Source organism: Lissotriton helveticus, chromosome 8 (genome assembly GCF_964261635.1).
Source record: "Lissotriton helveticus chromosome 8, aLisHel1.1, whole genome shotgun sequence".
Taxonomy (NCBI): domain Eukaryota; kingdom Metazoa; phylum Chordata; class Amphibia; order Caudata; family Salamandridae; genus Lissotriton; species Lissotriton helveticus.
In genome coordinates, this window is record NC_136069.1 from 496,302,121 (window position 1) to 496,446,299 (window position 144,179).

The following is a 144,179-nucleotide window of genomic DNA, read 5'->3' on the forward strand; positions in this document are numbered from 1 at the left end:
TTTCTTATATTTGCACTCATAAAATAATCACAGACTCGGGAAGTTTTAAATCCTTTATCTAGTTTTCTTCAATCTCAGAAAGCATGAGGTTTACAACAATTAAACTATCAATAACTAAAATTATAAAGAGCACGTATCCATATAGAAAGTAAATCAAGCCAACCATTTACGAATCTAAAGGAAGGTAAGAACAGTAAACATACTAAAATAGGTTTCAGAGTTTAGACTCAGTATGTTGTCTAAAGGACGGGAAAAATAAGGAACATACTAGAATTTCACAATGAAATATTTCCCCATGAAGAGGAACCATAGGTAAAGTAAGAATAGACCATACTAATAAAACAGTGCAATTACTTGAATTTACTAAAGGATGGGTAAAGAAAAGGAACATCTATATATCACGAACTAAAAGGGAATGTACTTACAAATGGGCAAGACAATGGAATATGATGAAATAACAACGATAAGATATGACCTGCTCATATAGTGGTGCAAAAAGCATGGAAAATCAAATATGCAAGAGTATGACTTTATTAAAGCAAAGAAAGGAAAATAGGAGATGCAGAATAGATTTTTCAACTCTATATTTACCTGGTATGGTGTGAAGACCAACCCTGGCCACGGGTCAGTTAAGGACGGGAAGGACCCCAAGGAAGGACAGTCATCAGTGGGACAGCAAGTGCAGAATGGACACTTCAGGACAGGACAGGAACCCCAGAATAGGATCAGGACAGGACCACCAAGGTAAGACCAGCACCCGCAGTTTGGTAGAAACGCCTGCGCTCCACCCTCTCTGCAGCTATCAGCCAGAACCCCGATTGGGTTATCGATTTCCCCAGCAAAGTGCTCCACCAGCACTTAAGGTTTAAAACCTCTATAGTCTATGGAAAGTACGGACAGAGTGCTCCGCAGCCCTCTGTATTAATCACCTATTGAGTGCGTTGGGTCAGTGACAGGTCAGCTATTCAGACAAGTCGGACAATTTCTCTAGCTAAACCTAGGCTAGTTATACTGTTTTCGGGTCAGTGTACCACCCCCCAAATGTTGCAAGTGTCAGAATCCCCAATTTCGATTGGTCCCCAAGTAGGATAGGTCAACACACCAATCACATTTCATTTCTACAAGCCTGCATTTACATACTCTGGGACCGCCTATCGATTTTGGGGTTCCCATGACATGTTTTACAGAATACAATGAATAAAACACAATTGTTGCATTTGCAGGACAGTTCAGTTTCTTCTGCTAGGCGAAGGTGCATCTTCCCAGGCACATATTGGCTGGGACCTCGGGTTGGCAGGGATTCAATGCCACCGGCCAAAGACTGTCATGCGCAGAAAGGCTTTTCAATATGGAATCATGAGTGTTTCTCAGACCCTCAAGAATGCGGTACATGAAAAGTAAGCGAAAACAAATTAAAACACAGAAATAAATGATTACACTGTATACCATGAATAGCTACTCTATACCCCTTTACTTTATATAAACTATGGCATTATGTTTTAATGCAAATTAACAATTACACAAAAGCAGCAGCGCAAGCATCACCATGTGAGGACACAAAGCGGCCATCTTAATGCTAATGCGCAAGCGCAAAGATTCCCACCAGAACGGTAAGTACGTCACGTCACGTGAGTGTGACTAACGCATGCGCAGAAGAAACCTTGCCAAGCAGCGGCCATTTTTAATGACAAGCGTTATTAAGTTTTAGTAAACACATAGGCAAGCCTCGCTAGGACACCCCAAATGTCAAAATAAAGGGAAGTTAGTAAGACAAAACAGGTTGGGTTACTCTGTTACATGTTATTCGAGGTTCATGAATTCAAGCAAGTCGCGTAACGTGCGAATCCTTGCTCCATCAGTGTTTTTTAAGTTTGTATTCCATGGGTAGCATGGCTTTACATCCACAGCGCTACTGCACACAGCATGTTGGCCACACGCCTTTAATTTTTTCTGGCACAGCACCCGCAGCCACAGCTTCGTACACCTATGAAACTGAAGGTCCCTCCCGCTGCCGGGCTTTAGAGTCGCTGCTGCGAAACACCCAGCAAACAGTGTCTGCTTCCTAAAATAGCAATGAGCTCAAGCAAGCAGAGGGGCTGAAGTTCGAGCAGTCCGTAGAAACGGAAACTAGCGCAGTTCACTAGCTACTGCAGACAGAATGATTTAGTGACTATGCTAAAATGAAATTTCCCCTTCTAAAAGCTACCAAATGTATTGCAAAATTAATCATGTTTTAAATAATAATTTACTAAGTGCTACATTTATGAATATCTAACAAAAAATTCAAATAAGTGAACATTACAAAAGTAGTTAAATGTTTTTGGAAAATGGATTTAAAAAACCCTGTGTTAGTAAATAACTATATATTAAATTAACGGTTAACCTCGTTAAGTTCTCTGTGAACAAGCTCCTGCGCAACATTGCTGCATAAGGTCCACTGCTTGTCTCTCTTCTATGTCTATGGCTGTTCCTCTCCTTAGGCTGGAAACGGGGTGTTTCCTCCATTTACTCTCAGGTGTAGCTTCACTGGGGCTTTGACGGTAAGAGGTGGTTGACGGCTGGGGGGGTGAAAGGGTACTGGAGAGGCACCCTTCATAGTGAACTAACTTCCTCGAGCGCAGTGCTGGGATCCTGAAGAGCACCTTGGGCAATGATCATTAGCACCTCAATCTGGCCACTATGCACCCGGATACTGGTTCCAAAAGTTTCGACGGCTTCACACTAGGTCAATGGAAGTTTCAGGAGCCTCTATACAATGTACAGAAGAAAAGCTCATAGACGCGCGACTTCTGTAGCCATTATCTATCGCTCATGTCCAGGGGATTGTCGTTCAACTGCTCCAGCATGTTAAAAGTAAGAGAGTTGTTTACCTGGCCTCGCTTATGACAGGCAGATAGATCACCGTACCCACCAAATATGCAGGATAAGTCTTGATGCTGTGTGGGGTAATCCCACATTTCATTGTATTCTCCACTGTTGCAATATGAGGTAATATTGAACGGCGTCACGTGATATCAGGTAGGGCAGTTCTATAGTTTAACATTTAATCTTTAATGGAAGGTCACAACATCCTATAATCCTTTTTTATTTTATTTTTTTATCCAAAGGTGTGTAAAATAATCAATTGTTTTTTAATATAATCTCTGCTTTGCATGGAGCAGGAAGTCAGACTTATCCTGCTGCTGAAACACAATGGAAGGATTAATTTTATAAGACATTTGTTGGTTTTCTCGCACCAGTGTGCCTTTAATCCAAATATCCGAGCCTGTCTTTAATCGGCCCTGCAAGGCAGTGAAAGGACGGAGTACTACCTCCCTTGATGGTAGTGTTTTCAATAGAATTGTGAGGTCGGTGCAGTGAGCCTCTCCTGGGGAGCTCTATGGGTACCGCACAGGACATGGGCTGGGCCATGACAGGGCACACGCAACCTGTTATCCTTCAAGTTAGATAATAAGAAAACTATCCAAATGGATAATAACACACCCTAACTTGTTCTCCAGGGGCAGATGCACTCCAGTAACTGCAGATGCTTTAAACCCATAGTGACTACTTTTCAGTAACAAGGAAACCACAATCCATACAGTCACGATGCACACAGTGGTCAGATCGCGGTGGCCGCTACTTGAGAAATCTATGTCCCCAGCCCACAGCTTACTTATTCACTTATTTATTAACTCTTTCAGTCACAGTGAATCATTCACCCATTCTCTTAAATGGTAACTGTCAGCCACTCAATTCACGGAATCCCATTCAGCAGCGCCACCCTTACTCAGCCATTCAACCTTTTCGCTAACGTGCACACACATGTACCCATAGACTACTAACACTTACCTTCACTCAACCACATTCACTCACTGGGTGTCAGTCACATGTTTTCTCAGCCAGTTATTTCCCTGCCACTCTTCTTTACTTATTGATATTATATCATATTAAAATATATGTTCTTGGTATGACTTGTTAGGTTTCGCCTATTATCATTCGCTTGCGAATGTAATAGGCGAAAATTCAAGGGCTCGATCGACTAGTCAAACCACTGCGGTTTCCACTGCGGTTTCTTCACAGTGCATGTGAGCGGGTCACGTGACCACACATAGCACGCGCACCTCAGGCCGGCATTTCTCCTCCCCTAATTACCGGCCGGCACATCAAAGGCTGCTGCTCTCCATGCGTCTTGTCACCCGCCTCCGCAATGCCGAGAAAACACAAAGAAGTGAACGTACTAACGTGATGATAGCAGTGCCAAAACACAGAGACTTAATGTTTTCGGCGTCTGAACCTGCAACATTCCTCCTGCTCTTGAAAATCGGCGTCACCGCAAACGGCCAATACCAACAGGCTCCCGTCAGCCAGCCCGAATCGACTGCTTCTGATGAAAGATGGTTATGATAGGGAAAGACTACACTACTTGGCACGTCTTTTTGTGGGATCCTTCGTAAGCCATCTATTTGTTTGAACAGAGTTTACAAATATTTAAAATCGGGACTATCTACACTTCCTATCATGCTTGAGTGGAAACACGGGCTCTCGCTGCGGCAACAGTGGCCGCTCACCCGCCGTGTCAAGAGGGAATCCAGCCAACCATGTTTTTCAAGCACCCATCTCTTGGTTTCGATTTCTGAAAGGGGGCATGCATCAGCCGCAGTTTTAATCTAAAAATGTGTTTGTTCAAAGAGACAGAAACACTACTGCCAAACAAGCACACATATGGTTCCTAAAGTTAAGCGCGCTTCTTCATAACGCTCATTTTAGGTCAGCCTGGGTACTACATGGAGTGGTTATACTGGAAGGCGAGGCACCTACAGGGAATGGAGGCCCAGGAAACCGCACTCGAAGCCGCGAGTCATAGATGCCTGCTTACGAGTCTGCCGCGGCAGGAAAAGACAACACGCTCGGAAGAAAATGCTGAATGTGTAAGAAACCAACGCAAATGTCTAAGTAAAGCCAACATCGTGAGTGAAATGTAAAACATGAATAGGGCGCCGCACAGTCAGAAGGCACCCCAGGACAGGTAAACACGATCAAAATATGTGAACGTTAAAAAAAAACAAAAAAACATATACATTTAAAAAGAGATACAAGTCCGCCTGTAATGCGCCTAACAAACCAGAGATATGTTTTCACAAGCGCCTTGGCTGCTATGCATACTGCTATGCTACACTTGCCGACAATATGTAGTCGTTAAAGCAACTACTTAACACGATTGCTGTATTGTCTGTGGTGGTTCAGCCACGATTACAACTGCAACATGTTCCATGTACATGCAGAACGGATCGGCTTCACTGTCAGACTAGCACACTGAATACTGGATCACACTCGAGAGGGTGTGCAAGTCTCAACAGCAGTCAAAAGAGCTGGCATTCCAGACAGATTAGTAGAGATGAAGCACACAATGAGCAAGAACAAGCACTGGCGTTGCCAATAGGTTTCGCATTTGGAAAGTTGAAGCTATTGGTTTTGTAAATGACATTTTATATTTATATATTGTTATTGACAATGCCAATAACGATATATAAATATAAAATGTAATTTACAAAACCAATAGCTCCAACTTTCCAAATGCGAAATCTATTGGCAACGCCAGTGCTTGTTTTTCAGTTTATATCTTGTTCATGTGTTTTGATTGCATCTTTTTGTAAGGCACCTAAAAGCTATGCTCCTGGCTTTAACTCTGTGTTGTGTGTGCAAAAGTCACTGGGTCTGAAGCTGCCCTTAGGAACACTGAAACAAACTATATACATGCGTGCACACAGAAGCAGCATACATAATATATATGCACGCATACATACATAAAAACTGAAATATATACAAATATATTTATTTAGCCTCTAACACACATCATACATAGGTACATCCAGAAACATATCATACAGACATATACACGCTCACACACACCTATAAACACATCTCATATATGCACACTCACACATTGGCATACAAGATAAACACATACACTGGCTAGTATAGGTTCACAGAGACACACACACAGAGGTTCGCACCGTTAGATGCCAACATTCTTCTGCTAGGCACAAATGGACAGAGATGATATGTTAAAATATTGGATTTACTTTTTGATCTGGAGACAGGGATTTCTGCTATCCAAAAGCCTGGGTCTCTCTTTGGAGACACAGACTGGCACTGGGGACTAAAGGCTTGTAGGTGTTACTTGTGGCAGGTCTGGTGGTGTGAGGGCAATGTGCAGCATGAAGCAGGCTGAGGTGCATCATCTCCTGACTTGGTTACTGTAGGAAAGTAGGATCTGCTTCTTATGGTTACCCCACTTTTTGCTTGATGTTACACTGTTTTTGACTAATCTGACTGGGATCATGCTAATCAAGACCCCAGTCTATGTGCGCTCTCCATAAAATGTTATGCATGTACGTAGGTACACTCCAGATTGGATACTGGGGTACCCTTGTCAGTCCCTAGTATATGGTACACATGTATCCAGGGCATAGGCACTCCAGAGGCCTCCAATGGGCTGAAGCTTGTATTATGCCACCCATGCTCACGGAATTTGCAGAATTTGGGTAATTACACGTTTCGCGGAGAACGCAAAATTGCCCAAAATTCTGCTTTCTGCGACTTCGTGACATTTTTTGCTTGTTCACGTTCTCAAAATGCATGTTCGGTAGATATATTCCCCCGAGCACGCAAACAGAAATTGCCAACAGGAAAAAAGCATTGTGAACAAGCAATTTCGCGTGTTCGCGGAATTTCTGCGTGTTCGCTGAGATTATTACCGTTTCACGGAGATTTGCGTAACACAATTACGCAAAATTCTGCCCACCCCTAGAATTCATGCAAAATGGAACTACAGGCCTACCATTGCAGCCTGTGTGAGATGGTGAATGCACCACTTACTTTAGATATAGGTTTACTATATTTATAGGTCACTACACTTAAAACCTAAATGTCACCCCTATAGCAGGCCTTCACAATCCTATGGGCATGGTGCTGGGTTTCATGTGAGAGGGTGCCCTTGCATGAGCAGAGCCCCTCTGCAGCCTTCAGAGGCCATTTTCGCGGGTTGTCGGTGACGCAGCCAGACATGTAGGTAGAGGTGCATTATATGCTTGTGTAAAATGCTATCTCGAAAACGGCTGCAACAAACCATGTCATGTTTGGTATTAAACACCTTGGAATCATACCTCCACACCTGCAACCGGTGTGGTAGGTATGATTCCACCCTTCTGAAGTAAGCTTCGTGGGGTCACTGATCTTCCTGGTGCCAGCCTTCTCGACCTGGCACAGAATGGTTGCTGCCGACCAGAGACACATTTCTGCCCTCCTGCTGCTGAGCCAAGCTTGATCAGGTGAAGACAGGACAATAGGCATCCTGTCACTGGATTTAGTGTATTGGGGCTAGGTGGGTGCACTTTCAAAGTGCCTGCAAGTCTGCATCTGGAGCACACTTGATGTCCCTGTTCATAGTCCAGTTCAAACAAGTCCCAGAAGCGATTGGCTCCTGCTCTGGCGCAAAACTAGACAATAGACATGGGAGTATCCTCCCCACTGTCCTGGCCCTCCCCTGGGAGGGCCTTTTGTACCCTCTCTGTGGGTACAAAAGGTCTTACCTGACTGAAGGACCATAGATTCGACGTGGACAAGATTCTGATCAAGAAACCGCTGAACTACAACCGACTGGACACTATGGACTTCGCTGGACTTCACCTGGGCTCGACTTCGGCTCCCTCTCTGTCTATAGCATCGTCTGTGCCCATGCACCATACAGCCTCTATGCAGGACCAGTGGAGCATCAAAGACATCTGAAGTATCTCCCTTGTGGTGAAGGAGTCACACCCCTGTATTCTTAGGCACAGTAACAAAACTGACCAGTCTGCTGATCCTGGGCTCCTGAGTACTCCAAGGCTCCAGTAGCACAGGAGGTGGGTTCCGACATTCCTTGAGGTTGAGCTGCCTTCTCACCAAGTTTGAAGCCAGTATCCCTCGTCTAGACCGCATAACACGAACCCCTGTGCACCGCATATTTTTGCAAGTGCAAATGCTTCTTGGCTTTTCCCATCTAAGTGCATTGGGATATCGATAACCCCTACCTCTGCGCACATTTCGTACAAAGGACTTTGGCCTCCTCTCAAACTATGTCCTGCAAGTTGTTGTTTTGCGAAACTGCTAGAGGTCCCCTTGCGACTCCTGTGCCATCAGCCTGTGGGTCCATTTGAGGGGCAATACTGATTTTCTTGGGCTACCCTGGTTGCTCCAGGCCTGCCCTGACTCCCCTTGCAGTGGTCCTTGCTGGGCCAAACCGTTACCTTCTTTGACCATTCTCATAGGTTGCTGCTGCCAAGGCTTGTTGGTGCTCCAGCCAGACACCTACACCTCAGCACTCGACATCCTTTGTAGGACAGCTCGTATCCAGCTCCTGGTCATCATAACATCTCCTGGTCCCTGCAGCTGTAGAGTCAATGTCTTCTTCTTCGCACCTGAAGCACCCGACATTGGTGGGCATTCCCCTACCGAGCCCCTGAACACTCCTGAGCGACCCAGACCCTGTCCACTCTGCTTTCAGGTTCTTTCCATCATGAATCCACCTGTGGGTTCCCCGGACACTTTTCTTCTTTCCAGCAGTGTCATTTCTTTGAAGACTCCCATTGAGAACGACAGCAGGTTTCTGACACTACTTCAGCTCTATGCACCCGGCTTCTCTGAGATAAGTAACTCTGGTACTTTGGTATCCACGGGTGGGTGGCTCACCAACCTTCTATGTTCCAAAGGGTTTCCTTGTAATACACAGGGAAGGGTCCTTAAACTTTAAAACGACAACCGCGACTCTCTAATTGAATTGTACATAGCATGCGGTCGTGTTCTCACACTGCACCCGTCCTCCATGGGGTCCCTACTTACTTACCTTGGGTGGTTCTTTGGGATCTCTGCGATTCTACAACCACTAGAAACTGTCTTGACTCGAGTTGTGGTTCTTAAACCACTATTTTAGTATATGGTTTTGTCTCCACTGGAGGCCACTGTGTATTAGTGCTCCTTACGATTGTTTCTGTGCTACAGTATTGTGTGCTTTGTGGTAATCTGCGTGTAGCAGATACTGTGAGCTATTTAAGGTGTTTTATAATAATAAATATATAGTCTTGTTACTGCTGGGTGGGTCTCCTTTTATTTAACCAATACAATAAGATTGCATTCTGGTAAAACAAGCTGCTTAACATTCCTTCAAGACTAAGCCTGAAGGATGCCCCTTGGATAGCTTTCTAAGGTTATCTTTGACCTCTTAAATCGCCATAAGGTTTATTTGGACTGGTGCAAGGTGTCCACTTTAATTAGTGGACAGCATATACCAGGCCAACCTTTCACAGTTACGAAGACTGAAGTCACCCAGAGTATGAGATCCCTGCACCATGAGTCCACATGCGTAACTCATGCTCCCAAGCCACCCAGTCCACAGTGCCTGTCCTTCCATGCACCTCATACCACCTCATCCTATCAGTGTACGCCTAGATACCCATGCTCTGTACACACCGGTGCCCCAGCTCCTCACACTCAAAACCCCAGTGTATTTTAGATAGACCTCGTCAAGCTCAGAGCAGTCTCTCAGGCACGGAGGAATAATTTATAGATAACTTTTTTATTGTAGCCGGAGCACCTGAAGCACAAGGGGCTGTTCCTAGAACAGCATGATGCAAATGTAAATGTGTTTGTATTTATATAGCGCACTTTTACCCAGAGGTCTCGTAGCGCTGTATTCATACCGCTGTGGAACCCATCCTGGCTTTCCTCTGAAATGTCTACTTCTGGGCACCCCCAAGGTGAAACCAGGCATCCAAGCGCTGCTGGGGCCGTTGTGGAGATTAAGCAAGCTATTGCCCAGAGTCACAGAGTGGGACCCATGATTAGACTAGGCACCGAGGCGAGAATTATCAGGTCCTGGGAAACTGAGTCCAAGAGCCCCGAGGCGGGAATTGAACCCTGGTCCCGGGCCAGACCTCTGCATTAGGGTCTGCCGCTCTAACCATTGAGCAACGCTTCTCCACTGATGCAAGGGTTTGGCTGTCATCCAGTTTATGTATTAACATTACATATCATGACCCTTTTCAAAGAACTAGGTGGAAGACAAAGGACATTAGGTATTATGCGATTTGACTGTCTATTCCATACTTCAGCCATTGCTATAGCTCCATAGTAACCTAAATATCTGGCATCTGTTATTTCTCCCCTAATAAGCTGGGATGCTCAGCGCTGGGATGCTCAAGAGTAGCCATGCGCTATAGAAGAAGGTATTCATTCATTCATTCATAATTGTCTGCGACTCAAATATATTTCACCTACTATTTCCCAACCTCTACCCTCCCGTTGTTTATATCCCCCACCCAAAACAAACAAAAAACCTATAACAACCATTTAGAACAGGCAGGCAAATGTTGCCAACAATTCCCCCCAAAAACACTAAACATTTTTTATATTAATAATGTTTTTAATATGGTCATTCAGTTATACCTAATCCCATCTTAATTAAAGATAAAGTAACAAAAATGCTTATAAGACTTTTTTAATATAACTTTGCAACATGCTGCACACAAGCCACGCTATTCAGGGTGGGATTGGGTGGGATTGGCAGGGGGGCAATTGGCCTGTGACGGAAGCCAGCTTGTGGGCCTAGTTTTTTTAGTCTGTGGCTCAAGCAACTCTATACTGGGTTGATTTTTCCAAGCTTTTTCGAGCTTCACGTGAGAGATAATCTGAGCAGGCCAACAATGGTTACTTGTAGAATGACAATAGGGCGTCAGGAGGACAAGCATTATGTGGTTCACCTCCTTCTACCCCGGGCCCCAGAAGGTGTCAGTGAGCATTTGAGAGAAGTGTGTATTTTGAGCGGTGCAATTAAGAAGTCATCGTGTGGGAGGGGGTTTTTGTCTCTCCCACAGCAGGTCACAAAGACCAGATAGACAAGCCTCAGGTCGATCAGAGAGACAAGCCTCAGATGCCTGCGGCCAGTTGTAGGAAGGTGGCTACCTGACTATGGTTACCCCAGATTTTTTGCCTGTGTTTAGCTGGTTTTTTGACTTAGTTGACCTGGTTCCCTGCCAATCAGGGCCCCAGGCCATCTGCTCTCTCTGTAAAATGGATTCCATGTACCCTAGGTACATACCAATTGGAAATGGACTCCTTGTCAGCCCCTGTAGAATGCACTATAGGTGCACAGGGCCTAGGGGCCACTAAGGCCTACCAGGGGCTGCAGCATATCTTTTGCCACCCCTGGCTGGTTCTTAAATTGACACAACTGGCTGATCACTCAGCTGGGGTAAGGTGGTGTACACACCCCTTGCTTAGATATAGTATACCTATGTCTAAACCTATATCTGGACACATGTAAACCTGTGAGCCACTCCTATAAGACAGGCCTCACCAATCCTGGAGGCTGGGTGCATGGTTTTTATGTGAGATGGAGCTCTAGCATGAGCTGAGCCTGTCTGCAGCCGTCGGGAACAAATCCCTAAGCTGTTTCAGGATAATGCCATACCATATACTATTAAGTGCCTTATAATCCTCGCGGTTATTTAGCAACTCTGGTTTGGCTTTATCAAAACATGTCGTGTAAGGTGTCATACGCTTTGGAATACCATCCCCTCGCCAGTTCTGGCGACGGGGATGGCATTCCACCCCTCTAGAGGGGTAAGACATGTTACTTCACTTTAATGCGGTTGATTTCTCCAAAGGCCTTAAGATCCACAAAATGGATGCCTCTGCCACAGACAAATGTCTGGACCCCTGGAGCTGACCGAAACCCAGTCAAGGGGGTCCTGGACAAAGGGTTTCCTGTCACAGGAGGGTGTCACCGCCCTCCAGACAGGAGATAGTGTATTGTAGCAGGGAGGTTTGAAAGAAACCAGACACTGCCTGGGGCGCACAAGGCTGCCCCTTGCATAATCCGGCCAAACCGGTTCTGGGGCACTCCAGCCCTCGTGCCAGGGCGGCCTGGATCAAAGGAAGGGGGTGTATCCACCCACTTCCTGGGTCCCACCCATAGGAGGGGACCTAGCAGGTAATCACGCCCACCAGATTCGAATAAGAGTGGGAGCAGTGCCAATGCACATCAGATTTCCTGGAAGAAACATTTGAAACGATATTCTGGACCCTTCGCCCTCCATCTCAACGTGGAAGCCCGAAGAATCTCCCTTGTGGTCAAGGAGTGACCACCCTGCAGCAGCAGGCACCATCCAGCCCTCGACGTCTACTTGGTTGCAGTTCCCGCCGGAACTCGAGCGACTGAGATCGACGAGATCAAGCCTGCCCAGCTTCTACCAGCCCGATCCACAGTCCCTGCAAAGCTGAGACCCGTGGAGGCGACCGGAAGCGTGGGGCACGCCATCTTGAAGTGACCACGAGACGCTGACCGTGCAGCCCACGAGTGACCCTCGAAGCTGTACACCGGGGTTTGAGAAGCCCCCACCCTGAGCTACTCCTGAGCCGAAGTTCAGCCCTCCACACTCGACGAGTGCTGCGTGGGGCCCTTTGGCACGATTTGGCTCAACGCGTTGGCCCGGTCACTTGCCAGCTGGCTTGTGGTCCCTGTGCCGACGAACTACAAAAGAAGACTCGTGATTCTGGTTGCTCCAGATCCACACCAGCTCCCCTGAAAGGGAGCTCCGACTCTGACCTTCCTGGTCCGAGTGAGACGCCATCTTCCAATCCCGCGTGGATTGCTCTTACCAAGGCTTGTTTGCTCCAAACCGGAAGCCGACTGCACCGACGGTGAGAGCCTGCGTGGGACAGATCGTGACCTGCTCCTGGACGTCGCAGATGCCCCAGAGCCCACGTGACAGCGAAGAGAAGCGCCTCGACGACCACCTGATTGCGCCCGACATTGCCTGGTTCCGTCCTGGTTCCACCCTGGTCACTGCTGAATGACCCAGACTCTGTCCCCTCTGCTTTCAGGTACTCTACAACTTGAGTCCACCCTTGGACTCCACCGGACACTTCGTCTTCACCCTGCCTGCAGCCCTTTCAGCTCCAAGCACCAAGAGCCTGCGTGTCAAAACCCGACGCCACTTCGACCCTGTGCACCCACTTCCTGTGGGTGAGGTAACTTTGCTCCGCCGGTGTTCCCACACTGGTGCACACCTCTAGGGTCTGTGTGTTAAGTTTTGTTCCTCTAGGTTCAGCGGAAGTGTCCTTAAACTTTAACTATTTGACTTTTACGCACCATTGGTTAACATTGGTGCATGCGTGCGCTTTCCGCACATCTCCCGAATCCCGAGGGCCATTCCCGACTTCAGCATTGCTTGTCCTGACTGCTCCCAGCGATTCCCTAGGCCCTAGGCCTAACCACTGTTCGAGTGGCCTCTCTTATACCACTTGTTTAGTATATGGTTTGAGTGGCCCCCTGCCCTCATCCATAATTGTGCAACTTTGTATGTTTAAACAGTGCTTTTGATTTAACGCTTGTGCCCCTTTATTCATAAAGAATACTGGGGATTGTTTTTAGTAATAAACACATATATTTTTATAATATATACTTGTGTGGTGTCCTTTCATTTGGTATTACAGGATTGTATGTGGTAAAACAGCTCGCTTAACACGACCTCTTAAGTTAAGCCTTTAGGCTGCTTAGTCCATGCTACCACTAGGATAGCTTGTCTAATAAGGTTGACTTACAACCAGACACCATAAGGGGATTGTTTGGTCAGGTAGTAGGTGGTTCCAGAATTGGAAACATCCCCTACCAGGCCAACTTCTCACATTGGTGAGCAGCGGTGCGGATTTGAGCTTGCTGTTGTTTTACCATTGCAATCTTTATATCAAATTGAAAGATCACATCAAGTACCTCTAGGTACATATAAAATCAAAAGCTTAGCATATTAAGTTCTACTGAACTTAGTAGTTGTAGGTTGAAGGGAGTAGCACACCCCTGACTACAACTCACTAGCAAGGTCCAGTAGGAAAACACTTAGAGTAGGTAAGTGCACCACTTACACCTCACTAGTAACCATGTCCGACACAGGAAAGGCCTCAGGGTCTAGTCCTGTGACAGTTGACCCTACCCAGGCAACTTCTGGATATGACAAACTAACCCGCAGAGACTTGATTGTCTTGTGCAAAGCAAGGGGGTTAAAAAGGGGCAGAAGCCCCACCTGCCTAATCCTGATAGGACTCCTAGAACAGGATGACTTAGAGAGGGCAAAAGCAGCTTCCCTAGATACAGGAACTGAAGGGAACCCCCCTGCAGTTGATCCCCCTGAAGAGGAGGATGATGATGACTTGGATGAGGACTCAGAGGTTGAGGACTTAGAAGTACAGGATCAGGGTAGCCAGGTTCCAGTTGGTAGGCTTAGCCAGGCCAACTTGGACCTACTGGGGAATGGAGAGGGCCAGCACCTCCCCAGAACCCAACATATGATTCCCCCAGGCAACAGAAGAGTGAGATCTCCCTCAGGAGACTCTCATCTTTCTAGTGCCTCCAGGGAATCACAGAGAGGCATGAATGCTTCTCAAAAGTTAGAGCATAGGGCCAGAATGAGGGCTGTCAAACTCCAGATAGAGAGGGAGGAGGTAGCCTTGGCTCAAGCTAAACTTGCCTTGGCAAGAGAGCAAAAATTGTGTGGCTTAGATGCCACTGGTGGCAGCAATATTCCTAAAGAGAAACCCAGGTCCTATGACAGTAGAAACCTGACAAAGATTGTGCCCCCCTTCAAAGAAGGGGATGACATCCACAAATGGATGACTGCTCTTGAGAGAGCCTGCATGGTACAGCAGGTTCCTGAGGAACAGTGGGCAGCAATCTTATGGTACTCCTTTTCAGAGAAAGGGAGGGACAAGCTCCTCACTGTCAGACATGAGGATGCAAACAATTACAAAGTCCTGAAGAGTGTTCTGATAGATGGGTTTGGCTTAACCACTGAACAGTACAGGTTCAAGTTCAGAGACACCCAGAAGACACAGACTCAGGACTGGACTGATTTTGTAGATTGTGCTACTAAGGCTCTGGAGGGTTGGCTACATGGCAGCAAAGTACATGACTTTACAGGATTGTATAATTTGATTATGAGGGAGCAGATCCTAAGTAATTGTCAGAACCAGCTCTTACACCAGCACCTGGTAGACTCTGATCTGACCTCTCCCCAAGAATTGGGAAAGAAGGCAGACAAATGGGTCAGAACCAGGATTAGGCCTAAGAATCAGGACAGTAACCAGAAGAAGGAGTCTACCAAGCCTCAAGATAAGGGTGGGGATAAAAGTAAAGAAAAGACTTCCCCAGGGCCCCAAAACTCCAAGGATGGGGGTGGGTCCCAAGACACTTCTTCAACTGAGAAAAAACCCTATTGTTATCCCTGTAAACAGGTGGGGCATTACAAAACAGACAGCTGTTGTCCCAAGAATAACAATAAAGAAAATATACCTCCAAAGCCAGCTTCAACACCTCCTGTTACTGTCAGCAGTCACCCCCCAGGAAGTGGAAGCACACCCAGGAATCTGGGTGGGTTTACTTTTGGAAATCAGGTGGACCCTGGCCTATCCAGGTCCCCATCACCCAATGATCTTGTTTATGAGGTTGGCATGGGGTTTGCCAACTTCTCTGCTTGCCCAAATACTTTGAGCAAGTATAGACAAGAACCCATCATCAATGGTTTGAAAGTTGAGGCTTTTAGAGACACAGGGGCTAGCATCACCATGGTGGCTGATGGCCTAGTCCCCTCTAAGCAACTTTTACCTGGTGCCACATACCAGGTTACAAACATTGATGGAATCCAAACAAATCATCCCATGGCAGTAGTAAGTCTCAGCTGGGGAGGTGTCATTGGCCCAAAGAGAGTGGCAGTGTCACCAAACTTGCCTGTAGACTGCCTACTTGGTAATGATTTGGAGATCTCAGCCTGGGCTGAGGTTGAACAGGAAACCCATTCTAGAATGGTGAATTCCAATGGAAAGGTTAGTGGGGCTGTAATGGCTACAGCCCCAATTCAAGATGTCCTTCCTGAAAAGGTTGGTAGGGCTGAGAAACTCTCTGCCCCATCTTTAGCAAAAGCTCTTCCTGAACAGAATAGCAAAGCTGTTATGATAACAGCAGAAACCCAAACTGAGTCTCCTCCTGAAAAGGTTGGTGGGGCTGTGATGGCCACAGCCCAAACTCAAACTGACACGTGTGTTGTGAAACCTGAAATGATGGATAACTCCACACAAACTGAGAGCATGGAGGAGGAAGAGAAATCTCCCCCTCACCAGACTTTAGGACAGGATCAGCCTCCTCAGGGAACTGATCTTACCCCTGATGAAGGAACTGCCCCAGAGGTGGTTGGGCCTAGCCTGACAGAACCTCTGATGTCAGTGGACCCTTCTCAGGTGGGACCCAGTCTGGAGCAGGTAACCTGCCCCTCTCTACCTTGCCTTAGCCAGCCCAGGGCTGCAGAGGACAAGAAGGACAGTGAGACCCAGAGGGCCCCCTGTCAAATAAAGCACCCCCATCAAAAGATTAGGTGCACCAAAACTAGTAGCCCTAGTAAGGTGAAAACTTTAAAAACTCCTGAGGGAGCCCCCTTAAAAACAGTTAGGGACCTCCCACAGATGGATTCTGTTGGGCACAGCCAAACCTGGGACCCAAGGGGCCCAAACCTGAACTGTCCCTCCAGCAAGCCAAACAGAGGGACCCAGCCTCCAGCTTTAGGTAGCCAGAGGTTGACCCTGAGAGCACAGTGCAACTCAGTTAAAGAGAGAAAGGCACACATGGTGGAAGATAATTGGAGGAAGCTAAGCCCTAAATTAGTAGAGCCTCGCTTCAATACTCCATATCCAAACCAGCCTTTAACTTTGCATAAACACACCCAAGGTAGTGATTCCCTATGGTGGAGACCCTCTAATACCCAAAGGGTGAGGGACTGCTTAGTGGACCATGAGACAGGGGGTACCCATGCTAGTGCAGGTACTTCCTTATATGGCCACTCAGGCAATATAGGCTTACCTGGCCAAGGATAGCCTTATCTCCTTTCGTTTGGGGGGGGGTTATGTAGGAAGGTGGCTACCTGACTATGGTTACCCCAGATTTTTTGCCTGTGTTTAGCTGGTTTTTTGACTTAGTTGACCTGGTTCCCTGCCAATCAGGGCCCCAGGCCATCTGCTCTCTCTGTAAAATGGATTCCATGTACCCTAGGTACATACCAATTGGAAATGGACTCCTTGTCAGCCCCTGTAGAATGCACTATAGGTGCACAGGGCCTAGGGGCCACTAAGGCCTACCAGGGGCTGCAGCATATCTTTTGCCACCCCTGGCTGGTTCTTAAATTGACACAACTGGCTGATCACTCAGCTGGGGTAAGGTGGTGTACACACCCCTTGCTTAGATATAGTATACCTATGTCTAAACCTATATCTGGACACATGTAAACCTGTGAGCCACTCCTATAAGACAGGCCTCACCAATCCTGGAGGCTGGGTGCATGGTTTTTATGTGAGATGGAGCTCTAGCATGAGCTGAGCCTGTCTGCAGCCGTCGGGAACAAATCCCTAAGCTGTTTCAGGATAATGCCATACCATATACTATTAAGTGCCTTATAATCCTCGCGGTTATTTAGCAACTCTGGTTTGGCTTTATCAAAACATGTCGTGTAAGGTGTCATACGCTTTGGAATACCATCCCCTCGCCAGTTCTGGCGACGGGGATGGCATTCCACCCCTCTAGAGGGGTAAGACATGTTACTTCACTTTAATGCGGTTGATTTCTCCAAAGGCCTTAAGATCCACAAAATGGATGCCTCTGCCACAGACAAATGTCTGGACCCCTGGAGCTGACCGAAACCCAGTCAAGGGGGTCCTGGACAAAGGGTTTCCTGTCACAGGAGGGTGTCACCGCCCTCCAGACAGGAGATAGTGTATTGTAGCAGGGAGGTTTGAAAGAAACCAGACACTGCCTGGGGCGCACAAGGCTGCCCCTTGCATAATCCGGCCAAACCGGTTCTGGGGCACTCCAGCCCTCGTGCCAGGGCGGCCTGGATCAAAGGAAGGGGGTGTATCCACCCACTTCCTGGGTCCCACCCATAGGAGGGGACCTAGCAGGTAATCACGCCCACCAGATTCGAATAAGAGTGGGAGCAGTGCCAATGCACATCAGATTTCCTGGAAGAAACATTTGAAACGATATTCTGGACCCTTCGCCCTCCATCTCAACGTGGAAGCCCGAAGAATCTCCCTTGTGGTCAAGGAGTGACCACCCTGCAGCAGCAGGCACCATCCAGCCCTCGACGTCTACTTGGTTGCAGTTCCCGCCGGAACTCGAGCGACTGAGATCGACGAGATCAAGCCTGCCCAGCTTCTACCAGCCCGATCCACAGTCCCTGCAAAGCTGAGACCCGTGGAGGCGACCGGAAGCGTGGGGCACGCCATCTTGAAGTGACCACGAGACGCTGACCGTGCAGCCCACGAGTGACCCTCGAAGCTGTACACCGGGGTTTGAGAAGCCCCTACCCTGAGCTACTCCTGAGCCGAAGTTCAGCCCTCCACACTCGACGAGTGCTGCGTGGGGCCCTTTGGCACGATTTGGCTCAACGCGTTGGCCCGGTCACTTGCCAGCTGGCTTGTGGTCCCTGTGCCGACGAACTACAAAAGAAGACTCGTGATTCTGGTTGCTCCAGATCCACACCAGCTCCCCTGAAAGGGAGCTCCGACTCTGACCTTCCTGGTCCGAGTGAGACGCCATCTTCCAATCCCGCGTGGATTGCTCTTACCAAGGCTTGTTTGCTCCAAACCGGAAGCCGACTGCACCGACGGTGAGAGCCTGCGTGGGACAGATCGTGACCTGCTCCTGGACGTCGCAGATGCCCCAGAGCCCACGTGACAGCGAAGAGAAGCGCCTCAACGACCACCTGATTGCGCCCGACATTGCCTGGTTCCGTCCTGGTTCCACCCTGGTCACTGCTGAGTGACCCAGACTCTGTCCCCTCTGCTTTCAGGTACTCTACAACTTGAGTCCACCCTTGGACTCCACCGGACACTTCGTCTTCACCCTGCCTGCAGCCCTTTCAGCTCCAAGCACCAAGAGCCTGCGTGTCAAAACCCGACGCCACTTCGACCCTGTGCACCCACTTCCTGTGGGTGAGGTAACTTTGCTCCGCCGGTGTTCCCACACTGGTGCACACCTCTAGGGTCTGTGTGTTAAGTTTTGTTCCTCTAGGTTCAGCGGAAGTGTCCTTAAACTTTAACTATTTGACTTTTACGCACCATTGGTTAACATTGGTGCATGCGTGCGCTTTCCGCACATCTCCCGAATCCCGAGGGCCATTCCCGACTTCAGCATTGCTTGTCCTGACTGCTCCCAGCGATTCCCTAGGCCCTAGGCCTAACCACTGTTCGAGTGGCCTCTCTTATACCACTTGTTTAGTATATGGTTTGAGTGGCCCCCTGCCCTCATCCATAATTGTGCAACTTTGTATGTTTAAACAGTGCTTTTGATTTAACGCTTGTGCCCCTTTATTCATAAAGAATACTGGGGATTGTTTTTAGTAATAAACACATATATTTTTATAATATATACTTGTGTGGTGTCCTTTCATTTGGTATTACAGGATTGTATGTGGTAAAACAGCTCGCTTAACACGACCTCTTAAGTTAAGCCTTTAGGCTGCTTAGTCCATGCTACCACTAGGATAGCTTGTCTAATAAGGTTGACTTACAACCAGACACCATAAGGGGATTGTTTGGTCAGGTAGTAGGTGGTTCCAGAATTGGAAACATCCCCTACCAGGCCAACTTCTCACACCAGTTTTCTCGGATTGAGGTTAGGAGTTTCATTTAAATACTGTGCAATGGAATGAGATAGAAAAACAAGAAACACAAAAGTTTTAAATAACTTTGCAATTTAAAAAACAAATCCGACTTGAAATGGATGCCTTTTTCAGCATGAAGATTTGCAAACTGCAATTGTGGGCTACTTTTTTTGTGAGTGGCTGGGCCAATTTTTCACCCCAATCCGACCCTGACACTACAACATAGCTTAAGCACATTAGCAAAGCCAATAGCTCTTTCTAAAAACTTATAAGGTCCCAAAAGAGAGACCCATTGGCTTTGCTGATGCTTGTTTCCACCATGTAGAAGCCATCATGCATGTAACAATGGAACTAGACAGTAGTTTCACAAGGATGCAGGCAGCAACAAGAGCAATGCTTCTCAAACAGAGGCATGTTCATCTATCAGTATCAAGCTACTTCTAATCTTTAGCATTGTTTCACATTAACGAAGGGTAGATGGGCTCAAATATGGGAGACCCTGGGCTGACAACAGAACCTGGGCCAGATCTACTACCATTTTTTGCGGTTGCACATGGGAAATCGGACCGTTTGCGACTGCTAAATAGGTCTGTGCAATGTACAAACCCTATTTTGCAAGTCGGTAACCTATTACTAACTCGCAAAAAAGAGTTTGCGACACGCTATTAGGAAGGGGCGTGGCAAGGGTACCCCTTCCTAACAGCGAGTCACACTCCTATGTACAATTGTTTTGCAATCACACAGTTGCAGTCCCAAAACACTCGCAGTTTATCACCTACTTCAAGTTGGTGTTAAGCCACTCACAAACAGGAAGGGGTCCCCAGGGGACCCCTTCCCGTTTGTGACTGGCAGTGGAAATACTTTTTAAGAGAAAGCAGTGGTGCCACAGACCACTGCCTGCTCTTCAAAAATGAAACAGAAACATTTTCTTTTTCTTTTTTGAATGCATCCCGTTTTCCTTCCAAAAAGTAGTCCCAGACACAGTGGTCTGCTGACCCCAGCAGACCACCCTCCCTGAGAGTGCTGGCCATTTCCAAATGGGGTTGCAAATTGCGGCCTGCCTCATGAAAATTGATGAGGCAGGTTGTTTGCGACCCGGTAAACATCGTTGACCATGCATACGATGCAACACAAGCCTTTACAACGCGGTCATTACGACTGTGTTGTTGCATCGCATACCATTACAACGCAAATTGTTACAATGACATGCTGTAGGGAGCAGAAGGTGTTGGATTTAAAATCCAACACCTTCCCTACTGGTACACAGACAGGAGTCGGAATAAAAAATTATACTATTCCAAAATCCAGCGCCCCTTTGCGTTGCAATGGTATGCGATGTAGCAATGCTGTCTTTGTAATGACTGCAATTTTATGACATGCGTTGTAAACGAATGCGATGTAACGTGGCCTATTCTTCTGACTCCATTGGGAATCGCAAACGGTGTCCGAAACACTGTTGTACATTCCATTTTGCGAGTCGCTAATTGCATGTCCCTAAACGCCCAATTTGCGACTCACAAAATGGAAGGGTCGTACATCTGGCCCCCTGTTTCCAGGCAGACCACCCTGAAGGTGACAGGGAATGGAGAAGATTTGATCAGGCTCCCCCGTCTTTACTGTCTCGAGATTTGCTTTCATGGCCATGGTGAGAAGGTCATAGTGAAGAACGAGTCACGCCTAATGCCAAGGCTACAAAATCACATGCAAATCCAATGCAAATCCCTCGCAGCCCGTGGACAATAGCTGCTTTTCATGAAATGCAAAAAAACTGGCAGTGAGTGTGCATATTTTGCTATCCTTGAATCTGAGGCTTCTGTTGTTTACTATTATTACTGAAAGAGGAAACATGGCTCAGTCATCACTTTTAACACATTAACAGTTGGGCGGAATTCCATTAGTGGATTCTGTCAAACATTTTCACTTATGTTATTTTTTTTATGTTAGTTCGCACTTGAATGGCTCATAAGCTGCCGTATGACTTTATATTTTCTTTGCAAACGTAGTTGAATCCAGTTTTGTTGATGTGTGTGTACCACAGGCAATGCATCCGGACGTTTTTACGTGTTCATCTTTACTGATTGTGCAACTGAATGCACGTATGGTCACTTACTGTGGGAAGGCTGTCCCGTGTGGTAGGTACGTACATTTATCTTATTTCTAGTTTTATTCTCCACAGCAAAAGCATGTTTTCTTGTGAAGAACCCTCATACCCACTTCAACAAATAGTTTAGGATTGCTCTGTTTCCCTTCTAGTCCAAAAAAGAATTTACTCCAGAACTTCGCAAGAGTAAAGCTCCACCTATTTGCTGGGTAGGAGAGAAGTTTGTGAATGTCCACAAGGTAATGAGTTTGTGGGCATTCTCAAAACTCTCGAGGTCGACCATGCCCTTAATCGTCCCACTCACCACCCTGGACCAGGGTGCAGTACAGGGTAATTGTACGCAGTTGTGGTGCACAATTACGCAGCAGTAAATTAATGTACCTCTTTCATGTATCCTTTCGGGTACCTGAAAGGCGTTGTTTCGGATGGAAATGGCCGAATATGGCTTTGAGACTGAGCCCCCCACACACCCCCCTCCAGGTTAAGCAGGTAATGCAGCTGGGTGCCTTGTAGTCAGTCAGTCCTATTTGCAGAATACCCAATTCGTGTCCGTATAGAAATGCAAGTTACATTTCGTAATACATTGGGGTGAAGCAGAGCATTAAGGGGCAGATTTACAAGCCCCTTGCACCGCTTTTACAGCGCCGTTGCGTCACTTTTGTGACGCAGAGGTGGCGCAAAAGATGCGCCAAGGTGCGGGGTATTTACAACGTGACGCATTTCCCAGATGCGTCACATTGTAAAGCCCTGCGCCAGGAGAGGCGTACCATCGCAGGGGGAGGCTTTCCGGCGCAGGAACGCCTCCCAAAAGTGGCTGAGTGAAATCTACAAGATTTCACTCAGTCACTTTTGGGCCCGTGCTGCGTCAAAGCCCTGCGCCTGCTTGAAGCAGGCGTAAGGATTGATGCAGCATTGTGCACATAGGGCCCCCCTGATCATTGCTGGAGGTGCGTCGCGCTTGCGACTCAACTCCAGCAATGCGCCGCTTTTACGGCACAGATGCGTGACGCATCTGTACTGTTTTTGCCCCATGGTGCGCCGCATTGTAAATGCGGCGCATCTAGGGTGGCGGAGCTGCGGCGCACAATTACTGGCGCATCCCTGCCGATATGCAGGGATGCGCCAGTAATTGTAAATTTGCCCTAAAGTCTCTCAGTTTTCATTCAGTTGGTCCATCATCAGAGGGTTTTAGTCTCTTTTTACAAAATTCTGAAAATGTTGAGGTAATGTTTTGCGCAGGTGAAGTTAGTAAACTCCTAATAGACTCTAATCGTGCCAAGCTCAGTATTTCCTTAAGATGCACTTGATGTATAATAATTGTATAATGTGCCCGGTTAAGTGCACCGAAGGCAGGCTTTGAGCTGCTGAGTCTGCTCAAAACATTTGCCTTCCGCAGAAAAACGCTCTTTAAAGCCTAGTTTAGTTTATTAGCAGATCTAATCCCAATTAAAAATAAATGACATGCTGTATGGAACTTGAAATGGAGCCGATAATCCTATTACAAATAGGAGAATTGTCTGCATCCACTTCCCTTTAAAGAGGGATCAGGTCTCCCTTCTTATTGGAAATTCTTTAAAAACGCTGCTGAAGACCTAATCCATCACGTGATGCTGATGTCAGTCTTCCAGTGTGCACGCGAGCTTCACAATACTGGAATTAAGAGGAGTCAAAAATAGCCATCTTTTCTTCTCCTATCTCATTTGCATTCGTCCAAATGCCAGTCTTTGTGCCCATGCTGGTTCTCATGAGTGTGAGGCAGTTGCCTGCTTAGGGCGATGAAATAAAGAATAGAGGTTCCTCTGAGACCGTGGAAAGGCCTTTTGCGATCTTAGCAAGGACATTTGGCTCTATTGTTACATGTCGTTGGGGCTTTCAGTGGGAATGTTTACATGTCGAGGGATTAAGGGGGCACATGCCCTCCTTTCCATGATATTTACTTAATCTGGTTTGTCATCCCTCCTAGCTGTGACCTGTGCGTTGGGGGGGGGGGGGGAGAGTTTCATCTCTTCAGTGATGCTCTGGATAAGATGTGGGTGGCTGGCAGTGCATGAACAGAGTGTGATTTTAGCAGCACAGTTGGCTGGTGGTAATCCTGGAGACAGATATTGTAAATGTATCTGATGCTGATATTGGGACTAGGGGTGCAACTAGACACAACATTCGGGTGGCAGGGCGCTAGATCTTCAGTCAATAGGGTGGGACAGTCATTTCATGCAATGTAAGCAAATAGATCCTTAAAGCCAATATGTGGGAAACAACAGCCAAACTGCAGTTTAAACAAATTAGACAAACACGATCTTATTAGGAGTGCCAAACTGGGGTCCTTATTTATTCCTAGATTCCTCACTTAGGCTCGGTTGTTTGGTGGCGGGCCTACTTGCTGAGGCCATATTGTTGATGGGCGGTGTTTGATCCATTTACTACATGTGGATATTTTGATTTGTAACGTGCTTATGTTGCTGTGGTTAGCTATCATCCATTGTTTGTCTTTGAGATATTGTCAGATTGAGTATGAGGCAAAGTCAGACTAGTTTTCATAAAGTATGATTTGTTTATTATCTGCTGAACAGTAACACTTAAAATTAAAGGGGCAGGTCGGTTGCAATACAGTACTAAGATAAATGTTAAAGAGGGGTAAAGATTTTAGGTACATTAGTTGTGAATTAATGGATCTGACATGAAGGGAGCAGTGAGATGATCTGTCTGATAGAAAAGATGCAATCTGCTTCAGTTATGCACCCTGCGATCTGATGTTGCCAAGTCTCTGTAGAGGCTTGGGATGGTGAGCAGCATTAAAGGCAAAGAAGAGTTCAATCAGTGTGAGCATACTTAAATTTTAACCCACTGTTGTTTTAAAATCACCCCATGTGGAAATCACTGCTCCTTGTGTACCTCAGTCATACTAGAATCTGTTTTGGTAATCCTAAAGCAGGTTATGTTCTTTGAATGTAGGTATATGAATAAGCTGTTAGGCAGTGGGGGTTTTGTTGTGAGTAGTACTTGGATTGGCTGCATAGCTACTCATTGACATGGGTCTGCAGGGAGTTCTGCTGGTCCACAGGCATTTGCAAAATTGATGAAGGATTCATGAAGCCTTGATAAAATTAAAGGTGGGTGACTTAGATGGTTTACTGTTTTGTTATCTGGTAAACTGTATTGAGCTTATGGAATTGTGGTTGAGCAGGGTGACGGGATGCTAGAAGAGTGAAAATGATGGATGAGATGTAATGCAGGCTTGCCCCATGAAAAGCAAGGGCCAGAGGTGAGAGGCCTGCAGCTGCACTAATAAGGAATCCGAATGTTCTACGGTACTACCACTTCAGGTGTTATGGCCCGGTGGACCCTTTTCCCTCTGAAATCTTCTGGCAGAGTGATTGTTTCTGACCTTGAGGCCTCTCATCAGGTCTGAAGGCCACTCACCGGCTGTCTCTATTCAAATCTTCTGCCCCATGTTCAGGGGATGTGGCTAGTCTCAGCTCTACAGCCTGTCGGTAAGCTCTCCAGGACATAGGGCAGGTCTTCCTTGATCTAGGCAGATACCAGGTCACAAGGAATGTTAACTTTACAGGGTCAAGTACATTTTCCTAGCTACCAAATCATCGTTCATGAGAAGAAAACAAAACAAAACATCTAAGCTACTCACCATTTAGATGGCGAGGAGCAGCTATTTCAGTAGGTGTGCACTGTGTAGAGATGGACAATGTAATAATGTATATTTACCTCAATGATCATACATTGAGACACAAATATACACTTGTTTAGTATCCTCAAAATAGCATATTTATAAGAGTTAAGTAAACATATATGCAGTGAAAAGATAGTAAGATAAGACAGAGTGGGTTGATTTTCTCTACTCTCACTTTAACGATCGGGAAGCGTACATCACCCACTTAAGTCTCCCCTCCATGGACAAAGTGACACAAAAAGAGAGTGTCCGGGCACCTGTTTTGAACACTTCAAACTCCCTAACGAAGGAATGGCCCTTTGCTGATCATAAAATGGCACCAACAAATGAGTGTTTTTCGTCTCAAAGCAACGTCAATACTATAACAGCCCAGAAGGCTGAAATAGAAAAAATGATAAAAAAGGGACGGAAGGATGGTGCTCCTGGTCCAGGTGGAATTCCTCAAGCTCTATTCAAGGAAGACGCAACCTTTTGGGCTGCAAATTTAAGCACCCTTTTTAATTCAAGCCTGCAAAACAACATCATACCGCCCTCATGGCGTGGATCCATTCTCGCACCGATCTTCAAAGGAAGGGAAAAAAAATCCCCAGGGAACTATCGCCTTATCGCACTCATTGACAATGAAGCAAAGTACTTTGCAGGAGTGTTGCTCAACTCACTTAGGGCATGGGCGGATGATAACTCTATAATTCCTCTGAATCAAACAGGCTTCAGAACAAACACCGGCACCTCAGTCAATCTTATGGCCCTTTCCTGCCTGATTGACCAAGCGAAGTTCTGTTCTTGTCCACTCTATTTGGGATTCATTGACTTCCAAGCAGCCTTCGACAATGTCAACAGAAGCAAACTCTGGCAGAAGTTGTCCAGACTCAACATTCCAGCGGACCTCCTAAGAGCCATACAACTTCTACACCAGGACACATGGGTCAGGATTAAGATCGGGGATGGCTCAAGATTGTCCCGCCCAATTCCGACGTAAAAAGGCCTCAAACAGGGTTGTGTCTTGGCTCCGACACTCTTTAATTTATTTCTAGCCAACCTTCCTGAAGCCCTCAATAAGGTCAACTCCCACGCCCCCAAACTTTCTGGTCTGTTGTTGACAAACCTACTATATGCTGATGATGTGGTTTTGTTAAGCAAAACAAATATCGGAATGCAAAGGCTCCTGGATGCTACCTCTGAATACTCAAATAACGACGAGCTTTGCATTAACAACAGGAAGACGAAAATGCTAGCAGTTCATCTAAGTAAAGATAAGAAACTTTCTTGGCCTTTGAATAATGAAAGCATCGTCGAATCAAACTGCCAGAGGTATCTTGGAGTTATTTTTAACAACAATGAAAAATACAAATCCCACCTAGAAGAACAGAAAAGGAAGGGTGTGGCACTTGCTTTTGCAATTGGATTAATTCAAAAGAAGCTACAAGGACCAACTCTCGCACCTACACTACAGGTCGCTCAGGCTAAAATCATTCCTACCCTAACCTACGGGAGTGAAGCTCTAAAAGGATTGGACAGTGGCCAATTGGACACAATCATTACTAAGATCTAAACATCAGTGTTCAAATTACCATCCCATACATCACTGGCACAAATTAGGTTGGAACTAGGCATCTGCAAACAACCACTGGCCAGAGCCATGCATTTTCTTGTGTGCTGTCACAAACTGAGGCTATCTAAGGAGGGAAGTCTAGGGCACCATCTGTGGGCCAGTATTGACAACAACTCATGGCGAGCTGGTCACGACTACTGGTCAAAAGGTCTAACAACCCTGTGCCTAAACGACCTCTGGAATTTGCACGCTAGTCAGAAGGAATTCAAAAGGCTAGCGAAAATTAGCACCAAACAACTATCAATAGTGGAAGATAAAGCCACCCTTGCAAAAAGAAGTCATGGGTGGATGACCCTTCATTCCTATGCCTCGTTAATTCCACAGCCGTACCTTACCATTTCTTTCAGTGCACAAACAAAACTAACGGGCACATGCATCAACCTATTTAGGAAGTGCAAACGGTGCAAATTGGTAAATTCGGCTGTTTGCGCTTCCTAAATACGTTTTTGGGATGCATGAAACAGAGTTTCAAAATTCGCTATTTTTTGCATTTCCTAAAAATGCGAATGCATTTAAGGAATCGCATTTGTGCGATTCCTTAAATGCTATGCATCAATTTTTAAAAAATTGCGAATTTTGAAATAGGAAGTGCAAATTAACACGAGGTTGACCCTCGTGTTAATTTGCGAAAATCTTTAAAAAAGCAAAAAAATGCATTTTTTAAACTTTCATGTTACAGACACACATGTCCTTAGGACATGTGTGTGTGAAACATGCACTTTAAAATACCTTTCAGGGGTGCAGGGGGGGGGTCCTTTGGTTGCAATGCATCAACAAATTGCGAGTGCAAAAAAAAAAAAAAGCAAAACGGCATTGATTCCTATGGGCCTCTAGGCCCATAGGAATCAATGTAATGCCATTCCTTAATTGCAATTCGTAATTAAGGAATCGCAATTTCCGAAAATTAAGAAATCCTAAAAACTTTTAGGATTTCTTGATGCATAGGATTTTGCAATTCCTAAATTGCGATTCCTTAATTTTCGCAATTTAGAAAGTGCAAAATCCTACAATGATGCATGTGGCCGTAAGTTTCTTAAAATTGAGACTGGGAGTTCTCAACCTGTTGATGCATTGGCCAAAATGGAAAAGAGAGCATGGACGAGATCTATGCCGACTTTGTGGGAATCACAAAGAAGACATTATACACATCATCTGTCTGTGCCCAAAACTACTCACTGAGAGACGGGGCCTACTCAAGCATCATTGGAATAGAAACATGATCGGAAGCTGTAGAGCAGCAATTCTGGCCTGTTTTGATCCTAGGAACACTAAATTAAACTGTGCCCTAGTAAGATTTATGGAGCGCACTGTAAAAAAACTAAGTGAGGTGCCAACAGTTTGTGACTCTCCATCGGCATAATGTTTGTTAAGCCTCACCTGTTACTGCTACCCTGACTGGTTTTTATGAACATGACATTTTAAATGAAATTTTGAAATCCTTTTTTAAAGGTTTTGTATTTGCAATGGTTTTTTTAAATCACGCAATAAATAAAAGATATATATATATATATATGCCTTTTTGCGAATGCAAAATAGGTTTATACCTGTAGTAAGATAAGACATAATATTGCCTGAATATGTTGTTGGACTGAGAATGTTCCCTGCGGGGTGTGGAGTCATGTTGCGATGTTCTGAGTGCTTACTTTGACTCACTTATATTTCAGTTTTTGAATTTGCCTCTAGGTTCAAGTTAATAAATCATGTGCAGAGGCCTACCCTTGTCCCTGAGACAAATGAAGTCCTGCAACTTTCCTGTGACCTGGAGGGGTGTACCAATTGTGCTCTCATTTTGCTGACCGTGGACTACCGTCCCTGTCATGTGTTTGACATGTACAGCGGCGGTGGCAGCATACCGGTTTTTGTGAATCCACAGCCGTGATCAGACCATCTATCTGTGTAGCCGGCCCCACTTGTGTAAAGTTCTTCATCAATGTGTAACCTGGATCCTAGTACTAAAATCCAAGGGGCTTGTGTATGTTTGTAGCTTGTATAGTAGATGTAGTATGTGCATGAGTGACCCAGAGTAACGGAGGCCTGCAGGTCCCATTTGCAACCCCCTATTCTGCCCCTGTACACAAGATGTAGGTTAGATTGATTTTCCCAGACAGTAGAAGAAGATTGCTGTTGTTCCTGAAAATGGAGGTAGGTGTAATTGTTCCTTTAAAATTCACTTAAGCACCCCCAGCTGAGTGGAGCTACTGATTTGTTTTTCTGTAGCACTGTCATTTGGTAGGTGTTCGGGTGGGACTCTCATCTTTGTTGTTCAGGGTGAGAGAGATCTTTTAGGTGAAGCTAGCTTTTTTTCTTCATCCTGATCACTGTTTAGTGTGGCTGGTGAAAATCCAGTTGCAGAAACTTCATGCCTCTTTGGGACTCTGTTCTGATTACTCCAGGCTGGAGACTACCATGCTGTGAAGCGCATCACTCTACACAAATGCTCTGTCTGGAGAAAAGCCTAGAGAGGACAATTGACAGAAGAACTACTGCAAACATGCTTTGAGACTGGTGACAGAGAATCCACATTTATTATCTGCTTTATCTACTTACATCTTTTTCCCCCCAGTGTCAAGTCCTTTTACCAAGGAAGGGAGTAATCTGAAGCAAACTTTGAGGACTGCTGTACAACAACCAGAAATGGTGTCTGTGTGACAGCCAACTTCCCAGAGGAGAATGTACAACAACTGGAGACTTTGCTTCCTGGAAAAGCTGTACCCCTGACCTGAAGCATCTGGAAGCCAGCCTGCCAGCTGAGAGAGTGAAAGAGCCTGTCAAGCCACAGGAGGTGTAACTGTACAGGTAGTGCCAGAAACTGCCAGACTCCGGTGTCTACCTGGAGAAAGAAGACTGCAGAAAGTGATCTGTGAACAGGGTTGGTACAGTCTCTCAAGAAGTGCTATTCCAAGAGGGAATAATGGGCAGGCAGCCACACTTGCAATATGGACAATCACGGTTGACCTGGCTGCTTAAATCAAGAGCTGTGTCCCTGATGAACATAGCCACTGACACCCAGAGTTGTCCCTGTGGCTGAAGTTGAAATAGAAGTAAAATACTACGTTCATGGTGGACGTCCCTGCTGTAGCCAAGAAGAGTGGACAAGAAAGGTTGCCACAGCATTATTTACAAAGTGCATCCTGTGGCTGCTAGCATACTTTTGTGACACCTGTGTAAGTGGTGGCTCATTTGCTACCCAGTGACCCAGAAGCAGGTCTGATGCTTACCATGAGCCCTCACTAACTCTCATTAACTGCATTCCTGAAGGACTCATAGCACCGGCTCAGGCTGCCCCATCCTTCTGTGGATACCCAGAGAGTCACTCCTGAAACTATGCTGTTTCATCATAGAAGTGGGTGAGATCGGAGACATGTGATGCTGAAATACATAGATACTTGCATTGTGGTAAGACTGTGTCTAGGAGCCTGCTATTAAGTGAGCACAACCGTAATTGAACTAGGGTTCCTGCACCTGATCCTAGATAAATGTCTCACAAAACGAACCTAATGGGGACCTGGCTAGACTCGCAATAGGAAAGACTCATGTGACAGAGAGAAGAGGAAGACAGCAAAGGTGCAATAGCCTAAGTGGCAGTGCATATTATTGTACCTGCAACAGAATATCATTTCTTATTCAAATAAAGCACTGGGTTGTGCAAACAGATATAGCTCTGCTCGGTGATCTAAGTTCTGAGTTTCCACAACCCTACACAACCTCACTGAGAAGCGTGTGAATGCTCTAAAGTGCTTCTGAGAGTCAAATGCTGAAAGGGTTGTACGTGGCCCAGTTTGTGAAGCCAACGTAGTACAGACTCTGGGACATCCTAGGTAAACCTCCCCTGCCCCCAGTTCTGGATCTGGCACATGCCCTCTGCCAGAAAGTATATGTATTCAGAGTGACAAACTACACACTGTATGCCACCTAAGTCTATATAGTCAGTGTCATTCACTTAACACTAAGTTTACATTTGGAGTCAAGGTCACATTGGATACAAGTTGGAATGGTGCAATAGGCACTGAAGGCATTGAAGGTAAACAATGAAAACATTTTTTTAAAATAAAATATAATACTGTTTTAAAACCCACTTAACAACTTTGGATTCATCACCAGTACTCCCCAACACATGACACCAGTCCTTGTTTTATTTTGAAGCACTACTATGCTTAAGTTAATGTGTAGTGCTATTATGTGAGTTTTTAAGCACCTTATTGAATGTGTTTCAAAACTTCTGAGATGTACTTTTTAGGTCTGGTTATCTCCATACCATGTGTGATCAACATAAAATAACTTTAATAAACACAACCATCAGAGAGACTTTGAGTCCTCCCAAGGTTACCTTGATTACAGCATTTGAATGGGCAGAACTTGTGTGGTGCTGCTGAGAAAAAATACAGTGCTTGTTGCACTTCTATTGACTCCTGAGTGGTGTTTCCTCACCTAACATGGCTATCCCATTAAAACTCAATAATGTGGAAGTTTCCAAGAAGAAGACCCCTACACAATGATGTGATAGATTTGAAGATTACTGTGTGATCCAACAGCAGTATAACTGTTTGAAGAATTGGTGAATTGAGCTTTCCAAAAAGGGATTTTCCCCGTCCAAAATGGCTGCTATGTCCAAAGAGATTATTATTATTTATTATTATTGGATTTTTATATAGGGCATAGCTACCCAAGGGCGTCCCAGCGCTTGTGACTAGCCAGAAAGCAGTATGATTGTTAAGTGGATTGATTGAATAACCACGTTTTGTGCAGTTTCCGGAATGGAAGATGAAGGGATCCGCCACAGATAAGGGGGGGGGGACAGCGTGTTCCAGAGTTTGGCTACATTGTAGGTAAATGATCTGCCTCCACTTCTTGACCTTATTATTTTCAATGTGACTGCCAGATTGTGATTGGAGGAGAGAAGGAATTTCCTTGGTTGATGCGGAGTGATAAGAGGGCTGTTAATGGCTGGTCCCAAACCCCAATAGGTCCTATGAGCTTTACAAAGGGCCTTAAATATAACTCTCTCCGTAACCGGCAGCCAATGAAGAGTTCTAAGGGCTTGTTTGTCAGATTTATTTTTAGGTACAACCCATCAGTAGTCTAGCCCCACAATTCTGTGCAGTCTGGAGTTACCTCAGGGTAGCTATGGGTGCTCCCAGATATAAGGAGTTTCCATAATCCAGTTGAGACAAAACCAAGGCCTGGGTCAAGGTCCTCCTGGCGCTCAAAGGAGAAGGGGTAGAATCTTGCGGAGAAGTCGCATGGTCCCAAAAGATGCACCTGTGACTTTTACAGCTTGATCATCAAATTTAAGGGAACTGTCTAGCCTGATACCCAAGCTTTTTATCTTGGTCTTTGGGAAGGGAGCAGGCCCAAGACAGCTGGGCCAGACCTGTTACAGATCGAGGCCCAAGGAGTTACCTAGAATCCTTAGCTCTGTTTTTCCGCCGTTCATCTTTAGTCAGAAGTGTTCGACCCATGAAGCCACCTTCCTTAAACAGATTCCCAAGTCTGAGAGAGAGTTGTGTGGGTCATTAAGCGAGATGACTAGCTGGGTGTCATCTGCGTAAGTGACTATCTTTATCCCATGCGGTAGCACGATGTCGCCCAATGGCTGCATATAGACATTGAATAATGTGGGGCTCAAGGAGGATCCCTTAGGGACACCACAGCGGATCTCTGAGACTGTGGATGAGAAATCCCCTGAGAAAACCTGAAAGGTGCTCTTATCTAAATAGCATTCAATCCATTTAAGTGCCTCACCTGAGATGCCTTTCTTCCCATGTCTCTCCACTAGGGTTTTAAAGTTCACCATATCAAAGGCAGAGCTCAGTTCGAGGAGAATGATGGCCACTGCTCCCCCTTGATCAATGGTCAATTTAGATTCCTCCATCACAGAGAGTAGGGCGGTTTCCGTGCCATGACGAGGTTTGAAGCCTGTTTGAGTGGGGTGTAAAAGGTTGCGGGATTCCAGGTATTTAGAGATGGTTAGGTTCACAGGTAGTAAAGAAATTGGACGATAGTTGCCTAAATTAGGTTTCTTTAGGAGAGCCTTCACCATAGCCTTCACCATAGCATGCTTCCAGGGTGCCGGAACTGAACCGATAGCCATAGACAAATTCATAAGTTTAAGCAGGGTCCAATGGGGAGGTGGACTTAATTTGAGTATGAATTTCCGATAATCTAACTAAAGTGAGAGGGGGAAATGATTTGAGTGCAGGGTCAGGGTTATGCAAATGCGTGTCTGTGGTGATGAGATCACTAGGGCAAGGTGAGCTAGGAAAGGCCAAGTAGATATTTTAAATTGTTTCTTGGAAGAATTCCGCAAGTTCATTACATCGTATAGAGGAAGCCATATGAGAAGTATCAGATCTAGGCAGTTCTAGGAGACCCTTCGCAACATGGAAGATCTCTCTGGGGGAATTGGCAGTCAGATTAATTTGTTCTTCATAATGTGCTGATTGGGCTGCTTTAGTTTCACCTTGATAGCGTTTTATAGCTTCTTTATATTTCTGCTTATTGGTAATGCTGTAGTCTTTCCTTCATTTTCTCTCCAATCTCTTATATTCCTGTTTTAAGGATTGAAGTTTAGGTGAATAACAGGGGAAGGATTTCTGTCTTATTTTTTGTAGGGATTTAAACGGGACCCCCATATCCAGTGAGGAAGTAATCCATGTAGAAAAATTATCAGCAGCTATAGTGAGATTAGGGTTGTGTTCTGGTTCTGAGTTGTCTAAGACAGAAGACCAGACTTCTCCTTCTAGTTTAGCCCATGGCCTGCCTCGTTTGGTAATTGTTTTGACAGCTGGGACTGAGGGCGAGGCGAAGACATGGATGGGAATTAAGAAATGATCAGACCAAGGAAGAAGAATAGGGTCACCCACTGACAGATTATTAAGATTAGTGAAAACTGGGTCAAGTAAGTGTCCTAGTCTCTGGGGAGGGCTTGTAACTTTTTGTAGAAGTTGAACTGCTGAAAGGTCCTTAATCTAATTTGATACATCAGTGATTTCAGGGTTATTAAAATGAAAATTGAAGTCCCCCAGGAGTGTATCATTAGAGGTGGTGCTTACTAGTGTGGCTGCTACATCCAGTAGTGATTAGGGAAAGAGCCCACATCCACCTGGGGGCGGTATATGAGCACCCCGAAGATACGGAGATAGATTGGACCCCAGAAAGAGCGATAGTGAAGAAAAGATTCTCACAGTCAGCAACAATATCAGGTTCAACCCTGCATTTGAAGAGATATTTAAATATTATTGCCACACCGCCTCCTTCCTGTCCCTCCCGGTCTTTCCGCTGGATATTATATCCGGCTGGAAGGGTCTGTACCAGGTTAGGGTCTGACTCTTTATGAAGCCTGGTTTCCGTAAGAAATAATATATCTGGAGTTTCATCATCAAGGAGCAATCTCAGCTCAGTCGAATGTTTGGAAAGGGAGCGACAATTTAGGAGGAAGATTTTGAGACTACTTGAGTGCTTAGTTTCTGGAGTACTCTCGATACTAGTGTGGAACTTGAAAGTGCAATGGGCGCACTGGGACAACCCATCGTTAAGGGCCATAGAGTGCTGGCAGTTATAAAGGCAAGGCTTCCTAAGTTTATGTAGGTCACTGCTGGAATATTTGATGATACCTAAATGCTGTGGGGCAGGGGTACTGGCTCCTGGTCCCGTCCGGGCGTGGACGGGCACACCCGGGCTCGCCTTAGGCCCGCCAGCGGCGTTCCCACTGCGCGCGTCCGCTGCGCGTTTGTGCTAACATATGGAGATAAGGCTTCAAGCCGGAAGTCCACCTAAGTCTCCGCCTCCCAATCCGCCCCTTTACCTCCCGCTTCCTCCACTCAAACGGCGAACCGGGGTGGACCGGGAAGCGGGATGTGAAATCAGGGTGAGTGTTAAAATATCCAGTGACTCGCAGGAAAGTAAAGCTCAATGCATGCCAAGGCTCTAATTAAAACAGATTAAAACACGATAAATAGTTAAAACAAAGGCTTACTGGCAGTGAGCAGAGCGGACACCACTGTCTGCCTAGCCGCTGCGCGTCCGTGCTAACATATAGAGATAAGGCTTACAGCCGGAAGTCCACCTAAGTCTCCGCCTCCCAATCCGCCCCTTGTACCTCCTGCTTCCTCCACTCAAACGGCAAACCGCGGTAGACCGGGAAGCGGGATGTGAAATCAGGGTGAGTGTTAAAATATCCAATGACTCGCTGGAAAGTAAAGCACAATGCGTGCCAAGGTTCTAATTAAAATAGATTAAAACACTATAAACAGTTAAAACAAAGGCTTACTGGCACTGTGCAGAGCGAACACCACCGTCTGCCTAGCCGCGGCATCTGAGCCTGTTTGCTTTTTTCCCCCCATTAGCACTAGTGATATTCAAAACAAAGAAGTTTGTTTTTCCCATCCGTCCTTACACTCCAGAAGGGCTGCTCACTGCAGCCTTAGTCTGCAGTCCTGCGTCATTTCATCCCCTCCTCCTGCACCAACCTATAACCTCACTTCACTCTCCTCAACATCACTGGCTCCTCCATGGACTGCTCCCATCTCACAACCCAGCTGTAGCCTCAGCATGCTCTCCTCTTCAATACCTGCCTCTACAGTGCACTATTGCTATGCAGGTCAACAGGGCTCAGATATTGGTCTACATCAAGGCTTCAGAAGCAGCAAAAATAGTATGTCTGGCCACAGGTGACCCCTCCCCTCACCTTTCTTTACAGTGGCTATTATGAAGGTGAATGGGCCTTAGTGCAGGGCCAACAAGTACCTCTTGAGTTGTAAATTCTTCCCCCTCCTGCACCAGACCCTTAGCCTACAGTCCCAGTCAACACCCACACCAGGTCAAGACTTCAGTTGCAGTGCTTCATCCTTCACTCCCCCTCCTGCTGCCTTCACCTGCTTTCACCACCCCTTTTTGGCTGATCCCCACAGCCTAAGGCTGATCTCTACTCCCACACCAGCACCCCCACAGCCTCAGCTCAATCTCCTTTCCCATACCATCCCACAGTCTTAATACACTCTCCCCTCTTGCATTGGACCAGTAGTTAGTGATGGAACTGAACAGGGCTGAATGACAGTAAGTGGCATAAGTGCAGGAAGAGCAAAGTAAGTACAGGTTGAAATGAAGTGCAGGGTGAGAGGTGTGAGTGCAGGATGAGTGGTGTGGCTGTGTGAGAACTCGGTGACCGGGGTGCTCTTGTGAGTATTTGGGGTTATTAAAAGATGAGCCCATGTGAGCGGAAGATTACGATTGAACTTGGGTGAGTGTAGTGCGAGCTGTGTGAATGCAGAATGATGTATCCCAGACACTCCAAGTAATTCACCCAATCCTTGGCAGTTGGCAACGGGGATTCAGGTGTAATTTGAACTATGGTTATCAAAGCTGATCCTGCAACAAAATGTTAGCCTTTTGGACATGTCGAATTGTTACTTCTCTAGAGGTGAAGAGTTATTGAAGGCCAGACCCAGATACTGAGCCTTGTATCTGGAAAAAGACCTCTTGGAACTTTGGGCCAGAACTTTTTGTGGATTATGCCACCCATGCCCTTATATTAGTCACAAAACCACTTTCCCTTGATCTAGTAGTTAAATTGTGCCCTCTAATACCAGGAAACTTGGTTTCAAACATAATTTAGCTGCTAGATGAAGTCTGTATTCCCAAGCAATTACTTTATTTCACTGTGCCTCCATGTCTTCTATCGTCCCTTTTAAGATGACCTTAAAATAAATCTCATTTTAGTATGAGCCCTCTACAAAACCTTCACGTTTATATGCTTTACTAGACTTTAATGTTGCGTCATTGGGTTCGTATGACAAATGACCTACCTCTTCGTTCACTTCTAGTCAGGGCCACTAGAATCATGTGGCAGAGGAGAACCACATTATGCAGCAGTGTTCACTAAATTAGGCATCAAGAAAAGGCAAATTATGCCGCGTAATGCGGCACATTTTGTAATAGTATTGCCTCATAAATTTGTCATTTGTGCACATGGTAACACTGTCTCTGAAATATCACACCTTTATTAATACTAATTTATCATCTAAATACAGCATTATGCAACTGAAATATGACAATTCGATCTTTGTGAAGGGCCTTACAGAGTGTCGAAACAAATATCACCATGTTTTTAGTAAATTTGGATCAGTTTGAGCTAGAAGCTATTATTTTTGTCAAAATCTACAGATTACACATCTGACAAAAGATTATGTGGCAAATCCTGCAAACCCACTATTACTCGAAAAACGCTTGAATTGCTTAAATTCATCGGCCCTGCTAATTGCATCATCATAGCAGGCATGAATGTTTAAAAGTTTACTTTGGAAACTGTGAATTTTGATAAATGTCAGTCAATGCAGAAATCCAATTTAGTGTGATTAAATGAAACACTTCTAAGTTAAAGAAATATGCTTTTTGAAATGTGAGTCTTTGGCAGATGTTTTTTTTTAACAATTCTGTTTATTCTTATATGCAAAAAAACAACAAAGCAAATGAAAATAAAAAGAAACAACACTCTGCTGTATAATGACACCAGTGAGAACAGTGATTCCACCACCTGCATCTAAGGACCCCCTCCCTCCCCCCGCCTGCCCAGCACCTATACTTGAAATGGGCTGTTAATCAGGCAGAACATCGTTGTGCTTCTCCATTACAGGCGTAAATATGTTTCCCCTGTGATCATTCCACTTTCTCCACATTTTTGGCAATTTTTTAGGGTTTCCCTTCCTTCATACACAAATTTTTCTGCTATCATGCATCAATCCATTTTCCAGTCTCTTACATTTGGTGGCTGGTGTGCCTCACATAAACTGACAATGTTGAGTTTGGCCACCATCGTTTTAAGTATTAACTTGATTAGTTCCATTTGGGTTGAGTCCGACATGTCCTAAATATTAAGGAGGTACCACTTGGCAGTAGGCTCCAAGGCACAATCGCAAGCACGGTTCATACAGTCAATCACAGCTATCCATCAGGCTTGCAGCAAAGGGCAGTTCCATATGATATGAAGAAATGTGCCTACCTGTCCACGTTGCCTACAAAAGTACGAATCCATGGCACCGCCCATTTTGACTAGGATAGCGCAAGAATAATAAGAACTGCGCAAAATGTTATATTGTATTAAGCAAAATCTGGATCTGATGGCAACCTCTCTTGTGGAGGCTAAGGCCTTCGGCCATTTGTCATCTTCGAGAGTTTCTACATCCTTTTTCCTAAGCCCTCAGATACAGCAGAGGATCAGGTGAATATTGATTATTTTCTTGTAAGGGAGTCAGATTGCCTTACGGGGCATATAGGTATCAAATAGCCTGTCTTTTAGTGGGGAGGCCTCAGGGAGTATTGTGCCCAGTGACAGAGCCCTGTGCAGAGAGCATTGAATCTGTATATAGTGATAAGATTTAGTGGGAGTCTGTTCATATTCTTATTGTAGAAAAAGAAATGATGACACCCCCATTGCGCCCAAGGTCATCCACCTTCAATAAACCAATGAGATCCCATGAATCAAAGCCATTCTATAATCCCAAAGTACCCAAAGTGGCAGTACTCCACAGTGGGGTGGCCTGTGCTATTTTGTCTCTCCATCGGAGACTTCACAAATTCATGTGCCAAATATTCAGTGTCACTGCCATTAGGCCCTTATGGGTCGTATGACACCGTCCCCCATGTATGGCCATAAAATAGCCCCCCCGGTTGCATTACTGATCTGTCCATATGGAATTCTGGTTCGGTGATTGGAAGCTGCATCCAGGAGTTAACGGTTGTCAAGTGAGAAGCCAAAAAATATTTGTGGATGTCCGGAATGGCACTGCCCCTGTCATGCAAACTTCTAGTCAGTTTTTGGAGGGCGATCCGTTATGGGGCGCCATTCTAAAGCAATGTGCGGAATTCGCATTTATTTTCTCTGAATTAGGAGGTTGGTACTGTATAGGGGGTGTTGACCAATACATAAAGGAAATGGGGTAATGCCATTATTTTGGAAAGAGTTGCCCTACCATTCAGTGATATGGGCAGCGCCCTCCATTGTTGGACATCATGCTTAATGCATGTAAGTATATGTAAAAGGTTATTTGCGTGAAACAGATTGGGATCAGCCATCACATAAATGCTGAGGTAGCGAAATACTTCACGGACTACCCTGGCTTCACAATCATGGGGTAGGTGAGGTGTCTCACTTTGAAGCATGTATATTAATGACTATCTCCAGTTGATGGTATTTCCTGAATAATTACCAAATAGGGTGAGGATATGTATAATTCTATCAAGTGTTTTGGTTCGATTGGTAACATAAAGAAGGACATCATCCGCATAAAGGTAGATTTTATCCTCCCAGTTGTCCGCCCGTGCTGGGCGTCTAGACTCTGCTGCTGTAGTCCAGGTTCGTCCTGTCTCTCGGTAGTGTTAGTATCTCACCGCCTCTGTCCTGGTTGATGTCTCAATGTAGTGTCCCTCACCATTCGATTGTGAATACGAAATCTCTCGGCAACAGAAGGGTCAAAGAAGTTATGTTAGACCATAGATAAGCAATAATGATATTGGACCAAATGCATCAATATAACTTATAAAATGTGTAATTTTAATCATACAAAATGTTAAAAAGAAGGCTCAAATAATGTCAATCCTGAAATTGAAAAAAATATATACATTGACAAGACAAAATGACACAATATTAACAAAAGATGATATTAAAAAACAATATCATTATGAAATTGATATAACTGTAAATACTTTTGATATGATTTTCACACAATAAGCACAAAAATAGATTTTGACATTACAATATATAGAAGCAATGCAAATAACTATATTTATAACAAGCCACATATAACAATGAAAGACAAGAACAAACAGGAAATCGGTAAAATGATACAATGTTGGTTCTTTAGAAAATCGACGCTTGTTTTGGCAAACATGGCACCTTCATTAGGGAAAACACCATTGAAGGGAGAAACCAGAACCAATCTAAAGCAGATGTCTGCACCAATGTGTGTACTTCGATGGAAGGCCACCAAAGGGACATCCAAAAGTTCGAGATTCATGGATGCCTATAAAACATCTCTGAGTCAATGGATGTATTAGAGATGGATCCAATCGAATGTCAAGGAGGTCGACCCGAGTTTGGACAATATCTTTGAATAGTAGCATGGGCTATTCATAAATGTGATACTTGGAAGGAACAGCTCCTATGATGCAATTCTAAACTCAATACTTGATTGTGTGAGACACGATGTCTTCTAAATGGCGTCACTATTTGGGAAGCTATCCGACCTCTAGGCCTCAGCTCATATCTGTGTCCGCGAAGGATGATTCGCCCCCACCATTCTCCAGTCATCCAGCCGGTCCCATGCATCAGCAGGATTAGTAAAGTACCAGGTCTTCCTATTTGCTGCTATTCTAATTTTGGCTGAAATGATCATTGAGTATTTCACTGCAACAAGTACTGGGACCCCCTCCACATAAATTACTTTGCCAAGGCCAGGGAGAAGAGGGGAAAAGACAAGCAATACAAAAAGGAAATCTCCCTCCAACCTAAATAGTACTATTTTTTATTTTACAACACATTTGATTCTAGGCTATTAAACAGAAAGAACAATGACATATTGCAACAGAATCATTTCAACTTGTATTATTATTTATTTTTACTATGTCTTGATTCATTTACTAAGTTCATTTGTAGTCATTATAAAAAATACATATTCATACAGTATACAAAAGAAGTTTTCTACAGTCATAATCTATTCATACCCAGGTCGAGAACAACCCAAACATACCACACACACACATATATACATTCCATTCATAACACATCCAAAACACCACACAGTTATCCCAAATTGCACGTTTAGCTGTTTATAGTCTCAATGGCTGTATATTGGGCTACTGCTAATTAGTGGGTTTGAAAAAGGACACGGTCAACGCATTTCGGTGGCATAAGAAGACACTAAGGCCACCTTCATCAGGACCCACAGATTATCACACCAAGAGTTCTCAACACCCTGGGATGACCTAAAAAACATATGTGGAAAAATCCATCGGTTAATAGCCCATAACAACACAATCTCTTTATATGTAGACACTGATTGGACCAAACCCTCATACAATATTGTAATATACACAAACAAAGTGTGATAAAATACACATGTGCCACCTTATACCCAAAAGACAAGTATCCATAAACATCCAAACCATCTTTCTATATTTATCCTATGAGGCCCACTAAGGCACAAGATAAGACAGAAAACGTTAATATGTGTCACCATAATGTATTTAAAAACTACTGTACAATGATTAGGGCCTACAAATTTAATAAAAAGGTATAATCCAAATGTATACCCTATTTTTCCTCAAATATTTACTGTAATGGATTATATTGCACAGAGCACACTGTTCATCACTCATAGTTGGATAGGCCCAACACTTTGTAAATTGTTCAAAAAGTCTGCCCGGTTCCTAACAAGGTAAAGGAGATACTCTTTTACTATCGACTCACTTTGAGGTAGAGGGCCTTACACCCATCTCACCCTCAAAAATACAGTTTTCTTACCAACAAATATTATTTTCTTCTTTCTCCCGTTCCTTTGATGCGAAGAATTTAACACCTGGGAGACCCACTGTCGCACCCTCGGATTTCTGCATAAAAAGTATTTCAAATGTACAGAATTTTAAAAACTGATGTCTCGGGACCAACGGTGTTTGCACTAGCTAAATTCCTAACAAATGTTTGGCATACTCGCACCCGTATTTTGAAGTCGCAGTTGTCCACCTAATTATAAGATTAAGAATTTTAAACGTATGGTCTTTTATCTGTTTTCACTCTAGTAGTATTTATTTCTTAGGGTGGAATGATTTTACACTGTATAACATGTGTTGCTGTATATTTTCGATGTTTTTATATTGTTCTAAACGTGTTTCTTGCCTATCTTTGATGGCCAAATTTGCCGAAATAAAGAATAAAATAATTTCAAAAGTTTTATTAGACCAGGACATCCTTATTCAAAAAGGTCCATATATTGTCGTTGTAAACATGGAAGCAGAACAGAATACCATAAATCAGTGGAAGTGTTTCCATCAAAAAAGATCCTCTTATATTTCAAACATAAATAGCGACACTGTTAACCCAGAACTCGTGCTCCTTTTACAACTTCGTTTTGACACTGCCAAAAAGAAATGAGAAGGAAATAACATCTTGCCAAGCTTAGGGCCCAATAACTTATCAAGACCAAAGGCATAACAAGGTAAATTGGAATAAGGGACTGCGGCTAGTAAGTGCCCTACAACTATTCCTGTACATCTGCCACACCCACAACGTAATCTAGACCAGCCCCAATGTCTTGCTCTCTTAGGCTGCATAGTGGCTAACAAATCCCAAAAGTTATCTAAAGGTAAACTATCGCTATTGGCCCACCAAGCAGGTAGTTATACTCAACAACACCTTCACAGGTACTTACATGTTTTTTTTGCTGGGAGCGATACCACTTTAGACAACGATGCCGTACTTGAGACCTAGGCTCATTTATCTACCCCCTCTCAAGTGTGATACCAGATTATACCCCTACCGTGCTGCTAACCATTTTATAGTTATACAACACATTATACACTACAACTATAGCTGACCCTCAAATAGCATGGAGCGCCATAGAGTAAAAAAACGAACACGACGCTAAAGATGGCTAAAATCCCCACTCCAGAAACTTACCTTCAACAAACGGCTTGTATGTCCCCCAGAGTAGCGGGGCATCATGCTCCGCAGACCAGTACAGAGACTTCTGAACCCGCGAGCTCAATATATACACAGGAAGCTCTGCACGTGAAATGAAACCCACTGCACCTGATGGTTTCATAGACACAAAGAACAGAGTAATGCCATCTTTCTACTATGTTGTCAACGAACAACAACTAGACTACCAACATGTCTGATGACAATACTCACTTCCGGATTATTTTTTATTTTTTTAAAACACAGATGATAGACTATCCGTTTATCAGGTCGTTGCCCATCTTCAAGATAATTCACGCGGCATCTCCCTCAATATCAGCTGCATATAAACCGAGCATAGTACAACGTTCCGCCAGCAATCTTGCCTATAAATCAGCGCTCCCGACATTTGAGAATTAAAAAATGAATTTCCTCTCTTATATTACAACTCACATTCTAAAAGCCAACTATCTCTCGAACATAATTACACTCCAAAACCTAACATCCTATGATTTCATATGGCCATAAGATGCAATATATCAAAAAAACACATACCTCCTTACAGCAGCCCCGACCATCACTCCCGCTGGCAGATGTTAACTGTGGTATCTCAACCAACCCCTAATTTATTTGAACCATAAAATGACTCCCTAAATATTTATAACTATCAAAATAATCCTTCCAATCCATTATACAATAGTGCTTGCCTATGCCTAATCCTCTAGAAAGTATTTCCAGTACTTTATAGAACACATATACTGTTCCTATCACAAGAACATAAAAAATATAAAAAAGTATTCCACCTCACGTTGTCTCAAGGCCTTCTTAACTTCCAGGAAACTACATCTCAATTTCTGGATCTTCAGAGGGAAGTCAGAAAAAAGGTGACTGTGGCAATTTTCTAGGTAAGTAGCTGAATAATGCGAGCAGTCTGCAAGATGACATCTCAATCCCGGCAATTACAAATGTGTGCTATAATGGGACAAGGAGGTGCACCTGGCTTGGGTGGGGTGCCTGAAACCCAATGTGCATGTTCAATTGAAAGTATGATATTCTCTACAAACAGATCCACAGCCAGCCCCTCCAAGTATTCCAGGATTCCAATAGTATGTACGTTATTATGCCAGGAGAAGCCCTCAAAATCTTCCACCATGTCCTCAAAGGTATGGGTCACAGCACCTAGGTTCTTGTCCTGGGTTTTCAAGGTTTTCTTGTCCGACTGAAAAACAGCAAGCGAGTCCTCCACTTCAGTCATTCTGGCCTCCATGTTGGGGAGGTCCACTGTGCCTAACGCGATCTCCGTGTTGACGAAGTCGATTTAGTATTCTGAAGAGGTACGAATCCCTTGCATTGCTGCCACATTGTCATGGAGCATTAGTGGTTCCCCTTCAAAGGACAATGAGTCTGCGGGCCCTTTGCCACCAGTTATAGTTGCCCAGAATGTGAAGTCTATGACCAGATATGCAGCACTGTGTTGGTAAAAGTCAGAGAGGGGTTTATTCCAATACTCACCGCCGCCTGCCAGGGGGTAGTTAGGGGCCGCCCTGCAGCCTGCCTGGTTTCCTGCTTTTGGTCCCCTCAAGCTTCACTAGGCAAGCAGTCAACCAGATACAATAGCGTTTCTTTACATATGGTAGCCACGGAGCAAATACCTACTAGGGGGAATCGGCTTGACCTTCAGTTCACCAGGATAGGCGAATGAGTCACAAGGGTCCAAGCCCAGAGTTGCCCAAAATCATCAATTATACAAGGAAAGCAGATAATTGGTACTCCTGTCCGCTGGCCAATCACCAAACAGAGGGCTGTTGATTGTGTCCTGTGCCTCTCCAACACCCCTTCAACCCAGGCAGGTCTTTGCAACAAGGATGATGAAGTGGTCCTATCTTCAACAAGGGAGGAGCCTCATGGGGCCCAATAGGAATGCTGAGAGAGGTGCCCCTCAATATTCATTGCCTGGGGTCAGCGAGGGCTGGAGAGCATCAAGTATGGCTAACACTTAACTGTGGGCACAGTACCAGTCTTTAACATGCTGCAGCAGGACAGGCAACCTGTCTTCGCAAGCCCCCTGCCGACTTGATAGAGAGGTTCCCAGTAGCACCTGGCATGCACAGCAGAGATTGCCGATCCAGCGGTAGTTACTGGGGTGGAAATGTTGAGGAACAGCTGAGTGAGCGATGACCATACCCCCTTCCTCCTTCCTCCTTTGCGGCCGATGCGAGCCGGAGCAGACGCTGGGCGCGGATAACGGGCAGATCCGAACGCTGATGGTTTACTGTTGGTTCACGGAGAACGGATGTCTCGGGTTTTCCGCTTTTGCATTCACTGTGAAAGGAAACAGTGCAATTAAACTCAATCCGTAACTGTGCAGCAGAGGAATTAACGCGAATCCGGTAGGATTCCATTCTGCAATGCTGCAAAGCTGAGAGCGCCTGAAAAACTTCCACAAAATTTGACGGGAGCAGGAGTGGGTAATCAGCTGAGACTTCAGACTGTGCTGTGCTGAGAAAACTGTGCCAAGAAGCCAGGGTCTCCTAGGTGTGTTCTTTCCACGGCCACTTGGACTTCTGGGAGCTGTAGTTCTTCAGGTTGCTGCTCCTTCGTTTGGACTTTCTTTATTCCTCACCGTCTGATCCACCAGGTTTGTCGCCAAGAGGGGAACGTGTATCATCCCTAACCACTAGCACACGGAAGTCCATTGTTTGACTAAGGGTCGCTGGGGGATCTATGGAAGCTACTTTAACTGTTCGGATAAGCAATTTATGCCAAAACCACACTATGCGAAATTTGGCTAAAGGAGCTAAAAGTACAACAACAACAGTACACACAGATTCCCCAAGCCTAGGCCAGAGGGTGAAGAAAAGGGTTAGTCAAGCTACTGCCCGTGCGAACCGCGCAGCGGCCCTCACGAAGGATCTTGGCGTAAATACTGATACTGATGCCACCGAAATGTCAAGCTTAGAGGCTACCTACCAAGTAGATAACGGAGGATCCTCTGCAGATTTGGACTTGAGTGCTAGACCTTGCTCTTTTGTTGGGACTTTCATGCTATCAGATTCAACCAAAGTTAAGACACCAACGCTACCTGGCTTAGCTGGAGCATCCAAGGATCTTAAAAAATATCCTTTGTTTTTCAAAGTTACCCACGGCTTGGCATCGGGGGAGCAGGCAGCGACAGGGAAGGTGCCCCCTCTAATCAACAAGTCTACAGACAACTATATAGACAACCCTATAGCTCTGGACACGGGCGGGAGTTTGAAAGAACCTTTATATTGTAGTCAATCTTTCCCACCCTCCTCTGCTCTTCAGGGGTTGCTCTTGGAGGGGGGGCTCACCCTCATCAGATCTACCTACTCCTGTGGTCCCTATTTTGTCCATCCCAGTTGATCATACATCTTCTTCTGGGAGTTCCTGTTAAGATTTCTCTGCTTCTTCTCCTGTGGGACTTGTCCAGTCCGTCTCAGCAGATCCCATGTTCTCTACGCAGCATGTACAGTCCAGTGAAACGGCTGAAGTACCTCAAGACTATCGTATACAGGAAAACTGATCCTTTTCCATGCAATGGGATGCTAAGAGTCTTCATAATTTGATCATGGATGAGATACGAGAATTGAAAATCTCTCTATCTGCTGTGATAGCCGCAATACATCCCCGTCTATCTAAAATCGAGGTATGTATGGCTCAAGTACCTGCATGGCTTCTTGAAGCCGAAACGAGAATTTTGCAGCTGGAGGACCAAGTCTTAAATATGAACAGCAAAGTCGTTACCTTTCAAAGCCAGAAAGCAACATTGGAACATAAAATTGAGGAATTAGAAAATCATTCCTGGCGCTCAAATCTCCGGATCCTAGGTATTCCGGAAGGCCTTGAGGGGTAGCAAACTCTACAGTGGGTAGACTCATTTATCAAAAAAACAGTCATCCCAGAGTTTAATGGAGATCTCACTCTCATGCGAGCACCCAGGGTACCTGCCGATCTTCCTCCTAACTTAAGTTCCCACAAACTTTGCTGGTTAATTTTGGCGATTATAGGGTTATGGAGCAAATTCTAACCAAGGTGATTAAACAGCGACAATTCACCTCAACAGGAGTTCCACTTTGCCGCATCTTCCCTGACATTTCGGCCTCGGCAGCGAAAAGCACAAGCCATGACTGCTCAACAGAGCAAGCTAAAAATACTAGTCAAAGGAAAATTCCACATATTCTGTGATGTTTCGGAAGCACAGGAACTACTGCAATAAATCTCTACGGGAATTTCCTAAGTGTCTACACTTTTTCCTTTTCTTTTTTTTTGCTGTTATCTTATTCCTTTATAGTCTTAAGATATGATAGGAGGTCAATATCAGACTTTTCAATTTGCCCTCAAATGTTTTTTACATGCTTCAAATCTGCTGGTCAGAATTCTTATTTTGGGGTTTGCTTGTCTCCGCATATTTCTCTGAGGTAGATTTGTCTTCTATAACTTTTTGGTTTTGTTTGTCTAGTGGCATAGGTAATGGTGGTGCCCTCTATCTCCTTATCTTCAAAACGTTATTGTCTTTAGGAATCGGGGAAGCGGGACAGACTCCTTTACTGGTAGTGTCCTGGAAGCTCTTCTCTGCAACCAATTCAGACTTTTCTGACCTGTGATATTGTTGGGTTGGTGCGGCTCAAATTTATTTATCATTGCAGGGCCGTATCTGTGATTAGAAGTTATTTTTTATCTATATCTAATCTCTTTACTCTGCTGCTATACTGTTCCTTTTCTCTGTGTGGCTGTAAGTTTCCTATCTGTAGACACTTGTGATAGGCTAAACAGGCTGGGTAACTTCTTTCTATGTGCCTGTTCTTCGACTTGCTCTATGTCAACAGGCACCAAGTCATAGTGTCAGTTAAGGGGGGGTGAAGCATGTCAGATGTGAGCAGGGTCTGTTCATTGTGGCTGCTACGGGTGGGTGGGGTCACAAGGGTGGAAATGGGAGCATAGGGGAAAAACGAAATCCATTTTTTCAAATACATATACATATACATCCATTCTATGTCAATAGACTCACATTCTGTCAGTTCGCAAACGGGGACATTCTCCATCATTTTTTCCATAGTGTTGCTGTATACTGTCTTCCAATGCTGTTAAAGCGGCTAAATATTTTCTCTATTTTTAATGGCTAGAAATGGCTAGAAAGGAGATTTTGAAAGTGGCCTCCTTCAACGTTAATGGCCTTAATAACAAAAAGAAAACGAGGGCAATTCAAGCGTGAATTAAGACAGAAAATCCAGCTGTTATTCTATTACAAGAAACCCATATACCAGCAGTGAAAGTACCAGACTTTGCTATGTTTAGGTCCTGGGCAGCCTTTAGGGTGCTTTCCTCATCTTCAGCATCCCATCGGGGCACAGCGATATTCTTGAGTAAAAGACTTCAGACGGTAACCGGTCAACTCTGCAAATGATCAGAGCGGACGATGGTGCTAGGTCACCTGCAAGGTAGAGGCATAGACTTTTAACTTTTGCCAGTATATATGCCCCAGTCGAGGATAATTCAACGCCATATGAAGAATGTTTTCAATCCCTAATTCAAGTGCCGGGAAAATTGATCCTAGGGGGGATTTTAACTTTTTAATGAATCCTATAATCAATTCCTCCGCTCTATCCAAAAAACCAGTCAAAACCAAAAACCATAAGAATAATACAAAACTATGGCGTGACTCTAGACATATTGGATCCTTGGAGGGCAGCATTTACAACTAAGATCGCCTATACTTGTATTTCAGGCAGATTTCACACCTCATCACGCATCGATTTCTTTCTTGGTTCCAGGAGACTAAGTTTCAGGCAGCAGAGATTCCTTCAGAATGGATTTTCAGACCATGCGATGCTGATTCTCGAGCTACAGCTAGGGGATTATATTAGGACTCCTAAAAGATGGATGCTAAACAGGCAATATCTATCAGAAGAGAATTGGGTGCTTTATATTGATACAGAGATTTGGGAATTCCTTATAAAAAAACATGAATCTGCACCTCTAAACGGGATTTGGGACTCTCTCAAGGCCTTTATTCTGTGGCTGGTCATTGGTAAAGATGCTGAAATTCTCAAGAAAGCCAAGGAAGAAAAGGGATCTCTAGAGCAGACGGTACAAAGGTCTCTTGACGCATTTCTTAGCAGCCCTACAGTTGTTAATCAGCGGCAGCTTGATCAGGCTAAACGGGATCTAAGTGAAAGATACTATCTTAAGAGCGAATCCTTCTACCAACACCGTAGACAAAAAATATATGAAGAAAGTAATTATACGGGTAGGTTCCTCGTCTGGCAGTCAAGGGAGCAGGCTGCCACCAACCAGATAAATGCCATAAAATGTCCTCAACTGCCTCCCGTACTGACGACCCGATGAAAATATGAGATATAATGCTACAACCTTACAGATCTATACATGGCCAACAACAGATTGTTGATATTACATCCCTGAGAGGCTTCCTTCAAAAAAATGAGTTACCGGTACTCTCGGATACCTAGAAAATGACAATGGCAAGGCCATTCAAAAAAGACGAGCTGGAGGGGGGTCATAAAAAACCTTCCGAGCGGAAAAGCCTGCGGCCCATATGACCTTCCAGCAGAATTTATAAAAGTTTTTTGCAGTGCTATTTTGGAATTTTTTGTATTATTAGCTAATTCAATTTTAGAGTGTGGGGTGATACCAGAGTCATTTAGACATGGGAACATAGTCAGTTTTTTTAAAAAGGGTAAGGATAGTGAAGATACGAATTCTTACCGCCCCATGACGTAATTAAATTCTGACTATAAAATAATCACCAAACTTTTAGCCAAGCATTTTAATCAAAATGCCTCGCATTTGATTCACACTGACCAAAAAGGTTTTATCGCTGGCAGGCAGCTTGGCACAAATACGCATTATTTAACAGAAGCATTGGACTATTTTGAGACTCAGAGGATTTCGGCGCTAGTCCTCCTTTTGGATGCTGAGAAGGCAGTTGACCTAGTCGTCTGGGAGACCCTTTTTTTATACTGCAAAATTTCAGGATACCTAAAATTACGGGGTTGGTTCGGAATCTATACCTTAACGCGGAAGCCAACATATTCATTAACACCTCTCAGGCTGGCAGGGTTAAGGTTAAATGGGGGACTAGACAAGGGTGCCCTCTGTAACCGGTTTTATTTGCTTTTTTTATCGAGCCATTAGCGATTGCAATCAGGAATAGTATTGATATCCGCCCTCCAATTCCAGCCATGGTGAAATTGAAATTATAACCTGATGATATCATGCTTATTATTAAGTCTGAGTAGGAGTTTTCAAGCAAAAACCTTTTAGATCATCAAGGAATTTGAGGCATTAGGTGGATATAAAATTCATTTTAAAAAAACTGAAATTATACAGTGTGGTGGAGCTTGTATGGATTTACACCCTGATATTCTTTCCTGCTTAAACATCAAACCTGAGAGTTATATTGGTGTTTATTTTTCTGAATGAATAGCTGAGCTATACGATCTGAATTTTGCCCCACTTCTACGAAAAGTTCAGGACTTATTTCTTCGATGGAGCTCTCTTCCATTAACCATCTTGGGTAGTGTTGCATTGATTAAAATATCTGGTCTTCCACTATTCAACTTCATCTTCGCGGCAAGCCCTTGTATTTTAATAAGCTCCTTTTTTACCGAAATTGAGTCTATGTTTACAACCTTCATTTGGGCAAAGAAGGCCCAGCGAATTGCATTCTGCACTTTATATGAAGAGCTGGAACATGGAGGATTAGCTCTCCCGAATCTCAGGGATTACTATTTTGCATATTTTGCACAATATATATCTAGATTTAAGCTGCAACAACAATCAAATCTTTTTATTAACTATTTTATGAATTTAATGTGCAAGGAAAATCACATCCACTCCCCATTATTGATTTTTAAATCTCCTAAATTAGTTTGATATAATTGTTTACAGTGGTTTTTTCAAAAATGGCAGGCACTCTCTAGAAGATATTTCACCCTGTAATCAATTCCTCAACTCCGTTATCCGACACTATCTTATTATCCGGCATCACTGAACCTTCAGTGGTAACACAAAAATGGGCCAAGGCTTGATTCCGGAAAACCTCAGATTTTTTGAGGAATGATAGATGGTTGAGCATAGCTGAAATGTCTCATTTAATCAACAGTGACTTCCTTCTTCTTGGGTCATACAACACCTTTACTAAATTCCTCAGCAAACTTGATCTGGCTCAGATATGTGAACAGAAACATGTGATCTATGAATTATTAAATGATACCGCATTTAAGAGACCTAGGGGCATATTACCAACGTTAAGCGATATTTATCGCTAACAATGCTTAGCAACGAATTTTTTTACGCTAAGCATCGTCAGAAATTATCGCAGATAAACCTTGCTATTATCAAGGTTTATCGCAAATGCGATAAAAAACGGCCGCAATGCATGAATATCGCTGAAAAGTCCGCGATATTCATGCATTACCGAGCTAATGCTCTTAGCCATGTTATCCACCTCCCATTGGATAACATGGATAAGAACTGCTCAGGGCAGGTGTTAGTTTTTGGAGATATTCGCGCTTAGCGCGAATATCTCCAAAAGTTGGTAATAGGAGATATCGATGTTAGCGACTGTTTTCAGTCGCTAACATCTTGGCACGCCCACTTTGCATGCCATTAGTGATAAATATCACTGACATGCAAAGTGGGGCCCAAGATGGTCGCTATCTCCTACTAGCTGTCGCTAACTGGTGTTAGCGACAGCTAGGTAATAGGGGGATAATTTTATCTCCGCTTTCTTGGCTTTTAAAGACAAAAAAGCGGAGATAAACCCCCTTGATAATATGCCCCCTGGGGAGTTGGAAAAAGTGTTTAGCCTCAACCAAGGGTATCGATTTGGAGCAGAAGGCTATTACGAAATAGGCTAAGCATGAGGGGTTGGAAATCTCAGCAAGTATGTGGTCAGCAGTTAATAATCTTAGTTTTAGCACGGTAAGGGGAGCCAATTGGCGAAGGATGTTGTTTTTCAGTAAATGGCAACATTATAGAACTCCTCTTTTTCTATCTAAAATTTACACCAACCAATCAGATTAGTCTTTCAGCTGCCTTAACTATCCTTCAGCCAATTGGGAACACATTATATTACAATGCCCCTTGATTCAGAGGTTCTAGAAGGATATTTTTTTTCATTTGGAACATGAATGCAATATTTCAATAGGATTGAGCACTTGTTAATAACACTTGGGTTACGACCCAGATCTTCTTCTTCAAGATAAGTTTATTAAATTATTATATATTGCAATGGCCGTAGCTAGATCACTTCTGCTTCAAAGATGGCGATCAGATCTTATACCATCTGTCCATGAATGGTCTGACAAATGAAACTGGTTAAAAAAAGCGAACAAGCCTATGCATTACGAATCGGGGGACTCAAAAAGTTTGAGAGAATCTGGGCAGCCTATTTTGATTAAGATCTCTAACATCAAAGTATTTTTTAGGAGATACCTATTCCTGTTATCTAGACCTGGCAATATTAGGATCTCAATTTATTATGTAAACATTGGATAGGGTATTTTGTGAGGTAGTTACATTACTGAACATAAGAAGTTGTATTATGCTTCACATACTTGCTGATTTTTAGGCATACGTGTAGGTACCCAAGGCTTAATCCATTGTTCAAATTATATTTATGACTGGTAGTGGATACTGTGTTCTTTGTCCCTTGCATATTGGTTCAAATGTTTATGCTGCTTGTTTTTCTGGATTTAAAGATCTATTCCTTCCTGGTAAATTGGTGATATTTATCAACTTTGTATTAATATCACATTTAAATGAATTTGCATGGATGTATTTATGAATATTATAATGTCTGTTATATGGATTTCAATAAAAAAAAAAGTTTGCTGATCCAAAGTGGGTGCGCGGATGGGAAGTGGGCCACTCACTCAGAGAGAACACCTCCACTCTCTAATCCGCACCCGGGGATGGCAGCGGGAGTCTGATGTATTGCAGTAGTTGTGCGACGCCCAGGACACTCAGCGGGGTGTCGGAGTCTCTCTGCACGGGCATGTTGTTTTATCTGGCAATGCTGTGATATGCTGGAAGGGGGGACCACCATATCACGCTGTTTGTGGCTATAGTGGTGGGTTGGTCCGATGAGTCGTTCAGCTGGGCCCGCTTCCGTGATCAGTAGCAGTCCCATGGTATGCACGAGAGGCCATGGCTTTACTCTGTCATGCAGGCCTCATCACAAACTCGAGCTCAGGAGCCCCGCATACAATATTGCGCCACACTCTATCTCTAAAGTTGGCTTTTCTTTGGGCGGATGGCATGTCAGATGTTGGGAGTGAAGGTCAGTGGACTGCGGGTGCCACTTTATAAAGCAAGCATTTTTCTCGGCAGTTGGGCACGTCCCCTTCTTTGGCAGATTTTTTAATGATGAATTATATACCACTTAGGATGGTCAGTTCCTGCTTTGGAGCTCACGTTTGTATTGTAAATGAATTCCTTTCTCTCACTCTGGCAGCAACAGTCCATAACAAGAGTGGGGACTGCAGGGGGCTAGTAGCAATTAAAACATACAGAGGCCCGTGAACTGATAAATAGTCTTTTGAAGATTTGCGAAGTACTTTGGATGAGGATGAACTGCATGTGCACTCCACTGCTCGGGCTAATGGAGACAACTGGGGGGCGTGGGTTGCTAAAGCCCTTTCATCCTAATGGGCGTTGAATGCCTGATTGGGACTGTAGATGCATATGCTGTTGTACGTGACTCAATAAGTCATTTCATTCCTTTCAGTTCAGAAGAGGTGATGTCACATCTCAGAAGATCTGAGATGGTAGCTATAGCTGTCAGAGGCCAAAGGCATTGAATTTAATTTCTTCTGAGTAGTATGAGAACATTTCTGGAATAAACTGGACCAGTGTATCTTCCAAACCTCATTTCAAGACAGCAGCAGATGAGAATCCAGTCATCAACTGCCTCACACACTTTGCAGTCTCTCAGGTTCATGATAAACAAGTTCACTGTGCAAAACTCATGAATTCTTTATCAGTCCAATCTCCAAGGTAGAAAACAGTTACTGGATGTTCCTCAGAACAGAACTGCTTCAGATACACTGCCTTTTGTATAACATCATGATCTGAGTGAGTCGCTATTGGACCTGGTTCTCCTGCAGGGTCACCACAGATTTTTGTCTTCCTTTGCTGAGCCCATTTTTAGTGACTTTTAGAACTCAGTGCACATTGCTCCTGCTAACCAGTGGTAAAGTGCTAGTGTTGTGATTTCTAAACATGGTAAAATTGTCCTACACAGAATTGGTACATTTAATTTACTTATATGTCCCTAGTATATGGTACTACATGTACCCAGGGCATCTAAATTAAATTCTAAAAGTGGGAGGCAGCACTCACTGTGCCATCCACTAAAGCAGAACTGTAAAACATCTCTCATGCCTGCCACTGCAGCCTTTTAGTGCAGTTTTGAACTGCCATTTCAACCTGGCAAAATACACCTATTGCCAGGTCTAAACGTTACTTTCTAAAACTTATAACCCCTAAGATAGCCCCTAAAGGCTCATTGTGCATGGTACATGGTATTCAAAAAGTAGGACATTTGTGCTTTTGTTTTACATGCCCCAGCAGTAAAACACTCCTAAAATAGTTTTTCAGCATCGCAAGGCTATTTCTACCATAGGCTAAAACTGGATTACCTTATTACATTTAATAAGTGAACACTTCCATTCGGGATAGAGAAATGCATCTTCCCCTTGTTTGAGTTGTAATTTAAAATCTTCTTTATCTTGAAGCCAGATTTTAAGTTACCGTTCTGAAGATGCAACTGTTAAAAAGTTAAAGACACATAAATTATGGATCGAACGCAGAACAAATCAAACATTCACCCCAGTCAAGAAAATCCATTGCTACAACGAACGGATGGCTGGGTGGCAGTTGCGCAAATCTAAATAGCTCAAAGGATAAGGTGACGGCCAATCGCCATCAACCAGATAGTATATAAAAACCCTATACCATTCAGAACAAAACACAAATATGTCCTGAGCTTGGTTCATCAACCGTTAAAGTCCTTAGTAAATCAAGGTTGAGACGATCTTCTTTTCTTCATTCATTTCACAGCACTTCTCCGCAAACAATCCTAGCCGCCAACACGTGTTTCGTCTTTAGTGGTATAAGCCACAGACTTCCTCAGGGCTAATTCTATAAGATGATTCTATAAGACCAAAAGAGTAAGTAAAAGCAACTATTGCAGTTCTCCAATTAGGAGTATTTATCAAAGTTCTGTGGTTCGTGGCAAGGTAGGTTAACCTCTCCGAAGAGTCTTCTAAAAACAGTGAGTCACCAACAAACCAGTAATGACAGCATCGTCTAGCACAAATCGTAAGCAGCGGCGTCTAGCATGCCCTGAGGAAGTCTGTGGCTTATACCACTAAAGACGAAACACGTGTTAGTGGCTAGGATTGTTTGTGGAGAAGTGCTGTGAAATAAATGAAGAAAAGAAGATCGTTTCAACCTTGATTTACTAAGGACTTTAACTGTTGATGAACCAAGCTCAGGATATATTTGTGTTTTGAAGAAAATCCATTGTTCGTTTGCTCACCATGCCACCCCAGATTAGACCCAGTCATATGTAAATCAGTCTTGACCCCGCTCTGTATGGGAACCAGTCTAGCCCGAACTGCCAAGCTAGGTTCTTCCTGGACCAGGAACAAGCATCATGGGATCTGCTTCAGGGTTTCAGTTGGCATTTTTCACCCTACTCTAAGTGCCTCTTTCTGCCAGTGCCCAGGGTCACATGACTATAATGACTCACCTGTGGTGTGATGTGTATTCCTTCCGGACATGGGGGCAAAATGGGCCTGGGTGTAGAGCAAATGGGTCTTCCTGGCAGCGTGGCTGGAAAGGAGTTATGCCTTGCCATGATTCCACTTCATAGAACCCTACCTGCTGCATACACAAATGTCCTTAAAACTAGGCCTACAGTTTCCATTATCCCTGTAGACCGATTGTAGCCAAACCCAGGAAACGGTGTGAACAGGCTAAAACAAGTTTGGGAGTAGGTCAGAGATTTCCCTCAGACAAAGGCATGCGTTGGATATAAAACTGGATCCCTCAGAACCTCTCATCCTAACACTCTTGGACTTGAGGATGATTCTGAAGAAAGACTGCACTGCTATCTGAAGAAGGAAGACTGGACCTGCTTGCCTTGAACTGAGGATCCCCAAAAATTAATGCTGTTTACTTCTGAAACTTAAAACATTTATAATTTTTAAATTGGTTTGGGAATATTCTTGTGTTGTGTTTTTACTTTATTACTGTTTCAGTGTTGCATAAATACTTTACACATTGCCCCCAGGTTTATCCTGACTGCTTGTGTGCCAACCTACTTGAGAGTTTATATAGTGAATTTTGCGGTTCACACTGACAGAAATTGTTTTTTATATTTGAGTGGGGCTCTCACTCCTCTGAACTCATAACCCAATTGCCTTTTGGCTGAATCTTCCCTTAAAGTGCTTTGACTGGATCAACCTTAGTTGGCCCATATAGTGGGGCAGACCTCAGTAGCAGAGGCTGCCTCTCTGAATGATTCAATTCACTATAACGTGGGCGTCCCACTTAAGAAGAATTCGTTTATTAGCTTGAGTTCCGTGGTGTTTATGCAGCTCAGTCATTGATCTCAGCCTTCAAATAACCGTTGAATAAAGATGGAGGCCCCGCCTATGCTGGCAGTACTTCTTTCCTAGGCACAGGGTTGGGGGAGGGACTTATACGATCTCCATGGGATTATTACTATTAAACAGCCACTATGACAAAAGCATATAAAATGCATCTTTCAGAACAGGAGCCCCTGAGAATATATGATATTTGTTGGCTCAGCTCTTTTGGTGGCAAGTGAAATGGTACAAATGTGGGGGGCTCTCCTGCTGTACAAAATGTGAATAGTTGTTGCACTGCGCCTATGTATACACATGTTGCAAGTGTCGTGACATCTTCATGATCCCAATATCCGACAGTTATTATTGTGTACAGGGCAATACAGTGAGTAGAAAAAACTTGGAAAAATGCTCATGTGCCAGTGAGTGAATGTGATAGTAAGCGGGGGAATGCCCATTCCTAAACCCTAGAGTGCAGAGGGATTTTGTACAAATGAGAGCCCCTCTTCCCAAATTGCCTCACAGCTAAAGAAACACAACAGTTGTTATAATGATGTGCTGAGGTAAGACTCTTTTGAGCAGATATCGCATCCAGCAATGGTTATTTATTTTGACATCAGGGGCATCTTTTTTAGCATGGTAATCAGTGCAAAATATTACCGTAATTGCAACAACAATATGTGCACTCCCATATGTTCTCTGATGAAGTAAGTGGCATATGTTTCACCTCGTGACATTGTTCAGTCTTTAAGGAAGCTCTGTCCCTTGCAATGGGGGATTAGATACAAGAACTTAGGACCACTTATTTGACTAGTGTGAATGTGACACTAAGACAATGTCTGAATTTTCCTTAGCATTATTGTGATAGCAGATGCCTTGATGCTCAATTGACGTCATTCTATTGCCAATGTGATATATGAGTGGACAAGCCCAACTGCGTCTGACATATTTTGCCTCTCTCTCAAGCTTGCCAGCACTATGAAATATTTATCAAGTAGCTAGATAAGTGTTTGTAAGTTTATATTATGTATCTCTCTTTTTTGGCCTTTTGCGCCAATCTCACAAGACTATTGTGCACCTGCAAGAGTTTCGGTTCCTGTCACAGGTATTCTATTGGTTCCTGTATATGGGTCTATAAAAACCGTGGGACTCATTTATGATGCCCTATCAGCACTCTTGTGCTGCCTGAGCAGTGGCGTAGCAAAGGGGGGCAGTCAGCCCCAGGCTACACAAGTTTTGGCTGCGGTGGCCTGCCCCCAAACCCCCGCACTTACCTGTGGCTGTCATGGGTCAGCTGCAGGAATCTTCAGCACCCCCTGCTCTTAGATTTTACCGCCGTGGGTGGCAAACGCAAAGGCCGCCAAGGGCACCATAAGGCCTAGCTATGCCACTGCACTGCATCAATTGTTTGACACTCCGGTGGCACAATGTGCTGCAACATATTTACAAGGCCACGCAAACCCACTTTTATTGTAAATATGTGCCCCTTCCATGCAGAGCACTTAAAGGGGAATTCCATGGGTGTTTCTGTGGGTGTTCCCCCTCAACACCCATGAAACCTGAAGCATTCCCAAATTTACGAGGAATTGTAAACCGGGAAATGCAACAGAATCCTAGTGGAGTAGTGCATTGCTGCTTTTTTCTTTTGACGCATGGCAGCGCAGGAGGAAGGCCTGCTGCACTGGAGGGTGTCAACAGTTTGTAAAGTAGGCCCTACATGTGCTGTGGAGGAACTTAGCAGTCTATGCTCACTGGTTTGAGGGACATCCCTTGTTACTTTGCATTACGGCATCACTATTTGCCCATATTTGCTTAATAATTGCCTTCAGACTTCAAGTAGGTGTTCAAGCTGATTTTTCTTTGAAAACACAAATATCTGGCAATGCAATTGTCCCTCAAGAGAGCACATGCTATTTGAAAATAGCAATACGTCTTAACTTGGAATCAATAATTGAGCAACCTTCAAGGACACAATAAAGTGCATCTTATGTATAGAACATTGGAGATCCTTAATTGAAATGCCATTTAGAAGACAGCATATTCTTTGCAGTTCTAGCATCTTTGTCAAAACAAACACAACCAGTAGCTGGCTGTGTTGCACATCTGAATATTTATCAAGTTGTCTCCCCTTACTAAACTGAAGATAAAAGATTTTGATGAACATGTAGCTTTGGCAACCTAGGTCTGGGTGAAAACTGTATTACCTATTTGTTAGGTCTGGCATCCTTGGAGCGGTTTTCCCCCTAACTTTCTGCTTTCATCACTCCAGTTTGCTGACTACATTTGTGTTGGCCTTAGTACTCTGCACACTGCTAACCAGTGGTAAAGTACTTGTGCTCGCTCCTTAAAACATTGTAGAATTGGCTTAAACCCAATTGGCATATTTAATTTGCCTCCCTAGGGCCTGTAAAGAAAATGCTGCTACTGGGCCTACAGCAATGGTTGTGACACCCACATACGTAGCATTTTAAACAGGTCTCAAGCCTGACATTGCAGCCTGTGTGTGCAATTTTACACTGCCATTTCAACCAGGCAAAATGCACCTTTTAACATTCCCAAGCTTTTCTGTTTAATACATATAAAACAGCCATAGGGTAGGCCATGGACAACCTGGTGGGCAGGGTGTGTTGCATTTAAAAAGTAGGAGATATACTATAAAGTTTGACATGTCCTGGCAGTAAAAAACTCTTACATTATTTTTTCAACACTGCTAGGCCTACCTCTCACATTCGATAAGCTGTATTTTCTATATGAGAGCAGGTGCCCAGCATGTGTTTGGAGTCTTTGAAATTGTAATGAAAACCCCTATCTTATGGGAAAGTCAGATGTTTTATTACAATTCTGAAAAGCGTGTAAAAAGTTGCCATTTTCCTGCCTTAGACATTTGGGGCCCGATGTAGGTCGGTCGGTAATGGCCTAAAATCTGTATTTTCGGCCGTTACCGACCGGTATTTCAGGAATGGTATGTAGGGCCCTTAATTTTACAGAATCGGTAAATTTACCGATCGGTAAATTTACCGATTCTGGAAAATACCGAATCAGTATTTTTACCGATTCGGTAAATTTGAGATGTAGGTGGGACTCTTCTGAGTCCCACAAGCCTTACAAAATCTGTATTTTACCATCAAATCCAATTTGATGGTAAAATACCGATTCCGGTGTGCATGTACACCTCTGCCATATGACAGGCAGACCTGCCCTTGGGGCATGTATGCCTGCCACATGGCACCCGAGCCTGTTTTGGGGGGGCCAGAGGGTGTCAAAGTGACACCCCCTGCACCCTTGTGAAATTCGGTATTTACCGATTCGGTAAATACCGAAACAGTAATGCCCATTCATTCCTATGGGCTTCAAAGCCCATGGAATGAATGGGCATTACCGATCGGTATTTACCAAATCGGTAAATACCGAATTTCTCCGATTCGGTATTCCAGCACATCTGGAATACCTACATACCCACCCCTCAGATCTACCGATTCTTAATCACCGAATCGGTAAAATTCGGTAATTAAGAATCAGTAAATCAATCCTACCGACATCTGGCCCTCAGTACCTGCAGCCTGTCTCTGAGTCACATGGCTGGGTGTAGTTGGCAGTTGGGCTTTTTGTATTCCTCCTTGACAGCCACACACAATAGAGAACTTAGGTGTGCCTGGATGGAGCATCACTGGCAGAATGGGAGGGCAGAGTAGGGCACAGCCCTCTTGAATAGGCTGTGTTCAGCCTCCACACAAACAGCTGCATACCACCTGTAGCTAGTCTGGAGCCAGGGTATGGAAAGAAGGATGCCTATGGATTTCAAAGGGAAACCTCTAGAAGCTTCCCTCATTTTAAAGGAAGGCCCAGGTATAAATAATGGTCCCCAGACACCAACTCTTCAGTACGATACTGAACCTGTGGATATTCTGGCAGAAAGAAAGAGTGCCCTGCTGCTGAAAAGACTACCACTCTGCAGGACTGCTGCCCTGCTATGCTGCCCTCTTGCCTGGGTGAGAAGGACTGGACTTGCATTTATTGAACCCAGGATCCCAAAGCGACTCCAAGGGCCAGTTGGCTGCCTTCTGACTTGAGCTTTAGAGACAGAAGGCTCAACAACCTGGACCCCAGCACATGGACTCTCACATCTGTGAGTCTCCCTTGGTGTGATGCCACCTAAGTCCTGGACCATTTGAAGTGGGCCTAAAGTGTTCTGCCAGCCTCTGTGGATCTAACGACACCTATGCATCTTCTCTGCTGTGTCCAGAGCACGACTCACATCGCCACCACTGCTTGAATCTTCTCCATCACAAAGAACTGTATTACATCGCAGCCTGCCGCCTCACTCAAACATCCCTTGTGTGACGCATCCTAGCATAGGTCCATGTATCCCTTGTGGATGGCCCCTAGACAACAATGCCGGACTCCACAAACACATATATATTTATATATTTGAATGAACGCCGAAGGCAGTGCATTGGAATGTGTTTGAAGCATTGAGAAAGGCGGATTGCTAACCAAAATGGGTCTGCATTAACAAACCCATGAAAGACCCTGTGATTTCCTAGCAGTCACTTTTTGAGCTGGGATTTATCGGTATGAGCTCCACCTTCACACCTATGACAGCACCCGCCGCGAGATCAGCAGCAGTTGGTGGGGCTTGAGCTTCATGTGGAATTCCAAGCTCCCTGAACCACCTCTGAAAGACTGTTCCATCAAACTGAATAGATCATGAATTATACAAATTCATGGACTGCGGAAATTTGACTGAGCCCTGTGGTTACATCTTTTAAACATCCTGGGGCAGGCGAGGGGTGTTACAATGCACAAGCTTAAAGGACCCCCAGAGGGGGTGCAATCAATGATGGCGACAACATGGCAAGTAGAGATATGTTTTTATACATACCTATTGGGGTGAGTTTACTGTCAGCATTTGAGCCTTGACATACAGTGTTATTTACATCTGATTAACATCCCTATGGTGGCTGTGATGCTGATAAAACTAATGAAGTTTTTTCATTGTTATCATGCAGCGAATCCACCAATGAGGACATGATCTTGTATATTTGAATGAACCCAGAATGCAGTACATTGGAATGTGTTTGAAGCATTGAGAAAGGCGACTTGCTCACAGAAACGTGTCTGCATTAATAAACACTTGAAACAATCTTTGAGTGACTAGCAGTGACTCTTTGAGCTCGGAATATATATATTCAAAAGCAAAAAATCATGCAGCACTCCCAACGGCTCCAAAATCACATAGATTTTATTGGCATCAGCGCTACACCAAAACGCTACCAACGCAGTTCAACCCTTCCAGTCTTGTTCACAGCAGCTGTGTCTTGATTTGCAAATTAGATCATATGCTCTTGTGCCTTTTATATACCTGGGCCTTCTGGTACTTATAGTTTTAATAACGTGTGTTGCTTCACCTTTTTCCTACATACTGGATTCAACACTCTTGTGCCTTAATTACAACCATGTTGATTCTCTCAGTATTGATTTAGAAAGGAATTCTGACTTTCATCGTTTAGCTGAGTGCTGCTATAATTCACTGTCCATACTCCTCATTAAAGTCTCTTACTTCCAAACATCATGTATATCATTTGAAGTCTGTTCCCCAGTCGTATTAAATGTTCATAAAGGTTTCTGCACAAATACCAGTCTCTGTTTATGTCACTCGTAATTGCTTATTATGCCAAGGTGATATATGGAGCCCTCAGACCCCTTTAGTGCGGGGTCGCATTGACAAGAAAGGTTATTTGCCCTAACACAAACACTCCCCTCTATCCATGAGGTTGTCCTTGGCTTCACAGTGGTTGTAGAATATTCCAAGGCACATTGGGAGTTTTGGCCTCTCCGGGCTGTGCTAGTCTTTCTGTGTCTAATACACGTGCAAAAATTGGTATCGCATGTTCAATTCTATTCCATGCGGTCTCAGACTGTTCCTTAAGTGCCAGGCGCAACAGCTATATAAATCCAAGAAACAAAGTGGTCACAGCGGTGCACTCTTGCTGCTAGTGCAAGCGTTGAGATGTGACTTGTCTCTCTAAAAATATACAAAAACAAAAAATCATGCTGCACTCCCAAGGGCTCCAAAATCACATAGATTTTATTGGCATCAGCACCACACCAAAATGCCACCCCCCTGGGGCTTTGTTGATAAAATATAGGGGGAGGGCTCCTGGCCCACCCATGCTGCCACGGGGACTGCCACATCTCCGGGGCTTTAATTATTTATGGGTTGGGGCCTCCCGGACCCCAAGCCTCAGGAAGCGCCATCTCCCATGGCTATATGGATTAAAAGCGGGGGCCATGATGCCCCCGCAGCCCCGAAGACTGCCACTTCCCCGGGACTACCTTTAAAAAATAAAAGTGTGGGGGGGCTTGAGCCCCCCCACACTGGCCTGGGGACCACCACCTGCCCAGGGGCATACATTAATTAAAATGTGGGGGTCTGTTGTGGACCCCCGGGGACCACCACCTCCCCAATGCTGTATTTCTGATGGAGTGGGACCGCATGGTCCCCCTCGTGGATCCCTCCATGACCCTGGGGACCGTCAACCCCCAGGGCCGGCTACAGCAATGTCACGGGGTGCCGCACGGCCCCCCTCCCCTTTAAAATAAAATTAAAAAAGCCTAGCCCCGTGGAATTGGGTCTTCAGGGCCATATTCGGCCTCAGGAGGGGGGCCTCACGCCGTCCCCTCTTTTCATTTTTTTTGTTTTTTTAAATGGCTCAGGGCCCGGGGGATGGGGTCTCTGGGCCCAAAAGGGTCAAAGGAAGGGGGGGCCACACAGCATCCCTTTCTAAAATAAAATAAAAGAAACTGGCAACTCGCCGGAGGCCCCGCACCCTCCCTGCACGATTCTGCAAACGCATCTCCTGGCACGCTATGGGTTGGGGGATTAAGTCCCCTTCACTGGTGAGGGTCCTTAGGGGCCAGCTAACCCACCAGGTACCTTCAGTAATCCCCACACAGTGGGATTGCTGAGAGGTGGCAGGAGGCCACCCCCCCCTTTTTACACTCCTCTGCAAAATCGCCTTTTGGTGCACTGCTAGTGGAGCGATGAGGTCCCATTGTGTCCTGCAGACCTCAGGACTAAAGTGGACTTCATCCCCCAAGCAGCACTTTGCCAGGAGGCCAAATGCAGAGTGGTGTAAAAAGGAAGTGTGGCCTCAGCACCTCTCAGCAATCCAGCTGTGTGGGGCTTACTGGAGGTAACAGGAGGGCTAGTTGACCCCCAGTGACCCTCAAGAGAGTGCCAAGAGGACCATTTGCAAAGTGGTGGAGTAATGGGGCATGGCATGCGACCACCTCTCAGCAATCCCACTGTGTGGGGCTTAGTGGAGGTAACAGGTAGGCTAGTTGGCCCTAAGGTCCCTCCAGCAGCAAAGGGGACTTCAGCCCCCAACCAAGAGCATGCCAGGAAGTGTGGTGGCAGAGTGGTGGGAAAAGGGGTTGTGGCCTGCTATCAGAACTCAGTAATCCTTCTGTGTGAGACTTACTGGAGGCAATAGGAGTAGTCGTTGCCCCCCAAGGCTGTCCTTGGGGGCCAACTACACTTCCCGCTACCTCGAGTAAGTCCCACACAGTGGGATTGCTAAGAGGTCTTCAGAGGCCACGGCCTCCCTTTCTCCACCACTCTGCAAACAGCCATCCTGGCACACTACTGGTTGGGGGAGGAATTCCACTTTACTCATGAGGGACTTTGGGGTATGGTAGTCTGTGTTGTGGAGTGGTAACCTCAGGTTTAGTCTTTCTTGTTTCCATAGAATCTAAACTATAAACTCAATGAGACACAAAACAAGAAAAAACCATGGAGGAGCACTTCTGGACATAGTTAAAGGTATGAGGAGGACAACTGTAATTATGTGCCAGATATCTGTATAAATATACATTTTCCGCATTTGCCACATAATCCATCATCTGCCACATAATCTGCAGAATTGAACAAACAAAATCCTTGTTTCTAGCTCAAAGGGCTCAAATGTTTCCAAAAATGCAACGACATGTATTACGATGTGGTAGAAGGCACCTTGCAAAGCTGGAATGGTCAAATGTTACTTATTGCTAAATGTGGATGTTAAATTGGTACTAATGGTGACAAACCTCTCTTGCTTCTTTCTGCGCCTTCCTTCCACTTTCTGTACCTTTCATCCTCTTTCTGCAGTTCTTTTGCCTCTGTCTGCACCTCTCTTGCCTCTTTCTGCAACTCTGTTCCTTCTTTCTGCATTTCTTTTGCTTATTTTTGCAACTCTCTTGTTTCTTTCTGTATCCCTCTTGCCTCTTTCTGTACCCTTCTTCCCTCTTTCTGCACCTCTCTTGCCTCTTCCTTCTGCACTTCTCTCACCTCTTTCTGCATGTCTCTTGACTCTTTCTGCATCTCTGTTTCTTCTTTCTGCACATCTCTTGTAACTTTCTGCACCCCTCTTGCCTCTTTCTGCACCTCTGTTGCTTCTTGCTACACTTCTCTTACTTCTTTTTGCACCTCTCCTGTTACTTTCTGCACTCCGTATCCCTCTTTCTGTACCTCTCTTCCCTCTTTCTGCATCTCTCTTGCCTCTTTCTGCCCCTCTGTTGCTTCCTTCTGCAATTCTCGTGCCTCTCTCTGCACCCCTCTTGCCTCTTTCTGCACCTCTGTTGCTTCTTTCTGCACTTCTCTTGTTTCTCTCTAAACCTCTCTTGCTTCTTTCTGCAACCCTCTTGCCTCTTTCTCTACCCTTCTTCCTTCTTTCTGCACATCTCTTGCCTCTTTCTTCACTTCTCTTGACTCTTTGTGCATCTCTGTTGCTTCTTTCTGCACATCTCTTGTATCTTTCTGCACCCCTCTTGCCTCTTTCTGCACCTCTGTTGCTTCTTTCCACACTTCTCTTGCTACTTTCTGCACCCCTTGTACTTCTTTCGGCACCTTTCTTCCCTCTTCCTGCATGCCTCTTGCCTCTTTCTGCAGTTCTATTGCCTCTTTCTTCACCTCTGTTGCTTCTTTCTGCAGTTTTCCTGCCTCTTTCTGCACCCCTCTAGCCGCTTTCTGCACCTCGTGTGTGTCTTTGTGCACCTCTGTTGCCACTTTCTGTACTTCTCTTGCTTCCTTTTACACCTGTCTCATCTGTATGCACTCTCCTGTATCTTTCTGCACCCCTCATGCCTCTTTTTTTACCTCTGTTGCTTCTTTCTACACTTCTCTACTTTCTTCACCTCTCTTGTTACTTTCTGCACCCCTTGTGCCTCTTTCTGCACATCTCTTCCCTCTTTCTGCACCCCTTTTGCCTCTTTCTGCATCTCTCTTGCTTCTTTTTGCAGTTCTCTTGCCTCTTTCTGTACCTTTGTTACTTCTTTCTGCACTTCTCTTGCCTTTTTCTGCACTTCTCTTGCCTTTTTCTGCACCCCTCTTTCCTCTTTCTGCACCTCGCTTGTGGCTTTGTGTACCTCTCTTGCCTCTTTCTGCACTTTTCTTGTCTCTTTTGCACATGTCTTCCCTCTTTCTGCACCTCTCTTGTGTCTTTGTGCACCTCTCTTGCCTCTTCCTGTACTTATGTTGCCTCTTTCTGCACTTACGTTGCCTCTTTCTGCATCTCGTTTGCTTCTTTCTGTACTTCTCTTGCCTGTTTCTGCACCTCCCTTGCCTGGTTCTGCACTTCTTTTGCCTGTTTCTGCACCTCTCTTGCCTCTTTCTGTACCTCTCTTGTCTCTTTCTGTACCTCTCTTGTCTCTTTCTGCACTTCTTTCTGCACCTCTCTTGCTACTTTCTGCACCCCTCGTGCTTCTTAATGCACCCCTTTTGCCTCTTTCTGCACCTCTCTTGCCTCTTTATGCAGTTCTCTTGCCTCTTTCTGCACCTTTGTTACTTCTTTCTGCACTTCTCTTGCCTTTCTCTGCACCCCTCTTGCCTCTTTCTGCACCTCACTTGTGTCTTTGTGTACCTCTCTTGCCTCTTACTGTACTTTTCTTGCCTCTTTTTGCACCTCGCTTGTGTCTTTGTGTACCTCTCTTGCCTCTTTCTGCACTTTTCGTGCCTCTTTTTGCACTTGTCTTCCCTCTTTCTGCACCTCTTTTGTGTCTTTGTTCACCTCTCTTGCCTCTTTCTACACTTATGTTGCCTCTTGCTGCATCTCGTTTGCTTCTTTCTGTACCTCTCTTGCCTCTTTCTGCACTTCTCTTGCCTGTGTCTGTACCTCACTTTCCTCATTCTGCACCTCTCTTGCCTGGTTCTGCACTTCAATTGCCTGTTTCTGCACCTCTCTTGCCTCTTTCTGTACCTCACTTGCCTCTTTCTACACTTCTTTATGCACCTCTCTTGCTATTTTCTGCACCCCTCGTGCTTCTTTTTGCAACTCTCTTCCCTCTTTCTGCACCTCTCTTGTCTCTTTCTGTATTTCCCTTGCCTGTTTCTGTACCTCACTTGCCTCTTTATTCCCCTCTCTTGCCTCTTTCTGAACCTCATTTGCCTCTGCACCTCTCTTGCTTCTTTCTGCACCTCTCTTGCTACGTTCTGCACCCCTCTTCCCTCTTACTGCCCCTCTCTTCCCTTTTTCTGCATCTCCTTTGCCTTTTCCTGTACCTCGCTTGCCTCTTTCTGCAGTTCTCTTTCCTCTTTCTGTACCTCTTTTGCTTCTTTCTGCAGTACTCTTGCCTCTTTCTGCTCCCCTCTTGCCTCTTTCTGTACCTTGCTTGTGTCTGTGCATTTCTCTTGTCTCTTTCTGCACTTTTCTTGCCTGTTTTTGCACCTCTCTTGCCTGTTTCTGCACCTCTCTTGCATCTTTTTGCACCCCACTTGCCTCTTTCTGCACCTCTCTTGCTTCTTTCTTCACCTCTCTTGTTTTTTCTGCAACTCTTGTCTCTTTCATCACTTTTCGTGCTTCTTTCTGCACTTCTCTTTGTTCTTTCTGCACCTTTATTACTCTTTCTGCATTTAATTGCCTCTTTCTGCTTTTCCTTGTTTCTGCATCTTTCTTCCTCTTTCTGCACTTCTATTGCCTCTTTCTGTGCTTCTTTCTCCTTCCTGTACCTTTCTTTATCTTTCGGCACCTCTCTTGCCTCTTTCTACACCTTTCTTACTCATTATGTACTTCTCTTGCCTCTTTGTGCTCTTCTCTTGCATCTTTCTGCACTTCTCTTGCCTCTTTCTGCACTTATCTTGCCTCTTTCTGTACTTTTCTTACTCTTTCAGCACCTCTCTTGTTTTTCTCTGCACTTCTCTTACCTCTTTCTGTACTTCTCTTGCCTCTTTCTCTACTCAAATGGGAAGTGCAAGCTGTTAAAGTGAAAGATCTGCGTGTTCTTGTGGTGAGGTGTATGTCTACTTGTACATGTATTCTCACATGTGCTATGCATCTAAAGATGGTAGCTTAAAGACCTATAGCTTCTCCTATAGGTGGTCAAATCTTCACAGTTCTACTCTGTCATTTGGTTGCACAGGCAGACATGTAATACGTAGGTAGGTGTTATAGAGACCCTCACATATACTATTAAATACCCATCTGCCCTGTATTGCAAGCAGAAAGAAATACATACACCTTCTTGTTCACAAATTTACAGAAATTGCTGTTTGAAACACAGGTATTCAAGTATCTGTATGTTTATTTTTATGTAACATATCACTAGGTAAGAGCACAGAACACGCATACATACCTTCACAAATTTGGTAAGACTTACAACAGTGTTATGGTTGGGATTGCTGATTTACATTTGGTAGGCCTAACATTCTGAGCAGTTAATGAATAGTGAGCCTTCAAGAGAAAAATTAGGTTTAAGACATTTTGGGAGAAGGATCAGCGATTAGGCTACTTTGTATGAGTCTGTGGAAAGGTGCAGCCAAAGGAGGCCTCTTTCTGCACCTGTTTTGCTTCTTTCTCCACTTCTCTTGCTTCTTTCTGCACCTTTCTTCCTCTTTCTGTACTTCTCTAGCCTCTCTTTGCATTTCTCTTGCTTCTTTCTACACCTCTCTTCCTCTTTCTACACCTCCCATGCCTCTTTCTGTCCTTTTCTTGCTTCTTACATTGCCTTTCTTCCTCTTTCTGTTCATGTCCTACATATGTATGCATAGTTAGAAATTAGCATTTAAAATCCTTAAAAATTCACTTAAAAAACACAGGTTTCAGGGATGTTATAGTTAGAAATTAGCATTTTAAACACCTTAGAAATTCACTGAAAAAAACACAGGTTTCAGAGACATTTTAGTTAGAAATTAGCATTTAAAAAACCTTAGAAATTCACTGGAAAAACCACAGGTTTCAGCGATGTTATAGCGAGGAATTAGCATTTAAAAAACCTTTAAAATGTATAGAAAAAACAGATGTTTACAGGGAGGTTATAGTAAAGGTGACATTTAACTAGCACAAAACCAGAGAAATTCAGCCGTTATAGTTTGCTGTACAGAAAAGGGGGTGGTGATGAACAGAGTGTCTGAATTAAGCAGACCACTCTTACCCAGTCCAAAGATCAGGGCTTGATCCATCACCGTTATTTATCTCACTGCCCCATCCCAGCTCAGAACCTGGCTATATGCAAATTAGTCTGTCCCTGGCCCAGTGCATCATGGGAACAGGGCAGACCAAACTACCAAGCCAATTCTTCACCAGAAAGGAGACAAGCTACCGGGGACCGGTTTCTGGCATTTCAGCCTCTTCGGCCCGGCTTGCTTGAATCCTGATGGAGCAGTGAGAAAGGGACTCATGTCTGAGTATACCCTGCCACACCTATAGTGGCCAAAAACGATACAGAAAAGGGGGTGGTGATGAACAGAGTGTCTGAATTAAGCAGACCACTCTTACCCAGTCCAAAGATCAGGGCTTGATCCATCACCGTTATTTATCTCACTGCCCCATCCCAGCTCAGAACCTGGCTATATGCAAATTAGTCTGTCCCTGGCCCAGTGCATCATGGGAACAGGGCAGACCAAACTACCAAGCCAATTCTTCACCAGAAAGGGGTTGTATGATGTTACAACGCGATCTTTTAGATCGCGGTACATCACAACGCATCTTTTACAACGCAAGTCGTTACCACGACTTGCGCTGTAAGGTGCTGGACTTAGGAATAGTAAGATTTACTATTCCAACTCCAGCCTACGTACAGTAGGGAAGGTGTTGGAATAGTAAATCTACTATTCCTTAGTCTAGAGCACCCTCCAGCGCAAGTCGTGGTAACGACTTGCGTTGTAAAAGATGCGTGGTAATGGCAGCGCGGTGTTTTGACCGCGTTGTCATGGATGTTCCCCCCAGAAAGGAGACAAGCTACCGGGGACCGGTTTCTGGCATTTCAGCCTCTTCGGCCCGGCTTGCTTGAATCCTGATGGAGCAGTGAGAAAGGGACTCATGTCTGAGTATACCCTGCCACACCTATAGTGGCCAAAAACGATACAGAAAAGGGGGTGGTGATGAACAGAGTGTCTGAATTAAGCAGACCACTCTTACCCAGTCCAAAGATCAGGGCTTGATCCATCACCGTTATTTATCTCACTGCCCCATCCCAGCTCAGAACCTGGCTATATGCAAATTAGTCTGTCCCTGGCCCAGTGCATCATGGGAACAGGGCAGACCAAACTACCAAGCCAATTCTTCACCAGAAAGGAGACAAGCTACCGGGGACGGGTTTCTGGCATTTCAGCCTCTTCGGCCCGGCTTGCTTGAATCCTGATGGAGCAGTGAGAAAGGGACTCATGTCTGAGTATACCCTGCCACACCTATAGTGGCCAAAAACGATACAGAAAAGGGGGTGGTGATGAACAGAGTGTCTGAATTAAGCAGACCACTCTTACCCAGTCCAAAGATCAGGGCTTGATCCATCACCGTTATTTATCTCACTGCCCCATCCCAGGTCAGAACCTGGCTATATGCAAATTAGTCTGTCCCTGGCCCAGTGCATCATGGGAACAGGGCAGACCAAACTACCAAGCCAATTCTTCACCAGAAAGGAGACAAGCTACCGGGGACCGGTTTCTGGCATTTCAGCCTCTTCGGCCCGGCTTGCTTGAATCCTGATGGAGCAGTGAGAAAGGGACTCATGTCTGAGTATACCCTGCCACACCTATAGTGGCCAAAAACGATACAGAAAAGGGGGTGGTGATGAACAGAGTGTCTGAATTAAGCAGACCACTCTTACCCAGTCCAAAGATCAGGGCTTGATCCATCACCGTTATTTATCTCACTGCCCCATCCCAGCTCAGAACCTGGCTATATGCAAATTAGTCTGTCCCTGGCCCAGTGCATCATGGGAACAGGGCAGACCAAACTACCAAGCCAATTCTTCACCAGAAAGGAGACAAGCTACCGGGGACCGGTTTCTGGCATTTCAGCCTCTTCGGCCCGGCTTGCTTGAATCCTGATGGAGCAGTGAGAAAGGGACTCATGTCTGAGTATACCCTGCCACACCTATAGTGGCCAAAAACGATACAGAAAAGGGGGTGGTGATGAACAGAGTGTCTGAATTAAGCAGACCACTCTTACCCAGTCCAAAGATCAGGGCTTGATCCATCACCGTTATTTATCTCACTGCCCCATCCCAGCTCAGAACCTGGCTATATGCAAATTAGTCTGTCCCTGGCCCAGTGCATCATGGGAACAGGGCAGACCAAACTACCAAGCCAATTCTTCACCAGAAAGGAGACAAGCTACCGGGGACCGGTTTCTGGCATTTCAGCCTCTTCGGCCCGGCTTGCTTGAATCCTGATGGAGCAGTGAGAAAGGGACTCATGTCTGAGTATACCCTGCCACACCTATAGTGGCCAAAAACGATACAGAAAAGGGGGTGGTGATGAACAGAGTGTCTGAATTAAGCAGACCACTCTTACCCAGTCCAAAGATCAGGGCTTGATCCATCACCGTTATTTATCTCACTGCCCCATCCCAGCTCAGAACCTGGCTATATGCAAATTAGTCTGTCCCTGGCCCAGTGCATCATGGGAACAGGGCAGACCAAACTACCAAGCCAATTCTTCACCAGAAAGGAGACAAGCTACCGGGGACCGGTTTCTGGCATTTCAGCCTCTTCGGCCCGGCTTGCTTGAATCCTGATGGAGCAGTGAGAAAGGGACTCATGTCTTAGTATACCCTGCCACACCTATAGTGGCCAAAAACGATACAGAAAAGGGGGTGGTGATGAACAGAGTGTCTGAATTAAGCAGACCACTCTTACCCAGTCCAAAGATCAGGGCTTGATCCATCACCGTTATTTATCTCACTGCCCCATCCCAGCTCAGAACCTGGCTATATGCAAATTAGTCTGTCCCTGGCCCAGTGCATCATGGGAACAGGGCAGACCAAACTACCAAGCCAATTCTTCACCAGAAAGGAGACAAGCTACCGGGGACCGGTTTCTGGCATTTCAGCCTCTTCGGCCCGGCTTGCTTGAATCCTGATGGAGCAGTGAGAAAGGGACTCATGTCTGAGTATACCCTGCCACACCTATAGTGGCCAAAAACGATACAGAAAAGGGGGTGGTGATGAACAGAGTGTCTGAATTAAGCAGACCACTCTTACCCAGTCCAAAGATCAGGGCTTGATCCATCACCGTTATTTATCTCACTGCCCCCATCCCAGCTCAGAACCTGGCTATATGCAAATTAGTCTGTCCCTGGCCCAGTGCATCATGGGAACAGGGCAGACCAAACTACCAAGCCAATTCTTCACCAGAAAGGAGACAAGCTACCGGGGACCGGTTTCTGGCATTTCAGCCTCTTCGGCCCGGCTTGCTTGAATCCTGATGGAGCAGTGAGAAAGGGACTCATGTCTGAGTATACCCTGCCACACCTATAGTGGCCAAAAACGATACAGAAAAGGGGGTGGTGATGAACAGAGTGTCTGAATTAAGCAGACCACTCTTACCCAGTCCAAAGATCAGGGCTTGATCCATCACCGTTATTTATCTCACTGCCCCATCCCAGCTCAGAACCTGGCTATATGCAAATTAGTCTGTCCCTGGCCCAGTGCATCATGGGAACAGGGCAGACCAAACTACCAAGCCAATTCTTCACCAGAAAGGAGACAAGCTATCGGGGACCGGTTTCTGGCATTACAGCCGTCTTCCCCGGTAGCTTGTCTCCTTTCTGGTGAAGAATTGGCTTGGTAGTTTGGTCTGCCCTGTTCCCATGATGCACTGGGCCAGGGACAGACTAATTTGCATATAGCCAGGTTCTGAACTGGGATGGTGCAGTGAGCTAAAAAACGGTGATGGATCAAGCCCTGATCTGTTGACTGGGTAGGAGTGGTCTGCTTAATTCAGACACTCTGTTCATCACCACCCCCTTTTCTGTATCGTTTTTGGCCACTATAGGTGTGGCAGGGTATACTCAGACATGAGTCCCTTGCTCATTGCACCATCAGGATTCAAGCAAGCCGGGCCGAAGACGGCTATAATGCCAGAAACCGGTCCCCGGAAGCTTGTTTCCTTTCCAGTAAAGAATTGGCTTGGTAGTTTGGTCTGCCCTGTTCCCATGATGCACTGGGCCAGGGACAGACTAATTTGCATATAGCCAGGTTCTGAACTGGGATGGTGCAGTGAGCTAAAAAACGGTGATGGATCAAGCCCTGATCTGTTGACTGGGTAGGAGTGTTCTGATTAACTCAGATACTCTGTCCATCACCACCCCCTTTTTGTAATTATTTTGGCCACCATGAGTGTGGAAGGGTATGCTCAGACATGAGTCCCTTGCTCATTGCACCATCAGGATTCAAGCAAGCCGGGCCGAAGACGGCTGTAATGCCAGAAACCGGTCCCCGGAAGCTTGTTTCCTTTCCAGTAAAGAATTGGCTTGGTAGTTTGGTCTGCCCTGTTCCCATGATGCACTGGGCCAGGGACAGACTAATTTGCATATAGCCAGGTTCTGAACTGGGATGGTGCAGTGAGCTAAAAAACGGTGATGGATCAAGCCCTGATCTGTTGACTGGGTAGGAGTGTTCTGATTAACTCAGATACTCTGTCCATCACCACCCCCTTTTTGTAATTATTTTGGCCACCATGAGTGTGGAAGGGTATGCTCAGACATGAGTCCCTTGCTCATTGCACCATCAGGATTCAAGCAAGCCGGGCCGAAGACGGCTGTAATGCCAGAAACCGGTCCCCGGAAGCTTGTTTCCTTTCCAGTAAAGAATTGGCTTGGTAGTTTGGTCTGCCCTGTTCCCATGATGCACTGGGCCAGGGACAGACTAATTTGCATATAGCCAGGTTCTGAACTGGGATGGTGCAGTGAGCTAAAAAACGGTGATGGATCAAGCCCTGATCTGTTGACTGGGTAGGAGTGTTCTGATTAACTCAGATACTCTGTCCATCACCACCCCCTTTTTGTAATTATTTTGGCCACCATGAGTGTGGAAGGGTATGCTCAGACATGAGTCCCTTGCTCATTGCACCATCAGGATTCAAGCAAGCCGGGCCGAAGACGGCTGTAATGCCAGAAACCGGTCCCCGGAAGCTTGTTTCCTTTCCAGTAAAGAATTGGCTTGGTAGTTTGGTCTGCCCTGTTCCCATGATGCACTGGGCCAGGGACAGACTAATTTGCATATAGCCAGGTTCTGAACTGGGATGGTGCAGTGAGCTAAAAAACGGTGATGGATCAAGCCCTGATCTGTTGACTGGGTAGGAGTGTTCTGATTAACTCAGATACTCTGTCCATCACCACCCCCTTTTTGTAATTATTTTGGCCACCATGAGTGTGGAAGGGTATGCTCAGACATGAGTCCCTTGATCATTGCACCATCAGGATTCAAGCAAGCCGGGCCGAAGACGGCTGTAATGCCAGAAACCGGTCCCCGGAAGCTTGTTTCCTTTCCAGTAAAGAATTGGCTTGGTAGTTTGGTCTGCCCTGTTCCCATGATGCACTGGGCCAGGGACAGACTAATTTGCATATAGCCAGGTTCTGAACTGGGATGGTGCAGTGAGCTAAAAAACGGTGATGGATCAAGCCCTGATCTGTTGACTGGGTAGGAGTGTTCTGATTAACTCAGATACTCTGTCCATCACCACCCCCTTTTTGTAATTATTTTGGCCACCATGAGTGTGGAAGGGTATGCTCAGACATGAGTCCCTTGCTCATTGCACCATCAGGATTCAAGCAAGCCGGGCCGAAGACGGCTGTAATGCCAGAAACCGGTCCCCGGAAGCTTGTTTCCTTTCCAGTAAAGAATTGGCTTGGTAGTTTGGTCTGCCCTGTTCCCATGATGCACTGGGCCAGGGACAGACTAATTTGCATATAGCCAGGTTCTGAACTGGGATGGTGCAGTGAGCTAAAAAACGGTGATGGATCAAGCCCTGATCTGTTGACTGGGTAGGAGTGTTCTGATTAACTCAGATACTCTGTCCATCACCACCCCCTTTTTGTAATTGTTATAGTTTGCTGAGGTAACTATAGCTCACACCCCCGCAATGCACTGCTGATGACGTCACATATTACATCACTTGTGATATGGTCAGTCACATCACTGATGACATTAACAATGACATATATATATAAAAGAGTTTTGTTGTGTTGATAATAACTTTGGTACCATTTGACAAATATTCACAAAACTTTCCAGAAAGTGCTACTTTAACTAGTTTGCTCATGGCAAGTTTTAGGGGTATCCGTTTACCAAGGGGTGAGAAAAAAGGGGATCCCAAAACACAAAATCCCCATACATTTTTTTTTAGACTCCTTTTAGATGGGCTAAGGCAAACACTGTTAAACAGAATTTACACCAAATTTGGCAGGAATAAAGATCTTGGTCTGCAGATTGTGCTTTATGTGATTTAACACAAGCCCATTCAGTAGTTTTTGAGAAATTAAGGGCAACAAATAATTGTATATCTGGATGGTTGGGTTTGCGAGAGGATCAAGCACCTATTGCGGGAGTGACAGTTTAAAAATAGAGCATCCTGCTAGCTCCAGGTCGCTTTTTTCCCTTGGGCCATCTCCCACCCATGGGAGTCAGCTTCCAGCGGGAGAAAGCCCTTGACTGGTTGCCAGCAATATGAGGAAAATGTTGCTGGCCACCATTACAGGGCTCAGGGACTTAGTCCCTTGTCCTGAAATGATAAATTGAAAATAGTATAAGGGGGCAGGGTAGGGATATCATAACCACCAAGACAAGAAAGCATAATGCCGGGCGAGGGTATTCACTATGTATATGACACAGGGTGTTTCCAGAGGCCCCTGGGAGCCCACCCCAGGGCAACATTTTTATTATATCTGGAGGGAGCCGTGATGCCCTCCTCCCCAATGCTCCAGAGGCCATGGAAAAGCTACTCCTGGGGTTAACAATAGATTATATATGGGAAGAGGTCATACCACCCCACTACCTAAGCCTCAGAAGGCACAAGGACGGCCTGCCCCAGCATGGTCAAGGAAACCTGTGCTTGCTCTTGCTTGGTGGAAGCATCTTCAAAATGCCCACCAAGTAGGAGCAAAGACAAAGTCCGCTCCCAGTGGGCAGGAGCTTTAACAATGTTCCTGCCCACTTGGAGAGGATCAGGACAGGGAACCGTAACAAAATATTGCTCCCGCCTGCTGGTAGCAGAATTGGTACCTGCTCACTGCAGGCAGGAGCAATGATGGATCAAGCTGCATGTGAGGAGCCGGCTGGGGCTGCGGGGGCCTTGGGTGTCCCCAGCAGCCCCCAAATAAAGTATGGTGGGTGCCCAGGGTGGGATCAGTGGAGCCTATAATGGCTCAGGCACGTGGCCCCCTCCCCTTTAGTGAAATGAGTGGTGCAGTTAATTGGGTTGCCCAGGGCCTAACAAGGCCCTGGGGGATGGGGTCTCCAGTGCCTAACAAGGCTCGAGGAAGGTGGGCACACTGCTTCCCTCCCCTTTAAAATATATATGGTCCTTGAGATGGGATCCCTAGGGCCATAATAGGTTTGGGGAGGGAGGCCAGATGGCCCATCTCCCCTTAAAAAAAGGGTCCTTAGGGCCAGCCCTTGTGACCAACTGCCCCACAGTGCACAGTCAAAGGCTGTGCGCAGCATGGGGTTGGATGCATGTGGGTGTTGGCCACAGGCCCTGTGACCAACCTCCCTCCATACATGATCGAAGGCCCTGTACCGTATGGATTTGGCAGCTTTTACTGGAGTTGGCCACAGGGTTAATATTGGCCCCAAAATGTTCCTGCCTGCTGGAAGCAGATCTCTGAACTGTTTCCCTGGCCGCAGCGATGAGGGCAGTGAAACAGACCAAAATATTGCTCCCGCCTGCAGGAATAGCATTGGTGACTGCAGACTGGAGAAATGTCAGCTCAAGCTGAAAGTGGGGAGCCAGCTGGGGCCGTGGGGGACTCAGGGTTCAGAGATGTAATCCATGATATCATTTGAGATGTCATCAATGATGTCATAAATGATGTCACGGAACATGTCATGAATGATGTACTATGTGAGGTCATAAGCAGTGCATGGCAGGGGCACAAGATATAGTTAGCTCTGCTAACTATAAATGGTGAATTTTAGTGTTTTATATTTGTTTAAAAAATGTTGTCACTGACAAATTCACCTAACTATAACGTTACTTTAACCTTTGGTTTTTCACTGAATACATATATGTATATAGTGCATTTTATGCTCTGTGCTGAGGTTGTGTCAAACATGACACAACATTAATTGGTGTCATGTTTGACCAGGCTATAATCATCTGGGTAAAATCTGTGTGTACATGCCTGTATATACGACAATCTGTTTGAACCAGGGAGCACCTTCTAAATGGCTACAGTGGGTGCATACGGGGACAGGGCACCCTATTACATTTATTGAGCTGTTTCTAGTGTAGCTGTATGGTCGCACCTGCTGTGGGGCAGCACATTAACGAAAAGCTGAAACCCAGCGTACTTTTGAAAGGGAGCAGAGATCCCCTTGCAGGCGGGTGCAATGAGCGTCTGTACCTGGCTGCACAGTGATGTATAGTGGTTCATGGAGCCCCTTTCCCTCTGTCTAGTATTCCCCTTGGGATGCCCACTGACTGTGCCACACTCAATGTGGCGTCCAATTATTGTCTCTTTCAACAGCTCTCTTGCCTTTGTGCATGTCCTATAATAATACACAAGCACAGTGGCAAAGTGTGTCCTCATCTTTATGGGGTCACTCCCCATGCAAATAAGGGAACACCCCCTAGAGAATGTGCCAGCACACATGAAGCAACAGCATGATCCCTATTACAGATAGGACATGCACGCATCTGTGACCCCTTCTGTAATACCAAAGTGTTCTGGGGCCAAGAAGGCAGGCACACATACCTTTTATGCCCTTGTGGTGCTTTGTGTAATATGGCCCCAGATTGTAATACATAGTCCAAGTGACATATTATTATCTCAGCCATCAGGGCCAATTAAGGCCACTTGTGTAGTGTAAAATGTATTCTGCTTACCTTGTATGAGTAAGACTATCTTATTTCCAATAAGCTGAACATGTTTTTTTCTTTAAATAGGAACGTCAACATTAGGTGTCCTTTTGCACTAACAAAGATAAAAACATTTCTAAAAGGTGACCTTGTAATGTGTTATGTCATATGAGCTCCAGTCCTAAACAAAGAATGTATTTAGTACAAATAATTATGCTGTTTAACACCATACAGTTCACATATTTACATGCATTTATTTTTACCATCTCTTCCTGAACCAAATTTAGTCCACTGTGTTCTGCCTCAGCGCTCTATTTTTATATCCCCGAAAATCTCCTCAGAAAAATAGACGCTTAATTTCCTAAACGACCTTCAATATATTACTCAGGACAGCCTTTCTACATTATTTCTTTTTTTTGCATAAATCCAAAGCATACAGTGAAAAGCAGACAGCTAATTCCTATTTTTAGGACTATAAATATGCATATTTAGTCCAAGGTTAAGAGATAAGATTAAACTAAATCATCACTTGTTAAGGCATCGAGCTCTAAAGAGCAAGCTGCAGTGTGTGTAATGTTTGTGCAAATAGCATGCGAAGGAAAGCTTGAAGTGAATAAAGGAAGAAAAATGATGATCTCATCCCGAAATCCATATTTGGCGAAGGTCGCGTGCAAGGGCGAACAGCACGAGCTCGCACATCAAAGGCAGAAAAAGAAATCAAGATGTATTGTATTGTATTGTAGCATTTGCCTAGAGCTTCTTGCCACTCAATGAGGCTCCAAAGTGCATTCTGTATGGCCCAGTAAGGAGCTACTCAGTGTGCGACATGTGGCTGAAACAGGGCGGGTTCACAGTGTAGCCCATGTGTGTCATGGTGGCTGTCATGTAATGTGTGAGGTTTGAGGAATGCTTCAATAATGCCACAACTGGCTCTTAGACACATTTTTGCATTTAAGTTAGTACCAAAGCAAATAATATGATACCTGAAGGATGTATATAACACTTGTCACTGAAGTGCAGACTTTGTTCCAAAATGTACCACAACACGTTCACCAATATTCAGGGTTGCCACCAACCAGTTCTCGTCACTCATCTCTGAATTTGCCATTCAGACTAGAACCAGATAATCAAATGATCATATCGGAATCTCACTGCTCCCTGTAGGGTGCTACTATGCTACAATCACTTGTGGAGGTTGAAGTGCAGCCAAGCTTTCCTTGTGCATGGTTCAAAATCACCTTTTCCGGTTTGCACTCCTGTCTTTAACAATATATACGTGCTTTCCTGGTTTATCAACTACCTTTACTTATTAGCTGCCTAACACATTCAACGTCGCTTCTGGAGATTAGAAGGATTCCTTCTCCACCAAGAATGACCTCATTCCCTGTCCTGTAACTCATTCATCTTGCCTTGACAAATCAACAAGTGAAAAGGCTACAGAAATGAAGTGAATGCATACTAATTTAAAGCACATCTCTGTTACTAGTGGTACTTGTATAGTGTGCACCTAGTTTGGAAGCACTGGAGGGGTGAAAAGCAGATAAAATCCCGAGAAATAATTCAGTATGATCTACAAAGAGAAACAAGCACCTTCCATTCTTTATTTCTTGATGAATTGTTCCTGCCATTCCTTTCTAAGTTCCAGGAGGAACTGAGCAGTATTAAATTCAATGGTGTATCAATAGGAATGTTGGCCCAGTTCGTGAGTTGGATGGAGAAGGCAATGGAGTAGTGAACCACCTCACCAACAGCTACAGCGGAGGTTGCCACTTGGCCGGACTAACCAGTAGGCTGCGTCACATTAAAACTCTAGTCTGTGGGACCCTACTGCCTGTAAGTCTGCAGACAAAACTTATAGATAAAACTTCACAGGAATGCCAAGATAGTGCCATAATGTAGATCTTGAAGGCTAACAAAGCAGTTGAGTGCAGCGATGGGGATAGCGAAAAAGAAATAATGAAAACTGGGAACATGAGAAACTGAGAGGTGCAAATAGAGAGAAGTAGAAAAGAAAAGAAAAAAGTTAAGTAGGGAAGAAGAGAAAAAAGAAAAGGCAAAAGAAGGAATAAATGACAAAGCCGGGAAAGACTAAAGGCATAGGGAAAGAAAAATACCCCCTTTTTCTTTTTTTTTTTTTACAGAAAGTTGTAAATATTTTAAACGGACTTGAAACACGCTTCGCTTTTAATCGTTTTATGTAATAAATTGTGATTTATATGCTTTATGGTTATGACAAACCAAATAAAGTACATTGTTTTTGAATAAATGACACAAGAAGCAAGAATAAAGGAAGGGGTGTGTAAAAGGGGAAGAAAAGAAGAAAACAAGAAGGAAAGCAAAAAAGCAAGAAGGGAAGAAAGAAATCTTAACAAGTAGAACAAATGAAGAAGAAAAGGGAAAAGAAAGAAAAAGAAACAATTCAAAGGCAGTGGGATCAATACAAATCACACAACTCTGGATTCAACTGAGAGCACAGTGTACAGAAAAGACAGGGCGGGGGAGGAGCCTGATGACTGGAAAGATGGAATGAAGATATTGGTGCGAGTTGAAGATCCATGATCGACTGCTCGCAGAGGCCAGTGTTAACTTCTTTAAATACCTCACAGCCAGTTCACCAACCAGAGGGCATCTGAGTGTGTGCAGATGTGACAGAGATCTTTGTGTTCAGCGAAATGCCCCATCCAGACTTGCACAACTGACCCAGATGAAGGAGCGGGTGCGTGCCCATAGACGAGGTGAAGTGATGTAGCAGCTTTAGCTGCAGAGACATGGGGCGCAGAGACTCATGAGGAGTGGTAAATGGTTGGCGACCCCTAGAGAAGGCAACAGGGCACTCAGGAAGACGGCACACCTGTATGAAGGACCTGTCCTGGACCATGATGGAGAAAGGTAGAACTCATGTTATTAGAAAGGGGGCTACCAATGCTTCACAAGAGCTAATACAAGATGGGCAGTTGCTCTTAACGTCTTGTCTAAGCAGGCTCCACACAGACACACTGACATATTATAGAGCAATGTAGGCAGTGGCATAAACTCAGCACCATGGTTCTAGGTGGCGACACAGATCGAAACGAACCAGAGGGGTTCCTGGCACTAGTATACCCCCAAAGCAAAACAGACTAGTGGCTGATCACAATACCCCCAATTCAGAAACTCATCTCAAGGGTGGTAGGAGTTACATCCCGCAGCAGGTCTGATCACTTGAATGAAATATAGGTCTACACATTGCGCCATAACACATGGGCCCCATTGGCCAAAATTGTATACCCCAGTGGAGGTGCACAGACCAGCTGAAATCTTTACAGAAAGACACAGAGAAGTACCCCTCAAATCACAACAGTGACAAGAGACGAAAGTTATTGCCCTCCCCTTAAGTATTAACTTTTACCTGACTGAAACCACTGCTGAAATTGAGAATGAGAATTTTGGTGAAAGTACTACATAATTGCAGTGGGATGTCAAAAACTGCCAGACAACTGATCTTCACAACAGAGGTCACCTCAAACTTCTAAAGCAATGACTCATGAAGGCCATCACCACAGGACACGACTCTACATACCATAATGAAGGAATTAGCACCACTTAGAACAACTGTGTCTACAGTCGTGAACAATGCATCAAAATCGTCAGGAGATATCCTCTCTTTTAGAACAGACATTGCTTCCATCAATGGTTACTTACATGTTACTGAAGACAGACTAGCTTGTGTTGAAGGAAGATCCCTTCTTTAATTGACCGGGAGCAAGATCATTGGTACATGAATAAAAAATCGTGGAACTCACAGCTTGACATCACAGAGACACCTTATGTTCTACAGAAGTGGTATAGAACACAGAAGGTAATGACATGATAGCTTTCCTCACCCATTTCGTACCAAGCATTATAAACTTGACATCCAAGCCCCCTGGGAGTTTCAAGAAGCCCAAATGCTTTGATTCAGACATCAGGCTAAGAAGGAAGGCCCCAGACTGATATTCACCTGTTTTCTATGACACCAACATGCGTGCCAAATCAATGCAGAAGGGAAGGAGAAATAGCCATTCCTCTATAATGAACACAGAATTTTCATCTCCCAAGACTTCTTTCAGGACACAGTGAATATGTGAAAAAGATTCCTGATGTTACGCCCTGTCTCAAGAAGATGGGCATCCGACATAGCCTGCTAGACCCCACAACAATGTTAATTACTTATGCGAACACGACCATGTAATATGAAGACCTAGGCCAATTGTGCAGTTTCCTATACTCCTTGGATGACACAGATATGGGCAAAGCTGCAGGACAAGGAAGCCCTGACTAGCCCTCTGCTCAATGTAATAGGCCACATCCAGATCAATCCGCAAATTAACTGAAACTGATGGAAGAATTAACATAGCAGTGGCTGACCAGCCAATTATCGACACAACAGCAAAATCCCTCCACTCCAAAGACAAGTCACGATCACCACTCAAACCCATATAATATGATGACGAGAGTGAATCTTCTTGATGATTGGGAGTCTTCAGCCATTGTCCTGAGCCTGTAAGGAGTCAGCATTTTAGAGGTATATCTGATCAAACCACACAATACCTCTGAGTAGGGAAGCCTACTTATACTCCAGATGCAGGCAGTCCTATATGGCCCAATGACAAAATATACATACAAGACCTTTGACCTCACTTCACAATAGTTCAGTACAAGTATTGAGGGGCCTGTAACAATCACGAATATTTAAACTGCAGATGAAGGATAGCCTCACAACTCTTAGAACAATATTAGTACTTTATATCACATAGACAACCCAACACTCACCCATTAATAAGTACATTAGGCACACAACCACTTCACACAAGCTCATGTCTATGGAGAGTAGGCAAATGACCGAAAGACCAACAAACCACACCACTAAAGTACTGGATCTTTCCCACAATACTGGCTGGATACCTTTAACTCTTTCACAGATCAACTCCCTCATTTTCCTTTATGTCTAGATATCCCCTGTTTGATTACCACTGATACAGAAAACAAATGTACACTTGATCATTCCAAACACCCCCCAAGCCTACATTTTAAGAGTTAATTACTGCTACTTACTAAACTACAGAACTAGTGTAACTGTCGACAGGTGACCCTCCCTCTTGATCTTTCATTTGTTTTACCTTAATGTGAACAGTTTAACTGATTAACTCACTACACAAAAAGGAAGACAATTCTAGCTTATGTACATTTTCTCTGCCTGGCAGCCCTGTCCAAGAGCTTCATCTTTCCTACCAGGAAAGACAAAAACTAAAACAGGACTGGGTTGGCAAATAGTTTTATTACAGTGAAATTGGCCATATATGGGCGAAACTGCCTTATCTAAACGTTACATCAAAAGTGGCGCAGCTGTCAAGATGGTGAAAAGACTGTCACTCAGAGACTACAAAATATGGTGAAATCTGCCTGGCCATTATTCCTTTATCAGAGCCACACTACAAACGCAAAAGTTACTCTTTAGATTGAAATATGCACCAACATATACCAAATTTGAGACACTAAGTGACATCAAGGCGTGGCTCCTCCGTAATGGGCGGACGAGCGTCGCCCCACAGCTTATGCCAGCAGACAATAAATTAAATGATAATAACACAACGTTATTATTTTATTTATGCTGTCTGAGCCCTGCAATACAACAGGAATAGGGAGGGGTCGGGCTGCGTATGGCGGGGAGGAGGATTAATGTGCAATCATAAGTGCGCATTTGTGTTCGGCAGGTCGGCCATCCTAGGACAGCCATACACATATGGACACTTATGTTTCTCCAACTGGCTGTTTTACACAGCCAGGTTGGAGAAAAGGCACATGCTCCAATTCACCATCTGAGCAGCAAACGAGGCAGCTCAGACCAATCCTGCTGCTGCTCTCATGTGAGAGTAGTATCTGGATTGGGTGTGGAGCCTGTGTCCTGAGGGCCCATCCCCTTCCGACCGGTCGACAAGAGGAGCCGTGAGACAGGTGTCAGTGGGAGTGGAGCAGCAAGTAAGCCTTTTTTATTTTTTTTACTTATATTTGATTTCTCCCCCCTCCACATCCAAAACCCGCAGCCCTCTTCACCTGTTGCCGCCCTACCAGTTTAGGTAGGCATCGGCCGCCACTGGTGACACCCCCATAACGTTACTGCAATAGGCCAAAACTAAGATGCCCATTGGTGGAGGCTGAAACTGGTTTATGGGCCCATTCATGGACAAATCAGACCAGTGACATGCAGATAGGAGCATACTGAGAGACTTGATGATCGACTACTCCCTGATAGAGCCATGGAAATTGATGTACCAGACAGAAAGAGACTACACATATACCTCTTGTGCCCATGGCGCACGCACATGCATAGACTACTTCTTCGCCTCAATACCACTTCTCTGCTGCATAAAAGACACTGCTATTTAACATATGCCATGAAAATATGGTTAGATCTTGATATAATAAAACCCCCAAATGGTTAATGAAAGCTAAACATGTCCCAATACAGACTCCTGGACGAGGAAAAACAGCTCAGGTTTTTTCTTAGAATATACTTTGACGACAATGAGGGAACAGTTTCCTCTTCCATGGCATTGTGGAAAGGAGGTAAAGCCTCCATAGGCCAGATGTAAGAAGCTTTTTTCAGCTTGCAAACTGCCCTATTTGCAGAATCGGTCCATTTGCAACCAGAACACAGCTTCTTCGGATGCACCAAACTCTATTTGAGATTCGGTAAGCTATTACTGAATCGCAAATTGGGTTTGCGAGTCGCTAATAGGGAGGGGTGTGCCAAGGGTGTCCAATCCTAATAACCAGTCGCACTGGTATGTAGGAATGTTTTGTGGCATGGAACGTGGCTGCAAAATATTTGCAGTTACCACCAACTTCAAGTTCATAGTAATCCATTCACAAACGGGAAGGGGTCCCCAGAGACCCTTTTCCCTTTGTCCATGTGGTTGCCAACATTTTTAAAGAGCAGGCTAGGTGGTCCCACGCACCACTTTCTACTCTTAAAAAATGAAAAGTAAACTTAAAATTTTTACTTTTGAAATGCAGCCCATTTTCCTTTAAGGAAAACATGCTACATTACAAACAAAAAATGCTATATTTTAAAAGCAATCACAGACATGGTGTTCTGCTGACCACAACAGGCCATCCTCCCTGTGAGTACAATCCATTGCGGATGGGTCGCAAAGCAAGACCTACCTCATGAATCTTAAGGAGGTTGTTCCATTTGTGACCCACTGGAAATAGCAAAATGTATCTGACACATTTATAAATGGGTGTTTGTGATTTCCCTCATTGCGAATTGCAAACATTTGCAATTAGGAAATCGCAGAATGACTTTGTTGTACATCTGGCCCCATATGAGGTGAAATATGCAAGATTCTGTGCATCAGAAATGTGACATGCTGCAATCATGAAGTAGGTTAGAATGTAAAGTAATAGAGCTAGTGCCCAATTTCTCTTCCTGCCACTCAAAGAGGCTCTGTACACTTCTCGAGGTGAAATACAAGACCAACAACTTTTATATACTTCAAGTGCTGGAACTGCTCTGCTCCAGCTGAAACAAATATATCACAAAAGGACTAAACATACTGTAAGACCGTTCGCCATGCACTTCAGGCAGCAAGACGCCTTCCTTTCCATTCTGGCAATTTGAAGCTCTGAAATCTCACCCTGACTCATTCTATTGAAATCTGAGATCCGTTTCGTGATCTACATACAGCCTTCTACTCCTCGAAGTGTGAAATATACAAGTAGAAACAGACAAATTCAGGTTGAGTATTAAAATCCCAAAGTTGTCACACAACCAGATGCGCGGTCTGAAGGATGACACCACAGCTATAGCATTAGGAGATCAGAGGTATTACAGAATATTGAAAACAATATCAAATGACATAAACCTTCTTTAAAAAAAAAGAAAAGTAATATATATATATATACATATATATATATATGTATATTACCTACTGGCGGTCGCCAGTAGGTATATATAGTTAGGATTTTTTCTCTATGGGTTTTTTGAAAATTCTATGTCTAATAACTTTGGCGTTTGTGGACGGAATTGGCTGAAATTTTCAGGAAAATGGCACATTTTGTTTCTGAGCAGCCCCTGAAAATTGGGGGGGGGGTTCGTCCAGGGGGGGTCGAGAAAAAAGGGGGGTCCCAAAACGTGTTTTTAACATTGAGTTTTCCATAGGGCGGTTGGCCTCACTTTTAGCCCGAACGGCTGAATGGATTTGCACGAAACTTGGCAAAATTGTAGGGACTGGTAGCCCGATGTGCCTTTTGTAGGTCTCAATATATGTGCTACAGTGGATTTTGAGAAATTAACGTTTAAAAAAAGATATATATCTGTAACAGCGGACCGGGCAGCGCTCCAGGACGCGTACTTTTCGCGCAACGGAGCTTTGTGAAGCGAAGCTGATTGGTTCTCCGGCGTCTGTCAACATTCCAAACAGTCCGTAGCGGCCGCCATCTTGTCTCTCGGTAGGATCAAGAGACAAGAGGAGGCCAAAGCGAAGGGGCAAATGACCATAAGGGGGAATAGTAGATCCTCGCTGACCCCCTAGGTTTGATGTGGAGGTTTTAAAAGGGCCCCGCGGGGCAAAAAAAAAAAATAATAATAATAATCGAACGGCTGAATGGATTTGCACGAAACTTGGCAAAATTGTAGGGACTGGTAGCCCGATGTGCCTTTGCTAGGTCTCAATATATGTGCTTCAGTGGATTTTGAGAAATTAACGTTCAAAAAAAGATATATATCTGTAACAGCGCACCGCTTCGCGTACTTTTCGCGTTACGGAGCTTTGCGAAGCGAAGCTGATTGGCTCTCCGGTGTCTGTAAACATTCCAAACAGTACGTAGCGGCCGCCATCTTGTCTCTCGGTAGGATCGAGAGACAAGAGGAGGCCAAAGCGAAGGGGCAAATGACCATAAGGGGGCATAGTAGATCCTCGCTGACCCCCTAGGTTTGATGTGGAGGTTTTAAAAGGGCCCCGCGGGGCAAAAAAAAATAATAATAATAATAATCGAACGGCTGAATGGATTTGCACGAAACTTGGTAAAATATTAGGGACTGGTAGCCCGATGTGCCTTTGCTAGGTCTCAATATATGTGCTTCAGTGCATTTTGAGAAATTAACGTTCAAAAACAAGATATATATCTGTAACAGCGCTCCGCTTCGCGGAGATAAAATTATATCTGTATTACCTAGCTGTTGCTAACACCAGTTAGCGACGGCTAGTAGGAGATAGCGACCATCTTGGGCCCCACTTTGCATGTGAGTGATATTTATCACTAATGACATGCAAAGTGGGCATGCCAAGATGTTAGCGACTGGAAACAGTCGCTAACATCGCTATCTCCTATTATCAACTTTTGGAAATATTCGAGATAAGCGCGAATATCTCCAAAAAGTAACAGCTGCCCTGAGCAGTTCTTAGCCATGTTATCCAATGGGAGGTGGATAACATGGCTAAGAGCATTAGCTCGGTAATGCATGAATATCGCTGAGTTTTCAGCGATATTAATGCATTGCGGTCGTTTTTTATCGTATTTGCGATAAACCTTGATAATAGCAAGGTTTATCTGCGATAATTTCTGACGGTAAAAAAATCTTTGCAATGCATCGTTAGGGATAAATATCGCTTAACTTTGGTAATATGCCCCAACGTCTGTTAACGTTCGATTCGAAGGAAATCAGGAAGTGTTGAAAAACATTGTCTGCGCCATCTTGTCTTTTTTCAAATGCCACACTTTTGTCGTGCACGGCAGCCATTTTAGATGCCTTGACCAGACCCACTCTGTGCACGCTGTCGATCCTTAGCATGGCTCCCCACCCTCGCAAGCATCTCACCCAGGCAGTGGTCACCCCCGCTCTCTGTCTTATGCATGGGTAATAAACCTCCCCCCATCTGCGCTGCTCTTCCCTGAGAATCACACCCTGTGCCCGCCCGACACCTCCCTTTCGCCCTATTCACTACCGCACCCTCTGACACTTCTTTTCCTCTGTGTCCGATTGTCCAGGCCGGTCCTAGGCTATCAGCTAGCCCTGCAGATGTAGTTTATGGCCACAGCTGTAAAGAATCACCCCTCTTCAAAGGAGTTATAGTAGATCAAGGCCCACACTCGATGAGATCCGTCACAGCAGAAGCGTTGCTATTATCTGAAAACCATCCTGTATTGTGATTGGGGAGGGGACCGAGCGTGAAGCGGAAGATTCCAGGGATGACTCTTTGTACATCAAAGTTTTTACAATTATGTGTCACATTAAAAATATATAGCACTCCGACAAAGTAGTAAGATTATAAAACTTTAATAATTTATAAATATATACAAGAAAACAAAAATAGTAATAACATATAAACATTTTTAGGGAAAAACAACGAAGTAGCGGTCGGCTGTGCGAATAGTCCCAACGCAGCACAACGTCCAGATTTCCGGCGTGGGGCGTCGCGGGGGGTGGGTCATCAGTAGCAAACTGTTGTGCGAATAGTTCCAAGGCAGCAGAACGCGCCAAAATCTAGATGACACGAAAGTGATGTCTAGTAAGTTGCCACCCAGCAAATAACGGCGTGGGGCGTCGCGGGGGGTGGGTCATCAGTAGCAAACTGTTGTCCGAATAGTTCCAAGGCAGCAGAACGATAGCACCAAGGTGATGTCCAGTAAGTTGCCGCACTGGTTTTGGTATCCTACAATGCTGCTCCGAATAACGGCGTGGGGCGCCCCGGGGGAGGCGGCGTGAACGGGCCTCTCCAGGTGGAGTGTCATCTGTTGTAGTGGGGCGCCCCTTTACCGTTTCAGTTGCCATTCCGTCCGTTTTTGGTCCACTGTGTCAAAAGCCGCAATTCAGCTGAGTTGCGCCCACTCTTGCGGTGCAGCGATAGGCGGCTGTCACAGGACTCTCAAAATGGCGGCAGGCTCTTTCCTTTTTGGGCCTGGTCCACTGAAATGGCCCTGGGACACCTTGGAAATCGGACGCTTGTCTGCTAGGTCTTGGACCCCATTCTCGAAAGCGTCCCCTCCGCCTTGAGAATTCGTCAAAAGTTTTGGGGGCCCCGACTCCTGCAGGCTTCTGGTGGGGAGCGGCTGCCATGATTGCTCGCGGAATGACCACGACGGAGCTACGATATGGTGGTGCTCTCATGCTGACGCCAGTTTAGTCTGAAACATCCAGAAACAAGGTCGGGCTTTCATCGTTTGGGAAAAAAAAAAAAGTTTTCATCCAATGAAAAGTGTTGTTTTTAGGTCATATGATCAAGCCTTCCATCATTAGGAAACCAAAAGTAAAATGAACCAATGAAAAGTTTTATAAACAAGTCACATGACCTGTTATGCGGCATAGGGTATAAAATGCGTAGAAAATACGTTGGCACGTGAGGCGGCGTCAGTAGCGGACCGATGTGCGAATAGGCCGAAGGCAATACAACGCGCCAAGATCCGGATGGCACCGAGGTGGTGTCCAGCAAGTTGCAGCACTGGTGTGGCCATCCTACAATGCTGAAAGTCGGCGTGGGGCGCCCCGTTGGCCTGTGAGTTTGCGTCAGTAGCGGACCGATGTGCGAATAGGCCGAAGGCAGCACAACGCGCCAAGATCCGGATGGCACCGAGGTGGTGTCTAGTAAGTTGCCGCACTGGTGTGGCCATCCAACAATGCTGAAAGTTGGCGTGGGGCGCCCCGTTGGCCTATGAGATGGCGTCAGTAGCGGACCGATGTGCGAATAGGCCGAAGGCAGCACAACGCGCCAAGATCCGGATGGCACCGAGGTGGTGTCTAGTAAGTTGTCGCACTTCTGTGGCCATCCTACAATGTTGAAAGTCGGCGTGGGGCGCCCCGTTGGCCTGTGAGATGGCGTCAGTAGCGGACCGATGTGCGAATGGGGCCAAAGGCAGCGCAACAATATTTTCTGACTGACACCACAAGGCGCTGAGATGCCAAGATCCGGATGGCACCGAGGTGATGTCTAAGTTGCGGACTGATGTGCGAATGGGGCCAAAGGCAGCGTAAAAATATTTTTTGTATGGAAGATACCACTAGGCGTTGAGATGCCAAGATTCGGATGGCACCGAGGTGATGTCTAGCAAGTTGCTGTACTGGTGTGGTCATCCTACAATGCTGAAACTCGGCGTGGGTCGCCCCATTAGCCTGTGAGATGGCGTCAGTAGCGGACCGATGTGCGAATAGGCCGAAGGCAGCACAACGCGCCAAGATCCGGATGTCACCGTGGTGGTTTCATAGTTGAGAGGCACTTCATCTGCAGTGGGGCGCCGAGATCCGGATGGCACCGAGGTGATGTCTAGCAAGTTGCTGTACTTGTGTGGTCATTCTACAATGCTGAAAGTCGGCGTGGGGCGCCCCATTAGCCTGTGAGATGGCGTCAGTAGCGGACTGATGTGCGAATGGGGCCAAAGGCAGCGCAACAATATTTTCTGAAGAGAAGACACCAAAAGGTGCTGACATTCCAAGATCCGGATGGCACCGAGGTGGTGTCTAGCAAGCTATGCAGTTGAGTTGTGTGCGCACTTGCGGCGAATAGGTCGAAGGCAGCATAACAATGTTTTTTGAATAGAAGACACCACAAGGCGTTGAGATTCGGTTACCACCGAGGTGATGTCTAGCAAGTTGCCGCACTGGTGTGGCCATCCTACAATACTGCTCCGAATAACGGCGTGGGGTGCCCGAAGGGGGGGGAGCCGGCGTGAATGGGCCTTCCTAGGTGGAGGCTCGTCTGCTGTAGTGGGGCGCCCCTTTACCGTTTCAGTTGCCATTCAGCTGAGTTTCGGCTGCTCTTGATGCTACAGCGACAGGCGGCTGCAAGAGGACTCTCAAAATGGCGGCCTGTTCTTTGGATTTGGGCCTGGTCCACTAAAATGGCCCTGGGACACCTTAGAACTCGGACGCTCGATTTTTTTTTCCTTTCCTGTACATGCAAAAAAAGGTAAATGCCCGGTACGTTACACGCTTCATCTGCCACGATGAACTCTCCAGAGGAACCGAAAAAAAATATAGTTGTGGTAACTATACCATGCATCGTCATATGGAGAGGTGGCACCAATTAATTATAGTGCTGCATAAAAGAGAGATTTGGAGGAGAACCCCTGACCTGCTAGTACATTCATCAAAGAAGTGGCACTGAGAGCTTCAGAGGCAAGGGAAACGGTCCCAAATATTTAGAAGAACTTTGGAAAGATTAAAATGACATGTTTAGATTGTGGCAAATTAATTTCATGTGGACAGATGAGTGTTACTCTAATAAATACAGCATATGAACATCATCATAGTCGATGGTTGGTAGAGACATTTTGACTATATCCTGGACCTGCCCGTCCTCGCCCAAAATGGCGCCGGAATAAATGGGACTCGTAACTCCTTGTTGTGTACTGGTTGCAGAACCTTGAAATCACGAGATACGTATGCAGTTTTGAAGCACATGGCGGGCGGGGACGAGAATTGATTGACTATTTCGACATCCCTATTGATATTAAGTTCTGATGTGTTATTGATTACTGTACTGTTGAAAGTTCGAATTAACGTCACCCATGGTACTTGCCCGCAAATGTATATCTAGATAATTTTATTGTAACTGGCCCTGTCGTATTTTAATTATAAAATGTACGTCCACCGATTCCGTAACTGTTAGACACCTTAGTTCTTGCAACCTAATGGCCCGCCCGTTACGTTCCTCTACAGTGTAAATGTCTATTCATCATATACGATTACAGTTTGCTCTGTGGCAGGCCCACGTGGTTATAGGCTCGTATTTGTATAATGACATTTTCACAATAAAGGTTTTTAAAAGAAAACATGGTAGTAGTATATACATTGGTAAAGTTTTTAATAATAGTGACTGTTTTAGAATCATTAAAAGGCAAGTGAAATAAAGCAGACCAATTACATGAAGGGTAAAAGGTATAATACGAAGGAACGCAGTAAAGATAAATGGTCAAGGGCTGTTGTGTTTTCTATTCCTGCAACATAAAGTGATCGATAAGAATCTCATATTCAGGCGTATCGGCGACTAAGACAGCAGGTCGACCCTCTTTTGCTCAACGGCTCCGTCATGGGACGAAGAAACGCTCTTTTTCTCGAAAAAATAATATATTTTACTTGCAGGACAGTTGTAAAATTTCCGGGAAAGTACATTAGCCTGGAACATTATAACATATATTTAAGAAAAAATAATGTTCGGAAGTAATGAAAAGCGTAATTTTTAGGTCATATGACCAAGCCTTTCATCATTACAATAAGAAAAGTAAAATGAACCAATGAAAAGTTTTATTAACAAGTCACATGACTTGTTATGCTTACGTTACGCGCTGCGCGCCCCGGATGACTTCCGGATGCGCTAACGCGGCGCGTCATATGACGCATTACGCGACAACGCAGGTACAGAATATAGTCAAAATGTCTCCACCAACCAGCGGTCGGAACACAACCCCTTTCAGCAGGCTAAATAGTTCTGTTAAATGGCAACAGAAGGGACAGGCAACAAGAACCATCAGTCAAAGAGGGGAGGGCTAGTTCTTCTCTACCGGGTTACATTGGGGCGCTACCGGAACTGATCGAATTGGTAGTCTACAGTGTTTCTGGATGTTTCAGACTGAAGCTGGGGTTAGCATGAGAGCAGCACCATTTCGTAGCTCCGTCGTGGTCATTCCGCAACCAATCATGGCAGCCGTTCTTTATCGTTATTTTGGGCGGGGTGGGTGGCGGAGCCGAGCTGTTTTGCAGCCATCATTGTGTGGAGTTCAGTTCATCTCACTAGTTTTGTATTTGTCATGAGGGGTTGTTCCTAATGTTTCTATTTTAGCGAGGTCAAAAAGAGATCCCATTAGTGGCCTACTGATTTTGCTCGATTCCTTTTCTTTTTTTTTACACAATTTTTCGTTATCTGCAAAGACTAAACAGAGTATTGCGACTCTGTGTTTGTTTGTAAATAGAGAATGAACCAAAGAGAACTAATTCTAAAACAGTAAATACTTGGATAACAATCAATCAAATGGAGAGAGAAGCAGGCACGACGGATTACAACGGGGGCAAACGCCTGCGTTAACTACCTTTCACTATCTGCAAAGAGAGAGTACTCCTAATAGAAATGAGGGGGGGGGGGCACCATTCAAAGCAGATCAGTGTGCATAAACACGAAAATGTTTTCACTTACCACGTACTTGACATTCGACAGCTTATGATATTTGCTATTAAAAAACCATTGAAATTCACTGAAAAAACCATAGGTTATAGACCATATATAGTTAGGAATTAGCATTTACAAAACCTTGAAAATTCACTGAAAAAAACATAGGTTATAGACCATATATAGTTAGGAATTAGCATTTAAAAAACCTTATTTTACTCACACAAAACCATTGAAATTCCATATATAGTTAGTTGCACTAACTATATATCGCGCACCCACAATCCACTGCTGATCATGTCACATATTACATCATTCATGACATGGTCAGTGACATCACTGATGACATCACTGATGACATCTCAAATGACATCACTGATGACATCACTGATGACATCTCATTTGACATCATTCTTGTGCTAATACGATAAACCTCTTCAGACTCTAATATAACCTTAGATACACTCAGTGTATACAGACACTCACACATTGCCACTCATCCATGGAGTTACTCGCACACCCAGTCAGTCATGCAAAGAAACAATCTCACCTCCATTTCTTCAACTATACAGTTAAACACACCTTACTTATTGAAACCTATACTAACACATATTTACTCTCTTATACAATCCCTGATACAAGTTCACAATGATCGATACAACCACTCACTCATTCAGTGGCTCTCATGCACAGTTATTTATATATGCCAACTCTCACATGTACTGTGTTTTACATATGTACTTACTATGACATGTAGCATTGAGATATCCATTCACTCATCAATACACTCATGCACACAGTCAACTGCCCATGTAGCTGTTTCCACATGCACTCTTGAACTCATACACCTAGTGAATAAACTGCTCACACATCTATGCATAGAGTCACACACCTTCCAGCCACCCCCACACAAACTCAATCTCCCATAGAAATACTTGGGCAACCAATTAATAACACATATAGCCTCTCGTATAGCTAATGATCAACACATGCAGCAGTTTACAGAACAACAGACATAATGATGCACAAATTAAGACAGTTTAGTCACTAACCCATGCATTCAGTGAGACACATTTAATCACTCACTCATACAGTCAGTCACGCACCTACTAAATCCTTCATCCAGACACTTCTACATCCCCTCATTCTTCAATATGTAAGACATATTTTAACTTTACAGAAACATACAGTCACTGGATGTTGTCATCAGTGATGTCATCAGTGATGTCATTTGAGATGTCATCAGTGATGTCATCAGTGATGTCACTGACCATGTCATGAATGATGTAATATGTGACATGATCAGCAGTGGATTGCGGGTGCGCGATATATAGTTAGTGCAACTAACTATATATGGAATTTCAATGGTTTTGTGTGAGTAAAATAAGGTTTTTTAAATGCTAATTCCTAACTATATATGGTCTATAACCTATGGTTTTTTCAGTGAATTTTCAAGGTTTTGTAAATGCTAATTCCTAACTATATATGGTCTATAACCTATGGTTTTTTCAGTGAATATATATATGTATATATACATATATATATATACATATATATTCACTGAAAAAAACATAGGTTTCAGGAGTTATATAGTTAGGAATTAGCTTTTACAAAACCTTTGAAATTTACTCAAAAAAATATAAGTTTTAGTGGTGTTATAGTTAGCTGGACATTTTACTCATACAAAACCATTGAAATTGCTCCTATATAGTTAGTTGTACTAACTATATTTCGCGCACCCGCAATCCACTGCTGATGATGTCACATATTACATCATTCATGACATGGTCAGTGACATCACTGATGACATGTCAAATGACATCACTGATGACATCACTGATGACATCATCCAGTGAATGTGGTTTGCTTCGTTATTTAAATATGCATTATATATATAGCAATTTGCATTGAAGAATGAGTGGATATATATAAATAAATATTTGGATGGAGGATTTAGTAGCAGTGTAATTGACTGTTTACTTGACCAATTTATAATGTCTCACTAAATATAGTTTGGGTGAGGGAATCTCTTTATGGGTGTGGTGATGAGCAAATATATTTCTCAAAGGTACAGGTCCAACAAACTAGAAAAAGAAAAGGCAGTGTATGTGTCAGTTGTTGTATATAAATAAGTATACATAAGACACAATGATTGTGTGAGTGACTGTATGGATAACTGTATACTTGTAATAATGATTTTATAATTCACTAAGTATGACTTACTATGTAAATGAATAGAAGAAGTGGTGTTTGTATAAGTGTTCTGCTAAGTAAATATGTAAGTATGATCCATTGTTTGCATAAGTGAGTGGGATGACTTCATATGTGAATAGGATGCGTGCTGTTGTTTAATGTCGATATAGATGTATAAGTATTTTTGATATTGTTCTATTGTTCATTGACAGCATGTATGAGTGAATCCATAGGTAAGTGATTAGATGTGTGTATACATCTATGAATCACTGAGTGGATTTTTAGATACTTGTATTGCTGTGACAATGGATTTAAATATGATATTCTGTATTTTACAAAGAGTGTATGTGATTGTCACATGGATGATGTCATCAGTGATGTCATCTGAGACGTCATCAGTGATGTCACTGACCATGTCATGAATGATGTAATATGTGACATCATCAGCAGTGGATTGCGGGTGCGCAAAATATAGTTAGTACAACTAACTATATAGGAGCAATTTCAATGGTTTTGTATGAGTAAAATGTCCAGCTAACTATAACACCAATAAAACTTATATTTTTTTGAGTGAATTTCAAAGGTTTTGTAAAAGCTAATTCCTAACTATATAACTCCTGAAACCTATGGTTTTTTCAGTGAATTTCAAAGGTTTTTTAAATGCTAATTCCTAACTATATAAGGCCTGAAACCTATGGTTTTTTCATTGAATTCGCAAGGTTTTTTAAATGCTAATTCTATTAGCGGATAACGTTTTTATATATTCAAACGTTTTTTAAATGCTAATTCTATTAGCGGATAACGTTTAAATATATTAATATCCTAGTGGGACCACCTGACCAGCCCTAAGAGGTCAGGGTGTTTCTACCCTGCCCCCTTTTTGTGTTCTACATGTTTATTTTTCTGCTTTCTTGTGCCTCAGTCTACTAAGACCCAAGATGGATGCCAACACTTCCTGGTTAGAAGTGTTGACAGCCAATAACCATGCAGCTTTCTTGGGAAGGAATGCTGATTGGCTGCCACTGTCTGTCAACACTAGCACAAGATGGATGCCAACACCTCCTGGTTAGAAGTGTTGACAGCCAATAACCATGCAGCTTTTTCGGAAGGCATGCTGATTGGCTGCCACTGTCTGTCAACACTCAAAACCAGGAAGTGTCGGCAGCCATCTTGTGCCTTGGTTCTAACAAGGCACAAGATGGCTGCCGACACTTCCTGGTCGGCAGCCATCTTGTGCCTTGTTAGAACCAAGGCACAAGAAAGCAGTGAAACAAAGGTGTGAAACTCGCAAAGGGGCCAGAGTAGAAGCACCCTGAACCCCTAGGCCTGCTCAGGGGGTCCCACAAGGACCCCAAAGGCAAAAAAAAAGTAAAAAAATTTAAAAGTCGCTGGGTACGCGTACCGTGCGCGTACGGTACGTGTACGGTAATCGTACCCCGCGACTTTTTAAATAATTTTATTTTTTTTGCCTTGGGGGTCCTTGTGGGACCCCCTGAGCAGGTCTAGGGCGTCAGGGTGCTTCTACCCTGCCCCCTTTTTGAGTTCTACACATTTGTTTTTCTGCTTTCCTGTACCTCACTCTACCGAGGCACAAGATGGCTGCCCACAATTTCTGTTTTAGAGTGTTGACAGACAGTGGCAGCCAATCAGCATGCAGCTCGTGCACGTAGGGGTATGCGTACCGTACGCGTACGTGTGCGTACGGTAAGCGCACGGGTAAGCTCACGGGTAAGCTGCTATAGATATATATATTTTTTTGAACCCAAATTACTCAAAATCCTCTGGAGCACATATCTTGAGACATAGCAAAGGCACATCGGGCTACCAGTCCCTACAATTTTGCCAAGTTTGGTGAAAATCCATTCAGCCGTTCGAGCTAAAAGTGAGTCAACCGCCCTATGGAAATTAACATGGGGAAAACACGTTTTGGGACCCCCCTTTTATCTCGGCCCCTGCTAGACGAATCCCCCCAAACTTTCAGGGAAGGACCGGAGCGCCGCGAGGCAAAGTTAAGGAAAATTCAGGAAGATTCCTCAACCGGCGCCTAAGTTATTCCCAATAGAATGTTGCGATTTCCCTATGGAAAACAATCCTAACTATATATACCAACTGGCTATCGCCAGTAGGTAATATATATATATATATATCCTGATACTCCGTTTGATTTCTCAGTAAAAAACGGAACGGACTCCACTTTATACGTGCTGCATTTATTTATTTCATACTTCTTGCCGCCATGACGCATTTCGGGCTACCCAGAGCCCTTGATCACATGACATGCTCACAGTTTTTTCCATTTTTAAAGTCACACAGTGCTTGGTGGTTACAATGGATATAAAAACAGACTAACGATGTGTTCTCTGTTTTTAACAGTGCACTCATCATGAATCTCAGTACATAGTTTTAAGTAATTCATCAAAACAACATGTGCTAAAATATTTATAAAAATTCATAAATATATTTGTGTATAAATACAACCATAAATATTAGACACATGTTAGGAAACACATAGAGGCAACATATTTAAAACATCTGATGTAACTTCTAGCTGCTTAATGCAAAATTATCCTTTAGTTGATGTGTGTCATCGGCAATCCATCTTGTGCAAATGTTCTAATTTAAAACAATGTTTGTATAAATACATATTGTTAAAACAAATAATACACAATATAATCAAAATCCTGTCACAGCATTGACTATTAAAGCTAATGGTTCTTATTTTTCCCATTACTGGATAATCCATAATTGCCTATGTGTGCACCGCATTTGAAATTATGACTTTATTAGAACCCACACATTTTTTATGTATTTGGGTTCCTATGTACAGTACATGATATCTGCAAAGTGTGCTATGAAAGTACTTAGAGTGCTAGTCTGATGAACTGTTTTCCTCTTTGTTCATCAATAAAGTGAAATTGTCTAGTGCATTAATTGTTTTAGCAGTGTACCATGAACCCACGGTACTACTGGTAAAAACAGGATTTCATAAAAGGGAGAAGGGACAGACTAAAATATCATAGTATATTTACATGATTCTGTTCTCAGTATGGAGTATTCCTATTATAGCCAAGTGTACAGATCTTCAGTTGTGTTTAATCTGTGTCGACTCTTGCTAACTAACTCTAAGATATATTTAGCTTCGAGTCAACTGAGTATCGCATCTCTATTTCCTCCCCGTCTTAATGGGGGGACGTTATCAATTACATAACACTTCAACTGATTCAAGTTGTTGTTATGTGTTTCGTTGAAGTGACGGGCTACCGGATAGGAACTATCATTACTGGTTATTGCCCGTAGATGCTGCAATATCCTCTTGTGGACTTGGAGACGAGTACTACCAACTTATCTCAGTCCACATGAGCATTCTAATATGTAAACCGCAAACTCAGAATTGCACGTTAGAAACTTACTGATTGAACTGGGTTTGTCATTGAAGGGTGTTTGGAATGTGGTCCTACTCTCTCCATATTTACATGCTTTGCATGCCGCACACCTCACAAAGCCTTTGCGTTTGCTGAGCCAATTGGTGTTTGCAGGAACTTCAGGGCTACTGCTGACTAAATGATCACTGGTACTGCATGCTTTTCTGAATGTAATAATGGGGGAGTTTGGCAGTTTGTCCCCTATGACTGGGTCACTCAAAATAAGGTGCCAATTCTTTTTCCTAAGGCTATTCCTTTGTTTGTTATAAGTTAGGATTAACCTGGGATTATTGATCGTATTATCCATGGTATTAGACTGTTTGACTTTACTATGTGAGGGTTTAAACAACAAAGCACATCTAGACATTGATTTAGTACGTGCGATAGCATGATCTATGACCTTGTGTCCATAGCCTCTTGCTAGAAATCTCATTTTACATTCTTGTTGTGCTATGTATAGGTCATTGTCATTACTACAAATCTTACGAATACGCAACATTTCACCATATGGAATACGTACCACTGTATGTTTTGGATGAACGCTGCTAGAATGTAGGATGGTGTTCCTTGATGTGGGTTTGCGGTGTAATCATGTATGTATACTCTTGTTTTTCACATATACCTCCACATCCAGAAAGCATACACTGCTTGTACTTATATCAAATGTGAATTGTATATTCATGTCATTATTAACAATGCAAGACACTAGAACAGGGGTATCGGGTCAAAGAGCTGCACTTTATCCAATGTATTGTGGTATAGTAGGTTTGTTGTGGGTGCTAAGAACCTGAACGATACAAAAAGGGATGATGGACGGAGCGTTTGAACAAATCAAACACTCACCCCCAGTCAACTGATCTGGGTTTAATCCATCACCATTCTTTAGTTCACTCAGGCACCCCAGTTCAGACATGGCTATATGCAAATCAGTCTGACCCTGTGCCTCATGGGAACAGTCCAGCCCGAACTGCCAAGCCATGTCTTCCCTGGACCGGAAACAAGCATCCTGGGACCGGTTTCGGATTCATAATCCTCATCAGCCAGGCTATCTTGAATCCAGTGGCCAAGTGAACAAGGGACTCACGTCTGAGCATACCCTGCCACACTTAGGGCGAACAAAGCGATACAAAAGGGGATGATGGACGGAGCGTTTGAACAAATCAAACACTCACCCCCAGTCAACTGATCTGGGTTTAATCCATCACCATTCTTTAGTTCACTCAGCCACCCCAGTTCAGACATGGCTATATGCAAATCAGTCTGACCCTGTGCCTCATGGGAACAGTCCAGCCCGAACTGCCAAGCCATGTCTTCCCTGGACCGGAAACAAGCATCCTGGGACCGGTTTCGGATTCATAATCCTCATCAGCCAGGCTATCTTGAATCCAGTGGCCAAGTGAACAAGGGACTCACGTCTGAGCATACCCTGCCACACTTAGGGCGAACAAAGCGATACAAAAGGGGATGATGGACGGAGCGTTTGAACAAATCAAACACTCACCCCCAGTCAACTGATCTGGGTTTAATCCATCACCATTCTTTAGTTCACTCAGCCACCCCAGTTCAGACATGGCTATATGCAAATCAGTCTGACCCTGTGCCTCATGGGAACAGTCCAGCCCGAACTGCCAAGCCATATCTTCCCTGGACCGGAAACAAGCATCCTGGGACCGGTTTCGGATTCATAATCCTCATCAGCCAGGCTATCTTGAATCCAGTGGCCAAGTGAACAAGGGACTCACGTCTGAGCATACCCTGCCACACTTAGGGCGAACAAAGCATACAAAAGGGGATGATGGACAAAGCGTTTGAACAAATCAAACACTCACCCCCAGTCAACTGATCTGGGTTTAATCCATCACCATTCTTTAGTTCACTCAGCCACCCCAGTTCAGACATGGTTATATGCAAATCAGTCTGACCCTGTGCCTCATGGGAACAGTCCGGCCCGAACTGCCAAGCCATGTCTTCCCTGGACCGGAAACAAGCATCCTGGGACCGGTTTCGGATTCATAATCCTCATCAGCCAGGCTATCTTGAATCCAGTGGCCAAGTGAACAAGGGACTCACGTCTGAGCATACCCTGCCACACTTAGGACGAACAAAGCGATACAAAAGGGGATGATGGACGGAGCGCTTGAACAAATCAAACACTCACCCCCAGTCAACTGATCTGGGTTTAATCCATCACCATTCTTTAGTTCATTCAGCCACCCCAGTTCAGACATGGCTATATGCAAATCAGTCTGACCCTGTGCCTCATGGGAACAGTCCAGCCCGAACTGCCAAGCCATGTCTTCCCTGGACCGGAAACTAGCATCCTGGGACCGGTTTCGGATTCATAATCCTCATCAGCCAGGCTATCTTGAATCCAGTGGCCAAGTGAACAAGGGACTCACGTCTGAGCATACCCTGCCACACTTAGGGCGAACAAAGCGATACAAAAGGGGATGATGGACGGAGCGTTTGAACAAATCAAACACTCACCCCCCAGTCAACTGATCTGGGTTTAATCCATCACCATTCTTTAGTTCACTCAGCCACCCCAGTTCAGACATGGCTATATGCAAATCAGTCTGACCCTGTGCCTCATGGGAACAGTCCAGCCCGAACTGCCAAGCCATGTCTTCCCTGGACCGGAAACAAGCATCCTGGGACCGGTTTTGGTTTCATAATCCTCATCAGCCAGGCTATCTTGAATCCAGTGGCCAAGTGAACAAGGGACTCACGTCTGAGCATACCCTGCCACACTTAGGGCGAACAAAGCGATACAAAAGGGGATGATGGACGGAGCGTTTGAACAAATCAAACACTCACCCCCAGTCAACTGATCTGGGTTTAATCCATCACCATTCTTTAGTTCACTCAGCCACCCCAGTTCAGACATGGCTATATGCAAATCAGTCTGACCCTGTGCCTCATAGGAACAGTCCAGCCCGAACTGCCAAGCCATATCTTCCCTGGACCGGAAACAAGCATCCTGGGACCGGTTTCGGATTCATAATCCTCATCAGCCAGGCTATCTTGAATCCAGTGGCCAAGTGAACAAGGGACTCACGTCTGAGCATACCCTGCCACACTTAGGGCGAACAAAGCGATACAAAAGGGGATGATGGACGGAGCGTTTGAACAAATCAAACACTCACCCCAGTCAACTGATCTGGGTTTAATCCATCACCATTCTTTAGTTCACTCAGCCACCCCAGTTCAGACATGGCTATATGCAAATCAGTCTGACCCTGTGCCTCATGGGAACAGTCCAGCCCGAACTGCCAAGCCATGTCTTCCCTGGACCGGAAACAAGCATCCTGGGACTGGTTTCGGATTCATAATCCTCATCAGCCAGGCTATCTTGAATCCAGTGGCCAAGTGAACAAGGGACTCACGTCTGAGCATACCCTGCCACACTTAGGGCGAACAAAGCGATACAAAAGGGGATGATGGACGGAGCTTTTGAACAAATCAAACACTCACCCCTAGTCAACTGATCTGGGTTTAGTCCATCACCATTCTTTAGTTCACTCAGCCACCCCAGTTCAGACATGGCTATATGCAAATCAGTCTGACCCTGTGCTTCATGGGAACAGTCCGGCCCGAACTGCCAAGCCATGTCTTCCCTGGACCGGAAACAAGCATCCTGGGACCGGTTTCGGATTCATAATCCTCATCAGCCAGGCTATCTTGAATCCAGTGGCCAAGTGAACAAGGGACTCACGTCTGAGCATACCCTGCCACACTTAGGGCGAACAAAGCGATACAAAAGGGGATGATGGACGGAGCGTTTGAACAAATCAAACACTCACCCCCAGTCAACTGATCTGGGTTTAATCCATCACCATTCTTTAGTTCACTCAGCCACCCCAGTTCAGACATGGCTATATGCAAATCAGTCTGACCCTGTGCCTCATGGGAACAGTCCAGCCCGAACTGCCAAGCCATGTCTTCCCTGGACCGGAAACAAGCATCCTGGGACCGGTTTCGCTAAGAACCTAAAGTCATATACCCCTAGACTCCCAACATGATTCAAAACAGCACAATGGTTCAGCACCCCACACAGTGTACAGTTGACAATGACAGTCAATACAATAATCCGGAAGAAAACAATTCAGTAGGACTAAAAGTTCTTTTCTTGCTTTTATTGATAGTCTTCAAGTAAAAAAACGTAGCCAACGCGTTTCGTCCGTAGGACTTCTTCAGGGCGAAAGCTATTCATACGTTTTTTTCAAAGGTTTTCTCTCAGAACTGTTTATATTATATGTTTTCTGTGAATGGCATTAAAGGCCTTATTATGTGTTGCTGTAGTCAAATCCTTATTTTTCAAAATCTTATTTTCAGGACATCAGATGTGTAAGGCATGAATGGTCTTATTATGAAGGATAACAGTCAAATCCTTCTGTGCATCATGATCAAAGGGCCATCAAAAGACGTTTTTATTCACTGTCCACAACCCATCTGTTTTCGATCACGAGCAGTCTCGAGTTTTGTGGTTCCACAAAACTCGAGACTGGTACCGAGGGAGAAGGCACCCGCTGCTCGTGATCGAAAACAGATGGGTTGTGGACAGGGAATAAAAACGTCTTTTGATGGCTCTTTGATCATGATAAGGCCAAATAAGATTTTGAAAAAGAAGGATTTGACTACAGCAACACATAATAAGGCCTTTAATGCCATTCACATAAAACGTATAACATAAACAGTTCTGAGAGAAAACCTTTGAAAAAAACGTATGAATAGCTTTCGCCCTGAAGAAGTCCTACGGACGAAACGCGTTGGCTACGTTTTTTTACTTGAAGACTATCAATAAAAGCAAGAAAAGAACTTTTAGTCCTACTGAATTGTTTTCTTCCGGATTATTGTATTGACTGTCATTGTCAACTGTACACTGTGTGGGGTGCTGAACCATTGTGCTGTTTTGATTCATGTCATTATTGTTTAGTTCATTGATGACATTTTCAGCACATGTTCTACTGCCATGCCATATTATGAACAGGTCATCGATAAAACGGACCCACTTTACCACATTATCTGTCCAACATTTTCTATGTTTGTTTTCAATACCTTCTCCTCCCACCACCCCATATGGAGACAGGCGTAGCTAGGCGAAAAGCTCACACCCATGGCTACGCCTCACTCCTGGTGGTATATCTACTGTTGGAACATGAAGAAGATATTGTTTAGGCAGAAATTGGTACGGTCAATCAATAATTTGTTATGTGCATGATATTCTATGGGCCTTGTTCCCAGGAAGTATTCAATTGCTCTCAGTCCATCCCTATGGTGGATTGAAGTGTACAGGTTAGATACATCCATGGACACAAGAACATACTCATCCTCCCATTTGAAATCATGCAGTTGTCTTAAAAAGTCTGTAGTGTCCTGTACATATGACGTTAAAGCCCTAACGTGTTCTTGTAAAAACGAGTCTATTTTTAAGAAATGTAAGTTCTTCCTGGTTAATTAAACCCTTGTTTTTCCATGCCAGTAATTTACCAACTATTTCATCTCGCTTTGCATTCATAATAGATATATAGAAAGAAAGATAGATATCGATAGATAGAAAGATAGATAGATAGATAGATAGATAGATAGATTTACATATATATATATTACCTACTGGCGGTCGCCAGTAGGTATATATAGTTAGGATTTTTTCTCTATGGGTTTTTTGAAAATTCTATGTCTAATAACTTTGGCGTTTGTGGACGGAATTGGCTGAAATTTTCAGGAAAATGGCACATTTTGTTTCTGAGCAGCCCTTGAAAATTTGGGGGGGGTTCGTCCAGTGGGGGCCGAGAAAAAAGGGGGGTACCAAAACGTGTTTTTAACATTGAGTTTTCCATAGGGCGGTTGGCCTCACTTTTAGCCCGAACGGCTGAATGGATTTGCACGAAACTTGGCAAAATTGTAGGGACTGGTAGCCCGATGTGCCTTTTGTAGGTCTCAATATATGTGCTCCAGTGGATTTTGAGAAATTAACGTTTAAAAAAAGATATATATCTGTAACAGCGGACCGGTTAGCGCTCTGGTTCGCGGACTTTTCACGCAACGGAGCTTTGTGAAGCGAAGCTGATTGGTTCTCCGGCGTCTGTCAACATTCCAAACAGTCCGTAGAGGCCGCCATCTTGTCTCTCGGTAGGATCGAGAGACAAGAGGAGGTCAAAACAAAGGGGGAAATAACTATAAGGGGGCATAGTAGATCCTCGCTGACCCCCTAGGTTTGATGTGGAGGTTTTAAAAGGGCCCCGCGGGGCAAAAAAAAATAATAAAAATAATAATTGAACGGCTGAATGGATTTGCACGAAACTTGGCAAAATATTAGGGACTGGTAGCCCGATGTGCCTTTGCTAGGTCTCAATATATGTGCTCCAGTGGATTTTGAGAAATTAACGTTCAAAAAAAGATATATATCTGTAACAGCGCTCCGCTTCGCGTAACGGAGGTTTGCGAAGCTGATTGGTCATTCTGTCACTGGGCTATAGTTGGGCTACATCTGGCTGATATTTGGGCTACATTTGTTTTTTTGTGTGTCTGGCGGCCATCTTTGGGCTACATTGGGCTACATTGGGCTTCATTGGGCTACATTCGGCTAATTAGCAAATAGCTCATCGCAAACTAGGAATGGTAAAGAATCGCTATTTATTCCTTAAAGTTCGCTATTTAGGAAATGCAAATAACTTTGATGATACATATGGCGGTTCATCTCTAACAAGATAAGAAGCATAGGGATAGATTTATGATGACTGGCGCATCACCAGGGATGTGTTAGTCATTCTGTGCCGCTGTTCCGTCACCTATGGTGTGCTGCATTTACAATGCGGCGCATCATGGGGCAAAAACAGCACAGATGCGTGATGTATCTGTGCCGTAAAGGTGGCGCATTGCTGGAGTTGTATCGCAAGTGTGATGAAGCTCCAGCAAGGGTCGGGGGTGCCCCTGTCGCAGGGTTTCTGTTCTCACACAGAACTGTGGACAGAGGATTGGAACCTCGGCGAATTAGGGTGTCCCAAAACTCACGTTAGTAATGAAAAACTATTTAGCAAGCTAGGTACAGTGTCACATTGGATATAACAAACTCTCAATGTTTAGACAATCCAGAATATGAACTTATAGTACCTCAGGATACGTGGAACTCATGAACAGTCGGTCGTTATAGATTTCTTAGAAACCAGAACATGGAGTTAAGAAGAACAGATGTGTATTTGAAATGTTTATTTACTAATGCCGTCTTCTCAGGCGTAGTACCTTAGATAATAAAAGTACACATATTATCAGTAGCAAAATTACCAGCATAGTTACTAGTACATAAAAAGTGAATGGTGATAGTATGTTAACATGCTGTAAATGAATAAGAGTTAGCAACACTTATAAGCAGCCGCGGGCCGTGGAGGGAGTTACGGTGGGGCAGGGAGGCGGGGAGGGGGAGGGGCAAGGTAGAGAGGGCTCCACCCTGCTTCTCCCCCTCCCCGCCTCCCTGCCCCATCGTAACTCCCTCCACGGCCCGCGGCTGCTTATATCTCACCCTCCCTAATACACATATTATATTATTTGCTAAGAAGGTCTCTTTGTGTTGGTTTAGGGCGTGTCCATACTTTAGTGTCTTAGATTTGAAGGAATCACATCAGCATACACCAGCTCTCTCTTCATGTGAACCGCATCAACTGTTGTGTATGTGTGTTCGGCAAAGCAATATAAAACCCGCCTCATGCCCAGAATTGGCAGAAGTTGCACTTATGTTATGAGTATGAAGTCGTGGAGATCAGACCTCATAACAATTCTGTATCGTGTTGTTCTTGAAACTTTAGCACTCGCTGTACAGATATAGTTTAACAAGTAAAGCAGATAGTAGACCAATAACATATTATTCTCATGTAAACCACGATGAACTACTAGGTGGAAAGCTAAAGCAACAACTAAGTGTCGTGTGCAGAAGTTGCAAAAAAGGAAAAATGGCGTTTAAACCGGTAATGAGCCCATGCTAACTTAACACGGTGTAAAGATATCCAGGACCTAGATGACACCTCCTCATGATCCGGAAACGAACTGAATAAGATAATAGAAGTGCCATCTCATGAGAGCAGATTGCAAGTTTATATGTGGACGGTCCGCAAGGTAAAGCATTAAAAACTAGGAAAATTCAATGCTAAAGAAAAATAAAACAGCCAAGTACTTTATCGAGTCTTAAGCCAATAGGCAAGGTAAATAATAAAAACTTGACAAATAAGTCAATGAATTGTCAATGAAATGCTAGTACTCAGCATATCAAACATGAAAAAGGTCTATGACATAACTGTGTATGCAAAATAAGCTGCAACAGCCTCCAATAGGAAGTCACCGTCTTCATCCGAAAACAGTTCAGCCATCCAATTTAAAAGCGGAAAAGAACATACGTGCTCTCCCAGCACCGGATCCTCTATCACCATCAGAGGACAGCTCGGTGGGTTTTCAAGAAAGCTGTGTTCCAAGAAAGACTGTGCTGCCGCCAGTAAATTCCAGGGACCAAGTAGTCCATGCATCAATGCCACAGCCATAATCCTTTCGCCAGGACAAATCAACTCGTGAGTAATGATAGGAGTCATCAGCTGATTAAAGTCGACGTCAGGAGAAACCGGTCCGCAGAGACACAAATCAATGGCCCAATCGAAATCACAGGTCAGGCAGTGAAATACAGGCTGGACACAGGTGAAGTAGGAGAACCGAAAAGATAATCCATATGCCGTGCTTAATATCGCCAACGGCATTGTGCCATAATATTCTAGCATGCGATTGCGGAACAGTGTCAGCAGCTGCAGGGTCGGAGGTTGCATAGGAGGGACATCCATATTTAAAAATGTAAAAAAGCACAAGAGCGTCCGCTGGTAATGCAAGTAAAAATGCCAATCCACGAACCAGAGTGCAGAAAATACAATGAAAGGGAGCAGGGATGACTCCAAAGATTTTCTCAAATGAAGTCACGAGACCACTGGTAACAACTTTAAAAAAGTGTGCCAGGGATTTTGTGGAGGATGCGTTAAAGATAGTCGGAAACATGTTGCTGAAATTGAAAGGCAAACCTGTGTACGGGTGTTCGCTATGTGAAGTACGAAAGTTTCACGGGCCGAACTCAAGGCCACCTCTCTCTGAGACAAAAGAGCTCTTATTCTTGTCATGCCGTTGAAACGTGTCCCAAGGTTGGTATTTGTGGCCAGATTGAAAACTCCCTATGTTCATGTGTGGGAGGAAATAGAACATTTCTGCAGCAAATAACCCGTTCACTTACTGTTACGATAAAAGGAATACTTTTAATTAACTCAGAACAATCTTCATTATTGAGCATCAAATAACTACCATTTTCCAACAACTTGAACGTGGGGATGATAGCAGGAACTGGCGTGCCTTGCAACACGCAAGCCATATTTGGTCGGTGTTTGTTGCATGAATCGTGTAACTGTATGTGCCTACACATTAGTGAATGATCTGGCGTCTCAGTGCATTCCTCTCCATTCAGATAAACTTCTTGATCATCTTTGAAACATCTGTATGTGTATGGAAGCGACCAGACCTCATGAACAAAAGCACTACCTAAAGGTTCATAAAGACCTATTGGTATATATTTCATACAATTTGAAAACTTATATAAAGCAAAAGGCAGCGTTATTAAACCGTGGATAAGGCATGTTGCCAAAAAACCCGCAATCCTCTGCTGATGATGTCACTGAGCATGTCATGAATGATGTAATATGTGACATCATCAGTAGTGGATTATGGGTAATAGTATCTCTAGTTTACTCCCCTATAGCTGTCTTTCTTTTAACATAAGTGTGTGTTTCCTTCCCTTATACTTACTGTTTTTGGTTCGCTTCCAGTTCGCGTACCAGCGAGCGAACTAGGAAGCGAACTAAGAGAAATAGAGGTTGGCACAGTTCCAAATATTGTACCAATTTTTTAATAACGGGGAGGTAGTTCTGAAAAGAACTTTTTTTTTTATTTTTCTGAACATTTTTTTAATGTTTTTGAATTTTTCGGAACAGTTTTATATTTTTTGGGGGTTTTCTTGGAGGGGGCAATGAAAACGATTCATTGTAAAGGGCTCAACAGGAGCAACAAAACAAAAAAAAGAAGTATTTATTATTTTGGGCGTTTCGGACAAACTTGCATATGATAGTCAATAGCTCTGTTGATCAGAGTGATGCTTCTTTCTCCGTAGGAAATGAATCCATCGCAAAATACGCAGGTGTGTTTTACTTCACCAAATCTCATTTGTATATTTGGCACCATCTCCCTGCCCTCTGGTCCCGTTACTTCCGGTACAACAGATCTTCTGGCCATAATAGGGAGATTATCTAGGTCGTTCCGAAACTGTGCAGCACTGTAGTTGTTAGGATGCCACCTAGTCATATGGCGATGCATTGTGTAGTTTCCGAAACTGTATTTTTTGTCGGTCCCTCTGGACAGTCTATCTTGACATATAAGGCAAGTTACGTATCTTGCATTTACTTTTTTCTGACCTTTGGGAATTTTAAAAAATTGCCAAATGAAGTTTTCTTTCCGGTGAGACGTCTTGGGCTGCTCAGGCAAAAACTGCCTCTCTTCGTGCTCGTCCTCCTGTTCCTCTTCTTCTTCTTCTTGTTGAATTACAACTTGAGCAGGTGGTCCACTCTTCCTTGGATGTGGTGGAGGTGGTGGGGAAGCACCAGCTGAAGCTACTAAAGAAGCCATTGCTCAGTGATCACAAAGGGTCTTTCTCTCACAATGATGAAAGTCAGAGTGAGGAAAGAAGGAGGGATTTTCATCATTTGGGAAAAACAAGAGTTCTCAACCAATCAAAAGTGTTCATTTTAGATTATATGACCTAGTCTTACATCATTAGGAAACCAAAAGTGAAATGAACCAATGAAAAGTGTTATTACCAAGTCACATGACTTGCTGTGTTTACGTTAAGCGCTTTGCAGGGCCTCCCGGTTTGCTTCCAGAAACCTGCGCTTTGGCACTCGCTTCGCGTACCAGTTCGCTAACGTAGCACGTCATATGACGTATCACGCGACAACGTGGAACGTCATGCGGACGGGAGGCGTCACGATGTTGTTTTCTAACGCGGCACTTGCGGTAAAGAAACGTTTACCGGCTCGCGGTCTATTTCGCGGCATCAAGGTCAGCTAACGGGAAGCTTCCCGATTCGCGAAGCGGGAACGAAGAAAAAAAAATATTTTAAAAAAAAATTATTCATAAACATATAAAATATATTTTTGGATTTAAAGAAGAATACATTTTACAGCTACAGATATTAGCTGTTAAAAAACCAATGAAATTCACAGAAAAAACCATAGGTTATAGACCATATATAGTTAGGAATTAGCATTTACAAAACCTTGAAAATTCACTGAAAAAACCATAGGTTATAGACCATATATAGTTAGGAATTAGCATTTAGAAAACCTTATTTTACTCACACAAAACCATTGAAATTCCATATATAGTTAGTTGCACTAACTATATATCGCGCACCCGCAATCCACTGCTGATGATGTCACATATTACATCATTCATGACATGGTCAGTGACATCACTGATGACATCACTGATGACATCTCAAATGACATCACTGATGACATCACTGATGACAACATCCAGTGACTGTATGCTTCTGTAAAGTTAAAATATGTCTTACATATTGAAGAATGAGTGGATGTATAAGTGTCTGGATGAAGGATTTAGTAGGTGCATGACTGACTGTATAAGTGAGTGATTAAATGTGTCTCACTGAGTGCATGGGTTAGTGACTAAACTGTTTTAAATTGTGCATCATTGTGTCTGTTGTTTTGTAATCTGATGCATGTGTTGATCATTAGCTATATGACTAACTATATGGGTTATTGATTAGTTGCCCAAGTATTTGTATGGGAGACTGAGTGTGTGTGTGGGTGTCTGGGAGGTGTATGACTCTGTGCATAGATGTGTGAGCAGTTGATTCACTAGATGTATGGGTTCAAAAGTGCATGTGGAAACATCTGTATGGGCGGTTGACTGTGTGCATGAGTGTATTGGTGAGTGAATGGATATCTCAGTGCTACATGTCAAAGTAAGTACATATGTAAAACACAGTACATGTGATAGTTGACATATATAAATAACTGTGCATAAGAGCCAGTGAATGTGTGAGTGGCTGTATGGATTATTGTGAACTTGTATCAGGGATTGTATAACAGAGTAAATATGTGTTATTATATGTTCCAATAAGTAAGGTGTGTATAACTATATAGTTGAGGAAATCGAGGTGTGATTGATTCTTTGCAAGACTGACTAGGTGTGTGAGTAACTCCATGGATGAGTGACAGTCTGTGAGTGTCTGTTTACACTGAGTGTATCTAAGGTTATATTAGAGTCTGAAGAGGTTCATTGTATCATCACATGAATGATGTCATCAGTGATGTGATCAGTAATGTCAAATGAGATGTCATCAGTGATGTCATCAGTGATGTCATTTGAGATGTCATCAGTGATGTCATCAGTGATGTCACTGACCATGTCATGAATGATGTAATATGTGACATCATCAGCAGTGGATTGCGGGTGCGCGATATATAGTTAGTGCAACTAACTATATATGGAATTTCAATGGTTTTGTGTGAGTAAAATAAGGTTTTCTAAATGCTAATTCCTAACTATATATGGTCTATAACCTATGGTTTTTTCAGTGAATATATATATATATATATATATATATATATATATATATATATATATATATATATATATAGATAGCTATGCACAAACTAATCTCACTGGGGCAGGGAAATAATACTGAAACACAGTTCAGCCCGAACTGCCAAGCCATGTCTTCCCTGGACCGGAAACAAGCATCCTGGGACCGGTTTCGGATTCATAATCCTCATCAGCCAGGCTATCTTGAATCCAGTGGCCAAGTGAACAAGGGACTCACGTCTGAGCATACCCTGCCACACTTAGGGCGAACAAAGCGATACAAAAGGGGATGATGGACGGAGCGTTTGAACAAATCAAACACTCACCCCCAGTCAACTGATCTGGGTTTAATCCATCACCATTCTTTAGTTCACTCAGCCACCCCAGTTCAGACATGGCTATATGCAAATCAGTCTGACCCTGTGCCTCATGGGAACAGTCCAGCCCGAACTGCCAAGCCATGTCTTCCCTGGACCGGAAACAAGCATCCTGGGACCGGTTTCGGATTCATAATCCTCATCAGCCAGGCTATCTTGAATCTAGTGGCCAAGTGAACAAGGGACTCACGTCTGAGCACACCTGCCACACTTAGGGCGAACAAAGTGATACAAAAGGGGATGATGGACGGAGCGTTTGAACAAATCAAACACTCGCCCCCAGTCAACTGATCTGGGTTTAATCCATCACCATTCTTTAGTTCACTCAGCCACCCCAGTTCAGACATGGCTATATGCAAATCAGGCTGACCCTGTGCCTCATGGGAACAGTCCAGCCCGAACTGCCAAGCCATGTCTTCCCTGGACCGGAAACAAGCATCCTGGGACCGGTTTCGGATTCATAATCCTCATCAGCCAGGCTATCTTGAATCCAGTGGCCAAGTGAACAAGGGACTCACGTCTGAGCATACCCTGCCACACTTAGGGCGAACAAAGCGATACAAAAGGGGATGATGGACGGAGCGTTTGAACAAATTAAACACTCACCCCCAGTCAACTGATCTGGGTTTAGGCCATCACCATCCTTTAGTTCACTCAGCCACCCCAGTTCAGACATGGCTATATGCAAATCAGTCTGACCCTGTGCCTCATGGGAACAGTCCAGCCCGAACTGCCAAGCCATGTCTTCCCTGGACCGGAAACAAGCATTCTGGGACCGATTTCGGATTCATAATCCTCATCAGCCAGGCTATCTTGAATCCAGTGGCCAAGTGAACAAGGGACTCACGTCTGAGCATACCCTGCCACACTTAGGGCGAACAAAGCGATACAAAAGGGGATGATGGACGGAGCGTTTGAACAAATCAAACACTCACCCCCAGTCAACTGATCTGGGTTTAATCCATCACCATTCTTTAGTTCACTCAGCCACCCCAGTTCAGACATGGCTATATGCAAATCAGTCTGACCCTGTGCCTCATGGGAACAGTCCAGCCCGAACTGCCAAGCCATGTCTCCCCTGGACCGGAAACAAGCATCCTGGGACCGGTTTCGCTAAGAACCTGAAGTCATATACCCCTAGACTCCCAACATGATTCAAAACAGCACAATGGTTCAGCACCCCACACAGTGTACAGTTGACAATGACAGTCAATACAATAATCCGGAAGAAAACAATTCAGTAGGACTAAAAGTTCTTTTCTTGCTTTTATTGATAGTCAGTAAAAAAACATAGCCAACGCGTTTCGTCCGTAGGACTTCTTCAGGGCGAAAGCTATTCATACGTTTTTTTCAAAGGTTTTCTCTCAGAACTGTTTATATTATACTTTTCTGTGAATGGCATTAAAGGCCTTATTATGTGTTGCTGTAGTCAAATCCTTATTTTTCAAAATCTTATTTTCAGGACATCAGATGTGTAAGGCATGAATGGCCTTAATATGAAGGATAACAGTCAAATCCTTCTGTGCATCATGATCAAAGGGCCATCAAAAGACGTTTTTATTCACTGTCCACAACCCATCTGTTTTCGATCACGAGCAGTCTCGAGTTTTGTGGTTCCACAAAACTCGAGACTGGTACCGAGGGAGAAGGCACCCGCTGCTCGTGATCGAAAACAGATGGGTTGTGGACAGGGAATAAAAACGTCTTTTGATGGCTCTTTGATCATGATAAGGCCAAATAAGATTTTGAAAAATAAGGATTTGACTACAGCAACACATAAAAAAGCCTTTAATGCCATTCACATAAAACGTATAACATAAACAGTTCTGAGAGAAAACCTTTGAGAAAAACGTATGAATAGCTTTCGCCCTGAAGAAGTCCTACGGACGAAACGCGTTGGCTACGTTTTTTTACTTGAAGACTATCAATAAAAGCAAGAAAAGAACTTTTAGTCCTACTGAATTGTTTTCTTCCGGATTATTGTATTGACTGTCATTGTCAACTGTACACTGTGTGGGGTGCTGAACCATTGTGCTGTTTTGATTCATGTCATTATTGTTTAGTTCATTGATGACATTTTCAGCACATGTTCTACTGCCATGCCATATTATGAACAGGTCATCGATAAAACGGACCCACTTTACCACATTATCTGTCCAACATTTTCTATGTTTGTTTTCAATACCTTCTACTCCCACCACCCCATATGGAGACAGGCGTAGCTAGGCGAAAAGCTCACACCCATGGCTACGCCTCACTCCTGGTGGTATATCTGCTGTTGGAACATGAAGAAGATATTGTTTAGGCAGAAATTGGTACGGTCAATCAATAATTTGTTATGTGCATGATATTCTATGGGCCTTGTTCCCAGGAAGTATTCAATTGCTCTCAGTCCATCCCTATGGTGGATTGAAGTGTACAGGTTAGATACATCCATGGACACAAGAACATACTCATCCTCCCATTTGAAATCATGCAGTTGTCTTAAAAAGTCTGTAGTGTCCTGTACATATGACGTTAAAGCCCTAACGTGTTCTTGTAAAAACAAGTCTATTTTTAAGAAATGTAAGTTCTTCCTGGTTAATTAAACCCTTGTTTTTCCATGCCAGTAATTTACCAAATATTTCATCTCGCTTTGCATTCATAATAGATATATAGAAAGAAAGATAGATATCGATAGATAGAAAGATAGATAGATAGATAGATAGATATATAGATTTACATATAGATATATATATATTCACTGAAAAAACCATAGGTTATAGACCATATATAGTTAGGAATTAGCATTTAAAAAACCTTATTTTATTCACACAAAACCATTGAAATTCCATATATAGTTAGTTGCACTAACTATATATCGCGCACACGCAATCCACTGCTGATCATGTCACATATTACATCATTCATGACATGGTCAGTGACATCACTGATGACATCACTGATGACATCTCAAATGACATCACTGATGACATCACTGATGATATCTCAAATGACATCACTGATGACAACATCCAGTGACTGTATGTTTCTGTAAAGTTAAAATATGTCTTACATATTGAAGAATGAGTGGATGTATAAGTGTCTGGATGAAGGATTTAGTAGGTGCGTGACTGACTGTATGAGTGAGTGATTAAATGTGTCTCACTGAATGCATGGGTTAGTGACTAAACTGTCTTAATTTGTGCATCATTATGTCTGTTGTTCTGTAAACTGCTGCATGTGTTGATCATTAGCTATACGAGAGGCTATATGTGTTATTAATTGGTTGCCCAAGTATTTCTATGGGAGATTGAGTTTGTGTGGGGGTGGCTGGAAGGTGTGTGACTCTATGCATAGATGTGTGAGCAGTTTATTCACTAGGTGTATGAGTTCAAGAGTGCATGTGGAAACAGCTACATGGGCAGTTGACTGTGTGCATGAGTGTATTGATGAGTGAATGGATATCTCAATGCTACATGTCATAGTAAGTACATATGTAAAACACAGTACATGTGAGAGTTGGCATATATAAATAACTGTGCATGAGAGCCACTGAATGAGTGAGTGGTTGTATCGATCATTGTGAACTTGTATCAGGGATTGTATAAGAGAGTAAATATGTGTTAGTATATGTTTCAATAAGTAAGGTGTGTTTAACTGTATAGTTGAAGAAATGGAGGTGAGATTGTTTCTTTGCATGACTGACTGGGTGTGTGAGTAACTCCATGGATGAGTGGCAGTGTGTGAGTGTCTGTATACACTGAGTGTATCTAAGGTTATATTAGAGTCTGAAGAGGTTTATCGTATTAGCACAAGAATGATGTCAAATGAGATGTCATCAGGGATGTCATCAGTGATGTCATTTGAGATGTCATCAGTGATGTCATCAGTGATGTCACTGACCATGTCATGAATGATGTAATATGTGACATGATCAGCAGTGGATTGCGGGTGCGCGATATATAGTTAGTGCAACTAACTATATATGGAATTTCAATGGTTTTGTGTGAGTAAAATAAGGTTTTTTAAATGCTAATTCCTAACTATATATGGTCTATAACCTATGGTTTTTTCAGTGAATTTCAATGGTTTTTTAATAGCAAATATCATAAGCTGTCGAATGTCAAGTACGTGGTAAGTAAAAACATTTTCGTGTTTATGCACACTGATCTGCTTTGAATGCTGCCCCCCACCCCTCATTTCTATTAGGAGTACTCTCTCTTTGCAGATAGTGAAGGGTAGTTAACGCAGGCCTTTGCCCCCGTTGTAATCCGTCGTGCCTGCTTCTCTCTCCATTTGATTGATTGTTCTCTTTGGTTCATTCTCTATTTACAAACAAGCACAGAGTCGCAATACTCTGTTTAGTCTTTGCAGATAGCGAAAAATCGTGTAAAAAAACAAAAGGAATCGAGCAAAATCAGTAGGCCACTAATGGGATCTCTTTTTGACCTCCCTAAAATAGAAACATTAGGAACAACCTGTTGATAATACCAATGTGTATGTACATAAGCGGCGTTCATTTGTGTTCACAGTACCCCTTGTTGATTGTTTGAATCGAGCATTGAATTGTTCGAAGTTGGTTCTCTTAAGAATCTTCTCTGCCTGCAAACGAGGAAGAATAGGAATATTCTCTCTCCCTTTGCAGATAGTGAAGGGTAGGTAACGCAAACCTTTAACACGTCGTGCCTATTTCGTTCCTCATTGATTGATTGTTTCCCCAAACATTGACTGTTTGGGAATTGGTTCTTTTTGGAGGTATTCCCTGTTTGCAAATATACGTAGGAAAATCTTTGCAAATAGTGAAAGGGTACGTAATGCGGACCTTTCTCCCCCGTTGTAATCTGTCATGCCTATCTACTCCCCACTGATTGATGCACCTGTTTCACCCGGACCATTTACTAGAGATACGTCATCTGGCCCGACCAGAGAGCACCCCTAGTGAAAAGGACATATGCAATAATAACGAAGTGATCACTGTATCCTGTTAACAGAAACTTTAGCATGAAACAACCTGGAAAGAAAAGAATAGGAAAACGAAAATCAGTAGGCCACTGATGAACATGAACTTTTATTAAACAACGAACAAAGAAACGATAACATAACGTAATGATAAAACCTATTAATGTCCTAGAAACAAGAAAACGTTAAAATATGCCAGTGGTGAGAGACCAGAAAAACAGTAAGAGAAACCAAATCACCCCTCGCTGTCCCACCGCCTGCCACGCCAAAAAAATCGATAGACTAGGGAAAATGCAAGTCAGTAGAACATCCGCCCCCACTCTGGAAACTTCCAAGGTGGGGCAGGGTTGCGGCTACGCCCAGCCGGGAGCAGCCCATATAAGGCGGGTCCTGCTGCCACGCCTCGGCCAGGAGATCCTAACGTAGGGTGTAGCCGGAGGAGAGGCCGAGGCCAGCGGGACCCGGCCAGGGGATTGCCTTTACAACGCTGAAGAGTTGCAGGGGGGGGAATATCTCCTCGACCCTCCCCTCTCTCTCCCAGTCCGGCCGCGGTGGCCCTTGACAGTTTCAGGTAGTCCCGCCACATGCTCTTCCGTTCCGGCCACCAACGGTCGGGGGGCCGAGGCCGACGGGATCCGGCTGCAGCCGATAAACCAAGGAACCCGTTCATGGGGCCAGAGCCAGGGGCGTCCGGCCGACATCCACCGGAAGCCCGGCCCGAAGACGGACGGGACACTTCTTCTTTCTTGAATAATGGCTGCGACAAAACTGGGGGGGGATGTCTTGCACATGCCTCCGACCCCCCCCCCCCGTCCTCATCGCCTGGTCCGGCCATAACAAATCTCAAGCGAGACGCCGTGGGGTGCACTGGGAGGGAGAGACGATGCGAACAGGCCTCTCCCGCCTCCCCAGTGGAGGCTTCCCACCTGCACCCTCAGCGCTCCAAGCGCCCGGAAAAGGGTTCTTCCACTGTGGCGATGCTGCAACGTCTCGCCCGGCAGGGTGGAGCCCGTCCGCTCATTTGACCCCGCGATCGCCAGTAGCTACCGAACTCTCAAAATGGCGGTCGACCTGGCAAGAGCGGGCCCAGCATAAAGAAATGGCCCGGTCACTGGTTGACTCCACCACCGTAGTGCTCCACGACCTTGAAGATTCTAGAGGAGCCGCGGGAGTCTCCGACCCCCGATGGGGAATGACTGCCATGATCGCCCGTGGAGTGACCAAACTGTATCCGCGGGACGTCGGCGCTCCCATGCTGGCGCCAGCCTCACTTTGAATTACTAGAATCCTGCAGACCTCAGTTCCGGTGAAAGCACAGTGTGACCCGGTAGGAAAAATTGTTGCACCCCCTCCCCTTTTTGACTGATAGTTCAAACCACCGATCCTTTCCTTTGCCCTTTTAACGGAACTTTGGAATGCCTCCCCCTCTTTTACATTTTCTAGAGAAAACAAAACATTAACCACTACATTAGCATAGCAGTTGACACCAGAACTGTTTTCAAATTGAAAACCAACAACATCTTCAACAGAATCCTTTTTGTTTCTGCTGTGACCCTGCTACAGCACAGGCATTGTCCCCAGCAGTAATTCTGCAATGCCGGTAAGAATAGCTGTGGTGCCTACTGGACTCACTCACCCCCGCGGCGCCCCACGCCGTTATTTGCTGGGCGGCAACTTACTAGACATCACTTTCGTGCCATCTAGATTTCAGCGCGTTCTGCTGCCTTGGAACTATTCGCACAACAGACTGCTACTGACGACCCACCCCCAGGCAACATCTTCTGAATTTTCATAATTTGAAAGAACTAGTAACATGTCCTCATCAGGAATTCAAAAGAAATTGCCACGGTCTCTTCGTTGTTTAAATGTTTTTACTGTTTTTGTTTTGTTGTATATATTTATATGTTATTAAAGTTTTATATTCCTACTACTTTGTTGGAGTGCTATATATTTTTAATGTGACACATAATTGTAAAAACTTTGATGTACAAAGAGTCATTCCTGGAATCTTCCGCTTCAGGCTCGGTCCCCTCCCCAATCACAATACAGGATGGTTTTCAGATAGTAGGAACACGTGTGGTGTGACGGATCTCATCGGGTGTGGGCCTTGATCTACTATAACTCCTTTGAAGAGGGGTGATTCTTTACAGCTGGAGCCATAAACTACATCTGCAGGGCTAGCTGATAGCCTGGACAATCGGACACAGAGGAAGAGGAGTGTCAGAGGGTGCGGTAGTGAATAGGGCGAAAGGGAGGTGTCGGGCGGGCACAGAGTGTGATTCTCAGGGAAGAGCAGCGCAGTTGGGGGGAGGTTTATTGCCCATGCATAAGACAGAGAGCGGGGGTGACCAGTGCCTGGGGAAGATGCTTGCGAGGGTGGGGAGCCATGCTACGAATCGACAGCGTGCAGAGAGTGGGTCTGGTCAAGGCATCTAAAATGGCTGCCGTGCACGACAAAAGTGTGGCATTTCAAAAAAGGCAAGATGGCGCAAACAATGTTTTTCAACACTTCCTCATTTCCTTCGAATCGAACGTTAACAGACGTTGGTGCATATTACCAAAGTTAAGCGATATTTATCGCTAACGATGCTTACGAACGAATTTTTTACCGCTAAGCATCGTCAGAAATTATCGAAGATAAACCTTGCTATTATCAAGGTTTATCGCAAATGCGATAATAAACGGCCGCAATGCATGAATATCGCTAAAAAGTCAGCGATATTCATGCATTACCGAGCTAATGCTCTTAGCCATGTTATCCACCTCCCATTGGATAACATGGCTAAGAACTGCTCAGGGCAGGTGTTACTTTTTGGAGATATTCGCGCCTAGCGCGAATATCTCCAAAAGTTGGTAATAGGAGATAGATATCTTGCATGTTGTAATGCAAATTATTGTGGTATATGGAACTCATACCATAATCTCTCAGGAAAGCAGAAACTGATCCTTTTGGGACCGCCTGAAAAGGCCTAGGGGGTGAGGGGTACTCTACTTTGCCCCCTTTTCACGTTCCGAACTATTTTATTTTACTCTCTTCTGTAATTACACAAAATAGCAGCGATAAGATGCATCGGAGACACACAGTGAGAGAAAGGAGGCCGGAGATGAAGAAGAGATGTCAAATACACATTGGAGATAATATAGTGGCAGAAGGGAAGTAAATATGAGTAAACTTACCATGTAACATAAAAATGTTGCACTCTATACTATAAGTCTCATTTTATACTACAATCACTTCGCTACAACCTCATAAATTAAAAATAAAAATGAATAATGTCTCAAACAATTTTTGATTTCTAAATATAAATTTATTCTTCAGAATTTTCTAAATTTGAAAGAACTAGTAACATGTCCTCATCAGCAATTTCCTCATGAAAAGTCTGCAATGATGATTCTTGTAACTCTATGGTCTCCAAACATTCGATAAATTCGCCATCAACAGATTGATCAAAAAAATCATTCAAGTCATCTCCTCCTTGTGACAATATTTCATTATTGGTGCTGTCAATTTCAATCAATGTAGTGGAATCATTCAAGTCATCTCCTCCTTGTGACAATATTTCATTATTGGTGCTGTCAATTTCAATCAATGTAGTGGAATCATTCAAGTCATCTCCTCGTGACAATATTTCATTATTGGTGCTCTCAATTTCAATCAATGTAGTGGAATCATTCAAGTCATCTCCTCCTTGTCACAATATTTCATTATTGGTGCTGTCCATTTCAATCAATCTAATGGAATCATACAAGTCATCTCCTCCTTGTGACAATATTTCATTATTGGTGCTCTCAATTTCAATCAATGTAGTGGAATCATTCAAGTCATCTCCTCCTTGTGACAATATTTCATTATTGGTGCTGTCCATTTCAATCAATCTAATGGAATCATACAAGTCATCTCCTCCTTGTGACAATATTTCATTATTGGTGCTCTCAATTTCAATCAATGTAGTGGACAATTCAAAAGAAATTGCCACGGTCTCTTCATTGTGAGCCATTTTATTTTGAAATTGCTTGCTGTAAATTGCAGAAGAAAATAATCACTTTCATTTATCGTTTTTAGTAATACATAATATAAAACTAACTTTATCAAGTATTTAGTATAACAGAAGGACTGCAAATAAATAACAGAAAATTTTTTTCAAATTATCTTCAAGTGTACAACATAGTTCCCCTTACAAATTAACAACTCACCTTTTTAAAAGTAGGAGAAGTGTTAGTACTGTGTAAATCAAACACCAGAAATTCACCACCAAAAATTCCTCACAAATGTACCTCAGACAGTAGTATCACAAAATGGCTGTGGTTTCCTCTCATTTGACATATATACATAACCAATTAACTTTCATCACACACAAATACAAAACCAAAGTAACATTTTAATTGGTTCTAAATTTCAACACTTTCAAATGTGTTTTCCCCATGCAATTTTCCATAGGACATTTACATACGTCTACAGCCTGAATGGCTGAACGGAATTACAATAAACTTGGCAAAATGGTACATCAAACCTAAGAGGTCAGGAAGGATCTACTGTGCCCCCTTATGGGCATTTCACCCTTCGCTTTGGCCTCCTCTTGTCTCTCGATCCTACCGAGAGACAAGATGGCGGCCGCTACGGACTGTTTGGAATGTTGACAGACGCCGGAGAACCAATCAGCTTCGCAAAGCTCCGTAACGCGAAAACTACGCGAAGCGGAGCGCTGTTACAGATATATATCTTTTTTTGAACGTTAATTTCTCAAAATCCACTGGAGCACATATATTGAGACCTAGCAAAGGCACATCGGGCTACCAGTCCCTAATATTTTGCCAAGTTTCGTGCAAATCCATTCAGCCGTTCGATTATTGACATTTAGATACGTCTACAGCCTGAATGGCTGAACGGAATTACACCAAACTTGGCAAAATGGTACATCAAACCTAAGAGGTCAGGGAGGATCTACTATGCCCCCTTATCGTCATTTGCCCCTTCCCTTTCGCCTCCTCTTGTCTCTCGATCCTACCGAGAGACAAGATGGCGGCCGCTACGGACTGTTTGGAATGTTGACAGACGCCGGAGAACCAATCAGCTTCGCTTCACAAAGCTCCGTTGCGCGAAAAGTACGCGAACTGGAGCGCTGCCCGGTCCGCTGTTACAGATATATATCTTTTTTTAAACGTTAATTTCTCAAAATCCACTGGAGCACATATATTGAGACCTACAAAAGGCACATCGGGCTACCAGTCCCTACAATTTTGCCAAGTTTCGTGCAAATCCATTCAGCCGTTCGGGCTAAAAGTGAGGCCAACCGCCCTATGGAAAACTCAATGTTAAAAACACGTTTAGGGACCCCCCTTTTTTCTCGACCCCCCCTGGACGAACCCCCCCCCAATTTTCAGGGGCTGCTCAGAAACAAAATGTGCCATTTTCCTGAAAATTTCAGCCAATTCCGTCCACAAACGCCAAAGTTATTAGACATAGATATTTCAAAAAACCCATAGAGAAAAAATCCTAACTATATATACCTACTGGCGACCGCCAGTAGGTAATATATATATATATATATATATATATATATATATATAGATAGCTATGCACAAACTAATCTCACTGGGGCAGGGAAATAATACTGAAACACATTTCTCAATTCCAAATCCATTATTTATTTTAGCAAGGCACTTTTTAGGTCCAATGCCTTTATCAATTGCTGCAAAATAAATTAAACTTACATGGTTGAATTATACAGTTAACATATCCAAAGGATGCTGCTATTGGCAGGTGACAAGGAAGCAGAGAGTAAAATACCATATTTTGGTCACCATCTTGGGTGAAATGTGTCAATGTTCAGTATATCATCTTACCTGCTTCTTTGATGTATGCACTATGACATTTTGCCATCAAATAAATGTAAAACTCTCAATGGGTGATAACTCAAAGAGCCAGTATTGTACCATAATTCCACCATTCGACTGGCTTAATGCAGAAGTTCTCTCAGTAAAAATCACGCTCTGTTTAAGCCACCTCCACATCACTCACAAAAGCAGCAATTCAACATAGTCCTCTGAGTACTGTCCACTTCCACTCCCTCAAAACCACTCATGTAGCCATTCACAGACCCATACAACCACTCACACACCCTTTTACTTACTCATGCAGCCACTCAGACACCCACTCACACTTCCGTACAGTCCCTTTCACAGCTGCTCACTCACCCATGCAGCCATTCACACACTCGCTAAGTTACCCATACAGCCCCTCACTCACCCATAGGGCTAATTACATGCACACTCATACAGCCACTGGCACAGCCACTCACTCAGTAATTCAACTACTCACAAACCCACTCACTCACACATACACCAGTCATGCTCCATTTACTTACTGATACACTGATACAGTGACTCATGTATCAACTCACTCACCTACACAGTCACTCACACATGCACTCACCCACCCAAACAGGCACTCACACATCCACTTAATGATACAGCTACTTACACATGCACACTCAACCATATAGCTCTCACACACCCTCTTAATGCCATTTAGTGGTCCCCTATGCAGATCCAGAGGAATTTGGCAGGACCTTAAATAGTCACTCTGCATATGTGATAAAGAAAATAAATATACTGGCCACCACAGGAACTGGGCGGTCAGTTGTTTAACAACCCTATTCACTTCAAAGGGGTTTGTTTCCTATAGTGCTATATGTCAAACTCACTCTCCATGCTCTTGCACCGTCTTGTTCTGGCCAACTCGTTTCAATGGTGCACAGAACCAAGGAGACATCTCCTTGTTTCTGTTCACCATTGAAATGAGTTGGGCAGAAACCTGTTGACCTTGAACTAGGGATATATTGGTTTAATCCCTAGCCCTCTTTTTTTTATCTTGTTCCTGCGACTGCCTAATAAAAATTCAGTGGATCCAGAGAGACATTTTTAAATATCACTCACCAACTTTCTTTGCACTCTGCCCCTCACTCACCTATACTTTCTTATGCTCATCTTTGAGAAAATACCCCAGCTCCTCCCCTGAAGGAGTGGTAGCCCACACCACGGTGTGAGGAGGAAACCCTTATGATGAAGCATGTCACCTAGTGGTGAGTGAGGGTTCCTGTCCTGAAGGAAATTTCTGCTTCTATTTTTTCCTTACACATTACACTACGTCTATCTTCCTTTTTCCTCTTCTTCACGTGTAGCCAGAAGGACTTTGTGTGATAAGGGTTGTTCTTTTTGAGGGATCAGTAGCCTCTGTCTTCCTCAGATCCACGCTGATCCTAACTGTGTTAATGAACAATGCTTGCCAATGAAAACCAGAGAACTTGCACCAGCAACTGGTGGGAAAAGACTAACACTTATGAGTGTTAATGATCTGAACAATAGCAGAGATAGATGGCTCCCCGACGGTCAAAATAGCCTTACATTTCAGGAAATATTTTCCAAGTACAGAAAATTCCTGGACACTGAGAGGTGGTTCTGTCTCCAGCACTGGGCCAGGTGAGGTTCTTGGTTGCACACCTTCTGTACTAGATGTTTGGTCCCTCCTTTCCCTCAGCTCTCTTCTCTCAGAAGTTGTGATGAGCGCATTGTGTGCAGATGTTTCATCATTGATGGAGTGCCACAAGATTACTTTTTGTTTGATCCTCTAGAGAGGATTTTGTTGCAAAGACAGCATGTCACCGTTTTGGCATTCACTTTCTTCTCCCAAGCTGGAATCATAAAAATGTTCCAATGAATGGTTTCCTTCTTGGCCTTTGGTGGTTCTTCACCCTGGGATGAATTCCCATGATCTTCTGGACTCTGAGCACCAACAGATGCACTCCATTTTCTTTACTTTTTTAATTTTTTCACTCCAAATAACAACAAAACAACAAAAATTACCAGATTTGCCAGAGATAATATTCAGATGTCAACCTCCTAGAGACACACAAAAAAGATGGGGGAAAGGGGTGTGTACTTCCTCTATTAATGATAGAAAAGTCTTCAGTCAATAAACACCACTTGATTCTGTGTCACATGGGATTCGTGATGCCATTGCTCTCACATTGCAGCCATGTCAAGAGGATGACCCTGCTCCAAAAAATGTATTCACACATCAATACAACCACTCACACACCTATACAGCCACTCATACAGATAATTACTGTGCAAAACAGTCACTCATACACCCATTCAATTACCCATACACCCACTCAAACAGCCACTCACTTACCCATATATCCACTTTCACACCCAGTTACAATAGAGCCTTTCATACAGCCACTCAGTCACCCATACTGCCTAACATATACGCACTTACCCACCCATAGAACCACTCACACAACCACACATCCCCATACAGCCACTCAAAAACCCACTTACTCAGCAATACAGCCACTCACACAGTCATTCACTCACCCATATAGCTACTCACACACCCACTTATTCACCAATACAGCCAATCACACACCCACTCACACACTGACACAGACAATCACAGTGCTGTCGTGTATTTCTATAGGTTCTGAATTGATCCCCCTATTCCTGACCCTATTCTGGTTAAACTACCTAGCTAGTTAACTAACAGTCAGCCCATGAGGCAAGAAATCCCCCATGATGCAGATACCGTTATCTGACGCAGTCACACTACGGCACAGGAACGTGTTATCTGATTAGGTCATAACGCTTGAGATCTAATTAGACAAGCGACATTCCTCCAGCCCCTGATAAGGCATACGACGTTCTCATAACAAATCAAACCTATGACAACCTGGATAATCCGTGCGGCCATTGTTTTGATTTCACAGAGAACTTTAGTAAAGAATGTGCTAACGAGCAAGTCGTATGACATCTTTATTGACGTACCTATGTCCATCCTTACGTCAATCCCGGCACCTTTAAGGTATAAATATTGCCGACCTTGCCCTATGCAAACACACGCGTGGTGACAAGACGGAGCAGCCACACTTGCCGAAGCCGAGAGCAGAAGCAGACCCCGCAGGCAGCAGCCCCGCCTTCCTGACGCGCTGAGAGACGCGCTGCTATCTCAAGCCGAGAGACCCAGCACCGGCGTTTCTGGGCAGCCCTCGCAGGCAGCCTGGAATATCGAGAGCAGAGAAAGAGATACCATTCCTCATTCATCCTAAATTCCAGGTACAGAACTGAATAACCCCTCCTAGAGAATTCTTTAGTTATTCACTTGGCAAAAACAAACTTAACTTAAACTGTAACTTTCTATTCCCGCCCACGTATTAGACTTAGGTCAGGTACACGGGGTAGGCGTATTTAGAAACACCAGTTGAGCACGTTTAATCAAATGTATATGTGTATGTAAATATATTTTAATCATTTTAAAACATCATATGGCTCAGAAACCATATCAATGTTTTTACAGTATTATTTTATACTATTGCTTTTAATGTATGCACTTTACTTAACTATAAGTATTGCAATAATATCGATCCATTTCTCTTGTACGAGAAAAGAGACTGATCAATAAATAACACCTTTTATTGAACACGCCCGTCTCTTCCTTTTCTCTACATTCTGATGAGACTAAGAATGCACGTACTGACTGAGTAAAATAATTGCCTTGTGCTCACACGACTCTTGAGATTGACTCTTGATTAGGGGAGAGCAAAGTTGTCATGTTCTATGGTTGTCAGAAACTAAATCCCTTCTTGTCTAATCAGGGGAGTTAATCCTTCCTTGAACATTCGAGAAAGTTTCTAGCGAACTCTGAGCTTAGCTGGCAAACCCAAAAATTAAGTCTAGTATCGACAGTAGTAGACCTAGTTAACGTCTGGCCTAGGCCTTTACTGCTGTAGGTACTATTCCAATGCGCAGAGCCTATTGGGAAAATAGGAGCTACACTACATGGCGCCCAACGTGTTTGGAAAGGGCGATAAAACTAACGTAAGACATTTAGAGTAACTCAGTCGTGCTTTTTCACTCAGACCCCTTTTCCCAAATACTCCAAAGACGTCTGGAGTGGGTGAAAGGTTATAATATCCTCCAAAACCTCGCAGGAGGGAACTCCTATGTATGGTTCTTGGTCTAGTCAACGTTGAAGGATAAACAGTGTTCCAAAATATTGTGCATCTAATCTCTGTTTCCATAAAGAAACCTGATCTGCAAATAAACATAATACCATCCTGTCAGCAAAATGGACAGCGATGAAGAACGAGAGGTTACTAGATTAGCTACTGAAATAGCAGATGCTGATGCTACCATGCAAGCAGCAGACGCGGATATAATACTCATTCCGGTCGCCAAAAGGAGATCTATAACCTTAAAACTTATAGAAAATGGACTGACACCTAGAGGTGGCACAGTCATATTCGTAATCGAGGCACACGAATATCGGCAGACAGAGGTATACTATACATGGATACATTTTCCAGCAGCTAATACTATAACAAAGTACTTCCACTATTACAAAGTAGAGGAACCTCCTAATGAGTACACTCCTTTCGAGGAGGTGGAAGTACCACTCAAATTCCAAGAGCATTTGCTCTTATTTGATGGCGCCCTAAAACATAATAATCACATTACAAGGCTCGGTCCTTTAGGAAGACCAGGAGCAACGTGGCCGGTCCTAGCCGGATACACACCATATCCAGACATCGAAAGAATGCCTGCAGCAGAGCTGTTAATACAGCTAAAACAACTACTAAAAATTCACAGACAATTAGTTCAGTATGTAATGCGGACTTCAACAATTCAGCCAGCGATTAAACTTCCACAGCTGACCCCTCACCAGGGGAACACAAATAAAATTACACCACAGAACATCCAATCCTGCCTAGGTAAAGTTCCAGCTAAACGGGAACAAATACCATTCTGGTTGGCACAGAAAATGACCCAAATAGAGGCGGTGTTTCCTGACACCACCCCATTAGAAAAACACAGGATTCTGACTATATGTCTCCCGATGGGAATCGCACCACACATTGAGGACTGTGACACTTGGGGTACAGTCTTTGCTTCCATCTACACAAAAACGCACGGTGTTCCATCCATTTCGGTAATACCAGATGTGCTAAAACAAATTCAAGATGAATACGGTCCAGAACTATGGTACTCAGGTATGAAATTACTAAAAGACTTCAAGCAGGTCTCGGCTATATTACTAGCCAACATAAAGGGTGAAGCAGCAAACGTGGCGATCCGCCAGAGGTTAAAAGAGACAGATATAGCAGACCAACCAGCTGAAATTGCCAGAATCATAGAAAAATCCTATGAAGAACTAGGCAGAGATAGTCTAGGTGGAATACCAGTAAAACCGCAACTGACTACAAGTCCAGAAAAAATGTTTTTTAATAATAATAATAATTCACCAAAAAAGAACTGGGATGGGAACAAACAATCCAATCCCAAAGAAAAGAAATTCCAGTCCAGAGGAAGGTCTCCTAGGCGAAGAGAGAAATCTCCAAACCCGAGACAAAGGTCACCCCAGAGTGAACCCTCTGGGAATAGATATAACCTTAGAAATAGGGATAATATTAAAAAACCTGATAGATATCGAGACATTGATACACGTCCCTCTCAATCTTTTCAGAATTCCTCGCAGAAATCGGAAAGAAGAGGACGATCAGAAGAGCACGCCAAGTCCAAAGACAAGGAACCTGCTCAACTGAAAAAGAAATCACAATTTCAAAAAAAGAAGGTAGCCAGTATCAAGGTAGTTAACAATGCCGAGAATACTGAGGACACAACTGAAAAACGGAGAGTGGGCTCAGACAATGCTAGACAGCGCAGCAGAGGTGAGCATAGCTCGCAAAGTCCTTATGAATCATCTGGAGACAGTGGACACGAATGAATACCTTCAAGTGGAAACTGCAGATACCAGAGTTAGCAAGCCCCACAAAATATACGAGATAACATTACGTATAGAGGGAGATAAGACTAGGAAAATAAGGGGACTATTTTGGGATAACCTCTCAAAGGGTTATGACATACTTTTAGCTGAAAAAGACTGGCCACCAGAGTTTGTCAGGGAGTGCCCTCATGGCGAAGAAGTAATTATGCCTGCCTTCTCGAATCAAATCCCGATTCATAAAAAATACACACTTGCTAGAAAGTGGGCAGTGGCCTTAGCACCTGCTTTATATAAAAATCATGTAGGATGGGATGAGGATTCTCCTCCTCACAAAGTCCAGTTAAAATCACAACCAACTGCACAAAGGCAGTACCCAATTAAGCAAGAAGCTAAAAAACAAGTAAATGAAATACTAGATCAGCTAGAATACCAGGGGGTGATTGAAACTTGCACCTCACAAATGAACAATCCTTTGTTTCCGGTCGCCAAACCAGACAACTCATATCGTCTAGATTTGGATTACCGACACCTTAACACATGTTGCAAAACTTTTGCAGTGCAAAACTCACACAGTGCTGCACTAATGAATAACATAGTGCGCAAAAAATACAAAACTACCTTGGACATCTCCAACGGATTCTTTTGTCAAAACATAGCACCAGAGAGCAGATATTTAACAGCTTTCTCAGTAAATGGCACTCAAAAACAATTCTGTCGGTTAGCCCAGGGGTACAAGAACAGCCCGGGGGTATTCTCAGCGAGAGTAACAGAATTACTACAACAATATGATGATGAAGCATTATCTTATGTCGATGACATTTACTTAACAGATGATGACTTGGAAACTCACTTGAAAAGAGTGAACACCATAATACTTGGTTTCGCTGCAGAGGGTTACAAATTCAACTTCAAAAAGTCCAGAATTGCCCATCTGACGGTCCTATTCTTAGGATATGAGTTATCAAGTGAAGGTAAAAGCCTGGCAGACAATTTCCTAGAGAAATGTGCCGTAATCCAAGCTCCTAAAACACTAAAAAACCTACAGTCAATTCTAGGCTTCCTAAATTTCGGAAGAACTTACATTGCAAATTACGCAGAAAGGGTCAAACCCCTTTACGATCTAATTAAACCAGATTTTAAAAGATCAAGTTGGACTCAAACACACACAGACATTTTGAGATCCTTACAAACAGACATGCTAATTAAAACAAAATTAGAAACACGTGATAATACACGCAACCTTGTGATCCGAGTCATCCCAGGGAGATGCGGATTCACATACCTGACCTCTAATGAGGGAGAAAAGGTACCAATTGCATTCAAATCACACTTGTACACAAAAGCTGAACAGAGATTCAGCAACAAAGGAAAAATTGTTCAAGCAGTTCAAACCGCAATAGCTAGAGAAAAGACATAGCTGACGGTAGACATATCACAGTCAGAACAGCTGAATCAGCCTTCGAGGCATTAACAACACCGTGTAATTTACCAACAACAACATTGGATCCAGAATGGTTACAATGGGTAAATTCAATCACAACGGACAAAGTATACTACTTCTTTGATCCAGAACTAGAAGAATTAAAAAATCTAAAAAATGAAAAAACGTATCCTCTGCCAATCGACATTCTGCCTCTACGACATTACGCCTGTGTAATCTATACAGACGGACATGCTCAACCCTCCGTTTGGGGAGAACATGCATACAATCCCACATGTGAGATCACAAAAGAAGTGTGGCGCGGAGGTAAACTAAGACCTCTATTAACAAAATCACACTCAGTAGAAACAAATTCAGAACTGCAAACTGAAATAATAGCTTTGAAAATGGCGCTAGATAATGCGGATCGCGAATTCCCGACACTTATAGTGTCAGATTCATATTTCTGCGTCAAAGCATATAACAAGGATTTGCAGACATGGATTCAGAACGGTTACAAAGATGACACAGATGCACCAATAAAGCAGAGACTTCTCTGGGAACAAGTAGCTCTTTTGAAGAAAGAACTACCAAAGACTCACGTGACTCACTCACTGAGTCATCAACGTGATGGCGTTCACGTTGTGGGGAATTCATTTGCTGAGACAGCCGCAGCGGCAGCCACTAAATCGGCTCCCGTAGATCGAAAAAAGCATACATTAAAATACATTGACGGTGAAACATTGCTGGCGGTGAAAACGTCATCAAAAGGCGACTGCTCAGCGTTACCGATCAACTATCCACTCAATTATACATACATAATCGATGCAAACTCCGTCCCTTTTGCCCGAATCCCTGGAGTGGGGGATAGAGTGATTCCAAACATGGACAGGAGAAACTTGTTAATCGCAGACGCACACATGGGCGAGGGTCACAGACACCTTAAATTAAAAGATTCTCTGGAAGATTTACAATCACGGTACTGGTGGCCAGGCATGAGCCTCCATCTTACCATCTTTGTAAAAAACTGCCCAAACTGCAACAGAGATCGCAGTGGGGAGAGAAGCAGTTTAATACCTCGTCGTATCGAGGCAGATAATATTACCAGCAAAAAGAATGGCTTGCGATTAACATATACAGGCTAGTTCCCACTTATAATGTAGATCCACAGCACTCAGCTGACGTCCGGACTGTTATACAAGATTTGCGAGTCTAAATGGCATATACGCTAAGAGCATGCTACGTTCGACCATTTTTTTCTTTTTCTCAGGCAATCCAGCCTGGGGGGGGAAAGAATGGCCAAATGAGCACAGCCCAGCGGGAATCTTCTCACTTCCTTCCTGAGGGTATGGGATGGTGTAAAGAAAAAACCAAGACAGAAAGCAATCTATAATAGAAAGGATATTAGGTTCGGGAGCTGGGTGGGTCAAACATCTAATAAGTGTCCAACGTAGTCTAAATAACTTGCCAAGAAATTCTCTGAAGGGATTCAGTCCGTACGAATTATTATTCGGAACTAGGATGTTGATCTCTGACCTTGATAGTCAGACTTCAGTGGTAACAGAAAAAAGCTTTGATGTCAAAGACCGTTTGGCTATTTTGCAGGACTTAAACAAAACAAGAAAAGACCTGAGCAACATACAGTTGAAACAACAGCCAACAACCACTGAAGAATCACCACCTGTCCCAGCAAGACCTGTCTGGATTCCAAAAGTCGGGGATCTAGTCAGGGAGAAGATCGCGGTAAAGAAGGAATTTGGGCCTTCTTACAGAAAAGCAGTTCCTGTCTTGTCTGTCAACGGGACAAGATCAGTTGTACTACCGCCACTTGCTGGAAAAAAGGAGAACCGAGTTGTATCCATCGACCTGGTAAAACCACAACATGTGGCCGATAACAAACAGTAGGCCAAGTGGACTCCCAATAAGTAGCAGAACACCAAGGTTTGCTACCAGTACAGAGGTCCTAACAAAGAGGCTCATCACATTCGAAACGCCTACAGAAGAACAACAAGGACTATGCAACAATGCAATAGAACTTAGACCTCTGAAAACCCAAATAAAGACATTTAGCAGAGACACACCAATCTATACTGAAGTACCAAGTGAAAATGCAAAAAACAAAAATCCTGAACCAATTGGAACAATTGACAGAACTGCATCCGGTTACTTTATCAACTTCGATGATTCCTCTGAAGGCTTCAGCGAACAAAAGACACAGCCATCATCAAAATCCTTTAAAGACAAAGCGAAGGAACTTTTGAAACAACTAAAAGAAACATATCTGATTTCTCCATGGATTGAATTTTGGGTGGGTTTTGGTGCATTTATCCTCATACTTTGGCTCATCATGGTATTTACTTTGGGACGCTTCATTGAGGGAAAATATGCTAAAATGGACACAGCAAGTCAGAACATCAACTTGGTCCTCAAACCACACACATCTTCACACGTCGAGAAACGAGAACTTTCTTCAGAACTTTCTTCAGCCAACTTCACAGCAATTCCAATACCTGGTGGGGTAGCCTGGGACAACACTGACTATGAAATTTATGGTCCGGTCGAGATCCTGAAATATCCACACCAAATTAAGATCTCTTTGAGTGACTTTGCAAAACCAAACTCATTTGCTGATGATTGGGACCTTGAAAGTATAAACAATATGATGTCTGACTTAGTAATGTCTGCTAAATTTACAAAACATGATTATTTGCAAGGTTCTACAAATTATGATAGTATGTATTGCTATAACCACTATGGTAACCATTTCTTGCATAAATCTGCACAACCTAGAAATGTTTTAAATTTTAATCAATGGGAACATTGTGCTACACCTCCAAAAGGAGCTCTAGAACCGTTTATGACAAATATTCATACTTTCAAGGTTTTAACACTAGTAATGCTGAAACATTTTATTATAAATTGTCAAACAAGACAGGGACCAAAACCATGATAACCAACACAAAATTGATTTATTCTGATTCATTCTTTGAAAAAATGAATACTTTTGGATTCGATTATTGGGACAAAAATGTTGATTTGCAAAGTGTTTGGGGTACAAAAGAATGGCAAGTACAGGGTTTAGAAGCTTTGTTTAGAGCCTGCATGATCCCAGAACAAATGATATTTTTAAATGACACTGTTCAACAAACCACCTGTCTTGGCTTAGCCAAAATCAAAGATTTAAATAACCTGTCTATTCCAAAGCCAACAATGTATAGCAATAACTCTGATACAGATGAAGAAATAGACATAAGCCATATACTTAACCAAAACAGAACACATCCTGATTGGAAACAATGGTTGATCTGGCCCACAGATACAAATAACTGTCAAGATAGATTCCTGAATAAAACACAGGGTTTCAAAAGGACCAGGCCAGACCCTAGATATCCTCAAAGACATCACCCAGGGATAATAACAACCTACAGTGTGGGCAAATTATGCCTTCAATGGCTACAAACTTCCACACTGCCTGAAATTAAGCAACACCTAACTTTACTTACTGATGGTGCTGACTTGCGTGATTTCATACTGGGACCACGCAAACAGCGTCAAAAGCGTTTCATAGCAGCCTCTGTATATGCAGCATACAATGAGGCCTGGAAGGTTACTCAAATTGAAACAGCAGAAAGAATACGGGAAATTGACCGTATTAATTTGGAAAAATCACTTTCTGTGGTGGACAATGGGTTAATGACTCTGTCCTCCAGAATTTTTTCGTTGGACAGCATTGTGTCTTCAGCAATCGATATATTATCGCAAGACTTACTGTTATTACAACATGGTCAGTCACAATTGCGTTCTATCGTACAGCTTGGCTGGACGTTACAAAATCTGCGTTCAGGCTATGTGCCTTGGCGTTTAATCAACACAACGTCACTATTCCAAATCTTTAACCTTACTGATAGACAAATCGGTATGGCGCAGAAGGGTGCTGATTATACAATCTTGAGCATTGAAAAACTAGAAAGATTACCAATGACAATGTCAGAACGACCTGTCAGTGAATGGATAATCCACGGAATCATAAATATTCCAATCTCAACCTTCAGGTTTCAATACTGCCAAAAATATATACAGGCTGGCATGTACGAGAAATTGGGAAAGGGGTACCTTAAAACATCTTGGAACCTGCCCTATTCACATGCATGTGTCAGTAACAAAGGACAGAAAGTGTTTCTTAGTGGCAACAATTGTGCTATGTCACTAAGCGGCACGCTTCTGTGTAACGGTATTAGTTTGCACGGAGCCTGTGAAGGGAATTCATACAACCTTTCATGTCACCAGCAAGGCGCACCTGCAACTGAAATAGAACCATTCTTTCAAAGACTCTATAATGGGAGTTACATTCTTATTGTAGACCGCAGATGTTGTAGTCTTATGCCCGGGACTCCTTATCTCGTCACTACGACGGCGAAGGTCAAGTGCTGTGGACGTTCTTTGTTCCCCAGCTCCTTTCCAGACAGGGAGGCAAGGGCATGGCCCGGTTTGAAAATTACTTCTATTCGAATAGATACTTTAAGCAGAATGAAAACAGTGCTTCTTCAGACGCCTACAAGGCTCACGTCATCTAAAGAAACGTATGATCTACAAGTCGCAAGGACGACTGCAGAGATACATACATTATTATCAACCAATTCCCCCGTACATTTCGCGGAAATCCTGAGCGAAATCTTAAATATTTCTGATACCACAGGGGTCTCAAAGGTATTTAAGACAGTATTTTCGATGGCATTAACACCATTCAAAGCCATACTGGGTATTTTTCCAGATTTCGTCCATTCGATTTTTGGCGGACTTCCCCTGATCCTAGGACTAATTGCAGGAATCCTATTCCTAGTCCTTATTTTTCGATATGGCAACCCATGTCACAGATCAAACTCTCGCGACAATGGAAGATACGATCCTAGCCATTGGATACCGGGACCGGATATCAAAAATCCTGGGACTCTCCCGGCTTAGAGACCTGAACATGACTTGGTTTCTATCATTTCGACCAATGTGGCAAAGGTGTGTTTTTCCTGTACTAAGGTGCCTGCTATGCGGAGAAGAATGCGTGTTAGACACCTGTCTGACACTACAATCGGATGCGCCGGTGGATGCAGATACACTGCTGGTTCCTACCAAGGTTCACGCTTTGTGCTGCCCTCAAAGGCTGCCAATTCTGATGACGGCATTCCTGGAATCTTCACCACTGCGATTGAAGAGTAGTGAAGTTCAAGATGAAAGCAGCATCGAACAGGTACGACCTTCTGTCAGCAATGCAAATCAGAATGTCAATGCAGACAATCATGCGCATGAATGAATGGTTACCCCTATTTCCGACTTAGTGGAACTTTCCCATGAAGCTGTTGACAGTTTTTTCGAAAGCCTGAATGATATGATGTTCTCTCCGGAACAGAAATAGAGACTTTTGAGTAAACTCGCACACGGCGTTCCCTGAATCCGGCCTTCAACTTAAAAAATAAAGTCACATGAACAATTACAATCCAGTTCACGGACAGCAACTTTTTTCAGCAAGCCCTTAAAATATTTTTCTATATATTTTTCCCCGGGACACTGACCTTCTGCTTAAAGTAAGAAACTATTCCTAGAGAACTAAGATTTCTATTTTTTTAGATACTTTATAGACTTTATATAGACTTTAGCTGCCCGCTGGTATGTTCACAATATATTTTATGTGATGAAATGGTTTCGACTTTTTTTCTGTATAGCCATATTAAGAGCCATTTCATGTGTATTTCTCATATACCAACAAGCAATAATGCATAACAATGCGTGTTTACTTTTGCATTTAATTCATAGCTTAAGTGCATACAATATATATGACTGCAATTTTTCAGTATATTTGAAAATTTCAAAATGCATTTATGTATTTTGGGGTGGTAAGGTATACACTATACTCTATAGTATGTTGTACTATGTTATACTATGCATAGATTAGTAGATATGACCATAGTTAGCGTGGAGTGGGTGTCGTGTATTTCTATAGGTTCTGAATCGATCCCCCTATTCCTGACCCTATTCTGGTTAAACTACCTAGCTAGTTAACTAACAGTCAGCCCATGAGGCAAGAAATCCCCCATGATGCAGATACCGTTATCTGACGCAGTCACACTACGGCACAGGAACGTGTTATCTGATTAGGTCATAACGCTTGAGATCTAATTAGACAAGCGACATTCCTCCAGCCCCTGATAAGGCATACGACGTTCTCATAACAAATCAAACCTATGACAACCTGGATAATCCGTGCGGCCATTGTTTTGATTTCACAGAGAACTTTAGTAAAGAATGTGCTAACGAGCAAGTCGTATGACATCTTTATTGACGTACCTATGTCCATCCTTACGTCAATCCCGGCACCTTTAAGGTATAAATATTGCCGACCTTGCCCTATGCAAACACACGCGTGGTGACAAGACGGAGCAGCCACACTTGCCGAAGCCGAGAGCAGAAGCAGACCCCGCAGGCAGCAGCCCCGCCTTCCTGACGCGCTGAGAGACGCGCTGCTATCTCAAGCCGAGAGACCCAGCACCGGCGTTTCTGGGCAGCCCTCGCAGGCAGCCTGGAATATCGAGAGCAGAGAAAGAGATACCATTCCTCATTCATCCTAAATTCCAGGTACAGAACTGAATAACCCCTCCTAGAGAATTCTTTAGTTATTCACTTGGCAAAAACAAACTTAACTTAAACTGTAACTTTCTATTCCCGCCCACGTATTAGACTTAGGTCAGGTACATGGGGTAGGCGTATTTAGAAACACCAGTTGAGCACGTTTAGTCAAATGTATATGTGTATGTAAATATATTTTAATCATTTTAAAACATCATATGGCTCAGAAACCATATCAATGTTTTTACAGTATTATTTTATACTATTGCTTTTAATGTATGCACTTTACTTAACTATAAGTATTGCAATAATATCGATCCATTTCTCTTGTACGAGAAAAGAGACTGATCAATAAATAACACCTTTTATTGAACACGCCCGTCTCTTCCTTTTCTCTACATTCTGATGAGACTAAGAATGCACGTACTGACTGAGTAAAATAATTGCCTTGTGCTCACACGACTCTTGAGATTGACTCTTGATTAGGGGAGAGCAAAGTTGTCATGTTCTATGGTTGTCACAAACTAAATCCCTTCTTGTCTAATCAGGGGAGTTAATCCTTCCTTGAACATTCGAGAAAGTTTCTAGCGAACTCTGAGCTTAGCTGGCAAACCCAAAAATTAAGTCTAGTATCGACAGTAGTAGACCTAGTTAACGTCTGGCCTAGGCCTTTACTGCTGTAGGTACTATTCCAATGCGCAGAGCCTATTGGGAAAATAGGAGCTACACTACAGTGCCACTCAGATTACATATATTAAAAACAGTATCACTCAAAAGTAGTACAAAGAGAATAGTAATTTAACTTATGCAGGAGCTTAGTATATTTCTTTAGGTCTCAGAAACGTTTACAAAATACTGACACTCACTAGATGATGCAATCAGTGATGTAATTTAAGATTTTAACCCCTTCACTGCGGCGCACGTTCAGCCTACGTCACGTGCACTACCTCGGTATTACTGCGCACGTCCGCTGAACGTTCCGGCCCCGCCCGCCCACGCAATAGAACATTCCGCACCAGCGCCGAACGTTCGGCGCAGCGGAGGGGATAAGATGTCATCAGTGATGTCACTGACCATGTCATGAGAGATGTAATATGTGAGGTCATAAGCAATGAATTGCTGGGGCATAAGTTACAGTTAGCTCAGGTAACTATAACTTCTGAATTTCACTAGTTTAGTGGAATCTGAGTCTAACTATAATGACCCTGTAACCTTTATTTTTTTCAGTGAATGTATATATATATATACACACACACACACACACATACAAGCACACACACACACACATTGCACATTGCAGACACCTATACAAATCACATTGATTGGCTGACTCATTATGTGAGGACACTCTGTAACCCACCTTTAGAATCAATGTACAAGAAGATCATTATTATTAAAGCTCAATATGAGCTTTGAGAAAGTGGTAGGACCATGAAAAGCATGTTGGCCGTGGACTCCATTATAGTTTAGATTGAACTTGGAGGGCATAATTGTAATATTTGATATGGAAATTGCATTGATGAAAAATATCACCTGTTGTCAAACTTATGCACTTCAAGATTACATATAAGGAATAAAGAATATCTATACTCAAGATTGTTAAAAACCTTTATATAAATGACTCTGTAATCATCACTACTAACTCTTTGTTTTCTTTGGATTCTTTCATCGCCTTGTGTTTGCTTTGTACACCCTAAGTTGGCAGGGTATGCGGAGACGTGGGTCCCTTGCTCACTTTGCCATTGGATTCATGCTAGCCTGGCTAATGAGGGGTGTTACCCCGAAACCGGTCCCAGGATGCTTGTTTACGGTTCAGGGAAGACCTGGCTTAGCAGTCAGGCTGGACTGTTCTCATGAGGCACAGGGTCAAGACTGATTTGCATATAGCTGGGTCTCTTTGGGTCTCCTTGTGTTTTCTTTGCAAAAATAAACATATATAAATATGCATCACAGTTTCCAATCAAAATTATTGAATAATAAGATATCTAATAGCCATTCATAGAAATATAGGTAAATTGCTAATAAATTATACAAAATCCATGACTCATCTCACATCTAACAGTGCTCTAAACTTATTAAAAACACTTCACAACACATTGCTTGGCCCATTCAAACATATACACAACACATAACACAACTGTAGAGCATCTGTCAACACATTCCAGCATAAAAGGAAGAGCATAGAGCACTGAGGTAGGTTCTATTTATGTGTTCCCAACAGTAATATCAGGTATATATTAATATTCTCTAAATAAGTGATATTTGCCCGGGTTAGGCCCACATAGCAAAGCAGCTAATTTCTTATATGGCCCTATTTTTCACAATAACCTTTCTGCTGTGAACTTTTGCACACATTTGCGTGCACAACAGTTTTGGATTAGTTTCTCTGAAAATACTTTGTTTACACATCTAGCTCCACACATCATTATAATGATGCCTCAACCATCCTGTACAAGGCCCTCCTATGCACTATATCCAAATGATCTGTTTCCACGATCCATGAGGGGTCAGGATTGTCATGTTCAGTGGTTGCCAGAAACTATTTGCTGCCTGGTAAGGATAAGGGGGCTTATGGTGGCACTGTGAGCTAGCAGGTCTCTAAGCCAACATGTCCTGTGGGGGTGCCTAGGCACATGGCCCATAGTTTATGTTGTCAAACAAACACGCAGGTCCTACAGATTAGTGGGAACTGCATGACATAAGCTTTTTCCCCTTTTCTGTTCAATTCATAGATCAACATGTATTTGCCAGATTTACATCTAAAATAAACACCCAAAGTTAAGAGTAGTAACTTTATATCTAATTTTATATTTTAGGTATAGCCACCCTTTTGAACAGTTTTGTGTGCTCACCCCCCATTTGTTGCTTAATTATATTGCTGGTTTTGACTCACTCTGCACATGGGGCACAGCTGATCAATACCCAGTGTATTAGTTCTGATGTCTAAAACAAGTAGAAACTGGATAATCCTTGTCAGTACTATCAATTTATGTTCTTAGACTCTGTAGTCTTAAAGATACTACAAGTAAAATAGCTTGGTGAATAGCAAAAAATTGAATACTTACACAAAAGTGTCAGTTTACCTTTGTGAATCAAGCCCAGATTGTTTACATGAATAAAAAGGATAAACAAAGCTGGATAGTCATGATTTGTAAAAAATAAAAGCAATGCATATTATTTATGTGCATATATCTCATCATTGACACTTTAAAGTAAGGCGCATAAACATTATTATGAAGAACAATAACAAACAGCTGTCAAACTAGAATTCATAATTACAAGATTTACACCCTGGTTCATGCTCTGTACACAACACAGTTATAAGAATTTGTGTTGTTGACATTATGTTCAGAAATGGATCATACAAATACAAGTAAATAGTTACAGTCAGTTAAAAAAATATCTGTTTAATTTCATAACAGAACTGCAAGTGGAAAAGAAGGCTGGTACAATGAAAGAAGAGGACAATCTTACTGTTCATTGATGTTGAGGAAGTCCTTGTAAACATCAGCCTCTGGATCACTAATAGAGAGCATGGGAAGTGCTAATTTAAGGCATGGTCTACACCATTATTTTAGAGTCACTGAAGTCATATAAAGTGATAGAGTTGTAGCCGTAGTATGTTATCATCTTTGACTACGTTTTTTGTTTTGCCTGCCAGCAGTTGCACTGTGCTTGTTAGGAATCTCTTGTAATTAAAATGAAAATCTTAAAAGGGGCTTACAGCCTGCCTTTCCCTACCATTTGTTGGCTTGCTTGTCACTCTGACTTGCTTGCTTTGTATTGGTTATCGCTTGCCATTTCCTGTAAGTTTCTTTATTTTTATTGTGTGCCCTCATGTTATTTTCTTGTCTGTGGAGCTAGAACCAGGTACTTCTTCCTTTCTAAGTATTCATCCACATCTTGTGTTGCTGAAATTACTTTTTTATTTATAATCGTCTTTTTTTGACTGCATGTGTTTTTCGGAGCTGTGCTTTTTGGAAACTCTAGGCTGTTGTATAATCACCATCCCTCCTCTGTCTCTTGTTTATTCCTCACTCCTCAAATTGTCTTTCAGCAACTCTTCTCAAATCAAAATGTCTTTATTCGGATAGAGCCATAAAAGCAAGGCATCAACATGAAAGATATTAAAACATTTCAGCAAAAACATAACCTCAGTTCAATAAAAAATAAAGTGTCCAAGTGCAGTTGATAATACATGTATATCAAAAAATATTTAAAAAGTTCATATTATTTCTTAAAAATTAAAACCAGCAACCAAAGGATTCATATTTCATCAAAGGAATTAACTCAATCAATGGTAGAAAGTGCTCCAGTGCAATTTAAAGTGCATATATGTTACCTTTTTTTTAAAATCATATTGTTTCCTAATATTAGAAAGCAACGCTTAAGAAATGTAATATTGCATAAAAAATGTCTGGTGATCCTAAACACAGCAAGAATGAAAGGCCATACATATAATGTCAACTGTCGCAGAATAGGAATCAAAAAAGAAAGCCTCAGAACTGAATATAAAGTTCAAAACAGTATAAAGTGACTAGTGCTTTGTAAAGAAATATTATTGCAACAGCAAGTGGGTAAATCCTTTCGCCAGGCAGCTGAGAGGGGAAAGCAAATTTAAAATGCAATATACAAAGCCACCTGTTTCTCACCACCCCATCTCTCCCCTTCCTATGGCTTGACCCCTCCTCAACCCTCCACTAGCAAACATCGGCGGTACTAATTTCCCTGAACTTCTTTCTGAGACCCTGTCCATGGCCACATCCTGTGCCACAATCTGTGATTTTCTTCCAATCCCCTCTTCAGATGGTAAAGTGAAGTGTAGCAATAACCTAGTGCAATATGGATTTTTCAGTAAAAATTTGGGAAGGCTACCATTTTTTGTTCCCAGCCCCGCTGTCAGAACCCTTGATTCGCAAGTCGCGGCCGTAACCCATGTGCGGAGCAGCCAAGCTGAAAGCAAACCGGCTGTGGTTTCCAGGTCAGACTACATTACAAAACGGAACCTTAAGATGTCCGCCAGTTTGGGCTGCGGTCAGCTGTCTAGTGTTTAGGAGATCTGAGGAGTCCAGGTGGGGCGCGCGACGACAGAAGACTGCGCACTTCACTAACGGAATTTAGAGAAGAAGAACCGTTTCTGCGGAGCTCGGAATATCGTGAAGAGAGCGAAGTTGAGTTACGAAAACGGAAGCTTAGGAAAGTCCCCTAATTCCGTTCCTAGTATCCTGGTAGTGTTAGGAGCCATTTCGTAGAAGTTATTTCCCGAGAATATTTACCGTAGTGAGCGTCTGACAGAGAATCTTCGAGGACGCTAGGGTTTCATGAAAGCCGAGAGAGAGTTCAGAGCGGCAAACCATTTACCGGAGGTCGTCAGAGTTCAGAGGTTTTTCCTGAAAAAGAAAGAAAGAAGACGAAGATAAGTGATAATGGTGTGCTGTGTTGACTGAGGCAGTAAAACGAGTTTTTAAGCTGATGTTAAATACTTACCAAGGCATTTCTGAATCAAAAGAAAATATGAAAAGACAATTGTCAGGCAGCATGATATAACCTAAAATAAAAAGAAAGAGAAAAGAGTTAGTCTTAGGAACTACAAGAGGACATAAACAAGGAACAAAGACAAGAGATATAAGTAAGTTAGAATACAAGACACAACATACATAGAAATATAGTAGTAGGGAGGCAACCAGATAATAATATTAGTGTACCTGTATTTTTCAGTTCACAGATAAATCCAGAAAAGTAGAGAAAAGGCACCTAGGATAACAGCGCAGGAGGACAGGCAAGAAGTGAGTGAAAGGAGTTAAGTTAGAAGATAAGAACTAACAGGGAGGGTAGAGAAACTAATAAAAGAAATGCAATTTTTAATTACAGGAATATAAAAATAAAGAGAAGTTCAGCCACGTCCATGCCTACAAGAAATAGAAGAGAGGGCAAGACTCTTGGAAAGTAATGGTGGGTGAAAACCAGAACAGATAACAGGGGAAAGGTAGGGGATAGGTAGAAGTATAAGGCTAATTGTGATTTTTCTCTTCAGGGTTCAAGCCAGTGGCGGTCTGCAGGTCGGACTGACGAGCGGAACCATCCAAGGGAATCTCTTCTTGTTGTTTATTATTTTATCCAATTTCCCCCTTCCCTCTGAGGATAGTGGATGGGAGTCTCGAATATATATATATATGTGCGAGCTCTAGTCTACTGCCCTCGGGTGGATTCGGGAGCAAGCACCTCTGTTCCTGTGCAGCTATTAAAGAGTATCCTTTGTAAGTCTGACAGAGTGAAGTGCCCATGTTGCACCTTGCACCCGAACAGAGATGGGCGAAGGAATTGACATCCAAGGGTTAGGAGTGATCTTAGACACCATACAAAAAGAGCTAAGTGCAGTTAGAGAGGAAAATCAAAATTTAAAGTTAGAGATTGTGAATTCCAGGAAGGAAACAGCTGAACTAGCACATAGATTGAGACAACCCCTTAGTTCTGGACAAGACCCACAGAATCCTTTGTTAGAAAGCACAAACAAGATGACCACCCAAGTAATTCATTCCTTGTCCCCAGTAATACCCTTGGCAGCACCAGAGCGATTTAGTGGGGACCCGCAAAAGGCGCAAATATTTATAACCCAGTGTTCTTTACATTATATGTGCCGCCCTTCAATATTCCCTGACGCACAATCTAAAGTCGCCTTCGCCTTGTCCTACTTGAGTGGGGATGAAGCGGCATGGTCCTTGCCACTTATAACCAGAAATGACCCAATATTAAGAAACTATGAGGAGTTCAAGGAAGAGTTCTTGCGAATATTCGACAGGAGGAGAATTTCTCAAGTAGTAGACAACGAATTACTAGATCTAAAGCAAGGGAATAGAGATCTGGTGTCCTACCTGGCCCAATTCAACAAGCTAGTAGTGGAAACGAATTGGCCAGAGAGCAAGCGAGCCGCAGTATTTTACCGTGGCTTGAAAGACGAATTGAAAGATGCCTTGGCAGGAATCCCAAACAGACCTACCGAAATATCTGCATTAGTGGACCTTGTGCTTGAGATTGATTTTCGGCAGGGGGAGAGAAAAGGCGAGAAAAGAAGAGAATTCAGACCGACGGTTCCTAGGTTTGACCGGGTCCGATCAGAGAGTAGTCGAAGTAACGAAGGAACATCAGGGGTGGAACCTATGCAAATCGGAACGATACGTGAACCCCTGTCAAAAGTAGAAAAAGGAAAAAGACGGACTGGTAATTTATGCATGTATTGCGGCGCAGGAGGCCATTTTGTCCGAAACTGCCCAAAGAAGCCCAAGGAAAACTAGCAGCACCACCGGTTGGAGGAGTTGAACAGGTGGGTGCGATTCTTGAAAAGACTCCCGAAGAACATCGAGTGGCCAATACTCTTCAGTCAGCTGCTCCTCATCTTAACTTATCCATGAAAGCGAAGTTCAGACATATAACCCTACCCGGGGTGTCGGTAATGATAGACTCCGGTGCCACGGGAAACTTTTGTGATCTAAAGTTTGCTCAAAAGGTGGGAATACAGGCGATTTCGAAGACTAAAAGTGAACCTGTAAGAGCGGTGGATGGAACTAACTTGTCATCCGGTCCCATAGTGAGCCACACCGAGATAATCCATCTAGTTTCTGATGGTGGCCATGAAGAAAGGATCCAGTTTAACTTGATAGATGCTCCTCAGTTTTAACTAATCCTTGGGTTACCTTGGCTCACCGAGCACAACCCCACCATTGATTGGAGTAACAGAACTATTAGGATGAATTCGAAGTACTGTACGGAAAATTGTTTTGAAACAAAGAAGGAGGACCAGAAATTGAAGCCAGCCCGTCTCACTCTTTGTGCCAATTGGAAGGTTCGATATGTGTGATAAATGCGCAAGAAATCCCAGAAGAGTACGCAGATTTCCAAGATGTGTTTAACGAAGTGGAAGCCGAACAGCTGCCCCCAC